The 141,268-nt window shown below is 42.9% G+C and overlaps 9 protein-coding genes across 18 annotated transcripts in view; 7 read left to right on the top strand and 2 right to left on the bottom strand.

Annotated features, from left to right (window-relative positions):
- acp7 (acid phosphatase 7, tartrate resistant (putative)) overlaps positions 1 to 253 on the top strand; it is a 10,989-nt gene extending 10,736 nt beyond the window's left edge. For all 4 annotated transcript variants that reach the window (XM_069718672.1, XM_069718671.1, XM_069718670.1 and 1 more), the window contains one exon: positions 63 to 253. In XM_069718672.1, the coding sequence (XP_069574773.1) occupies positions 63 to 128 (66 nt within the window). In that variant the 3' untranslated portion in view covers positions 129 to 253. The remainder of the gene's footprint in view (positions 1 to 62) is intronic.
- Positions 254 to 42,518: 42,265 nt separating this feature from the next.
- On the top strand, positions 42,519 to 51,374 carry LOC138632852 (thrombospondin-1-like). Of its 2 annotated transcripts, none has more exons than XM_069718704.1 (22): positions 42,519 to 42,677; positions 42,771 to 42,854; positions 43,128 to 43,687; positions 43,831 to 43,909; positions 44,036 to 44,122; positions 44,236 to 44,345; positions 44,687 to 44,812; positions 45,233 to 45,329; positions 45,456 to 45,629; positions 45,724 to 45,900; positions 45,986 to 46,159; positions 46,250 to 46,530; positions 46,616 to 46,834; positions 46,942 to 47,049; positions 47,439 to 47,598; positions 47,706 to 47,824; positions 48,190 to 48,424; positions 48,538 to 48,765; positions 48,851 to 49,122; positions 49,219 to 49,316; positions 49,419 to 49,558; positions 49,654 to 51,374. In XM_069718704.1, the coding sequence occupies exons 2-22, from the start codon at positions 42,791 to 42,793 to the stop codon at positions 49,659 to 49,661; spliced, it is 3,516 nt and encodes a 1,171-aa protein (XP_069574805.1). In that variant the 5' UTR covers positions 42,519 to 42,677; positions 42,771 to 42,790; the 3' UTR covers positions 49,662 to 51,374. The 2 variants fall into 2 exon arrangements, with proteins under 2 accessions (XP_069574805.1, XP_069574804.1); XM_069718703.1 differs by having other exon boundaries at positions 44,033 to 44,122.
- A 2,732-nt stretch (positions 51,375 to 54,106) lies between these two features.
- On the bottom strand, positions 54,107 to 77,597 carry fsip1 (fibrous sheath interacting protein 1). Of its 3 annotated transcripts, XM_069718710.1 has the most exons (11): positions 77,366 to 77,597; positions 77,248 to 77,332; positions 77,093 to 77,138; positions 76,836 to 77,005; positions 76,659 to 76,740; positions 76,495 to 76,566; positions 75,922 to 76,061; positions 75,601 to 75,720; positions 72,789 to 72,950; positions 61,717 to 61,869; positions 54,107 to 54,549 (listed from the first exon to the last, which is right to left on the bottom strand). In XM_069718710.1, exons 1-11 carry the CDS (start codon positions 77,407 to 77,409, stop codon positions 54,406 to 54,408), a joined length of 1,218 nt encoding a protein of 405 aa, XP_069574811.1. In that variant the 5' UTR covers positions 77,410 to 77,597; the 3' UTR covers positions 54,107 to 54,405. The 3 variants fall into 3 exon arrangements, with proteins under 3 accessions (XP_069574811.1, XP_069574808.1, XP_069574810.1); XM_069718707.1 differs by having other exon boundaries at positions 77,248 to 77,597; XM_069718709.1 differs by having other exon boundaries at positions 76,659 to 76,737; positions 77,248 to 77,597.
- A 141-nt stretch (positions 77,598 to 77,738) lies between these two features.
- Positions 77,739 to 83,618, top strand: LOC138632854 (sushi domain-containing protein 4-like). 2 transcript variants are annotated; one of them, XM_069718706.1, is made up of 11 exons: positions 77,739 to 77,827; positions 78,395 to 78,560; positions 79,337 to 79,528; positions 79,642 to 79,833; positions 80,081 to 80,272; positions 80,499 to 80,693; positions 80,897 to 81,088; positions 81,380 to 81,574; positions 81,658 to 81,790; positions 81,887 to 82,275; positions 82,363 to 83,618. In XM_069718706.1, the coding sequence occupies exons 2-11, from the start codon at positions 78,419 to 78,421 to the stop codon at positions 82,386 to 82,388; spliced, it is 1,848 nt and encodes a 615-aa protein (XP_069574807.1). In that variant the 5' UTR covers positions 77,739 to 77,827; positions 78,395 to 78,418; the 3' UTR covers positions 82,389 to 83,618. The 2 variants fall into 2 exon arrangements, with proteins under 2 accessions (XP_069574807.1, XP_069574806.1); XM_069718705.1 differs by having other exon boundaries at positions 79,322 to 79,528.
- Positions 83,619 to 83,700: 82 nt separating this feature from the next.
- Positions 83,701 to 89,036, bottom strand: LOC138632856 (hepatic sodium/bile acid cotransporter-like). The gene is made up of 6 exons (XM_069718711.1): positions 88,726 to 89,036; positions 86,491 to 86,909; positions 86,126 to 86,330; positions 85,551 to 85,729; positions 84,218 to 84,417; positions 83,701 to 84,096 (listed from the first exon to the last, which is right to left on the bottom strand). The coding sequence occupies exons 2-6, from the start codon at positions 86,877 to 86,879 to the stop codon at positions 84,044 to 84,046; spliced, it is 1,026 nt and encodes a 341-aa protein (XP_069574812.1). The 5' UTR covers positions 86,880 to 86,909; positions 88,726 to 89,036; the 3' UTR covers positions 83,701 to 84,043.
- A 2,905-nt stretch (positions 89,037 to 91,941) lies between these two features.
- Positions 91,942 to 96,983, top strand: LOC138632824 (protein max-like). Of its 2 annotated transcripts, none has more exons than XM_069718663.1 (4): positions 91,942 to 92,157; positions 93,555 to 93,662; positions 95,946 to 96,069; positions 96,175 to 96,983. In XM_069718663.1, the coding sequence occupies exons 1-4, from the start codon at positions 92,122 to 92,124 to the stop codon at positions 96,357 to 96,359; spliced, it is 453 nt and encodes a 150-aa protein (XP_069574764.1). In that variant the 5' UTR covers positions 91,942 to 92,121; the 3' UTR covers positions 96,360 to 96,983. The 2 variants fall into 2 exon arrangements, with proteins under 2 accessions (XP_069574764.1, XP_069574763.1); XM_069718662.1 differs by having other exon boundaries at positions 95,931 to 96,069.
- A 1,291-nt stretch (positions 96,984 to 98,274) lies between these two features.
- LOC138632823 (ras-related protein Rab-15-like) lies at positions 98,275 to 103,524 on the top strand. The gene is made up of 7 exons (XM_069718661.1): positions 98,275 to 98,402; positions 101,213 to 101,273; positions 101,352 to 101,412; positions 101,489 to 101,566; positions 101,862 to 101,951; positions 102,449 to 102,514; positions 102,624 to 103,524. The coding sequence occupies exons 1-7, from the start codon at positions 98,279 to 98,281 to the stop codon at positions 102,780 to 102,782; spliced, it is 639 nt and encodes a 212-aa protein (XP_069574762.1). The 5' UTR covers positions 98,275 to 98,278; the 3' UTR covers positions 102,783 to 103,524.
- A 555-nt stretch (positions 103,525 to 104,079) lies between these two features.
- gpx2 (glutathione peroxidase 2) lies at positions 104,080 to 105,536 on the top strand. The gene is made up of 2 exons (XM_069718657.1): positions 104,080 to 104,309; positions 104,745 to 105,536. The coding sequence occupies exons 1-2, from the start codon at positions 104,088 to 104,090 to the stop codon at positions 105,096 to 105,098; spliced, it is 576 nt and encodes a 191-aa protein (XP_069574758.1). The 5' UTR covers positions 104,080 to 104,087; the 3' UTR covers positions 105,099 to 105,536.
- Positions 105,537 to 107,061: 1,525 nt separating this feature from the next.
- Positions 107,062 to 139,129, top strand: LOC138632820 (signal-induced proliferation-associated 1-like protein 1). Of its 2 annotated transcripts, XM_069718658.1 has the most exons (21): positions 107,062 to 107,302; positions 122,243 to 123,922; positions 124,053 to 124,183; positions 125,366 to 125,554; positions 125,664 to 125,838; positions 126,506 to 126,609; positions 126,850 to 127,007; positions 130,231 to 130,810; positions 131,751 to 132,025; positions 132,177 to 132,428; positions 132,536 to 132,679; positions 132,802 to 132,935; positions 133,030 to 133,112; positions 133,365 to 133,783; positions 134,606 to 134,794; positions 135,397 to 135,559; positions 135,948 to 136,149; positions 136,313 to 136,462; positions 136,643 to 136,760; positions 137,044 to 137,122; positions 137,264 to 139,129. In XM_069718658.1, the coding sequence occupies exons 2-21, from the start codon at positions 122,467 to 122,469 to the stop codon at positions 137,405 to 137,407; spliced, it is 5,145 nt and encodes a 1,714-aa protein (XP_069574759.1). In that variant the 5' UTR covers positions 107,062 to 107,302; positions 122,243 to 122,466; the 3' UTR covers positions 137,408 to 139,129. The 2 variants fall into 2 exon arrangements, 1 of the variants encoding a protein (XP_069574759.1); XR_011311836.1 differs by lacking the exon at positions 137,264 to 139,129 and having other exon boundaries at positions 136,648 to 136,760.
- Positions 139,130 to 141,268: the final 2,139 nt, after the last annotated feature.

Raw genomic sequence — 141,268 nt, 5'->3', positions numbered from 1 at the left:
GTACGAGCAAAGCACAAAAACTATCACTCAAATAATAACGGAGACTTTTCTGTGTATTGCAGTATGGGAAGGTGATTGACAGCATTTGGGTGGTGAAAGAAAAGCACGGCTTCTCTGCCTGGCTGTGAAGACTGACATCCTTAAAAAAAACACCATCTGCTCACAAAAATGCACTTTGAGCTTCAAACAAACACTTTGTTCGTCAATTATGCCGTAATAATGAAATTATTATTATTCTTGATTTTTCAGTGAATATTTTTATAGCCACTGTTCTTTTTCCAAATGTAAGACCAACATGATAATTTTCTGCTGTAAATGTATATGGCACATCTGTAATTTGCTGAAACTTTACAATGTTTATGAATAGCGCATCAAAAATTATTTTGCTTTTGAAAAAACAAAAAAAATCATTTTTTGATTTTCTCACTATAATTCATCAGCGTGTTTTAGTTTTACTTTTAATCAGCAGGTGGGTGGAGGTATCTTACTTGCTGCCTGAATAATCAATTGACAACAGGCATAAACATTATGAGTCTGGCAGACAGCCGGCTCCTTTCCCCCCACAACATATTTTTCATTTCAAAAACCTGCAAATACACTTAGAGAGATCAGATCTCTGCTCTGTCACACGACAGGTTCTCCTTTGGCTAATCCGATCAGGATATTGGAACATTATTTCATTGTCCATCTGTGTGGCCGTTGGAATCGCAGACACAAAGACGCATGGAAGTCTTCTCCTGCACAAAAGCACCGTTACGTGACTCGGGATGCTTGTGGTTTAGGCACAAGCACGGTAAGACAAGGAGTGTTTCTCAGGCAATGAATCTTCCAACTCTGGTGGTATTAATTCCTAATAGCATCATGCTGCCTCATGATGAATAATGGCAGACAACCAGCACGGATCTACACGTGTTTGTGTTTTGAGCTGTCAAGCTGTCTGGTAGCACCCGAGTGCAATAATCCCGCTGCATAATTGCCACAACATTGTCTACGTACACAAAATAAATGATCCGTTAACACTGCACACTTGAGTTAACATACAGCAACTTACTTGGCAGACATTTTTATCCAAAACATATGTGATACTATGGAATAATATACTGTATGTGGAAACACTGCACAAAGGGCCATTTTTCAACCAAATGAACGCTCAAAGACGCGAAGACAAACACCGTATGGCGGCTCGCTTGGTCAAGAAGTGTCAAAACAAGTTAGCCACGTGAAGCGGAGAGCTTCTTGTAGTCGAGTGTCGGTAGCATGTCTGCAACCTTAGCCGCGGATTTGTTGAACTTCTCTCTGATGTCGACGCCCTGCGGTGCAGCCGTGTCTGGCAGAAGGAAAAAGACACAAGCGAACAGTGATCACACCTCACGCTCGCTGCCGCTCACACACGCTCTCGTGACTGTAGAAGTATCTTTGTCGAGATGGCCCAGCACCACTGAGTCCCTGACCTTTGACCCGCTCATGCCGTCCTCAGTATATTGTCGTTCCCCACTGAGCGAGAGACGCGAGGAAGAGGAGGCGCTGAGCTGCACAGACCGGTGGGAAGCTGCAGAGGCGATTACGTGATGCCAGATTGTAGTATATGTTTACAATTGTTGGTGACCATATTTATGGTCCAGGAAAGCTTGGCTTGTTTTCCAGTCGGTCATCTTTGTACAATGTACGGTGTGAAAATGGATGGACGGAAAGTTCTCGCCTTAAATAATGAGCGTGTCCTGCGGCGTACACGTTTTCCTCTTCATTCACTTCATGTGATTTCCTTAAATGAGAGGAAAAAAAAACATTGATTGCAATCCAGGAAAAAAAAAAAAAAAAAAGAGCAAGGAGGAAAATAACATGTCACTTCATATCGCATGCTCTCCGTTGAAGTATGATGTGTTTATTACCGCCTGTGATGGAGGCACAGCAGGTTGTGGTGTCGTGGTTAACGGCCTTTTGTTGACAAAAATGTATTCTTGCCTTGAAAAGATTTTCTTGCACTTCCTCGCTGATCAAAAGCTTTGTTAGTTATCAGATTCGTCAGTTTGCTTCAACAAAACTCACTTGGAGAAATTGTGTTTTTTATCCTGCCTCTCACTGACCAATAGATGTATTGTAAACAGCAGTGGGAGCTCAAGAAGCTATGTACTACATTTGACTGGAATTTGCCCTGAAACTTAGTTGGAGTTCATTGCAAGTTGATGACCAAGTAAAACAGGACATGCAGTCTGGTGAGACTGTTAACTTTCCCAAGATCCTGACGCGACCACAGAGCTTTTCCACTTAGCATAACTTCATCACTGCAGGCTAATTTGTGTTGACACATCAACAGCTATTTATCCTCCCCCAAGCTTATGGCTGAGTAAACCCGAAAAGTAAAGAGCTCTCTTTGGACCACATGTGAGATTGGGAAGCAGATGTCTCTTTTTCTACATCAAACAACCATGAAGCCTCTCAATAAGACCGCTATATTTTCTTCAGTTAACATCTCTAACGGCTCTCAAACTCAACAACAATCTCCATCAGGACACACCAGAGGGCTTCTGTGTGGTATTTCTCTCCCCGGGTGATGAAGGGGCGGCTGTTGATCGCAGGGTTAAGCCCAAGAGAATGGGGACATGTGTAATGAATTCAAGGCCCACAGACTCTGAATCTTGGGGATATTTCAATAATCCAGAAGCTCGGTTCTCGTCCAGAACCAAAGCGCCGCTATTAAGCAGCCTCAGACCACCACCATAACAAAACAGCCAAGTAACAGTCTGCCCCGGGCACATCACAGCACTTACCATGATTCTACTTTCAGCATCAACACCGCAGCGACTTACAGGCCTTCACAATACAGCATCAACAGAAACGCAGCACGTGAACACAGTAAATCTGACGTGACGGGGCCCACGCTGAAAGTTTTGTTTTTATACTCGCACAAAAATATTCTACATGTTCTCTCCAAAAGAAAAAAATGTAGATAAATAAAAGGGAATTAGATCAGACTGGGCATTTGATGTGAGATTGGAGATATGGGAGGCAGGCCTCCTGGGTGGAAATAATGTTGAAATATTCACTGATAAGTCAGCTTTGGGAGTCAAACAGCAGAGCCTCATCTCTTAAACGTAAACTACCGTTAATGATTATTTAACGTTTCTTTGGAGTTCTGACCATAAGCACTTAAAAAAAAAAAAAAAAAAAGGCAACTCATCACCGGCACTGCTTCCTCGTCCATCCTGGTTAGTAATGTCGCAGTTAATCAGGAAACCATTTGGATAACTGCTCGTGTTTAACCAAGCAAGAACTCTAGTTTGTATAGAGCCCATCATCAACATCCTCCAATTTACCAGTGAAAAGGCCGGGCCCCAAATTTCTTGTCTCCTCCTATCGTCTCATGTTCAGGTCATCAGTCTTTCCCACTGAGCAGAAAAAAAGTTCAGGATAAGCAGGTCATGTTGTTCTGCATACAGACAAGGTTGTTTCGTGAAAGGTATGGCAGGCCAACCTGAGACTCCTCTCAGTCTGCAGGAAGTGCGAGCTCTGTGCCAGAGGGCAGAGATTCAACTCATTAACTTTGAGCCTCAACACTTGAGGGGCCTTGAGAGCTGAGCGACAACGGGGGTATGCTACCAAATTGGGCTGCTGTTGGCATGCAGCACTGGGGCATGTCACTCGGTTCAAGAAGTCTGTGTTAGGGTCTGTTAAATCCCCAGAAAATTCTCATTCAGCAGCCTGCATAGTTTGAGGTAGCTAGATTCGCTAAGCCTGCTCTGTCGACAATATGACGTGAGACTTCTTGCCAGTGAGTGACTGCGAAGAAAGCCTCGCTGTGCTGAAATGAGCAAGATAATGCACTGTGGCATCCAGGCATCCAGTATTTCCTAAAGAGACCTGTTTATGTTTTGGGTTTCTTTATCACCTGTCACGTTGTCAACCTGATCTGAGATCACACCTACCCTTCGTTGCATTCCTTGTCGGTATAGCACCCACGGCTCAAGACGTTTACCCTCGTCCGCCAAGTCGAGAGACGAGGACTCATTTACCTACTGCATGCTTTCTGAAACCCCGTCATGCCTGGCTGGTTAAGACAAATTGCACGACATAGCTGTCTTCTCTGTCAGGCTGGCGGTGCTGACCAGCCGCTCTCACAGAAAGCAGCAGGCTGTTGAGAACAATGCTCGGCTCATTATGCCGATCCTGTGTCCTAAATGTTGCGCATGCCAGGCAGTCTGTCTGTCGCCTTTAACTTTTGGTTACTGTTGTGTTCTCACACTTTGCTCCAAATATCAGTGAGGCCTTTCGTTGTAGGAACTCTTGCTAACAATGTCATGTACTTGTTGATCCCTGTTCACTGTCCGATCGGCACTTACTGCAGCGTACAGGCCGTGTTGAGGTGAATGGCATACCTTTCTCTCTCTTCAGGTACAAAGCCATCACTTTGTCAGTACCGGAGATCTGAACTCCGGCAAAGAAAAGGTCAGTGGATGGTTTACATGTCCTGTGTTTCACGGGAATGGTAACTCGAGAACTCCTTCAAAGCTCTGGTTTTAAAACCATTCAGATAGGAATGAGGTGATTAAAGTCCATAATGGATTTTGCACTCAAAACTAAACTCTTACCTGAGGTCTCTTTAAGTATTCTCAACCTACCAGGCACGTGCAGAGGCCATACTTCACACTCCTCACATCGGGAAACAAATAGAGGGGTGGAAACCGCAAGAACACATGCCTGCTGCTACTACTTGACACGACAATCACCCAGTAGTAAGCAATCCCAGCAGTGCCCAAAGGAAATCATTTAGCTCTGTAAGAGTGTTATGACAAGGGCATAACAGGACTCTAGACTGGAGTCGATATTTTCAACACGTTATTTCCCTCGGGGAGCTCATGCAGGTTCTTTGGGAACTCGCGATGCTGTTGGCGGGGCAGCGAGCAGTGATGGATCTTTTAGCACTCGGCAAAAAGACAACGAGGTCTCAGAAACCAGTCAAAACTGCTCTTGTCTTTTACACCACAGGTGAGTCTGGACTATTTTCTCATCTCAAGTTCATGTGTCAACGGGGCACACCTCTGCTGGTTTGGAGGGCAGCATGTGAACACTCACATGTCCTCAGACTTGGGCGTGCCCTGTGTGGCTTTAGTTTTGGCTGATACATTGGCCAAAAATGGGTCAAGAATATAAATATAAGTGTGTGTTTGGGAAGAGCGGTGTGTGTAACTGAGCGAGGGATGAAATAGAAAAGGATGCAGCAGCTGTCTCTGTCCTCAAAGCCACGTTTCAGGCTGTAAAGGTAATCATCTTGGGGAGACGGTATCCAGTGTTATTTTTGAAAGAGTGATCGCACTAGACTGTCCTAGTGATGGGGAGGTGGTTTTCGATGTTTACGGAGAGCTCAGAGATCCAAATGAATGGGCAATGTAGGTTGGTCTTCCATGTACCTCAAATAAAAGCCTCCTTCTCACCACCCTGTTTGGATGTGGAGCGAGTGACTGGCTCACTGCTAAAACACAGATATCTCAAATCACACAACACAAAGTATTCAGAGAATCTGTCCAGCAGTAGCAGGTGGTTTTGCCATGAGAGAACATTGATGTCCTTAGGTCTGTTGAGATGCTACAGTTGGACTCAGACAGGCAGGTATGTTCCCTGTCTAGACGTATGAGGATATCTTACGTCTCTATATGTAGGCCATCTGGAGGAACCTGGCTTAATATTTTGGACTAAACTCTGGATTCAGCCTTGAATGGACTGCCATGAAATGTCATTCATGGTCCCCAGAGGATGAGGCCCATTGACTTCAGTAATCCCCTGAATTTTTATTTGTCACGACCAGAGGGTCACACTTTCTTCCTTTTTCGTAAGTTTATTGGACGGATTCTCACTAATTCATTCATGGTCTCCAGAGGATGAAGCCTAATGGCCCCTTGACTCCATCTCAAGTGCCATCATGACCTTTAGTGGAATGTCATGGCAACTACTGGATTGACTGCTATCAAGTTTTAAACATATATTTATTTTCTGTTTTAGATAGATTGTAAGCAGTTTGGCGATCCCTCAACCTTTCATAAAGCACCATGATCAGGTTGATTTAAAAAAAAAAATATATATATATAATTTTGAGTAAATATTAGCAAAACATTGTCATTATTCTCGGCTGTACTTTGTGTTTTATTTGAATTACCAATGCAATTGGATTGTGACAATAGTAAAAAATGTACTTGCTAAACATCCACCCGTTAGCACTGTAACTGTAATGCGTACTTGCATGTTAGCATGCAAACGTTATTAAGTTCAAAGCACTTCTGTTCCTAACTACAGCTTCACAAAGCTGCCAGTGTGACTTTAAAGCACACAATGACATCACATCACATACCTCGTAGGTGATAAGAGAAACAAGTGGATGCAGTTTTTTTGTCCCCTTTCATTGCAACCATTCAAGGAAGCTAACAAAAACAGGACTTGAAGTGTTTATTCTGCCTTACAATAAGTATGTTTGACCACCCATTAAATGGACCACGGCATGAATTTGGGCAGTGAGAAGCAAATCATCCCGTGGCTGGGAACTGGTTTTGTGTGGCCAGTGGCCGCCAGAGGAGCTTGTTTAAACAGACCCAGACTGAAAGACTTAATGACCATACTGACAGCAGTCATACGAGATGTCTAGTGAGGCTGTTGCGCTGCGGCTGAGAGTCCTGCAGCTGCAGAGAGAAAGGCAGGGATGTTGTGGTCGCCGTCTCTTTATGTAAGCTCCAGAGAAAAGAGGCACATGAGGTTCACTTTTAAATCTGACTTCAATATTTGTTTTCCCACCAAACCTAAACCAACAGAATATAGGATATGCAGTCCCGTGGCAGCCTGCTGTGTTTTTCCTGCCACCTCAAACGTGTTCTGCTGTTAGCTCTAAAGTCATCTCAATTAAACATCAGCATGTGGACAAAGAGCAGCTCTGACTTAAAAGTAGGTTTGTCTTTTTGTAAAGTAGTGGTGAGTTTGGATTGCATTATAAATACAATCACACGCATTTTGAAGGATATTTTGCTGATTTGATTGATTCCTCCAAAACCCATGTGCTCTTTACACGTGCTTAACATGTGCTCACCACTGCTGGATGTGCATATGGAGAGAAAACATTAGAGGGAAAGGTCGCGCACTTGCACAAAAGCAAGTTCTTGACCGTTTTTTATTGGGATCTCAATAACTCAAAGTGCTGTCCATTTTCTAAAATAAAAATGGACAACTGAATTCCTAACCGAATTGATATTTAGGGAAGTAGTCACATTGTACTGAAATGATAATTTCCAAAGGATGCATGAAATAGCTAACTAATCTGACAGTTCTTCATAGGTTTGGACTCGTCTTTTGGGTAATGCTTATCTTGAGCTCCAGCATTCCCTGGCTTTAACTGCAGAAGAGACCACATGTGTGTGAAATGTCCGCAGGTCTTTGGGTCTCTTTATCTGATGTGGACTTGGTCTGCTGCTCTGTTTTGATCCCTTTAACTTAGACCAGGCCAAAGCAGAGGAGAGGATCCAGATCTGAAAAGCTCTGAAGATCCTCATCGTCTGTACTCTGTGCTCTATAGAAATGCTTGCTTTGGTTTGTTATGAAACCAAACGCTTTCATTTTTGAGATAATTTCTTCTTTCTCAATATTAAGTATAAAAATAGCGTGCCGCATGCAGAAGGTTTCATACAGACCTTCTAGTCAAAACATTTAAGACAATATATTGAACATATGTTATTTTGAAACGAGAAAAAAAACCTCTAAAATATCTCCTCCAAAGCATCTAGTCAAAAAGTTGTATGAAAATGATAACTGCTGAATTCATGAAATCTTCCTGTTGACAAACTACATAGAGAGGCAATAAAAAAAAAAAAATCTACACTACAGTAATTGTTTTTCTTTGCCACTAAGCGGCAACACAACTAGATGTAAATGTAACACTGACATATCACCACATCTTAAGAATATTTACTCGAAGGAAATAAATATAGGGCTTTTATGCTAAATATAGCTCCACTATGTTCCCCATCTAACGTGAAAGTTCGTCACACTTCCTAGTATCAGTCAAATCATACAGTAAGTTAAATCATGAGTTTTGCTCTTTGTTCTTGTGCATACAGTATTATGTTGAATTAATATTGTATAAAAAGCATTTTAAAGCACTTAACTCAGCAAAGAAGATGTTGCCTATGTATTTTATATTGCAGTCACAGACATTCAGGAATTTAGTTGTAACTTTGAGCTCGTGGTTCTTTAAGTTAAGAAAATAAGAGAAGCCATTTCAGCAATTTGAACACCAAAAGAATAAATTGCATAAAACTAGAAAAGCCGCTGCAAAACCAAACATTTGATCACAGCAATCACAAAAACAGAATGGACTGATCAGAGCAGCTTGTGGCTGCAGTCTGCTCATGTCTGCATGACAGAGGCATGCAAGGCCGTGGCATGACAAGAGAAAAATAACTTAAACAAATGCAAGAAAGGGGAAAGCACGAGTCTTCAGAAAAGAAGCACGCTTCTCCTGGTGATTTAAAACTCCCCATTGAGGATAAGGTCGGCTACCATCCACATTCCAGCCCATAAGAAAACAAGATTGAATAGTTTTGAAGGGGAACGCTGGCCATCCTTCCTGCTGCGTGTAAGAAAGGCACAAAGGTTATTGTGATGGAACTTTTTCCCCTATGTTTTTGGAAATCTGTTTCATATTACCTCAAAGGTCAAAGAGCGCTTGTCCAAAACTCAGCAGTCTGCAGCGGTATGACTCCCGCACATTTAATAATATGATGCCTGTCTTCACTTCTGGGCATCTGGTTATTGTGGAGAGAAACAGGTTGACTCTTCAGCTGCCTTTAAGCAAAGATATACCATGTGGGATGCACATGATGGATCAGACATGAAGGGGAGCAGGACGTTGAAAGCAACAACAATCGACTGCGTCGCATAGCTAAACTGTAGCACACAGTATCTCTGGAGGAGCGGACTTTCCCCAGCCGACAGGAAGTGATGGGAAAAATAAACAGCGGCAGCTGCTCATGGTTTTCCTCTACCAGTCCTCTCGTATCCTCTCGTATCCTCTCGGTGTCTAATTTTAGCTTTTTTTTTGTCCCAGCCTGAAACTGGCATGAGGTCAGCTATGGGTTTAGCATGAAGGTGAGATATTCCTCTTGTGTTTGGTTTAGTACTTCCTGTCTTCGCTCTGTGTCCACGTATTCTGTCTCCTATGTTCCTTTGTTACGGAATAAACGTTTCTTCCATGCACTTGTACCTATTACAAATTGCCCTTTCAAACCAAAACCACACATGTCCATTTTTGATTATTCTGACACTGAGAAACCATAATTGGGATTCCTGCACTAGGAAAGATTATATTCACAAAATGCTCCTGCACGATTTTCACGTTTCAAAAAGACCATCAGCCATATGTGTGTCTATGTGAATAAGTCACTTTTGACCAAACAAGTGTGTGGGCTCATCAGCACGCACTGCTGTCAAGTATACACATGTGGAGCGGCTCTCCAGCCATGGCTTAGATTCCAGCCATTTCCACGTCTGTGAAGGATCCAAACACTCGTCAGTCAGTCCCCCGGCCCTGATTCACTCCTCTGCGTGACTCAAAGCCCTCCTCCCCTGCCCCCTCATGTCCTCCTCTCGCTCCCACTGTCCTCCCCGGACTTGGACTTGCCATTTGACCTGCTGCCAACTTGGACCCGCTCCTCCGTAAGGTCAGCTCTGGGACTGTATAGAGCATTTCGACATAGCAACAGCTTGTGGATGTACACAATGACAAACAGGTGGCTGTGGAAGTGGAGTGATGTGATTTTTTTTTTTACCCCCAAATCAAATGATTGGCTGCTCTTTTCTATATATTGATTCCACATATTCTAAATCAATAGTGAACCAAGAAAGGCTTTAAATCAGGCTCGACGCTGTCAGCTCCAGTGAGCGTCAACACTTGCAGATTGTTGCCTTTGGAAAGCAAAGAATTGACTCTTTCATAAGGTGGCAGTCAAAAAAAAAAAAGACTGCAATTCCTTCAAATTGGTCCAACAATGAAAAAAAAAAAAAAAAAAAAATCCCACAAGTTGCCAGGTCCAGCTGAAGTATCACACAACGACAGAGCCCAAGTGGGTGGGTCTTCTTCTGGGTGTTAAGGAGGACCAGATGACGGGCAGAGGTGTTTTCAGCCGTGGGGTTTCCGATAGCCTTATTTTCTGAGAAGATGGGAAGAGAGGAGCCGAGCTGCAGATGTTGAGGCTTCCTCTGCTGCCATAAAGTTGTATTTGTGTTTGTCTCAAGTCAGATTGAGCGCTAACTGATGGGGGATTATGCAAGATCTATCTCCACAGCCTTTGTCAGTTCCTTGATTGACTGATCTCTCTGGACTTGCCAATGCCTCATATTTATAATTGGGTGTGAAGTGATCCGCCGGACAGAACAGACCGAGCGTGAGACAGGGTTGACACTAAATGACCTCAGACTGCAGAAACTGAAGATTTTTTTTCTCCGAGAGTTTCCAGTGAGACACGTTCTGTCCCGAAGGGTCAGTAAAAAGAGCTTTCCTGTTCCTCTCCTCGTGAGCTTTGAACTCATTTCGCCACGTTCTCACTTTCTCTGCAAATTATAATGTATGAATGTAATAAAAGTTGCCACTGAAGTCAAACGAGAGGGAAAGTTAGCCTGGCCAGTGTACAGAGGCATGGTGTCATGTAGGCCTGGGAGCCAAACACTACAGAGCCGCTCACACACAGGGAGGAGCGTCCGGTCCCTGTATATCCCACTATACCCAGAAAATTCCCCTTAAACATAAAAGCTCACATCAGGCAAAGCTGTGTAATGCTGGTCAACACCTAACAGTAATATATTGGTTATCAGTAATTGTTGTCAACACAAACAACCATCCAAAGTCCTAAATTACACCTAAGTGATCATTTGGTGTTAATAGGATTCAGAGCTCAGTGAAGCATCGGAGTTTCATCTGAAATCCATCCAGACAACATTATCAAATCCATGCTGAGGTAAATGGTGAATTATTAAGTAACTCCCAGCGGCCGGTATCTGATCCAAACCGAACAACTGTTTATAGCAATGAAAGAGTTTCTGGCATCGACCTGTAAACTTCAGAATGAAGGAATGATGTGTTCCTTTGCTTTGATACGGGGTTTATTCTTTGTCTCTGGAAACCGATCAACATTTAATTTTCTTTTTTTTTTAAGCTAAAGTTCAACATTTTAGCAAAGTGGACTATTTGTCCGATGAAGAACTTCCTGGAGTCTGTGGCCAGGCAGATTAAACAAAGACAAGATATAATGTGTTAATTAGTGAATTTCAGAGGTGCCAGTAGGTGGAATTTGTGTCGCTGTGTCCCTCTATTTCCAGACTTTTTTGCTAAACTAAGCTAAACAGCTGCAGGCTGTAGCTTCATATTTAATTAACAAAAGATGGCAGTATTGGCCTGAAAGGGACGAAACGTTGTTTCCTTTAAATGTCAGTTGCGATCCTTAAGATCAGTTCTTTGTACATTTGGTAAAACTCAGTTATTTTTACAGCAGCTACTTTGTCTGAAATACAGCAAAACAGCAGCTATTACAACACAGCCAAACAAACACAGCAGTCAATTCACCGTACGTTGCTTTATGAAGAGGTCATTTCAGAATGTAAATACAATAGATAGTCATCGCTGAAACAATTCAGACCCCAAATCTGATGAAAAACAGGGTCTGAGAGAATAGTTTACTGAAATTAATGATTTTATTTAATCTCAATGGGTTATTAGTGCAAAGCTTTGGGCCATCGGAGACCACTGCAACTGAGTGCAGGAATGATTTGTTGAACTAAACTGGACAAGAGTGATTTGTTGAACTAAACTGTGCCCAGTCATCCTTATAGTTAATGTTTGGGATCAATGGGTTTCTTTGCCTAAGGCAATATGACTTAGTTGAAAAACAATGGTACCCTGTGCTCGGACGCTGAAACGTCTTGCCAAAATCAATAAATCCAGATTTTTTTTTAAAGCTATACACGAGGATCCAAGTAACAATTAATAGCAATGCAGAGATCATAATCACCCTTTCTCTAGACGGCAAAACACATTTGCTTCTTTCCACTGGCTTTGCTTTTTCTGAGAAGCCGAGGGCAGATGAAGTGGAGCGATAAAACGAAGAAGTAGGGCAAATGCTTCTGGTTGGTCCCACAGTACTCAACCTGGAAAACAAAACAGGTGAAAGGATGGAGAGAGAGCTGCCCGTCTCCAAGAATTCAGGCTATATTTTCCACAAATGCTCATGGATAAACATGAAGCAGAATGGGCTGTCTGAGAGTGAGCAGTGACAGATCCAACTTGTCTCCACTGCCATGTCTGCATGGTCAAAACAGAAAGGGACAGGAGATTCCATAGTGACTCCTCAAAATAAGCAGCACTCGGCACGGCATCTCCCTTCACAGGAAAACGGGAAGGAAGATGAGCTGGAGCGAAACACAGACCTGCCTGTTCTTTCAGCCAGTGGAATGGGAAAACTAAACACCTCAGTTTAAACATTCAATAATGGAATCCACTCATCTGTGATCAACAGCCCTACCGGAGGTGAAGCCCTCCCTTTTGTTTTTATAATTCAGTTTTGTTCTATGCAGTAAAATATTTTTTTTTTTAAAGTACAAGTATTGGTTTCCAAGATGGTGGGTTTAGCCGTGTTCAAAGCAAAGCAAAGCTGGAGGGAATGTCAGTCGATTGGTCCGTTTCCCACTTTTGTCCAAATCGCTATGTTCTCAATACTATTGTGTGCATGTCTTTATAGCCATGGTTTCCTATGTTTGCATATGCTTTGACATTTCATTTATGTGATATGACTTTAATGGTTAACATTGTGCATAGCGGCTCGGGATGAGGCAGGATTTTCGAACTTTTGAACGTAGCTTCTGGGTCTGAAAAGAGAAGCTCTGATGAACACAATCACCCCCCCTCCCCCCCACACACACAAGTCATTATGGTATCAAATGCTAAATTCACTCTTTCTGAGCAGTGTTCTGGCTGTCAATCAGAATTGACACGCAGGTTCTCAGTCAGATTTATGAGGTGCAGTGCAAACTCTGTCTGGTAAACTTCTCACGTCATAAGTCTACCACAACTGTGCTCAGTCACAAAGCATACGGTCCATCCACAGATCGACAGTCAATGGTTAGCTTTGACACCCAATCAAGTACATTTGGTGTTCGATGTGCAGAGCAAACAACAGCCTTAATGTCAAAGATAATAGCTAAAGACCTGCTTCTTATGAAGGTTTTCAAAGCTTGCAGGAACTGTCTCCTATGTTGGTGGCTTTAGAGAAAAATGGCACTGACATCTGTGATGTACATCGTCAATGGCTTCTATCGAGAAAGGGACAGCAAAATGAATCTGCAGCATTAAGCTGTCCAAACTCGAACACACAGGGTTTGTTAAAACAAAAAGCCACTAAAGCAAACAGGTAAATGACAGATTGACCTACTTCTAATCTAATCACCACAGATGTTATTATTACAAGCCTTTTTGCAGACAGCAAATATATACCCATAAAAGGCTATAGGGGAAGTGATGTCGTCAGAGTGTAGCGATTCGGCAGCTGGTCTCCTGTGGAATCCTGGGCGATACTGTGGATGACGGAGACCAGCTGCTGACTCAGTGACTCATTTTTACCTCAGCGGGGAGAAGGAGCGAAGGAACTGGAAGAGTAGCAGCTCCCGCCCAGACAAAGAACACACATGGCCTGGTCCAGCAGGGAGAGTGGCCAAATAACACTTCACTAAACAATTCAGAGTCTGCTGTATCAGTTTGTACCGTCTTTTTCCTTTGGCACCGCACTTGGATCATGTTGCAGTGCAATCATTTTGGTTCATAAACAAAACATGAAGAAAAAGTCATTGTAAAAGTATTCATCTTTAGGTTATTTCAGCAATTAGTGTGGGATAACTGGAAGCTGAAACTTCGGTGAAAGGATTTTGCATGTAGCCTTTATCGTTGTGGCTACATGACAGTGACCCAAATGCCTGTTTCTCTTTATTACCTCTTTGTCCCAGTTTCGCTCTACAAATTATGCGTGGAGGCCTGTGTTGTGTCTGGCAACTGGCATCGGCAATAATTTGATGTTCTGACATGAAAATAGATGAGTGGTTCACAGTCTTGGCAGTCTAGACAAGGTACAGACGAGGCCGACTTGAGTAGAAGTAAAATTTCTTCGGATTAAAGTAGAGAAAGTATTAGATTGCATTTATTTAAGTATTGCTCAAACAAGAGTTTGCAGAAGCTCCTTTGAAGACTACTATGTATAATGACTGCCAGTTAAGACATTTTATTTCATTTTTGTATTTGTGAATCATCTGGAGAATTTCATGCTCTTACAGAAACTCTCCTTTGGTTCCAAGACAGCTGGACCTACAGGATCAAATGAAATCGCAAAACTAAGAGATTACACAATACATTTCGTCAGTCTTCATGTTCTGGTGTCACTACCTGATTTGAACCCTGCATGCATGTTGCGGCATTATTGGTTAAGGTTCAGGAAAAGAAATCAGGGTAAGTCAATCAGAGGCAGAGTGTGGCAGGTCATGCCTTTGTCATCCGAGGAAAAAAAATTAAAAACACAGAACAAATCATGTTTCCGGTATGGCTCAGTCAGAGACAGGTGGTTCAGACCAGTCAACGTCCTATGAGGACCTGCTGACAGCTATGGCATTGCTCAGCTGTGACAGTGAGAAGCAAATGTTTGTGAGAAAATAACGATGATCTGATTGGTTGAAGTGTGTCAGGTGTGTCAGTCTAAAATCCTTTAGCTTTGGCTCCGATCATTTTCCATCCAAGGTAATGTCTAAAAATGAACTGCCAGCTGCTCTGATCAGTATTTTTATATTTGATCATGGATCAAATGAGCAAGTGTGCTGTAAAAGGTGTACCTTATAGGGATGATTAGATAGAAATCCCACACCCAGCTGATTGTAGTAAAACAAAGCTCTGGTAATCACATTGTATATTACTGGTCCAGTGCAAAATAATGAGCAAAGCAAGCAACTAACTTGTGAACCAAGCGGCAACCAACCATCTTTAGCTGGACCGTCAGAAAAGTAATAACAAAAGGTTTCTTTAGCAAATGGCATCATAATGACTTGTAAAAAAATATTAGTGACGCTGTATCGTATTAGAGAAGTTGAAAGGGAGTCAATGGGGCCAGATCTTTCATGGACCCAACCTCTAAAGGCTTTCGGTGGTATTGCACTGTAAAGGACTTCGGCACTGGCCTCACTTTTCAGACCCAGAGGCTACGTTCACTTTTATAACATGACTTCAACTGAGCGTTAGTATTGCTCCATATTTGCTGGGTGTGTGAATCAGCTGCCTGTGAAGACATGAGCAAATACCTAAAACATTAATGCCAATCAAATTTATGAGGTGATAATCCATGTTTTGTTTACAGCCTCAAGTGGAGAAAATTATATATATATAAAATATTCAGGTTTAGGAAGACAAGAATAATTATACACCCGATGAAGAAATGTTTCTCCATTCAGTCATAATAGTTGTTGGTTTTTTTGAAGGAAAGTTCTCACAGAAATGTGAGAAAATAGTTTCAATCAAACTGAACATATTCCAGACAAGTGGGGTTACAGTGGGGTTTCTGTACATGACTAAGTTTTACCCACAAAATCTGCTCCAGTAATGCAGCGTGGACAATACCAGGAACCAATGGCTCACTTTAAGGGAATGTCACTGTCAGTGTTATTAATTATACCTTCTGCATTTCCTGCTATGACTTGATAAACTTAAACATGTCATGGCACAGCTTCTTTGTTGAAGAAGAATAATTATTATTTTTATTTGGGGCATGTTATCCCCCAGTTAATATAGCCTATAATTCCTCTTTTTTTTCTGAAGTATAGAGTATAAGACCTCCAAAATATACTCAGAGGTATGTATATATATATAAAAAAAATGCAATTATAGCAACAAGAGTACTTTCAATTCACTGCTAATGTCACCCTGGCTTCCCTTAGTTTCTAGGTGGATACTATGAATGAAATCCACTGCTGACAGCATTGAACCCAATCAAACTGATGACCTTTGGCACATCTCATTGACATGCTACAAATGTGACACAGAGTTCTCCTGTTTTTAATTCTGGGAATGAAGCATTTTGTCCAGTAAGCATTGAGATGATTGAAGCCCTTAAACAGCTTTAAGACCTGATTGTGTTCCACTCTGATGGTGTTTGTCCCAGATGTTTTATTTCCTCCCCACGGAGAGTCTGGGAGGCGTGTCAGCGATGACTGGGTGCAAGGGTATCTTTGAAGATGAGTCTTAATTGATAAGAGTCTGGGTGTTGTGGGTACTCCACACTATTTTCTCACCATAAACAAAGTGAGACTGTGATTGCAGACACATTGGTTTTGGTTAAATGTTTCCGAGTACAAGGGGGAGATCAGTCTGAAACATAGTCTTAATCATCATTAGACAAAACAATGAAATGTCTGTGGAGGTCAGGAGCACATCTACAACTACTCGAGTAAATATGACTCCATTTGAACAACAAACAATCACTTTTTGAGCAAAAAAATTTCATGACATCAGCTATGACTGCACTGGAAAGAAGCTCTTTACATAAACAAAATGCAGGGTCACCGCCCTCAGTCTCACGGAGGAAAACTACTGATTGCAAACACAGCAGCGAAACAAAATAGATGTATAAGAATTTAAAAAAAAAAAAAAGTGCACGGACACAACCAGATAAAACACAGCTGAAAAGTCATGATTTTCTCAGGGTACATACCGATTGTGCGTGGGAGACTGAGCATAGTTTTGCGACAGTCTGGTAGCCTTGCCCTTATATGGTGGCCGCTGTCCTGATTCTGTGTCCTGCTGAAAGTGGCAACCAAGGTACAAGTATCACAAACAGCCGACTTGAATTACATCACAGACTTGGCAGTAATTGTGTGCGTGTGTTTGTGTGTGTGTGTGTGTGTGTGTGTGTGTGTGTGTGTGTGTGTGTGTGTGTGTGTGTGTGTGTGTGTGTGTGTGTGTGTGTGTGTGTGTGTGTGTGTGTGCTCAAGACTTAAACGTTGAGCCACTCAGGATTTGTCATTGGAGGTGGCTGGAATGTCTGGTATTGCTCGGTGGTACCAGCGGCACACAAACTGGAACAATCTGCTGTTTGTTAATCCAGCAAAGAACAAACACGCTGTTATTGTTGTATAAAGGGAGTTATTGAAATTGTGCGATTAAATCAAACAAAAAAGAGAAACATGGAAAGGAACATGCCAGAATCGAGTGTTACCAATAATCATTCTGTAAAAACGTGACGTCCGCAGTCGAGAATCGGTGGATCGACTTCTCGAAATCAGACAAAGCTTTTCCACTCCGCCTGGAAAGTCGGAAGAATCTTTTGGATCTTTATTATCTAATTGTGCTTTTACCGAAATTTACATGAGTCAGAGTTAAAAAAAAACAAAAAAACACCCAATTTAATGACACGGTTTGTATTTTGTGGTCATCAGTGCTTCGCACCTGATTGATTTAAACCGAGTGGAACATCATGGCCGGAGCGTCGGTGTGAGTCGTCATTTTATGATAAATGACATAGAAATCAGCAATGATGTTGATTCCAACGATCTATCATGAAACTACATTTTTGTTACATTTATTGCAAATTTAATTACATACCACCACAGAGAAGAATGTGGGATTTTCACACAATCACATTTTCGTATCACACATCTGCAACAACTTAGCCACAGAAATACACAGCCAAAGAGGGTAATACAGATTCTTCGTAGCAGTGCAGAGTGGCCTTTGGGAGTCTGTGTTGATAGGCATGAGTAAACATGGTTGCTATGCAGTGAAGAAAACCGAGAAAAGGCCTCCAAACAGAGCGGTTGCTGTTGCAGCTACTCGGGTATCTATGTACACTGTATTTACAGAGACTTACAGCAGATTCAGCGTGTTCCAATCACGCTGACCTGAACTCTCTTCATAGCAATTGATGTTTTGAAATTAGTTGTACACGTGTTTGCCCAGAGGATTACACAAACAAAATCACACTTTTCATTGGGAAAAAAACAGAAAAAAAAGCATCTGTGTTGAAAAGGCTATGAGAATAAGGTCGGTACAGGACAAGAGGAAGTGCTCTTCATGGACTATTTGATTTGAGATATCACACTAGGCCAAAGCCAAAAACCACCACACAACAGAAACCCTTAAGCCCTCTAAAACTGCTCATTTATTTGTCTCTGATAGCTTTGTGATTTCAATGCTGGGATCCTTTGTGGTGGACTCTGTCCAGCACTGGCCAAGCAAGATGAAATACATTCAACAACCAAGTGGCTATGGAAAGTAGAAATTAGATTTTGTTCCCGGTCAGGTTGCAGTGTTTCACAACAGCATGTTTCAGTAACAACATGTTTGATATTTGTACTGGAAAAGCCACTCCAGTAATTTGCTGGAATTTGCCAAAGGAAGTGCAAACGTTTCGTGACAGGGAGAGTTCAGACAACCTTCTGTCATTTATTTTATTGATTACTGGAACTGAGTCTCCTCAAATCCTGTCACTTATTTGAACCACAGGGCGAGGTATCATCAAAAGTTCATGATGTTCCACAGCTGCAGCTTTAACATTGCACGGCTGCTCAGTTTTAAAAGTAAGAAAAAAGTTGCTTTGAAAAAAAAAAAAAGCTTCTGATGAACCAACAAAGATATATCACATTTTGGTGTTTTTCAGCTCATACTCCATCTTTTCTGACCCAACGCTTTACGGTTTTGGTTCACTTCCACATCTCTGATCAGTATATTTTCCAATCGCACCAGGCAGCGGTTTGCAGACCTTTAGAAAGCAGCTCTACGCTACCCGCCCTGCACCAAACAACAAAAATACGGCAACTAGCTAATAAAGATCTTGTAGCATTTAGCAGACAGATCTTTTCTTTAAGTGGAAACTTCAGTATTTTTTTTTATATCTGGACCCTAAAAGTTTTTGGTTTTGCTACCGACAGGCTTAAATTCTTGATTTAACTGATACCATTATGGGTAGGAACCCCAACTTGTTTGACAAGCCATTTGGCAGGAAACAGGTTGTAAGATCATTTAGTGGTGAACTTGAGTCACATGCACATCGTTTTAATGACTACTATCTTCTTGCTATCAAAATTATTTTACAAGAAAAGTTCAGAGTTGTGTTTTTTTTTTGTATTATTTACATTGCATTTAGCATTTACATTTAAAAAAAATAATTTTTTAAATTAAAGTGTCATTATTGTGCATTCAGTCTAACGAGGGAACTGCTGAACCAGTTTTAGAAGTAAATGCAGAAAAATGTTACACCAAGTCAACACAGCAAATTTCATGTTGAAGAAAGAGGCTTTATTTTCCTCTCCAACTGTGGCTGTTCTTGTTGGCAGCCCAGTTCTTCTTAAGAAGAATCCTGGCTGCAATCTGAACAGTCTCTCCAGCTTAAGGTTGAACCCCCAGGCTGTGATAAACGAGCGGGAAGTGCTGTAATTCACTGCTACTCTCTGGTGGGTCCTTAAAGAGTGCTGGTACTATTTTCACCCAGACAATGTGCCCGGTACCTGATCTCGTCATAATTGTATTTAACTTAAAGGTCAGCAGGAGATGGTTGAGAAAAAAAGTAATTTTGAAAGTAAGTGTTAGTGATTTTCTCAGTTGAAATAATGCGGTGCTGTTTGTGAATCCGTTCAGCATCTGCCCGTAAACTTTGCACAGACAGTTGACTCATAGCCCCAAAAACTTGAAATGATATATACAGTGTTCAAGCTGTCTTGTTTAAATTATATAAAGCTGGATCAAAACTGTGTTTTTATGAAGTTTCTCTCCCTTCATAGTTGTGGTTAGCCACAGCGTTCCTGCCGCAGATACCATTTTAGTCATACCTGCTTATATGCACAAGCTGCAGCAGCAGACAGACACACAAATAATGATTCCATTTGTCCAGATGACTATAGCGTTCAGCCACCCAGCAACTTGTGCAAAGCTGAAGACTGTTTATGTTGGGAGTAAAGGAAAGTCAGAGTGTTTAATCACAATGACAAACATAAAAGCCGATTGAGTAATAAGCACAGCATCAATCCATCAAACTTAAAATCAGACAAACCACCTTTTGTTCCACATGATTTTTTTTTGTTTTTTTTGTTTTTCACAATGGAAATGAGAATTCTATAATTATAGCTCAGTAAAAGGGAGCGGTTTAGGGGAAGAAAATCCTGGTGTGATACGCCTTGACTTTAAAGATGGTGTGGTTTTTAATTCCCAGTGTGTGGCACACTAATAAATGTCAATGGATATGTGATCAGAAAACTAATTACGCTATTATTTGTGGTCAAATAAAACTGATTTCCAAATTATTTTACACAATGTATATGTCTCGAAACGTTCTTCCTTTTCTTCTTCCCCTTCCTAGCTTGTAAAAGTGGCTGTGAAACTCCCGAAAAATGCAAAAGGCTCTCTCTAGAGCCGGTGTTTAGTTTGTCCTTTCTGGGCCACTGTAGAAACACCCAACATGGCATGCTCCCTGGAGAAGGACCTGCTTCCAATGATTCTTAGTTACGGCTGATTATACACTAAAACGTGATAATCAATACCTCCAGTTGGCCCTACAAGGAAAGTGTATCACCAACTGATTGTGGATTCATCGTCCTGTGACCCGTGAATGTTTTGTATTGTATTTCATTGTGATGCATTCAGTGGTTGTTGAGATATTTCAGTCTGACCAGACCAGTGTTGACCTCTACAGCTGAAGACACTTCTCTTTTCTAAGAATGACCTGATCATTTCATTTCAAGGTTTTCAACAATCTGGAAAAGCTATTGAAGTGGTTGAAATGATGTCAGTGGCTAATATCACAATTCAGTTTGACATCCTTTGTGGATCACGTCTCCTGCTACTGAATAGACTGTTATTCCCAAAAGGTATTCCCGACTTTGTCTTGGCTTTGAAAGGTTAATATTTCAAGTGGAGTATTGAGTAACACGTGCCCGGAGATATGTAACGCAACACTTTTATTTTATGGACAAAAAGAAAAAGAAATCACTGTGGCAGGTTGCAAATTCTGAACTGAACAGAAGGTTTTCTTTTATTGCTTTCTTCGCATTCAGTGTCACATGAGGGCAAACTCCTGGGACAGGTATCATTATTGCAACATTAGCTTTAGAAAGGTGAGCAAATGTGTTTATTTTGTTCACTCCTTGTATGATTAATGTGAGTGTTTGGATAAAATATACTCTCTTCTCAGACTGACTGTTATACTTACGTCACTGGGCAATGGAGGAACATTAGAGCGGACCTTTTAGTGCAGCTCTGATTTTCATTATTTTGATCGCGGGTCTTTAAAGTTTCTCATTTTATTCTAACTACGACATTTTAAGGGACATAAAACTTGAGAGGGCTGTTTAACTTTAACGAACATTAAAAAGCGTGTTGTTGAGTAAGCCATGAGAAAAACATTCGAACCAAAGAACCAATCCACGTCAGAGAATTCTTCATTTAAACAACGTTTTAAAACCGTATTTTTTAATTTTGACTTTGTAATCAATCATTGAAGCGTATTTGTCCTTATAGGTAAACCCAAAAGTGACTTAAAAATAAATATTCATTGTTTCCTGACATGCCACCACATCAGGCAGCAATCTCCACCAGTGCCTTCCACCCCGAACACCCACGTATACAGAAACTCTGTGAAACACTGGATTTCTGATGGTGTGCGTGGTGCTCCAGACATTTAATTGGATCCATTTTAGAATCCGTTCATTATTTCCTCTCTCAAGAAGCACGGATGTGAGCCAACGGCATTTACATGATAAAACAAGGTACAATTTCATGGTGAACAACCATGGAAAATGTCCTTGTTAAGGAGGATAATTGAGCTTCTGCGGTTGTCTTGTATTTACTTCTCCTGTTGAGTCTGTTTGCAACGAGGCTTTAACAGACAGCGAATAATTTGGGTGTCGATGACTGGAACATTTGATCACATTTGAATGCGTTCATGGCTGTTCCCCATTGTCCTCTAATGAATTAGCTATTAATCAGTAAAACTATGTTTATACTATGAGAATAGAGAGCGATATTTTTCAGTAGCAAAATGAGCAATCATATTGCCAGGATAACGCAGGTATAGATAATGGATGGGTAAAAATAATAAACAACGAGAAAATATATTTTTTACCAGGAGCACAAACAAAATGAGCTATTTTCAAATAATTAGGTAGGGATTATCTATTTCAAAGCATGTTACAAAATGATTTATTCATCCACCAGCAGAATGTTTTCAATTACTTATGAAAGCAGCACTAATCCATCTTTTTGACCACTTGGCAGATAACTCATGAAGCATTGCATTATAAGGCTTCACTAACTTAAACCTCTGGTTTGGCCAACTTAACAGGGAAGTATCAGACTTTTTAGCCACTCAATGCTCAAGTTGTTTTTTTACAACCCAGTATCACACTAAAGCATGCGATACACCTATTGGTCAACTAGATGATACAGCGTCTACGTCAAATTTGAACACGCCCGAAGCTGTGATAAGTCAGGTGCCTCAGGTATTGGAAAAGATTGAAATAAGTAATTTTACAGAAGTTAAAATAAACCCACATTGTCTTTTGATTTGAGATTTAAACTTGAAAGTCCCAAGTAGAAGTCCTGAGTTTGTTCCATCCAACCACCTCCTATTGCCCACATGGACTTTATCCGTCTGTCTCATGACCTTCTTCTTCGACCCGGCATTCGTGTACTTTTCCCGCCATGGCGAGGCAAAACCTGACCCTGACATGGCATCCTGCATCCACACAATATGAACTGGGCTGACGGATATATAACATGCTTGATACCAGGCTGTTTTTAATAAGGAATGGAATAACTAATAAATAGCCATCATTTGTGATCTGGAAATGCGTTTTCCTTTTGACTCATGAATTATTCGGCCAACAGATGGAGAACAATGGTCTCCCTTGATTTGGTCCGTGTGGTGTTTTTTATCAAGGTCCTGTCATAGGACCCACAAAATGAAGCCTTGCCAGCCACCATCGGTTTGGATGAGGCTGAATGGTGACTTCAAGCAAACTCACAAACAGCCACCGTGAAGAAATTTGTGAACCTCAGACATGACGTGTTGGAGACAACTTATCCACTGAGAAGGCTTCAAATGTTTATTAATGAGCCCCTCAGACTCACCACAGTTATGTTGCTGGATGCAAGAAGACATGATCTAATTCTGTAACCTTCTCAAGCCTGTCAGATTACAGCTTTACTCTTCTCCACGTGGCCTGCAGATCACTTTGCAGTGTCATCTTAGATGGTATTGTCACAGATGTTAATCGTCATTATGGATCGGGAGTATTTGAGAGTGAGGCAGCGGTCACATTCGCTAAGTTCTTCTGGCCTGCTGAGGAAGTTGTGTTGGAAATATTAACGTGACGGTGGGGCCAAATGCAAGTCAGGAGCATTAAGAGCCCGAGACCCAGCATTTGTGGTATGGATATCTCTTTCTCTGCGTCTCAGGAGCAAGATCAACACAAAGGCAGCAAAGCTATCGGAGCACTAAGTGATTTAGCAGAAGGAAATTGGTTGTCTAATGTCTGCAGAGAGGCTTCTGCAGAGGTATGCTTGCAAGTTTTCCATGATTGCATGTTCAAATCACAATAAATATCCCTCTCTGTTGAGCTACTGAGCACGAGGTAAAATGTTCTGTTGCCCAGCCAGATGCAATTGCCATTTAGAGAGCCTGGCAAAGTGCTATCAACTGTAAAATACCTGCAGTGGTGCTCTCTGCTCGCACCACTAGGGGAGGGGCGGGGGGGGGGGGTAATCTGGGATCTGGCTGCAGAGCTGAGAGAGCTGAGCCACATTCAAGCTGAATTTATATGAGTCCCGTCTGTTTGGTGTTTATCACCAAAGTGTTAGCCGCCACATGGGTATTTATGTTAAATCCAGTCTGCAGGAAAGTTCACAAACAGTGCAGCCATGTTTCCTACAACCTTAAGGGAATAGGTGAATACCTCACATTTATGCTTATATTTATTAACCTTGCTGTCTCCATGTTCTCATAATGAACAACAGAAGAATTTTCCTCTCCATACAAGAACTCTGTCATAAACTTTAAGCATTACGGTAAATGATATCATCGGAATAAAGACGGAAAAGGAGGTACGAAAACGGTTCATAGTAGTGTCGAAAATTCTTTGAGCTGTAGATAATTTTCAGTGCAGACAGACACCATATGGAATTGTGTTTGTGAAGCTGTAATCCCAACAGAAAACGTGACAGTAAATTCTTGCTGTTTCATTTCAAGAGTTTTGTGGGTCAGAAAACCCCCCCCCCCAAAAAAACCCACTTTGTCTCAATTTGAAAATTGATCTTAGTGGACCCACTAGGTCAACAAAACGGCAGAAGAGAGCTGGACGCGGGGGGGCTGCTCTCACCGAGCTAATCCCACAACTTTCCACAAGTCTTCTTTTTTTTTTTCACCTCGGTTGGGTAGACTTTTGGCTGTGAGGTCCCCTATTACTGTAGACATATAGGCACAATCAGCTTTTCCATGTGGTGGACATTCCAGGCCACATCTGCTTTTGATATATACATATGTCCAGCTGTTTCAGACCTATAGGCTACCAGTCTTTTCCCAGTCAGTCGGCTGGAGCTGTAAATGTGAATGGCATCAATATTGTGCAAATGCATGCTCTGCTGTGGTTTCATTTTAAGAATGGAAAGTAAGCAACCAAATACTGCATATAATACTGTATTTGGAGCAAACACAGTAGGATATCTGGTCGAATGAGTACAAGCGGATGATGTCGATGACTTTTGACGTCGTGCATTTGAACCAGCAATGGCTGTAAAATCTGATCGGCACAGTATCGAGGACACATTCATTTGTTGTTTACATTTTACTTAAGACCACAAGGTTTTTATTATTGAAGTAGTATCCTGAGGGTTGTCATGTCTGAGAAATTACAGCTCTCTGGGGGAAGACGAAGATCATTCAGCCCAGAGGAACATCTGCCAATGATGTACATTTTAAATCAAAGGAAACAACCATGTCTTTGCTTTTCTGGTCATCGCCATGACGAGCATCAATGTGTTATTTCCCTCATCCACTCGTGCGCTACAAATGCACCGGGACTGAGCAGTTAGGAAGGGATCAAGTCTGAATCAGATATCAGGGGCTGCCGCCTGTTCACCGCTAATCTAGACGGAGGCGAGAAATGAGCAGCATAATCTCCATACAGCCATCAAACCCCCGATGTTTATTTCAATTTGCTGTCATCTGCTCTCTGTCATCACCGTAGCGCTGTTTGCCCAGAAGGGTTTCCAACTAAAAGCTCTTCCTCAGCGGTGGAGATGTTGTCCAGTCAAGCAGTAAATATTTCTCTTGTAAAACCAGAAACAGAAAACAAATCAGATTAAAACATAAATGTGCTTCTCTAAGTAGATTTTTGAGCGTGGAGTGAGCTCATTATTGGCCTTTCAACTTCAAACAGTGTTCACATATCCATAGTCATGATTTAGGACTCATCAATGAGGGAGGAAGAATAAATATAATGTGTTTTGAATTTTTACTATGAATGTTATTAATTTACCTTTTTGTGTGTGAAAAATCTCCAAAGCATTATTCAGGAACGAGTAAATTTATGACATGAAGCAACTCTGGAAAGGATCTTTAATCATTTAAATGGGGGGTGTTTACTTATCTGACAGTAAATTATGATCCTTTTATTGAAAAATTCATGATTCGAGGGTTTTTCAAGGATGAGCTTTGATAGCGATATCAATCTAAAGCAATAAAAGTTGTTTAATGCATTAGACCTGTGCGCCAGAGTCTCTCGCCAGTGTCCTGCTGGCAGGACCACAGACCATTACGCGCTGCTTTGCACATCTGTTGCTGAAGGTAAACACCATAAACAGAAATATCCTCAAAACACCCCGTGAGTTTTCTTGGAGCGCACGTCGCATACCAAAAACAAAGCTAAGTAGCACGTTTTCATCTTTCCTCCCAGGCTGCTTCATTCACGTTTTCCTCAGCCTCCGTCTGATCTCTGTTCTGGCTGTCAGGCAGCTGTTCTCTCTCCTCGTCAACCCTCAATAGCCTTTTGCCATCAACCCTTCCGTCACAGACCCGAGAGTTCATGTGGTGACAGACTCCGGACTCGTCTGACCCCGGTTTTCATCTGAACTTTGAAACTGTGTCAGGGTGCTTTGGAGGAGAGCTGGTTAGATTGGAGTAACCCATTCCTGGAGAGCTGCAGAGGGCCGGCAGCCAGTTCTTCTTTAGATGTTTATTTGTCTTTCCTCAAGCAGTCTTTCACACACTCCTCCACTTGTTCCATCTATTTTGCGTGTGATTGCCCAAGATAAGAGGAATTATTACATACTTGCCTATTTGTTGCACAAATAGCTGTTTTTAATCATCGGGTGGTCAAACTAAAACCCACAAGCCTCAGCCGAGGGATCGCAGGTCTGATTTACAGTAGTAGACAAGTGCTGCAAGTGCACATCCAACTGCTTAAGTCAGTCATGTCTTGATCTGCTTCCAGCACTGCCTCGCCAATGTTAAGCAGTTGCACAGATGAAGCTCACAATACTTGTTTCTCTGCAGAAGCAACGGGAGCATTTTTAAGTTGACAGCTGATGCACAGTTCAAGTTCTCCTGAGTGCTTAGACTGCACCCTTCAATCAAAGGGGACTGACTCCTCGCCGAGCCCTCAGGCCAGAAGTGCAGCTTCTGGTCTGTGCAGATGGTGAGGAGTCACGCCACGGAGGCTTCATCTGTCACAGACACAATGCTCTCATGTTCAGCTGTAAATCTAACGTATGTCGATAAACTAGACACACGGAACAGAAAACATTTTATTACACTCGAATGCATTTTAAACTTGAGCTTGCAGGATTGTACTAAAATTAGGCTGGACAATAGATGTAACAGGCTTTTTGAACTGTCGAGACAAATATAACAGAAGAACTGTAAAACAGCTGCTGTGTCAGCACTTTAAAATTTGAATTCCAGATATAGAGGGCTCCCATAAGGGAGGAAATTTCCAGCTTGGAAACGACTTGATTTTGGCTCGTTAAAGCACTTGTACTGTAGAAAGATCACTGTTTTCTTATTCCTCCGGAAGGTTCTGCAGTGTATAGATCAAAAAGACTCCCATTAGAGTGGAGTGTAAAATTATATAAAAGCTATATAGTGGTCCTAATTATGGAAAATCACTGTGTGGCTAACACTTCCATAAGCTATAACCAAAACATTTACTAAATTATAGGTTTTCAAACATTCTTTGAATTCATGCCCTGAATATGCCATCCATGCTCTTGTCATGTATCTTAAGCAAAGCTGCCGTGTTATATCCCTTTCCTCCGCTCCAAACACCGTCATAAATACCTTTCCACTCTTTCCATTTACGTGCAACTTTTTCAGAATGCGGGACAGCAAAGACCATCAGAGTCACGTGGATGGTCCTCAGTGAAAAGAAGAGCAGCCCACACAGAGCCCTGATCTCAGCATCGTGGAGTCCTTCTGGGATTACAGACAGAGTCAGAAAACTCAGACTCAGCATAAAGCCACAGAAGAGCGTTGGAAAATTCCCCAACATTGCTTGAAACAACATACACACCAAGTACATTGAAAGTCTGTGTGCATTTGTCCCAAAGACAACTGCTGGTGGTTTAAAGGCAAATTGTGGTGACACCCAAAAATGTATTTGATGTACACTTTTGCTCTTCATATGAAGTTAACTGATGAATGAATACGTTCATGGTATGATATTTGACAGCATCCTCACTTTTACTTTTTTGTGCCTGACACTTTTGCAGAATACCTCTTCAGTGGTGGTAGAGGACCAGAGATATTTACCAAAGTTACGTTATGTTCCTCTCATCTTTAAGTAACAAGACTTGGTGTCAGCTTATCAGGTTCTTAATTGAAGTAAATTCAAAAGACGCAACTAAAACCAATGATGTATTAGTCCATCTTTATCTCTTTATTTTTAAGGAAGGGTATACACTAAAATAATAACAAACAATGAGCTACAGTGAAAGAAACTTGCAGTGCGACTCATTTATGTTTTAAATAGTTCCTTATAGGCTTTTGCACATCAGGGACATGAAGAATAAACATCACTAAAATCCTCACCTGCAAAGTTTATATATTCAGTTCCAAAATGCTGTTTTCCAGGAGTGTTTGTAATTGATCATTTTGTTGTTGCTGTCCTGAGTGGCACTCACACAGGAACTCATCCAGGTATCCTTTGCTGTCATCCAACCTGGAACGTCCAGAACTCTAATCATTTCCACTTTGGAAAACTAAAGTCACTAAAGCCAAATAAAATCACATCCCTATATTTTTGCAGTTGCACAAAAATATCAGTCACTCTTGACCACAATCCTTACAACAATATTATGATGGAAACTGAGCAGTGCTGCTCTAAATTCGATACTTCAAAGCTGTGAATTTTAAGGTGATGTTTTCCAGTTACACTTAATCAAGAGTCGTTTCTTTTATACGACACTGTTTAAATTATTTGTACACAGCTAGCTGAGTTTTTTGTTTTTTTTGCCAGAGTAGACTCTGTCAGACTCATCTATTGTCCACAAGGCAAAATCAAACATCACACATCTGTTGCTCTGTGTTGAAAGAAGCCTGGTCAGAAAGTGGAGTGAAAGAGCAATTACTGTCTGAGAGGTCATCCCAACAGATGTTCAAGTGATCCGTGTGCTGATCAGAGAAGTGGAGTACATTTATTTGTCCTCTGTATGTCTGCGGTGTGACGCCTTCATCAGGCCTATGTTCTGTTGAATAGCTGACATTCCTTTCCGTCTCTCAGATTTAGGATCAGTCGAACAGCATCCGCATACACACGACATTCATCATCCTCAGGAGGACCGAAAAGGCTTTTTTTGTGTTAAGGCCCCTTTTATTTTATAAAGTGCTCATGGTCACGGAACATTTCCTGTCTTCTGAGCTTCTCATTGACACAAAAAAATCCTCTTGTGACATCTGGAAAACCTCTGCTTTTTTTTTGTGTGTGGAAAGTGAAAACAAAAGAGGCAAAAAAACAGACAGTACTTGAGAGATGCTTCAGTAAATGTTAAACATATTAACAGTTTACTTTAAGATTGACTGTTTTTAAGTGTAACCACTGACAGGGTCCACATTTGATTTTCTTCTTGTCTCTAATGATTGACTGTTATGCTGACAAAACTCTGTAACATCGCCCCGGAAACCTAATTACAGTAAAACATAATGCAAAAACTGCAAAACCTTTTCTTAATGACAGAAAACCAAAGATACCTAAATGTAAGTTTCCATAATGATGGTAAAGCAGTTGTTCAAGCTTGGTTGTACAGAGTAGAGAATATTCACAAGCTGTGTATCTAACCTTAAAGTATAAAGTGTCCACGTATGCAGATGATACAGTCTCCTATACACACGGTTCCTCCAAAACAAGTTCCCTTTAGTTTACAGTCTGCCTTTAATGTTTAATCTCAGTCATGCACAAGATAAAATTTACGCTGAATGGTAAGATTTAGCCTTCATTCCTGAGAAGCAATGTTATAATAATACATTAGTTTGTTTCAGATGTCTCTTTGAAAAAGGTCTACATTAAATGTGATAAGAATATGGAGCATTTTTAATTAGGACCGTTCTCATGTGTCAGCGGCTGGTAAATCTGTGCAGCTCTGACCTCTTCAGTGGGCCACGCTGTGGCACGTCGTATCTTATCCGTGTCCATCAGACCACCTTTCAGACCAGAAGGTCTGTCGAGCGTGCGTTTTAACACAGCCCGATGCAGACTGCACGCTGCCCGAGCAGTCAACAAAGAGGCGAGACAGATAAGTGCACCTCTGCACAAACTCCCTTTTACAATCAGTGCAACAACATTACACAGAGGTGACTCAGGGCGGTTTGCCGCAAAGGAGGTGTTGGCGCGGTTTGCAAAAATACTTAGTGTGTTACTCAGACCGCAGCTGCCAACATCAATCTGCACTGTCCGAGTTTTTAACATTTATCTTCAATGTTATATAAATGTATATATCATTAATATTCACAGTACCAGCTCCATGTGTCATTATGATGTCTTTCTTCTGACAGATACCGTATGTTTTGATGGGACTCTTCACCATAAAAGTCTAACTTTATTGACCAGTTAAAACAACAATTAAACATTTTCCAAAAAACTAGCGGTTGTGACTGCTCACCAACCTCCCAGCTCTGACTACTGCTACCAAAAAAAGAAAAGAAAGAAAGAAAAGCCACAGCATGCACACCACACACACACACACACACACACATCACACACACACTCCTTGAGGTTGAGGTTGTTTGTATTGCTGAGGTGTACAGTAGCAGCAGTCCTGTTCAGAGGCTGCGGCGCTGGCTGGGAAACATGAGAGCCCCTCAGGAGGAAAAATGGGATTGTAATAAATCCTTCGGCCGAGGGAGAGGGAGCTCTATAAAAACTGCCCTCCATTAAAAACACTCAGCTGTCATGGCTTGTCTTTGTACTGAGCACGGTGAGTGATTTCACCATCAACCTCCACACTGCTGGTGCTTTACTAAGAACAAAAGTGAATGGTCCACATTTTTGTCATATAAAGTAAAACATTCATGTCTTTGGGAATGTCGAGACACATGGCAATTACATAGATGTCAAGTTTTGTGATATAAAAATAGCTGAAATTAAAGTAGTAATCTCCATTTTGTTCTCTTTGGCGGCACCTATGGCAACAAGTGGTAATTGCAGCTTTGGACTTTACTTTTGTAATCTATGTATTTGTATTTTGGTTGTATAATTTTAATAGCTACATTTTTTTGTATTTTGGTGGCGCGAGATGTGTCCCCCACACATTTGTACAATGATTATGGCCATTTAATAATGGGCTGATAACATTGGGTGCAATATGTCAAGAATGTCTTGAGAGAATTTCTTCAAATTTGACACAAATATTCACTTGGACTCAAAGATGAGCTGAATAGATTTTGGTGGCCAAAGTTCAAAGGTCACTGCAACGTACCTCACAAGAATGTACACGCTAGCTATGACAAAACAGAAGAGATTGAATTCTATAGCAGCACCAGAAAGTGTCAATCACAAGACTTTGGCATCTGCAACTTGAGGAAAGCAAAACACCTGGCTTATGTTTCTCCGCTCTTTCTGACACAGCACATTCCCCGAAGCATATACCCAACTGTGCAGGACCTCCAATGGCGTGTCACACGCCATGCAGCGTGCAGGGAAGCGGTGGTGGGAACTGGATATGAATAAGTTGGTTGGTTTGAGACTGCTCTGTGTCATGTCATATTCAAAGTCTCATCTGTCAGCAGCCTCACTTGGCTTGTGTCACGTCTCTCTTCAGCAGATGACAAAATACCCTCACTGGGCCAATACTCACAGGCCCTGCTGTCTGTAAACACAACTGTGGAACCACTGCATGATAGGAGTGTCAGCCTAACTGTTTCCCTGAGCCACACAGTGCTTGGTACCGCATATCTCGGACTTATCCTGGAGCTGTGATATTGGTTGTGGTGTGCATTGTGGAAATCCATTGAGCTTTTTGATGTGAATATCAAAATTAAGCTGACATTTCAGAGGAAACATCCTCAATAAGCGACAGGAAGGGTTGAGATATTTCCTGGCACACTTGTTGTCCAATCAGTGCTGTCTGAGTAAAGTTGCCAGGGCAACAAAAAGGCTTCAGCGCAGGAGTGCAGCTCGGTGCAATCACTGATTGATTTGCCAATTCGTCTTCATCAGCATTTAGAGGAGTTTGATGAAGGAGACTTTGACCTTTCTGTAAAGTCAGAACTTTACTCTTCCCTCTTTGCTATTTCTTAATGCTCTAGATTGCATTTGTTGTTCTTCTCTGGTGTCTGGAATCATCTGCTAAAGAAATCTGGCTTTAGACTTTTGGAAATGTATTTGGTCTGTGAAATTTCACCAATGATCTGTGCCACAGAATAAACTTCAATGAGAAGACCTTTACTGAGACGGAAAACATAATATATTCCTAGAAGTTGAGCTGAAGTGGTACACTAGCTACTATAGCTTAACAAGGCCAAATAAACATAAAGAATCAGCTCATAAAACCAGCGGGAGGTAATGGGAAAATGAAGGAATGTGTCTCAGCATGTGTTTTTGTTTAGTAGCTCTATTATTTAACTCTCATTAAAATAAAAAAGGGATTACACTGATTCCTGTACTGCTCCACCTCCATATCTATCTATCTATCTATCTATCTATCTATCTATCTATCTATCTATCTATCTATCTATCTATCTATCTATCTATCTATCTATCTATCTATCTATCTATCTATCTATCTATCTATCTATCTATCTATCTATCTATCTATCTATCTATCTATCTATCTATCTATCTATCTATCTATCTATCTATCTATCTATCTATCTATCTATCTAGCAAGCATGATGTAATGGAATAAATGTACATGAAGGTCTCAAATCTGCTCATTGATTTTATAGTAGAATCATTTTTACATGTAAAAAACAGCCAAAGCTCCCATTTGGAAATTGTTGCACGCAGCTGTGCGTTGACAGGCTCACATTTCATTGTCCCCCACGCCCAGAACAAATCACAGAAAAATAATGCATCCTGACATTTGCTTTTGGTAGTACGTTATCTGATTGCCCGGAGGAAGCTACAGGAATTGCAGTACTGCGAGTGGAGATCTTTGCTGATAAAATGTCACAAGGAACATGTGCATATTTCCCTTTTTCCACTGGTGGTAACAAACTTTACAGAAGCAGTAACATTTTCTGAGCTGGACCTTTTGGTATTGTGGAGTATGCAGCTGCAGTAGCACAAGAAACTACATTATTCCTAATTCAGTGAACATAGCTGTTCTCCTTTTCCTTCGTCAGGGAAATCCTTTTTGTCTACACTAAAAACCCGCCCTCATCTCACTTCAAAACGGAGTCTCCATTTGGTCCCCAGGGACATAGCTCGAGCATGCTGCAGCTTTACCGTAAATACTCAGACATGACAGGCATGAAAAGTTATAACCAATGGAGGGAACCTCCGATTTGTGGGGGCATGGAAAGAACAAGTGGGGTTCCCGTCACTCGATGACCCTTTTCTGAGAACTCCCCATATTTTGTTGGTTAGAGAGGACATGAGCCTTGCAAACGGGTGGGAAATTCCTCAAATTCTTTGTTGTTCTAGTAACGCCGGCTGTCTGTTCAACGTGTTCTATTTTCTTCTCTTTTTACACCACACTTGAGCATTAAAAAAAGAAAAATACATCACACAAATTTGTGATGTAAAAGCTGGGGAAATCACTCAAAGGTATTTATTGACTGATTACAGGGTAAATTTCACCACACATGTGGCGAACATGTGCGGCGAGAATTAATCAGCTTTAAATCTGTACACAAAGGAAATTACTGTTGATGCAAATATTTATTTTCTCATCCCTCTAAAAATAAATGTATTGTAGCTATTATTAGGATGACGATTTTGGAAATATTTAAATATTTAAAACTGTGCTGACAGTATATTCCAGTCAGCCTGATATGATGTACATGACGTTCAGAAATTACAGCCTCGAGTGAAGCTTAATCTTCGAGGGAACATCTGCGTGTTCTGGCGTGTCCATTATTACTGATGACTGGAAGTGATGCACGTTCCCTCTGAGGCCTACAAAAACAGCATCGGACCGTAGAATTAACCTGTTTTCACAACATGCATGTTGCGGCCAGTAACAAGTCATCTACCACAACTTAAGATTCACACTATTAATATGCTTTTATGGACTTGGGGTTAAGATTACTCAGAGATTTGCAATTTGACAGGACGCCTCACTGGGAAAAGTAACAAAATGTCCTGTTTTCACGGCGAGCACCTGTTATTCCTGTTACTGATTCAGAATCACACAAAAAAACATTTATTTTGCTAACTGGATTTATTGTTTCGCTGAATTTCAAATAAAAGCCATTACAATTGTTTTGGTATTGCCAGCCGGTATAGCAGCGAAAGGAACTCCACCTTATTTTTCATTTTAACATGACTGATTACCCAATAGTCATGCTCAGCTTCTATATTTATGGCACTTCAGTATTTTAAACACCGTGTGGCGGTTCACTGATGTTGAACCGCACAAAAAAAAATAATCAGTCGTGGTGTGTTTTAGTGCCCTCCTGAGCAACTAGGACAACACGAGGCTTGGCTCGGATCCCGCCGCCTCCCGCCGAACAGGAGTCATGTTTGAGTTTGAGTTATTGTAGGTGAGCTGCTCAACAGTTGAACCTGGCATTACAATAAATCAGCCATTGTAACAGCACTACAATGTTGATTGTAATACTGAGAGACCTATCAAGCTGAGAATTTACAGCTTTTTTTTTTCTATGTTTGACTCAGCATTCAATGAGATGTGTAAGTCATGTTAAATAGCTCGCAAAACATTTCTTTTTCATCAGGGTTTTACAGTAAAATGAGCTAAATCACACTGGGCCTTCAGTACCAAAGTAGAATGAGTATGATGTCATGTTAAAAACTGCTGAAACTGCTAAAAACTCATCTTTATGCACACGTGATACCTATAGATGGAAACCTTCAGCTCTCAACGACCCCCCGTAGCTGCGGCAGCAGGAAGACCACTGCGGGGGAGATGCTGTGATTGAATTTCAAGATGTAAAGACTACCAACCGTAGTCAGCACTTCCTTTAAGTGCTCTCCAAGCTGTTCGAAGCCCACTCGAGCCCTGTGGTAACACATTCACTTGGAGTAAAATAAGTAAAAAAAAAAAAAACAGCAGAAGAAAGGCCAAGACAATGTGTGTGTTTGGGTACATTCTTCGGCAGCATTCCCGGACACCAACTGTGTCTTCAGTAAGAGTCGGAGACAGCGCTGCCTTTGCCGAGTTTTTCCAAAATACAGGAACAATTTAAAAATTGTCCAAGTGGGTGATTGATGGAAATAATAGCGGGTTAATAGATTGGCTGAAAGATGAATGTTGACTGAATCAAATCACCAGTTTAAACCTCCGGTGATGGTGCAAACTGAAAACAACCCATTTGTATATCGTTTATTGTGTGCACCCATAAGACAGAGAAATCTTTCTGACTTTATGTTGGTGTTTTTGGTAGTTTTGCCTGTTAGACTTGGCAGACGTGTTGCCACTGATAGGAAGAAGCAGCAACAAGCGGCAGTAAATTTAAAAGGGCTCCAGTCTTTATCAAGCACAAAGAAGATAGTAATAAAAAAAAAAAGCCTACTGTCATTAATTAGCTTCTCCACTGTGACCCCGACCGACACTGTTGATGCGTTTCCTGGAGAAGAGCAGTGGAATGGTTCTGCATGGCGCACTCCCCAGAACACGGTGGACACTTACTCCACACAGCCAACTGTTTTGAATAAGCAGTAAATACTGCGACGTTTACGGTCCTTAAAAGTCATGCCCAAATTGAAAAAAAAAAAAAAAAAAGTAAATGCCACAGAATTGCAAGAGTGCACGCAATGAATCTTCACATTTGGACACAGACAATGTGGAAACCAACGAGGAAGGTTAATATATTTTCAGTATATAAACAACTGCGCTCACATCTGTACTTTTTTTATAAGGTGTTTTGAGTACTACACCTCCACGTCAAGTGGTGTCATGAGAGATTGAATTGGTCATGTGCAGAAATGTATAACCTATACCTTCAGGCAAATCTGTGCAATAAGCTACTGGAAAGTATTAAAATCCCACCTGCTTCTACTCAGCAAAACCATCTGTAAGAATGTAAGGAATTCCAAAGATAGGACAGCTTTTTCCTGGAAACTACATCATAAAAAAAGATTTGAATCAGCAGCTAGCATACACAAACAATGTTTATCTGTAGTGATATTCATGCAGAGCACCCCAGAGATGGCAGATGATGACAGCATTGCTCTTTTGGAGATTTATTTTGTAGGTTAAAAATTAAAATAACGGGGCAGAAATAATAAAAGAAACCTTCTTCTCCGTTGTCTCCAAAGTAGGTCAGGCATGTGCCTCGGTTTGTAAAACGTTAGGTGAATTACACATTTACTTCCAAAAGTCCTCCAGAACAGTGAAGGATGAAACGGAGGAGATTCATGCCTCCAACGTTCCTCGGTGGGAGATTCCCTCTGATCTTTCGCACCTAAACAGCAAAGAATGTCCATCCCGTACATGAGCTATGATCTTTTCCAAGCATGTTCTCAACTTGATTTTCACACCCTGTTTTCTCAGAGCACACGAGTGAGCCTCGACACCTGGGATGAAAAGTGAGTCCCCCGCGACGGCTGCCCAGAACTGTAACAGTTTTCTGTGTGCAGCTTCTCCACAAACTGAATGCACGTGCGTATCATTTTCACTGTTTGTCTTCTGTAACATGATCTACAGCTCCACGATGCATCCGCCGAATGAAGTATTTCTTGTGCATCATGTTACACACATTAACCAATATTTGGTGTCTTTGGAAACACTGGGATCTCCCCTGCAATTTCAAAATACTTTAGATTTTTTTCTGTCCAAAATGTGTGTAATTATCCGACATCTTTTGAGGAGTAAATCGGCCAAAGGTCACTCAGTTCAGTTTGTATGAACTCAGTTCTACCCAATAAAAAGCCATGGAAGTGTTTCAAGTCGCAGCGTGGCAGCACTGAGCAGCAGGATTCTCTGTGGGACGGACATATATGTACAGACGCACATGCATGCAGACCTGTGATGTCATGGGAAAGATGCAAAGTGGCACACTGTGGAGCAATTGTGTTGTAAAAGGCTGCGCAAATGTCCAAGGAGAACGGGGCACGATGGAGTCTGTCCTCACCCGGCTGCTATCACTGACGGTTGTTAGAAGTTTAGTATCCTTCAGGGTCGACATGCCGAGAGCGCGCTTCCTAAAATGTGAGTGGAGAGGGCCAACAAAAGCACAGCACACTTAACTGGAAGTATGCGGGGGAGGGATGGGATGAAATAAAACACAGCAAATTTCTGGAGTGAAATATCCTGGAGTTAAACAAAGAGTTTGATTTTGGGAGTTTATGTTTTTAAGTTAGACTCCAGCTTGAGTTCAGTGTTAGTCTCTGGTGGGTAATATTCTGGTGAGAGTTGAGGAGCATGATTCAACACGACTCCCGGTGTTGACTGCACAGCTTTGTTGCCGTATTAGCATTTCCCAGGATGCCGTAGTTATTTCTTTGTAACTTTTGAGAATAAAGCAACCAAATTAAATCTAAGTGGCGGGCAGAAATTATATTTAGTTTTGTTAAAACATGCTGTTTATTAATATTTCAATGAAGACAATGATAAATAAAATGGGGCTATCATTCAAAACCATAAGTGTACAAGGTAGGAAGATAACATAAATGAAATGAATATTAGATTACTATTAGTCAGGTGATCAGAAACAAAACTTCAAATGAATACTGTTTGTCTGTGTACTGGTGTGTAAAGGGACAAATGCTTGCTAAACATTAACTTCATCACATATCACCCTTTCTTCCATAATTATGCACAAACTCCTCATAAATGATCTGTGAAGATGCAGCTGCTGCAGGTTTCTACAACTTTTGGCACTCCTCATTATTTTCAAAGTTCTGATATTAACAGTCTAAACTCATGAAACTGATACTTCCTCAGTGTTGTCTCAAGCTGGACTTTTCTTTGAAAATTAAGTGGTGCAACTTGTCAAACCGTTTCATACACTTTCCAAAAAAGTAATTATCCACTTGTGTGGCCATCAGGAACGCCTGTGTGATGAGCTTCAGTTCTCCCACAAACCAAACACTCTCTTGTTCTTCTTTCAAAAGACCTCCAACGTTCCTTCCTACAGCTGAGTGGCGTGTGGTCCGTCGGCTCATTAATCCAAGGTGCGCATTTAGCAGCTGAAGAGTCGGAGCACGGCAGCGAGCATTTACCGCCATCACTCACTCAACCTAAAGGCCTTTATTCCTCTACAACTGGAATGCAAAGAGCACCACGGCTGACTTGGGGTCTGTCTGTAAACAGTGAGAAAGCGCAAGTGTGCAGAGCGTTTATGTCCAACATAATCAGACACTGACATCACTTCGAGCAGACTCACCGCGACCGATTAATCATTTTCTTCCACGCATACATCCCGGGATGAGCTCGCTAAACGCCACACCGAGAAGATCGAAATCCCCGTTTACAAAGGCAGTGCTGAGCGGTGCAGATGCCCCCAGATCCAGTTCATTGTTGCATGTGCAGCTACACATTTGCTGTACATGCATCACAAATATTGATTAATGATGCATTAGAATGAGTGCAGAATATTGGAAAATGCTGATGTACAGAATATTTTCAGACTGCATTTCACCACAGACAGAGCAGGTTCTTATAGTGCTGTTTCACAGAACATCATTTTTGCCAAGCTCCGCCAGCTCCAAAGCCACCGGTAATATCCATATTTCCCTCTTTTATCCCTCCAAGGCCAAAGAAGGATTAGGATCAATGATTTACAATGGCCGACGGGTCCAAGTCATTTTAATGTTCTGGCTTGTGCTGAAGACAAAACAGCTGAAAGAATTAAAAAAAAAAAAAAAAAAAGTAGTTTAGTCTGGCAACACACTGGCTTCAGTTCTTTTCATAAATCATATCTTTGATTCCCCATACTTCCTTGGAAGAGCATTCAGGTCAAAGTATTTGTTACTGCTTTTTAGGTATGTTGAAGAATTATTTTCATTGCTTCAACAGGAATCAAGAACTTTTCCCAAAATAAAAGGATGAACAGCGATCACCTTGTTAGTAACCACATTTTCAGTCTTTGTCTTTATCAGTCACTGGTGTTGTTCTTGGCGTAATTAGGGGTCACAGAGACCTCTTACTCACTCGTTCCACTTTACTTCTCCAGCATTGAACTTGACTTGCACAACCTCGTGCCCCTAGGATTGTTCTGTGACAGATAAAGACAAGAATGATGGATTCAAGCGCGGCCCGCCTGCCAAAGAAACACACCTTTGTTTTTAGGAGTCTTCTTCAGAAGTATTAAAAACACAGCTGTAGGGGACAATGGAAACTGCCAGGGTTAAAGGTGGTGTGGTCTTGACATTTGACGACTTAGTCATATAAACTTCCAGTAAACGTCAACATATTGGCATGATAAGAACGATTTGCTGCGTCATACGTTGCCTAACATGAATCCTAGAAACTGCCCATCAACAGATGTCCTGCAGGCTGTTGGCAGAGTGTCTCAAGCGCATTACTGATGCCTCTTAAAGGGTGTAAAAATCCCGCTTTGGCATGTTCGGCTTGGTAAAGAAAAAGTCAAGTTTTTATCAGAAAATAACATTTAGCATTAAAATGAACATTAAAATAATGTAATAACGCGATTTGCCCTTGTTTCTATAGTACTGACATGCATGCTATTAGTCATCACTTCTTCAATGCATACAAAGTGCAGCTCTCACTGTTGTTGTTAACATGGTCTGTGTTGCCATGGAGTTCTTTCCTCCTTGATATCCGGAGTGTCTGCGTCATTCCTGGAGATTTGTTTGACTGCTCGACTGCCACCTTTAAGCCCAAAGTGTAATTTTGATTCCTGCCACCTGAGTGTGTTCTTGGATTCAACTTCTGCTCATGCACATTATAGAAACAGTGCTCGAAGCATTATCTCCGCACGTCAGTTTGAACACATCTGATCCATCAGTATCTTAATGAAAATGTTAAACGTGGTCTGATAGTTTAACATTTTGGGAAGTCTGCAAAATGATATGTGACACTTGTATAAAAGCAACAGTCATTTTAAAGCGCAGCACAGGGAGCTGCTGCTACACATGCAAACTATGTTTTATGTAGATCATGTTGGCTCATTTCAGGTGCTTTAGTCAATGCTTCAGTAACTTTAAATCTCACATATCTCACATATCTCACTTAAATCTCACATATCTCACTTAATATAATACATTAAATACTTTATAAAGTTATACAATGCTGCAAATATGAGTATGATACCAATTAAGAGACTCTTTTAATGTTACACATGGTCTGGAACATAACTTATCCAATATACAGCAAACAAACTGACTATTGTATATGAGGTATTTTTCCTAGACTCATGCAGACAAGAGAAAAGAGCAAACAAATTCTGTGATTAAACATAAATACACTCCCACGGTATCTGAGCTCTCCCTGTTGGACTTAACAAACTGGGGAGTACACGCAGAGGTAACGCTCGCTATCTATGGGCTGTTTCCGTTTTGGCTCAGTTTAATGGGTATTCATCCGTTTTTGGCAAGCCTCCTCCCTTTCAAAGTCTTGTCCCACTGTGAGCTCACGAACACGCCTACAGAGATGTGTCTGATCACACATACTCATGATATCTCCACAAAAAAAAAAAATGTTTCCATGAAACCAGAGACTCTCATCCCACCTTGATCCCATTTCACAGCCCTGAAGCCATTTTCCACTTGAAAAACAATTTGACCAGTGACGCGTCATTGCTGCCTTATCACTTCCTGTAGGCTTATGTTTCACCAAGGTGAGCAGTCCATGCTATAAATCTGTCATGTCACAAAAACGCCAGATGTCATAAAACTCTTGTATTTCTGTGGTATGTGTACACTGGCCCTGGAACAGGTATCTAGCTGTACCGTCTCATCACGATCAGAACTGGACGACCTATTTTTAGACAGTCCCTCTCCTTTAGGCTGTAAGTCATGCCAGCATGCAGGCGCCTCTGTCTTCCCTCATTTTTCCAGAAGACTTCCATCTCTGTCACACTCTCACTCTCTTTCCTCAGCTCTCCTGTGTGTCCACAAGTTTGCATGATGGCATGATTCAAAGAGTTTAGCAAACACTGCTTTTCAACGAAAGACGCTGAATGCATCCATGGCGAGGGATGAACTGAAACAAGTCTCTGTCTTCACTCGGTGGTGGTGGTGGTGGTGGTGGTGTGTGGGGGGGGGGGGTGGCAGTGAGGGGGGAGAGAAAAGAGGCCGTAGGTTAAATGCTCAGCCATAAGCTTTAACCTTTAACTAAGTGGTGATGTCAGGATTTTAAAGGAATTTGGGGAAAAAGTGATAAGAATTTCATGTATTCTCAGAAATAATGATAAATAATAATGAACTTTTACTCTACTATATTTATCTGACATTGATCTGAGTGGTAAACAAGCCAGTAAGAGTTCACATAAAAAAACAGATAAAATACTTTGTTAAACTTTATCTATAATATTGGATAAAACCTGTCCCACTCATGTACTGTGTCACATCTCTTCCATTCAATTCAATGCTAAAGGCATAAAGAGGTCAAATTATCCAATATTTTGCAAAAACAAAATTGGCCCAAAAAACATCAAATGTTTCGCAATAGAACTTTTTTATTCTTCTCTCCTGACATAATAATTATCTGACAACCCACAAACTATAAAAAGAAGATTAAACTGGCTCCACTTTTGCCAGCTACCACAATAAAATAGTTTGCAGGCACGTATGCATCAATATTAACAATACAATAATATATAAATATTTCAGTTATGTGGAACTTTTCTGTGAGTTTTGTTATTTTAATTATTGGACTATTTTGACCTGTGTGTATCGATACATTTAAGCATCTGAGTGCTCTTAACTATGGAGTAAAACAATGTCCAAACAAATTCCCTATGAATGAAAGATAGCACAACAATTGAATACACTACTTAAGCAAAAGCAAACAATTATTCAGAAGAGTTTCTCATTCATTTCATATATTTTCTTCATATAACATTTAAATATAGGAAAGAATAATGACTAAATATTTCCTCTAATTCTCTTTAAGTTATGCATTTTGATTTTTCCCCACTTATTATTTGGACACTGTCTTCTTCAAGTTTGGCATTTTAAAGTTTATGGAATTTAGATTATCAATGCATTGTACAGGTTATTTAGTATGTTTATGTAAGATTTTTTTTTTAAATATTTTTTTTTTTTACTTAAAAACATCCTTAAGTCAGACATCTCTTTACTTTTTTTTTGTACACATTATTGGAGCAGAGAAACCCAGGGACCAGCAGACCTCCCGCTCCAGCGTTACTCAGAGTCCCCTGGCGGCCAGTATTATAATAACACACAGCATAAACCTTCAAGTATCCTGCCGTATGTCATAAATATGAGCTCCAATTAATACATGAGGGTACGTTATGGAATATAGTTTAATATTTTATAGTCTGTGGCTTTTAAATCCACTTACAACTGGTTTTGTATTACTAGTCCACTTGATCAAGTAACCTATTTATTTTGGATCAAATAAAATAAAATAATACCATATATCTTTAGAAAATGACAGTGAAATGAAATTAAAACTATTTGAGGAATAATTCAACTTTTATTTGACCGGAAACGACGACGTTTTGGCTTCAGTGAGTATATGAAATATTTGTCCGGTGATGGCCCAGGAATGCATTTTTCCTCTGTGTGCGTCTCGGATATTACTCTGACTGGCTGTGAGGTAAGAAAACAAGTCCGTCCCTCTGTACTGCAGCCATCCTATTGGTCCAAACTGCGACTAAGGAATGTCCTTCAACTGTTTAAATAGCACTCATATCTGCAGGAGAAGTCAGTGTAATAAGTGGAAACATCGGAATAAACAGGGGCACAAAGAAAGTTTGCACCTATCTAACGAGCTTCTGTCAGAGCTAAAGAAAGAGAAAGGAGATAAATAGTCGGACAAGCAAGGACGTTTTTCTTTCTTTGTTTCATCCATTTTCAAGGGGTTTTTCATTTCCAAGGTTTGCAGACACTATCTTATCATTTATCACTCGTTATATGTAGATTTGGTCAGGATGTGTTCAGTAATGTTTGTCATTCTTTGGCTGTGACAGGGAGCACTTGAGATTTGGAGATGAAGCTGTGTGTCATCTTTTTGCTGTTGATGCTGTGGAGTTGTGAAGGCGCAAGACTGGCAGGTGAGAATGGAAAATGTCTTATTTGTTGTCTTTTTACCTGCAAAAACTGTCTAAGTTGATGTATATTGAAAATGATCATTTTTGTTTGGGCTTTAAGCCGGACTGTGGAATTTAAACTATGTGGGCTCATCACTAAAACGTCAGTGATATTTGATTCAGTTATTCTTATATTCGGTGTTCCAGCCTGCTTTTTTGTGGTTTTCTTTGTTTTTATGCACTTTTTGTTATGAGAGAAAAAAAAGTAACCGGTGTTTATCTTTTCTTTGACCGCAGAGAGTCGGGATGATAACAGTGTGTATGACTTGTTTGATCTGGCCCGAGTAAACAAGAGACATCACGGAGTGAGTTTGGTCAAAGGCGCAGATCCCAACAGCCCCGCATACAAGGTCCTGAACGCAGACCTGATCCCCTCCATCCCCGACAGCTCCTTCAGGGACCTCCTCGACTCCATTCAGGCCGAGCGGGGCTTCCTCCTCCTGGTCAACCTGAAGCAGTTCAAGAAAAACAGGGGCAGCCTTTTGACCATCGAGAAGATCGACGGATCCGGACCCGTCTTCGAGATCATTTCCAACGGCAAGGCGAACACCCTTGATGTGGTCTTCTCCACCGCGGACCAGCAGCATCTCGTGTCCATCGAAGATGCAGTTTTGGCCACTGGCCACTGGAAGAACATCACGCTGTTCGTGCAGGATGACCAGGCGCAACTTTTTGTCGGCTGTGAAGAAATCAATATCTCAGAGTTGGATGTGCCAATCCAGACAGTGCTGTCCCGGGAGGTGGCAAACATCGCCAGGCTCAGGATTGGAAAGGGAGCAGTGAAGGACAAGTTTATGGTAAGATCTGTTTCAGTGTTTTGCCTCAGAGGGGGGGTCCCAAAAATAACATTTAATACATTATATTTGTATCATCACAAGGTAATTGATGTAAGAAAATAAATATTTAAGAGTATCTCTGACTGGAATTTCTTCTTTTTCAGGGAGTGCTTCAGAATGTGCGCTTTGTCTTTGGTACCACTCTGAATGCCATCCTGAGAAATAAGGGATGTCAAAGTGGAGGTAAGTCTCGCAAATAAATCAAATACTCGTTATCAATTGCAAAGTGTGTATAAGGATGTAAGTATGTTTCCATGTGAACAGAATTTAATTTGTCTTCTCTCTTCTTTTTTTTTTACAATGCAGCAGCTCTAACTGATGTCATGACCCTGGACAACCCAGTCAACGGCTCCAGCCCTGCCATTAGGACCGACTACACCGGCCACAAAGCCAAAGGTGAGACCTCTCCTCCCCAAAGAGTCAAATCTGAGTCTCTGTTATTCTGGTTTGCTGCCAACTTCAAGAGTTAATTTAATTAACCGGACTCTTCTCTCCTACTGTTCATGCAGATCTGCAGACTGTCTGTGGCTTCTCCTGTGACGACATCGCCGGCATGTTTAAGGAGCTCCGGGGACTCAATGTGGTTATTAAACAGCTGTCGAATGAGCTCCAAAAAGTGGTAAGCTCAAAGGGCAATCGGGGTCTGCGCTCTGTCATCACTCACTCCCTCTTTTCCTGTCCCCTCCATCTTTGCCTCTGCTTCCAGTTAATGCATTCCCAGTGCGTAGCCACTTGTCACTGTAATGGCAGTCTCCGGCCAAATCCTTAATGAGACCCATGTGAATACACAAATATGTTTGGCTGACGGTCACATTTGCACTGCTTCGCTAGATTCAAGCAATGTCTTAATCACAGTGTCGGCCGCTGATTCATTTGTATTGGAACCTTGGCAAAATGAAAGTTTTCCATACTGAGCAACCCCCTTCTCTCTCTGTCTCTCTATCCCCCTCCACCCCCCAGACTGAGGAAACCATAACCCTGAAAAATTCTATGAACATCCACAATCAAGTCTGCATCCACAACGGCATCATGCACAACGACAAAGATGAATGGACCGTGGACGGTTGCACTGAGTGCACCTGCCAGGTAAGCCTCACGACAACCTGCTGGAATGCAAAACTTTAACCAAGTCAGAGATCAGCTGATGAAAGATGATAGCTGTACTTCAATAGTGTTTATCTTAGCACCTCCATTTATAATCACCTTGCTTCTGTCCTGTCAACACTCTGTCTGAAACGATCATCAAAGCAGCAGGGGAGGGGGGGGCTCCTTTTACTTCTTGCAACATCCAGTGAGGGGTGTTCATGTACTGTGTAATTAGTTGGGTATTAGTGGGAGAGTGTTAGTTTTCTGTGAGCACAGCAGGAGTTTCATGTCCCCTATTAGATCACTCCATTGTGAAATATAGCAATTAGACCTGGAACACTACCAGCGAATCCTTGTCTGTTTTGTGGCCAGTCAGCTACTTCATTATTCTTGTACTCATTAAACTGCTCCTCTGTCCAGAACTCTGCCACCGTGTGTCGTAAAATCTCCTGCCCGCTGATCCCATGTGCCAACGCCACTGTGCCCGACGGCGAGTGCTGCCCTCGCTGTGGACCACGTAAGTTGTCTTTTAAATCTGATAAACACATGTTGACTTCCATCTTATTATCTTTTTTGATCATTTTCCCCAAAAGTAACGAATCCCCATTTAAGTTTTTGTCGTCTCCTCCTCCTCCTCTTGCAGCAAACGACTATGCAGAGGATGGCTGGTCCGCCTGGTCTGACTGGACCCACTGTTCGGTGACTTGCGGCCGTGGCATCCAGCAGCGTGGCCGTTCCTGCGACCGCATCAACAGCAAGTGTGAGGGCACCTCTGTCCAAACCCGTGACTGCTATCCACAGGAATGTGACAAACGCTGTAAGTCACCAAACATTCGCAACACTCTCATTGTGTTGATAAATTCTCTGGGATTGAGGAAATGATGAATTAATTGTGTATGAATTGTTTACAGTCAAGCAGGATGGAGGTTGGAGCCACTGGTCACCCTGGTCTTCGTGCTCTGTGACCTGTGGTGAGGGGGTCATCACCCAGATCCGCCTCTGCAACTCCCCCACGCCCCAGATGGGTGGCAGGGACTGCCAGGGAGAGGGACGTCAAACCAAAATCTGCAAGAAGTCTCCATGTCCTGGTAAGTTAAATGTCAGCACCGAAGATGATATGCTAGAGTGTATGTATGCGGGGCAACATAATGAATATTGATCTGTATTTTTAAGTCAATGGAGGTTGGGGACCTTGGTCGCCATGGGACACCTGCTCTGCTACCTGCGGTGGAGGAAACCAGATCCGGAAGCGTCTTTGCTCCGACCCCGCCCCCAAATACGGAGGAAAGGATTGTGTTGGTGATGCTGCTGTGTCTCAAATTTGCAACAAAGAAGTCTGCCCTGTTGGTGAGCATCTAAGCTTTAACAACTAGTGAAACACAAGGTGCAATTCACAATAGATGACTTTCTTAATATAAAACTTCTTTCTCTCCACAGATGGCTGTCTCTCCAGCCCCTGCTTCCCCGGCACAAAGTGCATCAGCTTCCCCGATGGCTCTTTCAACTGTGGCAGATGTCCACTTGGCTTCACTGGGGACGGTGTAACCTGCAAAGACATTGACGAATGTAAAGAGGTTCCCAATGCCTGCCATACACATAACGGAGTCCATCGCTGTGAGAACACTGAGCCAGGGTACAACTGTCTTCCCTGCCCTGCACGTTTCTCCGGTCCTCAGCCCTTTGGAAGAGGAGTGGAACAGGCAACTGCCAAAAAACAGGTTTGGATTTTTTTTCTCAATTGCTGTGTTTGTGGTTAGCACACTTGCTGCTTGCTGGATTTTAATCCTCTGTAATTTTCTGTAGGTTTGCAGAGCCCGTAACCCTTGTCAGGACGGCAGCCACAACTGCAATAAAAATGCAAACTGCATCTACTTGGGTGTCTTCTCCGAGTCCATGTTCCGCTGCGAGTGCAAGCCAGGTTATGCCGGGAACGGCCGGATCTGCGGCGAGGACAGTGACCTGGACGGGTGGCCCAACACTGACCTGCTGTGTGTGGAGAACGCCACTTATCACTGCAAGAAGGTAGCCACACCCCACGCGGACAGAAATGCAAAAGGCCATTATTACTCATCTGCACTCTATTATTGTGATGATTGCCTCTTTAACCTTCTCCTTTTGTTCCTTTATAGGATAACTGCCCCAACCTTCCCAACTCTGGTCAGGAAGATCATGACAAAGACGGCCTGGGTGATGAATGTGACCATGATGATGACAATGATGGGATCCCCGATGATAGGGTGAGTAATCGTAGCAGTTTTTATAGCCCCAAACGGGGCTTTCCTCAGAGACCAGACATAGCAATCAGCTGCAGCCATCCTTCCTCTGGGTAGTATGGAATGTCAAGTCTTCATGTTTGTGTGCTTTCACCAGAGATTTAAAGTGGAGAGGCAGTAGCCCAGAAATAGTGTAATATAATTTCTGAGGTGGCTTGTTGCCCATAATTCTTAGTGTGGATTTGGAAAGTTGGGCAAGAAAAATGCAGTGGTAAAAATCTCCAGTGGGATATCACATTCCAGCTAAAGTTAAAAAAAAAAAACAGAAAACAGGCCTGGAAAAGTTTGAATATATTTTCTTTCAGTCATGACCCATTTTAGTAATTCAATTGATATTTTCTTTATGAATTTAGGACAACTGTCCAAAAGTGTACAACCCTGCTCAGTATGACACAGACAGAGATGATATCGGCGATCGCTGTGACAACTGTGTGTTTGAATCCAACACTGACCAAACTGACACTGACAACAACGGAGAGGGTGATGCCTGTGCTGTTGATATTGATGGCGATGGTAAGTCATTTTTTTTCAAAATTTAATCCTAAATTATGTCTTTCCCTCGTTTTGAAAATGATTTACAAAGTCGGGAAGGCTAAAATTCCTATTTTTCCACTAAACAGGTATTCTGAATGAGAACGACAACTGCCCGTATGTTTACAACGTGGACCAGAGAGACACTGACAGAGACGGGGTGGGAGACCATTGCGATAACTGTCCTCTGGAGCACAACCCTGATCAGGTAACGTCAGACGTCACCTGTTACCTTTACATTAGACCCACGATGATTGACACAGCTTAATCTGACATGTAACTCTGTAGGACTTTTTCTTGGGGAATGCTTTAATCAAAAAGAGGAATGTGCAACGAAAAATATGAATGTGTCATTTTGCTGATGTCCGAGGACACTGGACACTTGTCTGGTTGGACATTTCTTGCATACCTGACAACAAGGGGCTGCATTTAAATCCTAACCAGAGTAGCACCTCTCATATCGAGGCTGGTGAAAAACAGCAGAGGGAGTTATTTGAAGTGAGGACAAGCGTCTTTCAGTGTGAGTCGGTCTTCGGGGAGATTTTCTCATAAATGAATTCTGTCCTTCCGTAGATCGACTCTGACTCAGATCGCATTGGAGACAAGTGCGACAACAATCAGGACATTGATGAGGATGGTCACCAGAACAACTTGGACAACTGCCCCTACATCGCCAACGCCAACCAGGCAGACCACGACAAGGACGGCAAGGGCGACGCCTGCGACCATGATGACGACAATGACGGCATCCCCGACAACAAAGACAACTGTAGACTGGCCTTTAACCCTGATCAACTGGACTCTGATGGTGAGTCAGTCTCTCAATGGCGTCCTGCAGAACCCCTCGTGCCATTCCTCCTACGGGTATTTCAGAACTCCTTGTATGTCTTTGTAATTTCCATGTCCATATTTTTCTCTCAGGCGATGGCCGTGGTGATGTGTGCAAAGACGATTTTGACCAAGACAATGTCCTGGACATCCATGATGTGTGCCCGGAGAACTTTGCCATCAGTGAGACCGACTTCCGCCGATTCCAGATGGTTCCTCTGGATCCCAAAGGCACCTCTCAGATCGACCCCAACTGGGTGGTTCGGCATCAGGGCAAGGAGTTGGTGCAGACTGTCAACTGTGACCCTGGCATTGCTGTTGGTAGGTACCATACAGACATCTCGCTGCTGCATGGACACAAATTTGTAGCAAAACAGATTAAAAACAATCTGTTATTTCAATTCAGGTTATGATGAGTTCAGCGCAGTGGATTTCAGTGGAACGTTCTTCATCAACACGGACAGAGATGACGACTACGCCGGGTTTGTGTTCGGCTACCAGTCCAGCTCCCGCTTCTACACGGTGATGTGGAAACAGATCACACAGACCTACTGGTCCCCCACACCCACAAGAGCTCAAGGCTACTCTGGCTTGTCAATCAAAGTAGTCAACTCCACCACAGGGCCCGGTGAGCACCTGAGGAACGCCCTGTGGCACACTGGAGACACCCCAGGACAGGTGAGCCTGGAGAACTTGACTCAGGGTTTAAGATATCATTTAAGAAAATGTTTGACACTTTTCTCATTTTAACCATTGCGATTCATCCATTTTCAGGTCCGCACTCTGTGGCACGACCCCAAGAACATCGGCTGGAAGGACTTCACTGCCTATAGATGGCATCTGACCCACAGACCCAAGACTGGACTTATTAGGTAAGTTCAAAACCTCAAAGCATGTTCTTTTGTGCAACTGGAAATCTGCATAATACATATTACGATGGCAATGGACTCGAATGTTTGCATTTTCTTTTTCAGAGTGGTCATGTATGAAGGCAAGAGAATCATGGCCGATTCTGGAAACATCCACGACAAGACGTACGCTGGTGGACGACTGGGCTTGTACGTCTTCTCTCAGGAGATGGTTTACTTCTCGGACCTCAAATACGAATGCAGAGGTAAGCACACATGTCATGGTCAGACACTGTAAAAGACGCTTGCCATCGCCTTAGACTCAATTTGTGACATGTTTGCTGTCTGTTATTTCTTTCAGATTCCTAATTGGACCAGAGAGCCTTCCAGAAGAATGTATCCGTAAGAATCTATGACAAGAGACCTGGATCGATTTCTATTTAACTTTTCCCTTTGCGAAATGCACATTGGAGTTATGACGAGCAAGTGAGCTATTATGAGGTAAAGTGACCTCGGGAGATAAAGCCAAATGAACGTTGAGTGATAACTCTGCACCACTGCACCAAACTCAAATTGTGAGCGCAGCTTTGCTCAGAAGAAATTGGCTCTCCCACTCAGTTTGCTCTGATCTGCTTTGAAAGAGGGCCACATTTTATTGCTTTGCACACCAGAACTGTTGGCGGTATTCATCTGTGGATAAGGGACAAAAGGGAAGTGTGTTTTTAATTTTTGTAATTATTTTGTATTACTATACATCTGCTGTGGACTCGAAGATACTTGTTTCAGTATGAAGAAAGCAGGAGGATAATTTGTTTTAAGGCTGGGGTAAAACCCTTTGAAGGAACTGTTGAGGGACTGCGGACAGTATGGACCGACTGTTACTATCAAAGAGAGTGAATGTCGTTTGCGTGTTTGTGCATGTGTGCTACCTAACAAGTGTAGTTATGAAGACAACCCAGTCAAAATTGTATTAAAATTCTACGGATGACCCCTCACACGAGTCTCCCAGACGTGTATATATATATATATATATATATATAAAATATATGTATGAGGTCTTGCATTTCGCCGACGCTTAGGGCTGGTCCAAAACATTAGTCTTCTCAGGAAAGAGCACTAGATGAAACATGGAGAGCACAAACTTCAGGACAGCACAGGGCCCCAAAGCAGGCACACTACACACTGCTTTGGATCAGTAATTATTCGCAAAATATATTGTTAATATCTCTTATCTTTTTTTGAACAAGTCAAGGGACAGAAACAGCAAGGGCCAGTCTATTTCTTAAGATTATTCTAATTATGCAAGTTTGCATTTTCGTATTCATCACAGATGCTTTAATTCTTTAAATATTATCAGCGACCCAAATCCAATCAATGGAAATCAAGATCATAGAAAGACGTAGAAAACTTCTGACCATAACCAGAAAATGTGGCAATGATAGGCATCACTTACGCTATCTCTAAATATTCTGCTTCTGCACAGTGTGCATGACTGGTGTGCCTGAGCTTGTGTGTACATTTCTGACAAGGGACAAAAAAAAAAGGAAACCCTTTATGTACAAATATTACCTCATTAGTTCTTTTTGTATTGAGGCCAGCAATACACAAGAATCACTTGTCTTAGCAACAGAGTATAAATTGGTTGGCTTCTTTTTTTTAAGCAAGACTTTGCTATCATTTATATGCTGTATATAAGATATTTTTGTAGCAAAAGAAGCCCGAACAGGAAAGTAAAGGATTAAAGAAATGTTGTCTTGACTATGTTTTGCGATATGTTTTTCCTGTGCAGTTTTGATAAATTATTCTGTTTGTTTTATGTCGAAGTTATTTCATTTGTGTAGATATATGCTATTTAAATAATTTATCTAGAAGCGTAGCCTCATATGGAAGCGTTTCTGTTTGTATAAACTTATTTGCACACTGACACAAGGATGTCTTTGTTTTTGTTTTTATTTTTTTTATTTTTTTTTTATTATTAGTGAAGCTTTTATATAAACATTTGTACCATAGTTTCTACCCAAAGTGCTGTTTATACTCCTACCTGTTATTTTGTAATGTCAAATGAACAATAAACTCTTCAGGAAAAAAAAAAAAAAAAAAAAAAAGTTCTTTGTGTCTTTCTTCGGCTAACAAACAGTTAAAGAGTCGAAGAAGCTTCTTTCGCTGTTATTTTTGAACTTCATATCTATTTCCGCGGAAGTCTTCTCCCTGGAAAAGCAAAGGGAGACGAGCCATGCTGTGTAAAGCGACTGGAATTCATTAGTTGAGTCTAGTGAAGCCTTGGATAAAGGGAATATCCTTGGGAGTCAACAGCAGGAAAACTCAACATGAAGTATAACCTACTTAAGCCGCACATCCACACAGATCTGATTACGCATTACACAGGCGTCTCCTTACACCTTCAAACAACGGCACTCCACGTGAGAGGTAGACACGAGGAATTTTGCAGTAATAAATTCAGAAACTTCGGGGAAGTGACCTTAAGTTATGGCTGTGATCCTCTCTTGCTGGTAGGAATGTGCATTGAAATTCCACAGTTTTCATAAAAACGTCTAAATATAACTCGTCAAAATAGATGACTAGATATCTGCGGACCGGGTCGACAGCTGGCTGACTGTTCTGCACTAAGACCCTGCACCGGTATCTCATCTGCAAACACAATCCAGACAGTTCATCTAAATCTTTCACAGTGACGGTCGTGCCAGAAAAAGCCAGACAGTCTCAGCATGCCGGAGGTCTCTTTACATTAAGAGTGACCTCATTCTTACCATTATGAGCTCACTGTGTTTCCATTACCCTAAATGAACAGTATATCTGCTCTATTGTGTCAGTTTATTGTTATAAACAGACAAAATTGCTACACATGCTGCAGATGTACTTGTGAAATTATCACAAATGTATGGTAACCCTCCCCCCCAAAATAAACTTAATCTTGTGTGGTCAGTGTGAAAAGTGTTTGCAGTTCTCAGACCTGTGCTGAGATCTCCGTTTAGATTCCTGGAAGTTTCCCTGACAGCGGGGCTCTCCGTTGGGATTTGACCTTGGAGGTTCACCTGGCCGACTTGTGTTCAGTCTGGAGGAATGTGAGATAATTCCTGCCGTTTAGACGGGGTCAGAATGTGCGGGTGGGGTGAAGAGTGAGATGAACAGGCCCGTAGGTGTCCAGAGGGAGGCGAGGCAGGGCCTCCGGGCTGAGGTCAGCCAGGTGCAGGCTGCCGGCTCACGCTGTGCAAGCAGGAACAAACAGGAACCGTGTCAACAACTCAAACAACCCTAAGAGCCTAATTCTCAAAGCCAGCCATCTTTTTGTCAGTGGCGTCCACTTATTTAAAATGAAAACGAAGCTTTGAGGAGGTCACACAGGGTCCAATTTCAGATGATCCTACTTATCGGCCCTACTCTGAAGCAGATCACCATTAGAGGCAGGAATTGCCGGAGTGCTTGGAGCTGAACTGGAAGTGCACACATCGTCCCTCTGCTCTCCTTCGTAGTCATTTTGCATGTCTGACCACATCTTACTAAAACACACATACTATATTTCATAGGAAAAGGCGTAAGGTTAATGGTAGAGTTCAGACTTCACCCCCACAGACTCACTATCAGCGAATGTACATTTGTGCAGCAGAACATTCTGCGGCCGGCGCGCCCGGTTATTAGGTTTAATGACAGCAATGTTCTGTTCTCATTGGTGATACCTCGGTTAATAAGTATCATGCAGAGACATAAACACAAATAAAAGCAATGCCTTGCAATCCAGCTGTGTTGTGAAAACATGGAGCCCATTTAGGATAAAAAACAACAACAACAGTTGGCATGTTGGGGGGGAAAAAAAAATCTATTTATGTTACTAATGGAGCTTCTGTCACTCTCGACCTTGGTTTCATCCTTTAATCACGAGCCAATCACAAGGGGGCATCATATGAATACAGGTGGGGATTCCCTTGGCTCTCCCCTGACGTCACACTCATGTCCCGCTTCCGGTCTGCCGGACTTCCGCCTCGGCTGCAGGTGTGCACGAGTGCTGCCGAATTGTTTGCTTTGTTTATATTGGCTTTTCTGTGATTTTCTTTTTTTTTTTTTTTTTTTGTGGAAGATCTCCTGGAGCTCCCCTCATCCTGCACCGGGGACTCCCCCGCGGATCGCTGTCGGTAAGTCTCCGTTACCGAAGACTGATCGGTTTGTGATTTTATTATGAGTTTTATCCACTTTAGTGGTAATTATTATTATTCTGCTTAATGTTAATCCTGTATCACATGGGGACTGACCTGCTCAGTCTTAAGAACTCTGCTGCGTTGCGTTGCCTCACCCTGAGTTGCGTTGCCTCACCCTGAGTTGCGTTGCTGCTCATCTCCCAGGCTTTGCTTGCTCTCTGCTGCTTCGTGCTGTTTCATGTTGTTGATTTAATGGAGAAAACTCCTTTTAGCTCGAGCTGGTTTTAACTGTGTACTCTGAGGGAGCTTCAGGCCCATCGTGGTCATTTTGTTGAAATAAATTTGGTATCTGATCGTCCCACCTGGAGGATCAGAGAACCTCAATTATTTAGTTTGCTTTGTTTTCTGGTTTGTTCCTGATTTATCGCCACCGGTTTATTTCCTTTCAGTTTGATCTTTGTTCTGATCTGAAGTTTATTTGGCTGATTAATCTTCGCAATGAACACGTTCCTTTCAAATAATATATTGTTTAATTAAGTTAATATGGCTTTGTGTGGTTTATTTTGTGATTTATATTAAGTTGCAGACCTGCAGTTCACCCTTTAGCAGCCGAGTGTGTGCTGGACGTTCTGCTTAGTTTCTTTTCTAATTTTTCTTTCCTCTTTTGGGGATCCTCACCTTTAACGGTCCACCTCTCCACTGGAAAGCTGCAGCTCTGAACATCTATTGAAATAATTGTTTAGGTTAAGGCTCTTTTATTAGTAGTTAGTGCTTAAAATTATATTTCATCAAATCACTGTGTTGAATATTAATTTTGTTATAATAAAGAATAATTGTTTTGTAATATAACCACGTCTCCTGCTCATCAGTATGACAAACCTGAGTGCCTTCTGATGTTCTTGATATATATCTATATATATATATATAGATATGGATATAGATATGACAGGATCTTCACATCTTCATAAATAATGTAGAAGTCCATTGTTTTTTTCGGGTCTCGGTGTCGTATCGTCCGCCTCGAGGCCGTAACTCCAGCTCTCGCTCAGCTCACATTCAACGAGCCGGCCCAGCAGCTGCTCCTCGCTCAGTTCTGGAGACTCAATCTGTAGGAAAACACAAATACACTTAAAAGATTAAAATAATAATGTATGTCGCATTTTAGACTTCGAGGTTAAATCCATAGAAAGATAAAAGTCCAGAATATGTGGAGACGTGCAGACATGTCTGCCAATGTGACAATATTAAAGTGTCCAACACTGACGACAGAATATTTGCCTGCTGACATTTTTAGTACATCCTCCCTAAATAAGATCCCAACAAATGTTCTGGGCTTACAGCTTTTTTTTTTGTTTGTTTTTTTGTCAGATCCAGACAATGTGTTGCATTAATGACCTGATACAACAGTGGCTCTCCATAACGGCACAGAGCACCGCTGTAGTCGTCCCCTGCGCTTACTTGGAAGCTGTCGGGGAAAAAACACTTCCAGTTGGATGTCAGTATTGTTTTTCTACAGATAAGCCAGACTCCTCACAGGCAGACTGGGACTGCGTGCGAGTTCAAGAATGAAAGCCCAACCTTCTAAAAGTAGGTTATTTGGAAAAAGGTCTTTGAAATTAAATAAGAGTCAATATCTATTTCTGGGAATGATGTGTTACCTGGCAACTGGAACTGATTTCAAAGAAAGTGGCTGAGTAAATTTTTAATTCCTCTGCAGTGACGATGAGGTGAGACATGACTAATTTACCTATGCACAACGCTGCACGTTGTTTAGACAGCTGCGACTCAACAGCCGATTTCTTCCAACAATATCAACTCATTACCTTCCGTGACATGAACGGCACGCCAAAAACGTGTGCCGAAGAGTCAAATGTTTAAATCTCTGAGTTCAACGGTAATCGTTGCCATCAATCGCTCAGCGTGTGAGCTTGTGTTTCTAGCTGTCATCCCACACTGAACAGAATGTCCCTGGCCTTCAAGTAAAGATGTCCTAGTCTAGTTATTCTGTCCTTAATCATGACTGATTTTTAAAGGAGGATTATTAGGTTTTTTTTTTTTTTACCATTTGTAGTCAGTGGAACAAAAAAGACAACAATGACATGTATTCGCCCTACGAAGGTCATCGATTGGATATAAATATGCAGCTTTGACATCCACAGATTAAAAAATATATAATGTGGGCATCAGGACAAAATAGAGCTGACACTACGGTGTGACCTCATCACCGGACACTCTGTCCTGAGAAAATATCATGCTCGTGCAGCTGTTTTCACCTCTGCACATCCCACTGAGACAAAATCACATTCCTGTGTCTCGTCTGTCCCCTCTAGCGGGAGCGAATACTGTCCGTCGATCATCTGTCGAGCAGACCACCCTCTGAAACTCTCCGGCCCCCAGTTGCTGATGGATATCTCGGTTCAAAGTCCCTCCGAATGTAACGACATCCTTTTAGGTCGAGGCGGTGTTACTCATTTACGACCCCCAGCGAGGACCCTCGTAATCACACCGACGGATCGTCTCCTAGCGGTGGACAGGAGACCGCAGGCAGAACGCAGCCATGATGCGCCCTGTGTGTTTGACCTTTGACCTGTATGAAGCAAGACATTTGCTGGTGGACTTGACCTTCACCTGTAAACAGCATGGGGGGGGGGGGGGGGGGCAACATAAGATCCAATATGGTGGGTAACGATCTTTGTGCATGCACATAAACATACAGCATGTACCTTCCCTTTCCTCTGTTATAGCATGCATAGTTTACACGGACACTTTAAAATACATTTCTACAAAAATAAGTGAGTCATTAGTGAAACTTGAGACGTACGGCACCCAAAAAAAAAAATCCCCGGGTCAGTTACAGGCATGTCAGTATTTTTCAGTGTACATGAAATGAGGGGCAATAAAAAGTGCCTCACTGGCTGCAGTGTTAACGGTCAGAAATGCCTTGAACCAACACCAGCCGTCCTGGAGATGGAAACTACAAGTTAGACTTTCCAGCAGAGAGGAGAGAAAAAGTGTTTCATTTAACCACTGTGACAAAACGCCGCAACTCTTTAAAAGCGCTTGACCTCGGGTGCCCCGAACACTGGGGAGGCCGCGGGTGTCGGTGGGTGACCGATACGTGCTTTCCTGTCTGACTGTCTGCCTCCTTGCCACAGCCACTTAAACTCACTCCAGCTCTTCTCCGTCTGCGGGCACTTATTACATTTATTTTTGGTAAACTGTGAAGAAAACTGTCCAACGATTTCACACGGAAGTTGATAAAAGAGCAGCCGTGGATGTGACACTTTTTTCTTTTTTTTTTGCAAGAAAACATGCAGACACATTAATATGCTTTTTTTCTTCTTCTTTTTTTTGAAGACGGTCTCCAGTCAAAGGAAGAGCAGCTGTGCGAGCTGGCGTCGGAGTCTTTCCCAGCCATGCATCCTCTCGCATAAACATGTGAAATATGAGCTGTAGGTGGAGAATCTATACATTTGCTTAACACCGACAATTTCTGGTGGGGAAAGTTATGGGCCTTTGACACTTTTATGAAAAACACAGCACACTATCGCCTCTGTTTTACAGACACGGGCTTATTGAACACCACTCTTATTTTCCCGCCTCGCTGACCGGCTGCTCTCCTGCTGCTCCTGAGAGGTGTCGGGACAAATCAACAGGGTGTCCACCAGGAAATGGCTGCTCATCACATTTTTAAATGATTATCTATGAAAAACAGGAACAGGTTTTGACCCGGGCTCATTGCTTCCCTTTCATTCCTAAAGTGCTACTCCTAACTCATCACTGAAACACAAATCAGCCATGAAGTTAAATATGTCTGGTGGTTATTAACTTCAGGTCTCCTTCATACTGCTCCCACTTCGTGTAAAAGGAAACTTGTGTCTCTGTCCTCTTTAGCAATTCCACAAAGTTTTCACTTTGCCACCTCCTCCAGCAGCAACACGATGGCGTGTTCAGTGTGTTGTTTTCCCTCCGGATGCCGGAGTCCGGTTCCTCTACCGACAAACGATGGCGTCGTGGGTGAACTTCAGACCTTTTGGTGAAAGATCAGCGTTCTCGGTCACTCCGGTATAAGTTTCCCATCAGGAGAGGAGTCTGACAAAGACGGGGCTGTTTTCAGCCCTGCAGCTATCCTGCAGCAGATCACCACCTCCCTGCAGCTCGCCGTCGGCTTCCTGCACACAGAGGATGCGAAACGTGGGCCGGCTGCTCGGCTTTCAAGGTCCCGGACATCAGTCACATAGCTGAGCCTCATCGGGCCGCGGAGCCAGAGGCCAGTTCCTCACTGACACAAGGAGGAATTCTATCCATTGCACTCCCATTCAGCTGTTGAGACAAACTCACTTCTGCAATAGTATACCAGTGACATCATTGTGAAAACATCATGTCAAATGTCAGATAATGTGGATAATCTAATAACTCACCTCAGGGATTTCATGAAGAACCTGATTAAAGTCAAACTATTGTCGTGATTACAGGCTGAATATCCTCACGTCACACCCTGCACATTTAGTCACATGTCATCTTTCTATTTGTTTTCCACATGCTTGTGTATCATTGGTTCAAGTTTTTTTTATTTTTTATGCCTCCATGCTGGCAACAGCCGTAGCCGGAGGCATCATATTTTTGGGTCCGCCGTCCATCAATTTGTCCCATTTTTGCAAACATCATATCTCGAGAACGTGTCGTGGAAGTTTCTTCAAACGTTCACACTGAATTAATGACACTGATCTCGTGTGTCCACCTAAAAAACACAGAAGGACACAAAGAAGTCGACTCGGGGGTTTTTCCTTCCCGAGGACTTGAAACGTCGGCGGTCCCAGTGTGTGACTTCAGCGCCGGGCGGAGTGTTGAGGTCACGGGACGATCTGTTGCTGTGAGTTTTAACAGTTTCGTCATCACTAAAACTAGACCAAGACAGTTAACGTCATCGGTGTAATGTGGAACAAACGCAGGACTGAGAGTGTAAGAGAGTCAGTGGATGTTGAAAATGACCTAAAGGTGCAATCTGATGGGAATCAGACTGGGGTCCTCCCAAAGACTAAATGTTGTAAAGGAACAAAAGGCCCAGATTGCTAACTGTACAACCATTTCAACATTCGTAAGCTGTAGAGGTTGACCGTGTCCCACAACAACATCCCTCCGAGGTCAGTCAGCAGCTGCGAAGCTGAATGCCCAAAATAAATCCAAAAACAGTGTCACCTTACTTACTAAAAATAAAAAGAATGGATGACTGTCAATAACAGCTGTATCATCACAGTGAAAATCATGAGAATTCAGATTTCGCTTTAAATATTTGAAGTTGAGTTAAACTGTGGGAACGGGAGAGGAGAGATTTCACAACAGCAGGTCCGACAGCGAAGGCTGCTAGTTAACTTACTCTCTGCCACTCGGTAGAGGGAACCACACAGAAGAAGGCTATTGTTGGGAAATCTTTTTCTCTAACTGTCTCTATTTAAGGAGACTATATATTGTTAAAACCAGAGCAGACAGCGTGACGAGCCAGTATCCATGCGTGAAATGAAGTGGAGGAGGTGAGAAAAGATCCTGAGAGAGGGAGAGAGAGAGAGAGAGAGAGCATCCCTTTTCTCCATAGCTTCTATTTTCTGGCAAACCTGATCTCAGAAAAAAAAAACTTGCAGTGAAACTGCAGAGCGGGCAAAATGAAATGGTTCCACAGCGCCTGAACAATGAAGCTCAGACTGAGGCCACAGCGGCTTGGTATCCATCTTTTCCTTGACAGGGCTGTGGATGTATGTTCATGTGGTGGCCAACATCTTCTGGCTGTATTCTGTTTACAAGTTTCTGTTTTTTACCTTGGAGCACTGCTGGGTAAAATTGCACCAAAGACTACTCTTGTCAAATGTCACAGAGAAAGCATGATGGATAGTTTTGGCCTGATTAGTCCTTCTGGAAGTATCTGGGATTGTCCTTCGTTTTGCAGGTTGATTTAAGAACGCTGCCAAATGAGGTCGCAGGAAAATGACCAACATCAGCTTTTTGAGTTTCACACAATTTGCTTTAATAGTTGAAAATAGCCCTGTTGTATTAGTCTTATCTCCTTTTTCTGGAAAGGCTTCTTTTTATTTTATTTCTAAAGAAATGTACCATTAACACAATACAATGACACTTATACTCATAAAGCCTTTCTGGAGAAAAGGCAAAAGCAGCCACAGCAAAATATTATTTACAATGAAAACAAGAGGATCAAAGGTGAGAGGCGGGAATTTTTGCCTGGCATAGAGGTGGATTTCCCTGGAAAGGATATTGTTTGGATTGAAAGATGGGAGAAGCAGATATGACGCACTAAATTCTCAACAAGTCTCAGATCCAAATCCAAGTCACGCCGGCGTTTGTTTGTTAAATCAATCACTGCAAATAAAAGCTAAATCAGGTACATCGCCTAACTAACACTTGAACTCTTAACATCACACAATGTATTCAGGAAAAGTCAAAGAGAGCAAACAGTCTGAAGTCACAGCTACAATGAAAACCAACCTTTGGAACATTTTTGCCCTGCAGCAACAGAGCAGCGTACTTCCCATTTAGAGAGGGAATATTTATGTGATATTTAACCCATTTCAGTCGTCTATAGATGTACTGCACTTCATTAAGATGTTACTATTCACACAAAATATAGTAACACTACTTCCAAGCAGTTAAATAGCTTCATTTGAGCCACAGTATCACAGCTTTTATACACACGTTTACTTCAAGAATAATTCTCATTTCCAAAGAGCCTTTACGCTTACAGTAGAATTTAATTAGATAAGATTAATAAGATTATACACAAATAAAATTTAGGAAATTTAACAAAACCTGTTTTAGTCTTGTTGGTGCTTTCTTATAAGTTTGATTTTCAGAGGTTTTTATAAAAACCAGCCCTGATCTCTTAGTTATCACGCTCTTATATTCCAGCTGACAACTATGCACAAAGCCTGCATAGCTGGTAAACACTTCAGGTGCAAAAACACTGTGAGAGAGCGTTTGAGTTATGGACGTTATACAAATCAACTTTACGAGTGTCGTGCAGCTGTGAGAAGCTGGTTAAGAATCCCCTCCCAGACAAATTCTCTACAAAGAAATCGTTTCTGACCACAAAACAAGCCCGGCGGCACCCAGAATACACACCGTGCATGTGCTGCTTACATTGCAGTCACTCGCTGGCTTCAGTCATTCGGTGACACTTTATAAAATGCTGTGACACACGGCTAAATGCAAAGATTGTGCAGCAGCAGCGGTTAAGAGACTGGTGGGTTTGATGTTTTGTGATCATCATGAAAAAAAAAAGTTTCCTCAAACGGAGCTCGGCTTAATTTACAGAACTATTCCACTTGTCTTTCCTTAATGAAGCCAGGAATAGGTCTCGCTTTGCATGGCATGATGCCGTGTGATGTAAGGGTGTGGCTGCCACGGAGGGTTTTATTACCTCACTGTCTGTGGGTGAAAAGGCCATCTTTTATGTTTAAATTTGGCATATATATTTTCTATATATATATATACATCATGTTGTGGTTCATCAGCGTGAGAACTGATGTGAAATGCAACATATTTGAATTTTGTATCGCAGCGACCGAAGCACGGAGAAGAAGTTTGTTATGCAATGAAAGAGTCAAACCAAATATATTTCTAATGTTTTCCTCTCCTTGTTCACAAAATTTAAAGTCAGAAATGCCGGAGAAAGCAGAAACCGGGGCTGTCCACCTTTGTTCTAGTGTTGTGTCTTCAGCTATAGAGAACAAGTGACAGTTCTGTGGTTGTAACTCTGCAGAGGCTCCTGTAACCAGACAGAGCTCAATGGTTTCTAGGGAACCCTGTGGAGCGAGGACATTAAATCTGAATTCCCTAAAGCAATGAAACACGGTGGAGAAAACGACCATCCTCGCCCTCCGAGCTAACGTATGTACAAAGAAAGGCGGAGAAAGAAACGAAACTCCTCCGATAAAAAAAATGTCCATCAAAAAAATAAATTTTTACGAGAGACTGTAAACTGCGAAGTGAGCGTGTTAGTGATACAATGCGAGAGAAGTAAAGCGGGGAGGAAAAAAGAGAAGAAAATATATGGGCCTGCAGAGACATGATTATTGCCTGTGATTTCATCGTCCCCCAGTGAGAATGACTGAGAATCAGCTGTGTGCTTGGAATAATTTGTCAAACACGTGTCTACAGATGAACACTGAGGAGTGTCACAGTGCGATCCAACAGACATTGTGCGGATGTAAGCACTAGTGAGCATGTGTTGTGTGTGTAAATGAACATGGCTGCTTTGAACTCACAGTCATCTCGTGGCCCTGGACCAGGGTCTCCAGCTGCTGTTGTATCTCTTGGAGCCGCCTCTCCTGCCCTCTCCTCTCCTTTATATCCTGCAGGACCTTCTCTCCTGGCTGCACGTCCCCATCGCACTTCCAACCATCCTCCGAGCCAGGACCCTGATACACAACAGACGTGACCGGTTCTCACGAGGCAGAAACAATTCATGTCACTTGGTACTCTTTCTACGGCTGCACTCACAGTTTATAGCTGTCACTTGGAAACATTTCAATACAGAATACAGATGAAACCATAGAGCAGTTCACCACAATTAATTCATGTGTACTTTTCCATTACTCTAAGACTCCTAAACATGTGGAGTTGAAAATAAACCAATGGTCCTTACTTACTTTTGACAGAGAGGTCAATCAGGTGCTCATTATAATGCCTGAGATCTCAGTACCTCAGCTACAGCCCACACGGGGTCCAACATAAATCAAGCATTTACGGCATCCACGAGCTCTGGATCGACACAATGAACCACCGGCTGCGTCCGAGGCAAACTTGGTAATATGGGTCAGGAGGAAACGGGGGAGTCGTGCCTGGAGGACCATCAATGGACACCTGATAAGCGAGAAGTTTGTCTTTCTGGCCGCAGCGTGGATCCTTTTATTTGGGCCTCAGTCACGGAGAGGGAACCGTTTCAATCAAAGCCATCAGACCCAATTCATGCATGTTAAGATGTCAGGTCATTTACAAATTCATAAAAGCCTGCGTGCTGATGCTGAGGTCACAATGAGGGACAAGTGTGTGTCAGGATGGAAAGGAAATTGTCGAATGAACAACACTGTAGAGACTGACCAGTCAATGACCTGCACTTGGGTCATATTTTGACCTCTAAAAATACACAGCTACTCCATTAAAAACAGCAGCTAGGTCTAAAAAAAAAAAAATGGTTGGGTCTGAGAGGACGCTGCCAACCGCAGGACCGTTTTGGAGTGTCAGTCTAGCGCCATGTGGTTGAAAGCTCCATCTCTCTCGGTTAGTCTGGATGGCAGGCGGGCGTGTGCATGATCTAATAATGTTGAAATTGATGGATATTTCATAAAATGTCGACATCTCAATAGGGACTTGGATGGTGAAATAGTAGGTTACTGAAGACAGCGCGACCCAGTAGGAATTATGAAGTTAAACGCTGAGTTACTAAATCTGTTGTGACACATTTATGATAGGATGTAATCTCAGTAATCCCAGGGTAGGAGGGGAGTTCAGTAAAGCCGAGCCAGTATGTTGAGAAGAATGACGGCTTTTTTTTTAATAAGCATTCAGACATTCTGATGTCACGTATCGCATCTAGACAAATTTTAGGCCACTGAATAGTACCGATGTGATTTGACTTTAATATTCAAATACTGGCAAAAACAAAAATCTTCTTGCATTTTTTCCTAAGTGTGTGTGGCCTCACCTAAAAGTGCCCTGTGTCTCCCTTTCAAGGAAATAATGACAGCTTCTAACTGAAGCCTCTTTTAAGTGGTCGTTACTAGAGCCCTTCAGTTAAGACTCACTCATCCTCGACTACAAAAGGGACGACGGGATCAGAATCCTGTCATGCACCAGAGTGAGAAACAGCGTTTCAACCAGGAAAAATAAAAATTAAAGTCTAGCTTTACCACCCTCCTCACACCACTAAATGCATGTTGCTAAAAAAGCCCAAATCTTCGGGAGAAACAGTTTATTTAATTTGGAAACGACAGCGGCCCTATTTTTCAAAAACTATTCTGCAAACTTCCAAACTGTCTGCAAGGTTTAACAATGACAACTATTACTGGCCAGTTTGAATGACGCATGTTTGTTACACATTTTCACAATAAACCAATTCTCTCTGGCTAAATTAACATCCAATAAATTCTGCTGATCAAAAGTGGAAAGTCCGCAGTCTCGTTTTATAAACCTTGTGACCCCAATTATAGCGAAGACACACCATTCTTCTTGCTTCTTCTTGCCCCTATTATCTCTGCATTGGCCCCGGATCATCTTTCACAGTAACAACCTCATAGGGACTTTGATGCAACAACAAAAAATTTATCTGATCCGAGAGATTTACATAGTTTTTATTTAAACGCTCCGAACATTAATCATGCTATTAAAAACAACAAACAAAATTCAGCAACGTTCGATTTTTATTCCAGAGAGAGTCATACTAGCAGCTGTACAGCAGCGTCACCACCTTAATGCTAAATAATGAGCAATCATTTTTGATATAATATATACTATATAATATACGGAAAGTTTATCTCAACACATCCGTTTGAATTCTTGAACTGAAATTCCAAATTTAAACATTTGATGTTGTTTTTGTGAATATATATACTTGATTGAACGAGAGACATTAAACCTGTGTGGAATCATGTGTTTAGCTGACATACGGTTCATTTCTGTTCCATGAAAGACTCAGTGGCCTAAAGCTTATTATTTACAATACTTTGCCAACAGTGTTTCTAAAGATATAGTTGATGAAGCACTCCTAATAAATGAGTTTAGATCCCGTTCCAAAGCATCGACAAGGATACACTTGTACACTTTGCTTTTGTGCTCAAGTTGTTCTAATGATTCACCTCTTGGAGAAGACTGGGGGAATAATGTTTCTTGACCTTAACAGACTGCAGCTATTGTTCTAATACATTACGGTAATTGTGCTTCTTCTCCTGGAACGTGTGATAACTTCAACTCGATATGAAGTTAGACTGAATGTCTTCCGATCAGAAACTCAGTAAAAAGATGGTAATTGTCTCTCCCGGGAGTTGCCTAATGACACGCCTTTCAAGATCTCCAATAATCGCATCAACTATCGGGGTCACTGGATCGCTGGGAGGCCATAAAGACCTGGTTTTTGTTTTTCTTGGAGTATAAAAAAAGACGTCAAACATAATCAGCTTTAGAGATAAAGTATGTCATGAAATATCAAAAGAATCTCTTAGAGTTTGAGTTTGCATTAATATCATGAGTTGATATAAAGTGCACTTCTTTACAATCAGAGCACGACTCTGATTGCCAAGTGCAACTCAAATTCAAAATGAATGTTATTAAACTGAGGGGGGAAAAAGTCATTCATGCATGACATGATGGCTCCTAAAAAGTTATCTTTGATTTACCTAACTGCTCAGATTTTGTTTGCCAAAGAAGCAAAACCATCGTTAGTATATTATTTGTATGACTTTCAGATAACTTGGATCGGTCATGCCTTTGACATTCATTAACCGATTATTATTATCATGCGATCAATTTTATGATTCCCATTAAAGGCCATGCATTCCATCCGGAGGTTGTCACGGTGTTTGAGTGTGAAACAGCTGCAGCGGCTGATGGACGATCGGCTGTTGTTCAAAGTGACGAAATAGGATAAATAGTCGGGATTATTTCATGCCAAACGTTTCACTTTAAATCAACTCGAAGTAAACCTTGGATGTCTACAAATCCGCAATACTGAGTGTGCAACATCTTGCTGTTCCCATAAGAGGAATATATAATTACATTACGTCAATCATATTAATTTTGTTAGTGGAGTTGGAGCCTTGGAGTTCAGTAGTCTGGTGCAACTTCTCTGCTTCAATGTGGGCCGCATCTGTGGCACACCTCGCCAAATATAACAGCTGGATCCTCTCATGCAGATGCATTCTCAGATATATCTCATAAGCACAAACATTTAGGTCGCTGTCATGTGTCGGTGCTTTCTTGCATCCTGCGGCAATATGGCAATATGTTTTTTTTTATGTGCCGACAGCTTGATGACCTTGTTCACGCACTCTCAAGACTCGCTTACCAGGGACAACACGCTCGAAGGGAGCTAATCCAAGGAAGTGTCGACAGTAAAATCATAAAAGCTACTGCACAGTCAAAACAAACTAATTTGTACAATGTGTTCTTTTGAAGTAAGTTCTTCATACCTTTTTTTAATAGGTGGGGGATCTGCATGTCATACGAAGGAAAATAAAGACTTCTGAGCATTTTGTAAATATAGTGCAAAGAGTTACAAAAATCAAACCGGAAAAAATAGAGCACTAAATGGCCTTCGCGTTGAAAAACACTTAACATGGTTTGGACGCTGGCCAACATTTCAAACTGCAGTTTGTTTTCGGATGCAGTAGCCACAAAATGGCTCTGAGGCCTCAACTCTAGGGGCCTTTTGTATATTAAATATGTCTGTTGGTCACATTAAGTCACTCAGTCATTAAAAAAAACAGGCAGCACAAATAATGAAAGCAGCATGTTTCTGTTGTACTTTGAGGTACCAGTTTATTAGGCAATCAAATTCAGTTATAATACAAACCCTTTGCACTAATAGCTAACATTTCAAAAATTATAACTCAAGTACTACTTCAAATCTACAATGTCGCACTACTTTTACTCTGAGAACTAAATGCAAGAAACACTTTTCAGTATAATAGAAGGTTCAACTGCAGCCTAAAAAACATGAAATATACAATGTCTTAGACACTTTGTCAAGAAAAACTGACTAAGGTTTTCTTGGGGATTTTTAAATATGCATCTGAGTATTGGTAACTTGGTGTGCCGCCTCATAAAACACTCAGCCTACTTCTAGAAAGGGATTCCTGTTGATTGGAAAATATACTCGACCCCGTTTGCCGACGATACGTCTTGGTAATGACCCGCGGCTGCACATTGTGAAGGGACAGCGCTGCGATGATGAAAGAAAGCCAAGCGGTGCTGACTCACGCAGAGACGCCTGGTGTTGTTCAGGACAGCACAGTCCTCTCCTGCTCTCTCTTGAGGACTCTCTGTTTTCTCTCCCTCTATATCTCCTCAAATCTGAAGTATAGTCGGAGCTCTGACTGTGCCACGTGGACCCAGGCTACCTGCCAAGGCCTGTCCACATGCCTTGCCACGAGCACTCCCTGTGAGAGCACGGGAGCAAGCTGTTCAAAAGCTATGGCTGAGAGTCTCTTGACTTCTCTCTGTGTTGCTGTTATTTCCTTGTCTGTCTCTCAGACTGACATTTTGCCCAGCTGTGACCTGCACTCATCTGTCAGCTTCTGAGGCAGAGGTGCTCAAACACAGCTATAGTGTGTATGGTACATATCTGCAGCTCGGATTTGAGAAGGAGAGAAATGCAAACAAATGTTTACAATATTGCACCACTTTACTTGGACACAAGGATAGTTCAACTTTTAACAAATGCATTCCCCTACTTCCTCTTTAAAGTTGCACCATAAACCGATCAGCTTGATATTGCTCCATAAGAGACCATGTGAGAGTTTGTATTTCAAGATCTAAAAAAATGACCCAGATATGAAATGTGTTTGTATCCCAGCTGTCTCTTCCCCTTCCACAGGTCATGTTTTTAGATCAGTATTTTGGATACTGAGTGATTGGTGAACATTCCTGAAGTATTAGAAGATTCACTTGTGGGTCATCGGGACTTTATACTTGCTTTCTTTTTTTTTTTTTTTTTTTTCAGAACTGAGGGTGGTCTGGAGCAATCACTGTTGCGCAGATCAAAACCTCCTGCCGTGTCCTACAATCAAAAGAGCATGCTGAATGTGACAGTGGGTAAAGGTACCTCCACCGCCTGTGTGTTTGCATCAACTCAGAATAATCCAAAGAGCAATCAAAAAGTTTTCACTTTCAGGTCGCGGAGGGAAATCTTGGATTTGTAATCCCTCCGAACTGTTGTAAATACTTCACAGTCTATTGCTTTTACTGTGAAGAGATACTCACAGGATCATCTCCACCCATGCTGCACTTTGCTAACAGAAGGTCATTTTCGTGTCTGCCAAGTAATGACACGGTTGAAATAGATTTGAACAAAAACCTTAAGAAGTAGGCCGTGTTCAATATTTATCAGAAGCATCTGGAGGGGAAAAAGCTCCAAGCGTCTTTTTGCACTTCTTGTCCCCCAGCGACAAACGCTGTGAAATATCAAGCCAATATCTGAGCTGCAGTTCAGCTGCTAACAATGTTGAGGTGGGATTTCTTTCAGTGGTAACTTTTGAAATGTAGGACTGTGGGAACAGTCAGTGAAATGGTTACAAGAAAAGCCTGCCAGCTAATAGCTTGCTTGGTCGTGTCCGAAACAACATTGGGTCAGTGTTAGGACTTGGGGTTTTATTTTATTTAATATTTTTGGATTGAATAACTGTAATTTTTCTGGCCCTTGTAATAGCTGGTTGTGATTTGGATCATAGACACAGGAGATTAGGCAATATTTAAAGTGTTTTTTTTTTTTTTTTTTTTTTTAAATTATTGTGAACAGAAGACTATGCGACTAAATTATCCACCATGGAGTGTCATAATGAGGAGAACAGTCAAAAGTCAGATCTAAACCACTTAACACAGCACCAGTAGGAGAAACGTTTATAAGACAATAAACTGGGTCTCACGGGAATTACAGGGTGGGGACGGGTGTGGAGTCTTTTCTTTTTAGCCAAGTTAACCTTGGGAAAAACACCAAGCATGCCACATGACAACCCCGACACCTCAGCTCTCCCCATGCAGCTGTCCAGCCAGCAGAAGAATATCTGAGCAAAGATGATATGAGATGTTTCATATGCTTATATGTATTAAAAAGGGTAAATTAACCATTTAAAAAAACAAAAAGAAAACACACACACACACACACACACGTTCACTGCCAAGTTGTGTGAAAGATGCTACATGTTGAATTATGACAAACTTCACAAGCTGGTCAGGAAAAATACAAAAACATAATCACATCCTTTTCTATTGTAAATTAGCATATTTCCATTATCTCAGCAGGGACATGAACATCATATTCCAGAGAGGACAGTTTCTTCCTTAGCTCAGAGGTTACGATGTCGTTTTTGTGTTGCAGCTGTCACCACTAATAAAGTGAAACACATTGTTCCATTCAAAATGACCTTCGCTTTCTAGCTCTGGTTTTATTCTGAAGCCAAGGCACATGCACTGCATATTACACATGTAGACTATTTGTATCATATTTCTGAGTATTGTGACTGTTGAGGTCAGCTGGCGTCTTTACTTCCTATCATGAATTCTAATACGGCACACACTTAATCTAAAATGAGAACTAACCTTCATTTTGATTTAATGTAAGACAACTGAAGCTTTTCCACAACTTTAATTATACGACCGGACCGAATAAGATAAATTTACAAACTATATACTGACCACACTGTGGTGGTCAAAAGGGCGTTTTCTGACCAAAACTCTGCTCCCTCACTTTAACATTCGCTGTGTAGTTAAAATCATGAGTGCTCATCAGCAACCACACAATGGGCCTGAGTGACCTCATAGTCTTACATCAAAATATAGCACAACAAAAACACAGCTGGGGTTACTATGCAAATACAGGAGGAGCTGAAGACCTGCTGATTACGAGCGGGATCAGTGCAGTCACACTGTGACAGTGACTGAAAACCAGGAGACCATTTGTTAATTTTCATTGCAACCACACTTGCAAAAAAAAAAAAAAAAAAAACACATTTGAAAGGATGACATATGTAATTCTGATCTGTGAAGCGCACACACACACACACACACACACACACACACACACACACACACACACACACACACACACACACACACACACACACGTCGCCAAACACCCAACAGCGGCTAATTCTCATGACAGAATCCTCTCCGCTGGCCTCAAGCTGTGGGTGGTGCAGGCATTACCACACAGTCGTACAGTAGGAGTGTACTGTACATCAGTCAAAATCAGTGTACATGTGCCAACACGTGTTTTTAATGACAGAACAGCTATTTCAGCTGAAGCCTGAGAAAAAGGAGAGAGCGATGAAGAATGCAAAAAGGAGCGATGCGGTCATAAACACAACGTCAACAGTGTCCAAAGTAAACATTGTTTAATGCAGTGTTTCGATTCCACTCAATCCAGATCATTAATGGAGGGGTTGTAGCTGCCTGACCTTTTCCCTATCATCAAAAATCATCAACAAAGAGCCAGATGCGAAGAAAACAAGGCTTTTTCTCAATCAAGACTTTCTCCCCGTGACTCAACGTGTGGCCATGCGGTGAGTAATGCCGTGCTTCCACAAATACTGCTTCTGTGGTTTATGGCTTCATGACGTGGATTTATGATTGGCTTTTTGGATGTGATATCATTTAGTCTGTGCAGTGCAATATGCACCTGTCACAGATGGCAGGGAAAAAAAAAAAAAAGGGACAGGTGAGCTCAGTGCACCGATATGGCTACCTCTGTCCTGTGCAAACTGGCGCATTGGTCTCATAGTTGCTCTCACATGTTGTAAACCTTCCTGCATATTTTAATATCTCCAAATGAAAGGGAGAGCAATGTTCCTGTTTTGGAACTGGTGCTCCTCTACCTCCACCAGGTCTGTAATTACATTCTGACGGGGTGCTGACTCTCCTCTGTGGCCGTGTCCCGGCTGGTGCCAGGCCTTGTGGACTGTATTCACTCAAGCAACAGACTTGTGTAGCCAGAGAGAAGCTACTACTCATAGCAGCGCATGAATGGAAGAGTATCAATCATATTTGGGATAAGACGCCACCAAGTTCTGAAATCCTGGCAGATTCTTTGAGGGAGTGCTCACTGGGGAGAGTTGAATAACTCCCTGCCATGTAAACGCGTGACAGAAAATCGGTCTGACATATTCAGAAAACAGTGAAGATCACAAGGCCGTGATTTAATATCAGTAGGTAAAAAAAAATTCCAGCGGTGTTGAAATACAGACATGATGATCGATTTTAAAGCACACTCTGGTTTAAGCAGGCACACAAGCAGTTTCCTGAAGTGCCGTCCAAATGGTTTCATTTAAGAACTCAAGCCACTGCTGAGAAGTAAGGTAACTGGAAAACAAAAGCATATTTCCTTTCATGACCACTGACCTGAAATGAATGCTCTGAAAGAGATTTATCTCGTGGGCTGCTTATTTTTAATCCACGCCACGACAGCGAGATAGGAGTGAAGTAGGCTCAGGAGACAGACAGTTCCTTTTCAAGCTCGACAGGTGTTGTGTTCACAAACCTTTCACTGTTTGATACGCTGCATGAAAATATTTAAATACTGGGAGGTGGTGGTTTTTTTCTTTTCGAGGTTTCAGAGTGAATCATCTGCAGTCACTTGACAGAAAAAAATGTTTTGCTTGTCATTGTTTAATTTACATGTTACATCATTTGAAAAGGACTGCCTGCATTAGACATTTCAGCCCTAATGGGGAGCAGATGATGGATGGATGATGGGGAATTCTACTTTTCCAAAAAGCCTTGTGACCAGGCAAGATGATTAAAGGGGGGAGAGAGTAGGTTTCATAAAGTAACACATCCAGCTGTCGAGTATTATCAAAGCTCTGATGTCCACTCTTATGTGGGGAGCATTTTGCACAAAAGAGGACTGTCTTATTTTGGAGGGTTAAAGGCAACGGTCACAATTACAGAGGAATGACGGCCATTCACCCGAAGCACCAGTTTAGTCCTTACAAAGTTACTAACCCATGAGATTTGGCAGTTTTAAGAAACAGTTCGCCTATTGATTATGTACGCATCTGATTGAGCTTAATCGATTTTCAATGTCACTTCCTGGAACTAAATTACTTGGTGAGAACTGAGCTGAAAGATTTAGTCTTTCTCCGTCAGGCTGCGGATTATATTTCCTCATCAGCTCCACTTTCGGACCTTTACACTACAGCTGCACTGTTTCATGACACCAGGGCTTCATTAAACAGTTATTTACTTAATTTATTAATCTACCAATATTTTTATTGATCAATCAATATATTAATTACAATTTCTCAGAGCCCGGTGTGGTCTAATCAGCAGTCCAAAACACAAAGATATTCAGTTTAATGTCATAGAAAACTAAAAGCAGCAAAGATTCACATTTGAAAGATGGAATCAATAAATTGTTTTGATTTTTGTTTAAAAATAAATTCATTTAATGAACTAGTAGATTAATAACTAACTAATTATTTTAGATCTACATGTCACACAATTTTACAAATCAGTTAAAGCCACATCGGACTCATATTGCGAATCCTTATCATCTAAACAGATGTGGATGAAACATTGCAAGTGGAGGACTTCAGTAACTCAATTTCAAACTTTAAACTTGGTTTAACAGCCATTTCCATACAAATCCCTCGAGTGACTGAGTAAATTTACAGTATGAATGTGAAATAATTAGGCCAGTGAAATAAATATTCCGGACATTACAACATACGTAGATCATGTCTCGTTGCAGCACTGCAGTTTTTCCTTGTCTACATCTAGTAGTGATGGAAGGAAACAGGCACCCTGGGTTCACAAAACTAACTTCAAAAACATAATTTTCCACTGACAGGTTACGCAAATGATGAGCATGCCATCTGGCTGTCAAAACGCGGTTAGATAAGGTCCTGTGATAACTCACTGAGCTCACGTCTAGGATCAGACCCAAACCCAAGACCAAGGCCTGGAAAAATGTTATCGTTATAAATATCTGTGAAGTCGGTCCTGCACTGTTTGATGTGGTGGTGATATACAGATCATACTTGAAACGTTGGGTACTGCATATAAAGGGAGCGCACTTGGTCGAAATTTAATTCTAAATGTACATACATGCAACTCAGGGAATGGACAATATATTTGCAATTACAAAAACAGTCTAAACGGACACCTGGTAAATTGCATTTATGATGCAATGATCATATTTTGATTGTATCAAATTGTACGTTGCTAATGTGGAAATAACATAATCCTTTAAATAATGAGACAGCTGCTTCAGCAAAAATTTTACAATTCAATTTACTAGCAGCAAACAATGCATGAGAGGCTTTATAAAATACACCCTTCTTATGGAAACGTGGAAAACTGGCTGGAAACATGAGGTAAACCTCAGCTCCAAAGTTCAGCAGCTTGCATAATACTATTTCACCCCGATGACGAATAGGGGGTGGACTTCCTGAGGTTCCGTAACAAAAGATTTTACAAGATTTTGCCATCGATGCCCCACTGAGCTGACCTTGCGTTCAGATTTAATGACCTTGCCTCATGGCAGTTCTGGATAGTGCATGGGGGGGACTACTGGCACACTATAAAAAAAAACATATAATATAGCCAGTAATGTCGCTTGTTTACATACCTGAGACATGCTTAAGTTTGTGTAAGAGCTTTGCACAGAGTGAAATTCTTCGATAGGAAGGAGAAGGCGAATTTTGGAGTCAATGTCTATCAGCTGCTCCAGGTCAGAGGGCTCCGGGGTGTAACCCTGGCCTGTCAGGACTGACACAGCCCACGCAGTCTCCTGGAAGAAAAACATCACAGGGATAAGTCATGGTCCACTGGGAGTAAGCCTGCTTTGTTTTGTGACCACCTACATCATCTATCCATTGCTTATTAGCAGCTTTGTAACAGTGATGTCTGACACAGGGACGAGGTACAAGTGTGACTTTGGCACTTGGTATTGTCTTCTGGATGGATCAAGTGCCAAACTGACATTTGTGTCTTCCTCACAGTGCCTGTCGGTCCCACTGAGACTCCCATTATATGACAAACAATGGGTGGGTGGGTGGGTGGTGAACTCATCGCAGCGCAATGGTGAGGTAAGATCTCACAAAAATGCAATCATGCCAAAGAAGATCATAACTCCAGAAAGACCACAGATGTAACCTCTGAACAGTGAGAAGGCGGCGCTGCACAAAACTGGAAGAAGAAAACAGCAAAGGGGTCTGACTGTGGTGCAAAACACAAAGTCACAATTTAAAATATCAGACCCACAAATCTTTATGACGTTGATCGGGGCTTCAAATGTCGATCAATCCTGGTGTTTCAACAACTGCAGTGATTTACTTGGATGTGGCAGAATATCTCAGACATCAGACAGGGCGGGCAGGTCCTTTTTGTTCACGTGTCTGTTTTCCAAACATTGTATGACAGAGTGAGAGTTTTTTGACAAACACGGCATAAAAATATCAAGCATAGACAGATTTATTCATGCCATCACTTACTATGGGACACAGGGAGTCGAGATATAAATCATCACCTTGGAACAGCTTAATCCTTTACCGAGCTGATGTCTGAATCTGCCTCTGACTGGTGATGAACACTCCCTCACAGTGACTGAAGATCAAATCAATTCTTTATTCTTTAACTGAATAATTAATACTTCTTTAAGTTTCTTTAGAGATAGGCTACATATGAAGGTTAAACCACTCTCATATCTGTACATTCATGAGACTACTGCCAGCCAGCTTATCTTAGCATAAACACTGGAAACAGGGGGAAGATGGTCCTGTCTATAAAATATTGATTAGTTGTTTTCACACTTGAACATATTAAATAAACAAGATATCATGCTGGAATAAATAAGCTGTAGAACCGCTGTTCGAAGAACTTTAAACAAGGCCAAGCTCGCTTTTATCCTTTTATTTCCAGTCTTTATGCTGAGCTAAGATAATCGCCTATATCAGCCTATATTTAGAGTGAAACTGATGTTCACCTTTTCATCTGAGTTTCTGCAAGAAAACAAATAACTTTAACAAATCAAGATGTCTCTAATACGACTAGCATGGCCGTTCTGTAGGCCTACTTCCTGCAGTAGCCACCTGAGGCCACAGGTAAGGGGTGGACGTCCGCGCTCCTCTACTGCAGCCCCAAAATGTTCTGCGATTACTGACTGCTACTGATTTATTGCCGCAGGTTACCACAACTACACAAAGACTGTGTGGCTTGTTAGGACGAGAGACAGAAACATCGTAAAAAGTGTGTGAGGCAAACAGTGAGCGGCAGCTTGCGGTCGATGTGTCCCAAAGGATTCTGCCAAGAACTGAGTGAAGTCCTCAGAACTGAAGACGAATCACAACCAATGTCGTGGTGACATAAATAATGGGCTTGATCCGTTATGGCCATTCATAATAGCATGCTTCGCAATAACAGGAAGTCTTCTTCCAGCCAATAAAAAAAACAGCATCTGCACTCCCCTCGGTTTGGTATCGGCCACCACAATTACTGCAGTATTGTTCTAAAAGTCAAGTCAAACATCATAAATAGAGCAGCAAGACATAAAAAAAAAAAATACAAAAAAAACAACCTGGCAGGCTGAGGGCCTACAGATGCAGGGCTTTCAGGGTCAAGTTAAATGGAACCGCATGTTAAAGGTAAGTATGTGTTTTTTTCTCACTTCCCAACAGGCTTCATCCCATCTGACTTCAAATTGGCCTCACAGCTGCCAAAGGGGTCATTATGGCAAATTAAAAGTGTAAATAGAAACATTTAAATTGAGGATGGTGTGGGTGGGTCCACAGTGAAACACTCGCCCGCTACAGGTGGCGGAGTCTCAGATTAATGCTCAAAGGAAAACAAAAGGTCTCATTTTCTGAGCTCCATCAGCACAACCTCACGACCAGAGCAGCTGTAGTTTATAGCCTGGAAGGACTATTTGAAAAATCCTGGCTTCTGAATTTTGCTGAAACACAGCAGACGGAATTATTGAGGAAATGTGATAATAAAATTAGTCCATAACATGCGGCAGGCTGTGTGAACCGCATGTGGCACTTAAGATCTGGTTCATAATCTAAACTGCTTTCAGGAGTCAGAATCTTCTGGAAAACATGGAGATATTTAACAATGGGTTTAGTAAAAACTTAAATTCAAAAGGCCAGATGTTAAATTATGGCACATTAAACAATTAATATCACAAATGAACTCATTTCTAAATGCAGAGATTGTATTAAATATCTGTGTCAATGTTTATGAAAAAAAACCAAAAAACTGTTTTTGATATGTTGAAAATATAAGATTGAAATCTGAAAAGCTAAAGCAGTGAATGAGATCATCTGCTGCAATAGTGCGCCCCTATAAGACCTCTAGACGTGAGAGGAAAGTATTAAGGAACTTGAAGAAGAAAGACTCATCCAGCTGCATATGTTGTCTGTTAGGGCTTCATGTCAGCCTACCTCGCCTTCTGCGCCTCTGGCACTGTCCTCTTCCTCTTCGTCTAGTTCTCGGAGGAGCTCAGCCAGACGCCCCTTCTCCTCCTGGGTCAAAAGCATTTGGGCCCCCTCACCGCTTACTAACTAATGCAATACAAAAAAGAAAAATTTAAAATCATTATTTACATTTCTATTCTTTTTAGTGATGGCCTACGAGGCTTAATACATGTCTTTTTTTTTTTTTTTTTATTAAAACTAGAGACGAATATTTTCCTCACTGGAAAAACAAACACGGGAAAAACTCGCTCCAAGTCCTGCGATACAGCCGACCACACTTTGACATACCTCAATGTTTCTCTTCACAAAGTCCTTATGTTTATTCATGCCTTTGGAAGTTCCACAGTGGCTGCCTGTAAACTGGTCTTCCCCAGTGTCTTCATAGCTTCCTTCAAGAGACTCCGTCAAGCCGTACGGCTTCTTTTCACCTGTCAGGGAAGATACATGTTAATATTCCTGAAGATAATATCGAAGGAGTAAGTCAAAGTTTTAATAATCAGCCAAACAAAGCCAAACTGCCGGATTTATTCTCAGTTATCTGATTCACATGACGAGTTTGCAGCAAGTAATCTTCAGGCGGGATGAAATATAAACAATGAGACTGATGCTAAACCTTCAAGGTTGCGTATAGCAGATGTGACAATTCAACTAAATCTTTTTGTAACTGCTGTTTTGAGGAAAATACGTTCTGGAAAACTGCTGTAATAAGTCATATCGTGCACTGCAGCAGTACGGTGAGGTGGAAAACCAACAGCTGTGTACAGTACGATCCCCGAGCTTATGGTGCCATCAAGTGCACATTGGAGGCAGCACATCAGAGAACAACGTATTGTCTGTTATGTTGTATTTCCACGAGCTCACTTTGCTCCGTGCACTGGTCGGGAACCTGAGTGCCAAACACAGGCACGAAGCCGTCTTCCTCTTCTTCTGCACCTTTAATGTTAAAAATAAAAAACATATTTTAGATGTCACCCAGTGACCCCATGAACTACGCTGCTGCGGATCTGTATGCTGATTATTCTTACCAGCGGGTGCTTCCAAAGCCAGAAACAGTCTTGTATTTAAAGCTTCATGAGCAGATTCAGAGTGACCTTCAGGTTTATGCTGCTGCACACAAACAAACGGTATAACATCACACCCCGAGGTAACGCTTTTCTTTTTTTGGGGGGGGTCAAAACTAGTCTTCGAAAGATTGTGTGTACCAGGAGCTCTCGCCAGAGTTTTGCTACGAGTTCTTTCCTCTGACGTCGGATGTCTTTTTCTTTGCAGATTTTCTCCATCAGTATTTCATCAAGTCGTCTCATTTCCTCGACGGCTCCGTGTAGTTTGGTCTTTTCATTTTCTTCCTCGGTGACATCGACGTGCCTCTGACCTAAAATCAGCACAATCACGTGAAGTGACCGAGTGAAGTGACTGTACCATCCTACCAGTCCAGATCATCATGATGCACAACAGTTACCTTTTCCTGAGGAGTTGATTGGAGTTTCTTCAGAGCTGCTTTCAACCTACAGGCAGTTGTTTTCAAAAGTTAGTGAAAATTGTCTTAATTTTGTAACTCAAGAACCACTTTTTTCTTTTTTTTTTAATGCTATTGCGTCATGTTTAGTTCATTACCTGAACGTCAGCGGCCTCGTTGGTCAAAACAAGAAGGGAAAACTTCGTTGTTGCACACATCCTGTCACTGTGAGGCGAAGTGAGGCTGGTCGCGCGGCTGCCCGTCTGCTCACTGGACGCAGGTCTCGATATGTCGTCTAAACTGCCTCGAAAAATTTCCATAATGTAGATTTTTCTCAATCCGTATTTAAAAAAAAAACAACAACAGCAACGTATTTGCAATTAGTAAATGGACAACAGCTTTTTTCTTTTTTTTTTCCTCCCGACAAATGTTTTGGTAGCTATGGACGCAAAACACTTCCCGGATGTTGTAACTATGGACATCTGTTGCCATGGCTACCGAGCGAAGTCGAGGCACCTCAGCTGACGCTTCGACTCAATGTGGCTAAGCTAGCTTAGCGGAGCGGGTCGAGCTAGGAGCTAGCTAGCGGTTAGCTGCGGTCGAACCGCCCCGGCTCGTTTAAACCGCAGTTTTACCCGCAGTCGCGTTTAAATGTGTCGGGCGGAGCTTCGTGACCGTTCATACATGTCTACGGAGTGAGGCGGCCATCGTGGAGGTTTTTAAGGTCGTGTTTTTGTGGTAGGTGACGTTAACGTCCGTGTTTATTAGCATTAGCGAGCTAAAAAAAAAAAAAAAAAAAAAAAGGCTAATATTGATTACCTTGAGCTTAACAAGAAGTCAGATAAGTTGTGTTTTGGCGGTTAGTCTTTTTTTTTTTTTTTGACTGAAGGTGTTTGCACAGACAGTAAGTCCCTTCTTATCGTCAACGTCGTTTTTTCGGGCCTTGTTCTCCGTCAGACACCGGAGCTGGAAACGGAACCGATCACAACCCGTGTTGTTGTTGTTGTTGTTGTTGTTGTTTGTGTTGATGTAACTTTTTTCCTCCAGGACATTGCTTATATGATCGTCATGAAAACAGAGGGGTTGTTTCCCGTCCAGAAAGCTTCGTCCTCCCGTCACGTGCTGCCATTGTCTCCCCCCCCCCCCCTTTCAGCTGGCGGCCGTCCGGCCTCTGCAGTGTACCTGCGCCAAGCAGGTGTCAGCACATGGGGGGAGGAGGAGGTGGAGGAGGAGGAGGAGGTGGAGGATTTCATCATCATGTATTCATACTAGTCTGGTTTATTTATTTTTTTCCAATTACTCCAGGTTGAGTTGCCTCTGAAGGGGAAGATGTGCAATGGGATGATACAGTCAACATCAGAAACCGCCTGCCGGGCTCACGCCTCCTCCTCCTCCTCCTCCTCCTCCGCCGCCGCACCGTCCTTCTTGCTGCTTCTGTTACTGACCGAGGTGTCAACCGGGCGAGGGTCGGGTAAGAAGCAGCGACATGCGTTTGCTTTCTTTTCTGTGAGGAAACGTGACCGAGCGAGCGGGTGCCGAGGCCGAGGCGATCTATTGAACATTGATTTCAACGTCCGTCCGTCATCTATAGCCGCTTGTATACGGAGCCTATCCCGGGTCACTGATTGCCAAAGAAGGACAGGTCGCCAGTCTGTCACAGGGCCGACACATAGAGACAGATGGAAACAAAGACCGTTCACGTAAAACATAATCATATATATTATTAAGTCAACTGTCGCAACAAAGTAAGTGTTAAAGTTTTATATGCCGGCGTAAACGTAACAGTTTGTCTTCCAATATTCAGTCAAAATTAACATATTTCTGTGGTTTGTGGTAAATCTGATCTCCTGTCACCAAAACCACTTCCATACTACTGAAGTCAAACTTTCCCTTCTGAAACTAACTCCTCAACCGTGAATCCACTTTCAGCAATGCTTGTATTTATTGTGCATAAGTCACACACATAACACATGTCATTTTACTTAGTGCAAAACAGTATGCAGCCATTATCACGATATACATGTTTTTTGGCACATCAAAAATAATACATTTATTATGAATAGTACAATATGGGGCACCCCTGCCAATGATATATTATTAGTCAGTGTAGTTTACACACCAAGCGGGTGTTTACCTATATAAATCAACTTTATAATGAACCTCACTTAAATTAGTTAGTAAATAAATAAAGGTGTTCTACAAAAATGTTATATTGAAACTGTTATAAAACAGGTCTTTTCTTCCCAGGATGTGTGAGGCCATACATGGTCCAGAACAGCTGGGTAAACCTCACAGAAACCAACAGGGGCTCGTTCCCTGCGGGCACAGTACTGCAGTACAGCTGTGACCCAGGTTACCTACCAGATGGACCCCACGTCCTCACCTGCTCGGCACTGGGACTGTGGTCCTCCGATCCTCCTCACTGCATACGCAGCGGTGGTAAGATATTCCGTCCAAAACCATAATTACTTTAAGTCTTTTTCAAGTTTTAAAACATATGAACAATTTTTTAAGTTGGGCTGATAAGTTCTGTTTCTTCCCCCCTCCATCAGCATGTCTACCCCTCTCCAAACCTGAGAACGGGGGCTACACCTGCCACCCGTCCCCCTGTCGACTGTTCTCTCACGGTACTGTGATTGAGTTCTTCTGTAATGAGGGATTCGATCTCAGTGGAGACTACAACTACCTGAACTGTCAAGACGGACAGTGGGACGGCCCCATGCAGATCAGCTGTGTCAGCCAAGGTGGGTCAGTCCTCAAATTCACATCTGTCAAGAGGTTAATATGTTGGTCTTAAAATCTCACACGTCACCATAATAATGCCAGAAAAAAAAAATTGATAAATCAGTCACCTTAAAAAGGTGGTCTGAACACTGTTAACACTCTGAGTTCTGGACCTGTGAAACACTTTCTATCAATGCGTTTCATGAACAAAATGTTAGGAACTGTTTTTTTTTTTTTTTAATTTTACTGTTGTCTCCTTTTTTTAAGGTTGTATAAGACCCTCTATGGTGCAGCATGGCTCAACTAATCTGACAGACACCAACAGGAGCTTGTTCCCAGTGGGCACAGTGCTTCAGTACAACTGTGACCCGGGTTACCTGCCAGCCGGACCCAGCATCCTCACCTGCACCACGGTGGGACACTGGTCCTCTGAGCCTCCTCGCTGTGTACGCAGTGACGGTAAGGACACGCCTCCTCACATCATATCTGGATTCTGCCTTTTTAAGTCGCATCAGCGTTTTATTGTTTGGAGTTTTAATTCAACAACATTTATAGTAGGAATACCAATGGATGCGGACAAAGTCCATTTTTATTACAAGATGAGGCATAATGGCACTTTAGTTGAACATTGGTAGCTCTGATGTTTTTTTATTAATTTATTGTATTTCTTTGTTTGTTTGAACAGTATGTCAGCCTCCATATCAGCCAGAAAACGGAGGTTACACCTGCCATCCCTCCCCGTGCAAAAGACTTTCTCACGGCACCGTGATTCAGTATTTCTGTGATGAAGGTTATATTCTGAAGGGAGACTATAAGTTCCGTACTTGTCAGTTCGGGAAATGGGACAACGTAATGCCGATCAGCTGCGTCATGGAGCAAGGTATGAGCTGACATTTAAACTGTCAGGTGAACAACTGCAAAAGTCTCTACAGATAATTTAATGTTGAGGTTTTTTTTTTTACTCTGAACTGTTGTATCTTTTTTCTTTATAGCGTTTTGCTAAAAATGAACAAAGCATATATTTGTTATTAAAATTAATTTTAGCACTGAACTGTGTTTTTTTGCTGTTGTTTCTTTTTTAAGGTTGTATAAGACCCTCTATGGTGCAGCATGGCTCAGCTAATCTGACAGACACCAACAGGAGCTTGTTCCCGCTGGGCACGGTGCTTCAGTACAACTGTGACCCGGGTTACCTGCTGGACGGATCCAGCCTCCTCACCTGCACCACGGTGGGAGACTGGTCCTCCTCGCCTCCTCGCTGTATACGCAGTGACGGTAAAAACACCTCCTCATCGGCCTGTCACACATTATGTGTGAGAGAAGAAAGTGAGACATAAAATATTATTTGTTTACTGTCTTTGAACAACAAGACAATAACAGTGAAGATGATCGCTCAGTGAAGGTTTTCTCAATCCTGCTGAGGCATAAATCCTTTGAAATCTAGTAAAACATTTCTTCTTCTTTTTCCCCTCAGAAACAATCATTTCAGTTTTATCCTTGTTTTGATGTTTTATTGTTGTCGTGTGTTCTGTGAGATATATTTATCGTGTTTCTTTCCTTGAACAGTATGCCAGCCTCCATATCAGCAGGAGAACGGAGGCTACACCTGCCATCCGTCCCCGTGCCGGAGATTTTCTCACGGCATTGTGATTGAATATTTCTGCGAGGAAGGTTATATTCTGAAGGGAGATTATAAATACCTGACCTGTCAGTACGGGGAATGGGACAGTCAAATGAAGCTGAGCTGCGTCATGGAGCAAGGTAAAGGTTAGATGCCACATTAGAACTGTTAGATAAACGATATCTGTCCAGATCAGCCTGCTAACTGCTTATCTGTCTCACAGACCGCAATCCAAGTTTACCGTTGGGGATGCCGGCGTTGTCTATCGTGGCCTCCACAGCCAGCTCGGTGGCTTTCATCCTGCTCCTCGTGGTGCTGTTTGTACTTCTGCAGCCGAGACTCAAGTCCCTCCATCGGTGAGTCTCCCCTTCAAATAATTTGTCACCGCCAACATGTTGGAAGGGAAACCGTGGAAATAGATTTTAACGTTCCTGTCCGTCTTCCTCACCCAGACGTGATCCGGGCGTGTCGGGGCAGCCCGTGTCCATCATGGTGGAGGGGGTCCAGGTGACTCTGCCCTCGTACGAGGAGGCTGTGAGCGGCGGCGGAACCTCGGCTCTCAGCTCGGAGTCTCGAGTCCAGATCGTGCTGTCTGAGGGTCAGCATGCCACGACGCCGGAGGCTGGCCCCTCTCGGCCTTCTTCCCTCAAACAGCAGCAGTCAGAAATGGCCGTAGTCCACCCCGTTCCACCATCCTCATCTTCCTCATCACCTTCATCGTCTACCTGGGTTCTGGAGCAGGCAGGTGCTGCAGCAGGCACCTCATCCTCACATAGAAGGCCGTCTGCAGGCAGCGACCAACACAGCCTGTCTCTGGACTCGGAGATGGACTACTCTGATGGTAAAGCTGTTTTTACACTCACCTCTCCCCGCTTATTTAACTCCCTTACTTTGTAATGATGCAGACTTCTCTATGTGTCCTCCACAGACATGCCATTGCTGAAGGAGGCCTGAAAAATGCTTCAGCCTTTGGACTTACCCGAGACAGCCAGCTTTGCTACTGACCTGCACTGGTGAGCAGGAGTTTGTCAACACAGCTGTCAACACAGATCGGCCGAACCGCAGAGGCTCTGAGTGACGTCTGAGTGACGCTGTGGGTTTCTGTAGTTCATCTGACCACTCTACAGGAGAGCAGAGGGATTCACATGTACATACACGCTTACATTTTTATAGGAATTCCTAACACCATGTATGTATGTCTGATGTCTGAAACTCGGCTTGAAAAATATGGAACAAAACAGAAAGGAACACTTCTGAACGTCTTAAAGGCTGTTGGGAGAAAGAAAAAAAAAAAAAAAGGACTGATGTTTCTCAGTTAAATGGACAAAACCGCAAACTCATTCTGGGAGTTATTAATGTCATTCGTGTCTTGTTCACTGTTACTTTCCTTTGACAACACATCCCATCATTTAAGAAACACATCGGCAAAGATGCATGAACCTAAATCGCTCAAGTCACGTGCACTCACGACGTTGTTTTCCAAAATTTTTGTGATTCTGCTGCTTGTCCACTTAAGAGTTCACTCTGCTGAGTTGAGGGCCCGCATTCATCACGTCATCTCTCCAAAAAGTTGCATCTCCAAATATGTTTTCTTCTTCACACTTGTACCCTTTCCCCCGATGGCCTTAGCTTTCCACTTCTATGCACAGGTGTCTATAATATGTGAAATAAGGAATTTAAAAAAATGAATGTCAGTCAAATGCCTCCTCCGCTTAGTGATATTATGCGTGGCTTCGTCAGACACGTCACTTGTACACCAGAAAATATTCTCTTCTTAATTTATTCTGTCTCCTTGGGAACTTCCCGTTTTTCAGTCTAGCTGGGGAAATTAAAACATGTGTTTAATTTATTTGTGCCCAGAACGCTGTTGATCAGCCACGGCTTCTTTTAATGCTTCCACAGCTCATGGACAAAGTAGGTCTTTTCACTTTGCAGCTTCAGTTTTTGATTCTACTTCAAGCACATTATATGTGACACTAAAAAAAAAAAACAGTAAGTGTACAGATTAGTGTAATGTCAGTGTTCACTTTGTTTGACTGTCCATCGAGTTTTCTTTTGGACTGATGAATGGATTTTTTTTTGTGAAGATGGTATTTTAATATATGTAAAAAGTTTTAAGTTAAGTTTATTCTGTATATATCATGATCATTTTTGATTAAATATTATTTGAGGTGTTCAAATTGACTTTATGCTTTTTCTATTTAACAGGCTTTCACATCTTCAAGACATCCCAGACTCTTTCTCTTACGTTAAATGAAGTTTCATCAAGGAATGTAATAACATGACACGTCTCCAATCTCAAAACGACAAATGACACATCAATAATTTGTGATTGTGATTATATGAAATCTTTAAAAAAAGAAAGTTAAGTTCCAGCCTTACCTCATTATCTTAATTATTTACCTTCTAGCTCAATATATTCTACACAGAGTTGATATGTTATAAGCTTGATTAAATAAACAATAGTTGCAGTATTAGTGGTTGAAATGCTTCATCAGTTTTTCACAGGCTTGAGTGATGAATATGCCGATGAGGACGCTGAATGGCTGCATACTCAGTATGTTGGACTCAGCTCTCCTCTCGGCTGCCGGTTGCCATTTGCGATGCCGTCAGGGTTTATCGGACTCCTCTGTTTGATCACAACACTGATATATTTCCGTATCTGTTGGATAGAAGGGTGACGTTACAGTCCTGCTTTTGTTTGATCTCAATTCATGTGCGTGGAGTGAACTCGTGCGCTCCTCCGAGGCCTCGCGCTACAAAAACACAGATGTGACATTTACCCTCAGCTGGTGGCTTGGCTGTTTGGCAGCATCTGAAGCACAGGGCCAAGAGAAGGGCCTCGGCGCACTGGAACGTGATGTACAACAGGGGGAAGAGAAACATGGGTCCGATGATCTGTGGAGGAAAGGCCACCTTGAGGATGGCAGCGCACAGCTGGATGTTTTGACACCCTGTCTCCATGGAGATGGTTCTGCTGCATCTAAAAAGAGGCAAAAGAGGCATTTGTATTGCATTACTTTATGTGTTACATTATTTTAACTGGACACACAAATGTACCAATTTTATTAGAATATATCTTGAAGGTTTGAATCGTTTTTCTGAATCCCTCTCTGCTGTATGATGTATTACTGAACATATTGTTTTTATGCATAATGCTTCCTATTTAGATAATGTATTAAATAATCTGGGCAGGACTATTACAATGGACCTGTATTCAGATACTTTACATAAGTAAAAGTAGCTTCATTAAAAGATATAAGTATATTGCATTGAAAACGATACTCAAGCCAAAGTCTTATGAACAAAATTAAATTGTTGGGTTATTACTGTTGGTCAAGATGGAGGGAATTTCAATTATTCTATATACTGTTGGGTATGTAAATACTTTCAGTAAATCATATTTAATCAGCTCATAATATTGAAACATGCTTTCAGATATTTCATGGAGTAGCCAAGAAATTTCAAGCAATATGAAATGGAAAAAAATCAATTACACTGCCTCCAATTTGCAGTTGCACTGCTTAAATAAATGCGTTTACCTGTATTTCGCCGCTGCTATGTGAAACCTGAACTGTGTCCCAAATCCATACCTCATAGCAATTCTAGGCAGGTTTTTACTTAGTAGGGTCCTGCACTCACAGTAGTGAGGTGACTAAATCATTTTACTTTGAAAAGAGTGTGCTGATGTGACATCAATGGTTTTCAGCCCTCAAGGGATCCACAGATCAATGTTGCTTTGAAATATAAGATGCTTTTACCCCTCAAATCCAAGTAAACAAAATCGCTCTTTGGTGGCATCGCCTGGCGTGCTTATGGTATCAAAAAGAAAAACCCACTGACCGCTGCAAAGTTTAAATAACTCCTGTGGAACATTTTAAATCTTACAAGAAGTTGTGCATTGTGAAATTTCACTGCAGTTTAACTTTCATTGAGTTTTACCATGTTTAAGTATCCATGACATCTTTTCCTGTTGCACAATTCATAAAAGTATCATGATTACAGTGGAAAAAAACAGGCGCTAATGCGGGTGGCCCTCGGGATACATTTGGAATATAATTGAGAGAGACCCGCTTGTATAAAGAGAGGTATGCGTAATAATAAACCATCGCTTACTGTGGACTGAATTTGCAAATGACAGACATGACATATCCCAGTGTGTAGCCAATCAGCGGCATCAGCGCAGCCGCGCAAAGAATATCCGGCACGAGGACCATCCATATTGTGTCTTTGACGGCAATGGCGGACAGGACAAAAACTATGATGCTGGAGATTAGCAGGACGGTGAGACCAACCTGTTGAGAAAGCAAAACCACATTACATTGATCAATTTATCTCCCCTCAGTCATAGTTTAGATTCATCATCAGAAGTCTCTTCTTTCTGTCCAAATGCAGCGAACATCATCTGAGAGCATTGAAGTCTGGTCTTAGTTAGCGGTGGAAGACTGATGGCTTCCTGTTGTACAAACCTTCCTGTTTATTACGAGTACACCCACGCTGCCAATAGTTCTGGGAAACACATGCCTTTCGTGACGCGTAGATGCGTCACAATGTGAAAGTCAAGGTAATAAAATGAACGAAGGTTCACTTTCAGAATCCTGCGGTTCACGCTGCCTCTCCATCGCACTTGAAATGAATGAAACCATTTTTAGTAACATAATGAGGTTATGTTTGATTTTAGGTGCGCTCACTTTTTTGACCATTGATGAGTAGTTTGGTTTGTAGTGATTGATCATGATGCCGATCGCACAGGGCGCCAGGGTCAACACGAGGGCAATGATGATGCCGACGAATGGAACGGCATTTTCCAGACCAGGGAAGCCTTGACAGAGGATGTAGAGCAGCAACGGCATCAGAGCCAGGGCCGCGATGCTGGAGCAAGTGGTCATTACAATGCTGGGAGGGAAGAAGAAACATCATTAGACTGACATGTCTGAAATGGGAACATCTCATGTTTCTGTTCATCGGTCGTCTTCGGTACGACGTCCAATCGTGCCGACACAGTTCGAGCCGTCAATCATTGAAAACGGGAATCGATACATCGATGAGGGTTTACCTGAGGTTCATGTCACCTTTCATCATCAGGGAAAAGATGTTTGACAAGCTTCCCCCCGGACAGCAGCCGCAGATGAGCACGGTCACGGCCTTTACGGGATCCAGCTGCAGGACTTTGGCCAGACAGAAAGCAGTGAGGGGCATGATGCAGAACTGGGCCAGCAGCGCGATGGCTACTCCTTTTGGCTTCAGTAGATGGGCCTTGATTTTGGAAAGCTCCATTGTGACGCCAAGAGATATCATAGTGATGGAGAGGATGGTGATGGTCAAAATGTTGATGACTTTGTTTAAGGGCCCCGAGATGTTCAGCATGCCCATGCTTCCGTTGCCTGAGACGTTCCCTCCATTGTAGGCGTGAGTTATTCCCTCGTACACTTCTGTCACGTTCATCGTGCCGCTGTGATTTTACTGGGCTTCCACCTGCCACGCAAAGCAAATCAACTGTATGAACATTATGATTTGAAATCATTGGTACAGATGTTCATATTGATTGAATTTGTAGTTTTTATTTTTTAGATGGAAATGAGCTCATTAAACTGGTTTATACAGCAGCGGCTTGAACCTCCTGCAGGCTATAATTCTTACTGCGGAATATGTTAATAGCTGCTTTCTTCATGTGTTTTTAATGGTTTATATAAGTATTTCTGACCAAAACCATTAGTGCAACTTCCCCTTGTTTGTGAGAGCAACTTCCAGCCTTACCCGCTTCAAGAATGTTTTGTTGTTGTTTAAAAGAAGAAAAGGTCATAAATATGAAGCTTTATTGTGGAAAAGAGCTATTTTGTACGTTCAATAAGACGTGAATTGGGCATTTCTAGGGACAACTTTCAGCTGCTGATCTGGTGTGCTGGTGATCATTTACAGTAAATGGATGATGTATGTTGGAAAAGCTGGAGGGCTTCATATCATAATATAATACATGTGTTTTTAATTAAAAAAAAAAAATTACAAAGGCACAGAAGAACATCAGGCTTTAGCTACACAGGCAATACTTGATGGCATTGATTCCTTTCTGGCTTTTGGTCTTTGGAAATCATAGAATATTAGAAAAATGTGTCAGAAAGAGAGACTCTTCATCTCGTGGACGTACGACTGTAAATGTTGTAGATTAAAGAAAATGCCAACAGGTGCCCTGTTTGGCCGACCAGTGGGTCATCATAAGGGGGCTTCTTTGACCTTTCCCAGTAAAGTATGTGTGCACGCTGCTGGTTTTTCACTGTTTTTGTGCCAAGAGTGAAGCTGTACCATCAGAATCCAAGGAAACGAAATAAACTAGGGAGACATCTAATAAGTATTTAATATGCATGGCATGTATTCCTTTAGGGAAAACAAAACAAGCCAAGAACCCATTATGTTGACAGTGTGAGGACATCTGAAACACTTGAGTCAATCTTTGAACAAAGGTGTAACAGGCATAAATTTAAAGTTAGATATAAAGTGTTGGATTCATGTTTTGAATTTTAGGAACAGTGTTTGTCTGTATTGTTTTACTTTCTCTACTTTTGTACTACTGTCTGATATATCCCATCAAACTGATGTTTTGTACTCTAGTTACTGATTTTGATCTGCTATTTTATGTAGAAATATTTAATGATTGCTGAGATTTAGATCTGTAAATAATTACAAATGCTATGGTGCCATGTTTAAGAAAACACAAGGACAGATACAGGAGATCATTCCTGCCCACTGCAATAAGACTGTACAATAACTCACCTCTGGCAAAATCCATCACAGTACAATAACACTGTTGACTGTGTTTCTTGGTTTGTTTGTATATAATATATATATAGATATATAATGTACTGTACATACTGTGCATTTTATATTTTTTTTACTGCTATTTTATTGCTTTTCTTCTATTTTCTTCTATTATTTCTATTATTATCTTATTGCTTCTGTATGCTGCTGTAGTGAAAAAAATTTCCCCTCGGGGATTAATAAAGTAAATACCTACCTGCCCTACCTAAAACCAGCTGCTCTTTTTTTTGTTTGTTATTATTTTGTCCTTTGATACAATCAACAAAGGTCTTCAAGAGGCAAAAGTAAACTATTTAGTTCTCTGGTTATCAACTGTAGTCTGACAAAGTGCATGTGTGCATGTCGAAATTAATAAACACACATAAAAGAGATCTGCATGACATTTTCCTAACACAAGTCCACAACATTCATTTGATATAAACTTGTACCACTCATACTCTCTAAAAACAAAGATGTTGTAATAAATGCACGTCCTTACCTTCATTTCAGACGACCGGCTGCAGCTTCAAAACTTCTCATCGGCACACTTGTTTCCATCTCGCCTCACATTCTTCTGTCTAACTCCTTTTCTCTGTGTTTGAACCCCCGTGTCCTCCCCTCTCTGTTACATGGGCTCATGACAACACGGTAGGCGTAAACTCTGCTATCCACTCCACAGGAGACCAATAAAATCGCATTACATGGAAGTCCTTCAACATCTATTTTAAATTAAATGTGTTGCAAAGACTTTGCCTGAATCCAGATTTCAAGCCAGTTACTGGAAGTTATCCATCACCAAGAGTGAGGGGTCTCCCCACCTCGTTCCTCTTTTTCAGGACACCGTGGGAAAGCTTGGCATCGGTGGGTTTGATCATTTGAAAAGAATGTAGTTGCTCCATTTGCCCACACTCGCATGTCTAAACAGGCCTTAAATTAATATTATGCAACCAGGCAGAGGAGTGGCTTATCAGTCCTTTCAAAAGGGGGCCTTTTTACTGGGGTGGTTTTGTATACATGGGTTTCCAGCGTATATTGGACAATAATTAAATGTTACTGCCCTAATCTCTAAAGTATGGTAGAGATTAAAGGATCTGCCTCTTAAAAGTCAAATGCACCTCATGTGCAGCAAGTTGTTGGAATCCCTTTACGGGGCCAACAGCTTGCGTTACATGAACTTGCCTCATGCACGGATATCTGGGTTACACTTACCACTTTCATAAAGATCACTGACATTCAAATAGTAAACATAAAGTACTAAACTCACTTGTAATAAATTAACAGCTGGCAGTAAAAGAAGTGGAAAACACAGAGATGAAAATAATTTGCTGATCTGTTAATGGATGAATCAAAAAAACCAAAAGAGGTGTGGTTTCAGGTTTTGGGAGGCACTGAGGACATAAAAGCACTTTTTATGTGTGTATTCAAAGCAATATGTACATCTTATAAATATCACCATTTAAAACTGAATTTAAAAGGAACTACTGACAAGTCTTCTTCCATCTCGACCACATCACACCTGAGCCTTAAAGATTAATACTCTTCATTGATTCTGAAAGTTTTCCTCTCAGGTTCGTCTTGAAAAAGAGATTTTGAATCTCAATGAGATTTCCTGATAATAAAAATGAAGCTCTGCAGTCGGTTAGACAGGACAGATGTACTTACAAACTGTACCCAAATATTGACACTTGTGGACACTGTTTTACCGTCAGACAAGTCTGTGTGTGAGCAAATATGGAATTTCTGGTGCTGACAATTTCTTAAAATGACTGACATAATGAATTATTAAATGTAATACAGATTGATGTGTGTGTGCTCTTATTGAGCATAATATTTTTTAAGTTACTGGTGGCTTGATTAATGTTTTTCACTGGAGAGATAAAGCAGTGAAGACAGAGACAAAGGTTGAGTGGAAAAAAACGTATTTCATGTATATCTTTGCAGTGGGGTGCAGTTGGTTTATAAGCAGTGAAATCCTGCTGTTAGAAACTATTTAAAGGTCTGATGGTGGGGGGGGGGGCAGCTGATTGTGAGCTAGGCCACCATCTGGCCTCATAATCATATGCTGGGAGAAGAGCAGGAGACTAGCTGTTGGACCACACAATGCCCACCTGAGCAGGAGCCTTAGCACAATGCATCCCTGATCTAGGACCTTTTTTTTTTTTTTTTTTTTTTTTTTTTTTTTTTTTTGCAGGTAGGCTACATTTAGACCTCTATTGAATAATGTGGCATCAGATATGATTGTAAAAAAAAAGAAGTTTAAAGCATGACAAAGTGACTATGTCATCTAAAGGATGGAGAGAATCCAGCAGTGCAAGGCTGCAGGACCTGACAGCATCAGCCCTGTGGTCCTGAAGACCTGCGCCGTCCAGCTGGCTGAGGTCCTACAACACCTCTTCAACCTGAGCCTGAAGCAGGCAACTCAGAGTCAAGACATCTGCAGAAGTTCTCTGATGACTCTGCAGTGGTAGGATGTATAAGGGACGGACGGGAGGAGGAGTACAGGGCAGTAGTGGAGGACTTTGTGGAGTGGGCGGGAAGGAATCACCTGCTCCTGAACGTGGCCAAGACCAGAGAGATGGTGGTCGACTTCAGGAGGAAGACGACGGCTCCACAACCGCTGAGAGTTCTGGGAGAGGAGGTGGACATGGTGGAGGAGTACAAGTACCTGGTGTCTCCATGACAACAGACTGAACTGGAAGACCAACATCAACGCTGTCTACAAGAAGGTGATGAGTCGACTCTTTTTCTTGAGGAAACTTCGATCCTTCAATGTGTGCAGCGAGATGTTGGAGATGTTCTACCATCTGTTGTGGCCAGTGAACTGTACTTCACTGTGGTCTGCTGGGGGAGCAGCGTTGGAGCCGGAGACACCAACAGACTTAACAAACTGGTTAAGAAGGCCGGCTCCATCATCGGCTACAAACTGGACAGCCTGGAAAAGGTGGTGGAGAGGAGGACGCTGAACAAACTATTGTCCATATTGGATAATCCTGTCCACCCTCTCCACCTGCTGCAGGGACAGTTTCTCTAACAGATTCCTCCAGCTCCGCTGTCACAAGGACAGATACAGGAGATCATTCCTGATACAGGAGATCATTCCTGATACAGGAGATCATTCCTGATACAGGAGATCGTTCCTGCCCACTGCAATAAGACTGTACAATAACTCACCTCTGGCAAAATCCATCACAGTACAATAACACTGTTGTCTGTGTTTCTTGGTTTGTTTGTATGTAATATATATAGATATATAATGTACTGTATAAACTGTGCATTTTATATTTATATTTTTTTACTGCTATTTACTGCTATTTTATTGCTTTTCTATTATTCTATTCTATTATTTTATTCTATTGTTTCTATTATTGCTTCTGTATGCTGCTGTAGCGAAAAAAAATTCCCCTCGGGGATTAATAAAGTAAAAACCTACCTGCCCTACCTACCTCAAGGAAATGAAACAACCCTGCTGGTCCTGAGGCTGCTCCAACTGGTAGGAGTGTAACGGTGTCCTGTTTTAGGTGAGCACGTCAAAAAATAAAAAATAAATAAATAAATAAATAAATAAAAAAAAAAACCCGCGTGCTGGCCGGGAATTGTAGTTCAAATTCCAGGAAAATCATTTTCTGCAAAAAAAAAAAAAAAAAAAAATGACCACATTTCCCGTAAGGGCTTTGTTTCCTGCCCGCGCATGCGCAGTGTTTGTTTTGCCGTCCATGTGTAGGCGAGTCACGTGTGCCGAAGCCGTCGGTCGTCATGTCTCCGCCGCTGTTAGCACAGCTTCGCCTCCGAGATCCGCTTTTATAATTTGCCTCCAGTTGTCGCCGCACTTTTGGTTTGACAGCTGCTTTTTTTTTTTTTTTTTTTTTTTTTTTTCTTTGTATTTAAAAACTGAAGAATGAGTGAAAACGATGACATCGACGTCGACAGCGATGTACGTGCTTCAGTTTCCTCCTGAAAGTAGCTAGCCAGTGTTTGTTAGCCGAACAACTTTAAACAGTCCCGTTATCTGCTAGCTCCGTGGCTAGGTTAGCATTCTTGGCTAACACGAGATATTTATATTTATATTTATTTATTTTAGATAAAATATGGAAGAAAAAAAAACTCGGGTTTTTTTTTCTGTTGTGATGGAAGTTGTTTGTACGACATTGATTGTTTTCCTGCTCAACAACAACAACAACAACTTGTTTATCGGTAACTCGTGCTGGTCGCCAGAATAAAGCTTTAATCAATTAAATCAAATAAAAAACACTCTTAAATAGATTTAAATGTTGAAAAGACGATGCTGCTACCAGCAAGGTCAGCTCATCTGAGAGGGACGACAACAACAACAACAACAACAACAACAAGGCTTTCTTTTATGTGCTTAGCACACATTTCCTGCTCACGCGGCTCTTGTTTATATATTTATATATATTTATTTGTATATATGATGCATTAAAGAGGTAATAATCCCTTCACGTCAGCTGAGCTATATTTAGCAGGCTTGCTGGACAGCTTGCGAGGCTAAAATGTCCTACTGTCCTAAAAAATGTCCCTCCATGTTTAATTTTAAATCAATACTCTGCTGGTTGTTGTTGTTGTTGTTGTTGTTTATTGATGCACCAAACCAGACTGAATGTGCATCAAGTCCTCGGATCGTCTTGTAACGTAAACACGAGCCTACTAGTAAACCTGTTTGTTAACTGCATCTAATAAATGTGGTTTTCTTCCTTAAACGATCAACTGAAGACTGCACGTGCATTTTTTTTTTTAATTATTATTATTTATTTTTGTACCCTTCAGGATAACATAAACATGAATCACCCTCGTTGCAATCTTTACGCTGAATTTAATATCACCTGGAAAATATCTTCAATTTAAAGTCTCTCCTGGCTGCAATTTGTGTAACCATAGCGATGACCGACCAACACACCAACACCCACCGATCTGTTTTAAGATTTATCAATGAACAGTTACCGGGGCAGGTGTTGTCGGGACGCTGTCCTCTTAACGTGGACTTTGGCATCGTGTCCCGACTCTTTTCAGGACTTTCAGGTCGAAGCTGTTTCCAAAGAACTGAAAGCAAACAGCAGATCGCGTTCTTGTAAACATCATAATTACACCGCAGGTTCCTGTTTGATGTCGAGATGAACACGCAATGACCCTTTGAAGCTTTTTACATATCGCAACTTTCAAAAGAAAAAAAGAAAAAGATATATATATATATATATCAAATGAGAATCATGTGACAACTGTTTTGACTTTGTTGGTTTTATATTGTGCATGTTTGTGTAAACGAGCCTGGTGTTTTTAAGAGATGCCAGTTTAATCGCTGCCCTCTCGTTGCAGGCAGACAAGCGAGCACATCACAACGCGCTGGAGCGCAAACGCAGGGACCACATTAAAGACAGCTTTCACGGTTTACGAGATTCTGTGCCTGCACTACAAGGGGAGAAGGTGAGACATCAGTAAATATATTTGTAGTTTTACGATGCAAGAAGTACCTGCAAAGAAAGAAATACAGGGTTTAAGATTTAAGAGCGAGGGGGTATGATGTCAGTTTTAGGTTTCTGTCATACCAACATATTCCCCCTTAAAAATACACCGAACTTTATGGTGCTATTACTCAAGATCAACTTTAAATGCATTACTGGTTTTGCTATATTTACCTGGGCCAGGTAAAGGCAGACAACAGATGCTAAACACTCGGTATCAATATCCCTACTTCCCCTTCTCTACTTGAACACGCCATCTAGTCTACAGGTTGTTTTTACTCGTGCACACGCAAAAGCACGTTTGTAATTCAATACGGTTGTACGTTGACCTGAAGACAGTCAGCAAGAGCTGTTTAAAGTTCAGGAGACAGCTGCGTGTCTCAGGTACACATGGACTGTCAAGGAAACGTTTTCATCTCCCGCCAACTGTCGTCACAGCCTGCGAACCTGATCACGCCCATATTTAACTGTTTCATGTCATCAGATGCATTTTCAGGTGTCGTATAGATCCTTATTTTATTTTTATTTATTTTTCACCAATCCACGGTGTCTGAACATGTCTCAACTAGAGCAAAGACAAAACTGTCATTTGAAAAGGTGATTCACACAAGTCTTAAAATTAGATAACGAGAAGCAAATTACATAATTGAGACAAAAATATGATACTTAGACATTGACTTAGTGGGGAAAATAATCCAATATTACAGGTCTGTGAGTGTCAATAATCTGAGAATCTTCAGGATGAGCTGTCAGTTTGAAGGTGATTTTTAAAGTCAGGTGTTCTTGGTTCTTGGTGTGATTATTAGGTGAGTTACCTTGTCTGAGCTTCGCAGCACATGTTTGTAAAAGTGTATCGTGGCATGAACAAAGGAGACTCATGGTGATGATGATGTTGTTGTTGTTGATGCTTTACTGTACATTTTTTTTTTTTTTTGATATTTCTTATTTTTACTACCTCTATTTTTATTCTGTCCTTTTTTATTGCTTTTAAAGAATCTTTCCAATGCAGCTGCAGCAAAAATGTCCCCATGCGGGATCAATAAAGTATAAGTATAAAGTATATCCATCCATCATCCATCCATCATCCATCCATCCATCATCCATCCATCCATTATCCATCCATCCATCATCCATCCATCATCCATCCATCCATCATCCTCATTAAATCTTTAGTCTCCACTAATCTACAGTCAAACATATTGTTACACAAACACAGCACCATGTGACTTCTCTTCCAACAAAGATTTCTCCAAAGCACAAGGATTGTAAACGTCCCTGAGGTCTAAGAGGAACTCTGGGTAGCTTCTAAGCAGCTGAAGGCTTCTTACAATGTAAAAGTTTATTAGAAAACTGAACAACAACGGTGTGCACAGCAGTGTTGGCAGGAGAGGGCTCTCCAAAAGGACGAGCCAGAAGGTAGAAATAAGCAATGAGCATCTGTCAGTAAACTAAATCTAAGGAACCCGAAGTCCTTATACCAAAAACTGCTTAATAACTTTCATGTTTTGGAAGTCAAAGCCCTGACATTAATCCAGTACAAATATTGTGGAAGGACCTGAAGGGAGCAGTTCCTGTGAGGACATCCGCCGACATCTCAGAGCTGAATGGGTTAAAATTCCTCCAATCCGACGTGCAGGATTGATCAACAGCTACAAGTAACGTTTAGTTGCATCATTGCTGCAAAAGGAGGTCGTACCAGATACTGAAAGCAAAGCTCCACACACAAATTATTAAACTTCTTTTAGGACGTCGCACCAATGTAGGAATGAAAAGTCATGCATGTGTCGAACACCCTCATGATGAAGTCTTGAGGTTCGAGATGGTGGGTTTTTCCTGTTATGTGTGAGAATCGCTGTCACAAGACAGCTCGTGTCCTCGCTGGATTTTTAACAGACTTGCAGGCGTTGCTCTCAAAGCGGTTTGAAAACAGCTGCAGCCGACTAAATGCTGGAAGAAGAGGGATTTCTCTGCGTGTGCAGACCATCTAATAATAAGTACTAAAAGTGCAAAAGGAAAAGTAGTCTGGTTGAGTGTGGAGGTGTGATGGAGGGAAATATATTTCTCCCACGTACCAGGAACGATTCTGCCATTTGTGCAAAGTTGCTGAAATTGTTTTTTTTTTTTTTCATGATCGACTAAATATTTGCGTGACACTGTTATCTTTGTATTGTTCTGCCTGAACAAATGAAACCGCAGCATTTCCCCATGGATCTGAAATTTTTGCTGACAGAATTCTGTTAAACAGGCTTCCCGAGCACAGATTCTAGACAAAGCCACCGAGTACATCCAGTACATGAGACGAAAAAACCACACCCACCAGCAAGACATCGACGATTTGAAGAAGCAGAATGCACTGCTGGAGCAGCAGGGTGAGTGGTGGGACCAGACAACCGGGCCGAGGGAAGTGGGATGTGGTGTTTTAGCGCCAATATTTTGTGTTTGTACCGCTTGTTGTCTTTGTGTGCTGCATGCAGTTCGTGCACTGGAGAAGGCCAAGGGGAACACTCAGCTCCAGACAAACTACTCTTCTGACAGCAGCTTGTACACAAACCGTAAAGGGAGCGCGGTGTCCGCCTTCGACGGCGGGTCCGACTCCAGCTCTGAGTCGGAGCCGGACGAGCCGCCGAACAGAAAGAAGCTGCGCGTGGAGCCCAGCTAGACCCGGGCGGCCGCCAGCTCCCCACGCCAGACTCTTTTTACCCACCAGCCCCGGCTCCTCTTAACCTGTCCTCACTCAGTCCCGCCTTCTTACGCCAGTCCAGGAGACGAGGTGGAGGCTGAGTGAGAGAGGTGCTGTTACGTGTAAAACGCTTGTACCTTCCTGTATCCTCCTGGCAAGTATCCCGTCACTCCTTTTGTGGCCCAGCAACAACTTTTAAGATCCCCAAAGTGAGGCAGCTCTGCAGTTTTGAAGGACTTGATGCTTTTCAAACCTCATGATAACCATTCATAATCAAATGTGGAAATGACAAGGTATGAGGCTTTAGCAAAGCTAAAAAAAACAAAAAACACTTTCTTTTGGTTGTTTTGAACGACCTCTGCAATCTGTTGGAGTCATGAGACTTTACCACCTTTCACAAATGTTAATTAGGGATAGTTTACCTTTTTAATATTCATATTTTTCCAGAAATGAATGTGAAGTTGCTTTTGAAAATAAAACTGTCTGTTATGCAAGATGCAACCCTCCTTATTCAGTGTAGGTGGCTGACGTTTTTGTCTTTGAAATGTTTGATTCAATTGAATCCCTCTATTTATAGTGACGCACCAAAATTTAATTTCTTATATATATTCTTCTGTCTGGTCTCCATTATGTTTGGCCTGAGATTTTCCAGAGACCCCAGGAGGAGGATTAACGAGTTGACCTGCTGATGTCGTGGATTTTCACAGGTTCAACCATTTATTTTCATCTATTTTTTATTCTTGTTAGATAAATTGTGGGTATAAAAAAAACAAAAACAACCCCTCATGGATACTGAATGTTACACAATGCAGTTGAAGGGCAGTGACCTTTATTTTTGTTAATGGAAGTCCATTTCAGTGTGTAGTATTTAACACTGTATACTCTTAAATGGTGTCAGTTCTGCAAAGAAAAGCCTTCCCTTGAAATATTTGCCTGTGCTGGGAATGTTTATCTTTCTTTTCTTTCTTTTTTATTTTCCTTTATCGCAGAGGTAAACTAGTGTGTACGTAATCAATATTTGTTTGTTCCATTCCATGGAAGTTACAGGTATGTTGTACATACTGCCAACGGTTGTCTTGCAAGTTAAGACATACCTTTATTATGAGACTATAAATAAAACTATTTTATCCTTTTTGGATGTATTTGTTGTGACTAAACGTGTTCTCAATAACATTTTTCGTTCATGAGGTCTCCTCAGATGTTTATAGTGACAGTATTCCCAGGTGTTGAGCGAGTGAATTAACTGATTTCAGGTCCCATTAATGAAGTAATCTGGCATGTTCAATAATGTTTAATTAAATTAAGGCAATCAAAATGGATGATTTATTGAAACCTTGGAGGAAATTGCCCTCTCAAATGTTTCTAGAACATAATATGAGTAGGAGATTCAGATTTCTTTGCCTTTTTACTCAGTTTTAGGTTTGAAGTCGAGAATAGAAGCATCAGGAGACAGATGAATTCATTAAGGCAGCCATTCAGGATATTACATGACATCAGTGTTTAAATATTGAATTTCTACTCAGCTCTGTGGGATGTGTCCTGACACTCCCTCTGCAGGAGCAGCCCCTTCAAGGATGCAAGGTTGCATGCTGCCTTTCAGGGCCATAGGAAATTATATAAACACTTGACGGATAGGAAAATAATTACAAGTGAAATATTCTATTACGATTAAAGTGATCATTTTAAAGCAGAAATTATGCAAGGAATCTTAAAATAATTGGGGGGGGGGGGGAAACAAACCACATTTGTTAAAATCCTCCACGCTGCTGTGAAAACACTTATTTCCGAACAGAGAGCGGCTGTTTCCGAGGGCACCTGAAGGCTGCACCAGATCAGAGGACATCAGCCAGAAGCCGCATGAAACAGTCATGTTCTCTCCTCTATGGTAGTTTATGGTCATGGCTAAACAGTACGACGTGTTGCTCCGGCTGCTCATGCTCGGAGACTCGGGGGTCGGAAAGACGTGCATGTTGCGCCGGTTCACGGAAAGTGAATTTGATCCTTCACATATTTCCACCATCGGTAAGCCATCCAACAAGTTTTCAAGTGACGCTCGTTTCAAAACGCATCATATGGGTCTTTTTTTGTTGTCAGCCAGCGCAGGTTGAACCGGATAAACACTGCTGAGTGTCTTTCAGGAAAAATGTAGATGCTGGGATGTTTTTTTTTTTTTTTTTTTTTTTTTTTTTTTAGCAAGTTATTGCAGGTTTCCTACTTTTCCAAAGTAGAAAAGTAGGCCTACTTAGCTGGCAGGATTAGTCCAAACTACCTGAGGTCATAACAGCCCTGCAACCGACTTCTTAGACTAATTACATGTATGACTATGAACGTGTATCTGTACCACCAGTGCACCGGGAAGGAAGGTCCACAGGAAACACGTTATACTTTATTTTCCCTTTCACTGTTTGATTTTTATCCCCAGAATGTAACTTGTGGATTGATGAGCGCATTAGTGCTTCATATCACTGCTGCCTCTTTTTCCTGACTTTGTCACAGACTAGTGACTTGGAGGAAAGTGATCAGGCTGGTTTACACAAAACCAGAGAAGGGGAAGAAATGTTCAGATCTCTTCCTTATAGAAAAGTACCAATACAAGACTGACTGTAAAAATTCTCCATTACGAGTAAAAGTCCTGCATTAGAAATCCCACTCAGATAAAAGTAGGCTGCAAATGTTGATTCATTTTATTACTGATCTTTAAAACTGGTGAACCATGTCCAGCAGTGTATCTCAAAGCCAAAAGTGCAGATGTCTTTTTCTGTTCCGATTATTATTATTATGGAGGACTAAAATATTTACATTTAAGGGGCCGGAATCAGACAATTTTTGAATTATTTTTTTTTCTTTCGGTTTAACCGACAATTAAAAATAGTTGGATCTTATTTTTCTGCTGATCACCCAATCAGCTTTGTAAGTATTACACACACTATTAAAGTAGGAATGTCAGATTTTAATATTAAAATCAGACATTCCTGATGTGGCTCACCAGAAACCATCAGAAAGTTAGCAGTTGTAACTTTGTCTTAAAAGAAAACCAAGCCATGAAACAGTCTCTGTGAAATGTGAAAAAAAAGAAATTAGAATTTGTTCCTCTGTAAGCCGAACATCAGAGACAGTGATGATGTCATCTGTGGTTAACTCCAGGAGCAGCTCATTCACAGGCGGTGAGCACAGCGACAGAATGAATGAAGTCCTTCATACAAATCAAACTCATTTGGATGTAACGCCTCAAACTGGAAATTCTGCGAGCCAGCGAAATAATTCAATATTTCAGTGTCGCATGATTGACAAAGTGCCGGCACCTCGTGGAAGTTGTGAGAACACTTTGTTTGTTTGTTTGTTTGTTTGTTTGTTTGTTTGTTAGATCCCCATCTGCCTTTGCATTGCAGCTGCTATTTTTCCTGGGGTCCTCATTGTTTATATTTCAGCAATACAAAGATACACTTTCAAACAACTGATCACAAAACAAAAACATAACGCGTACAAGTCCAAAGAAAACCGTAAACAACTACGACTATTTAAATGACACAAAGGAAAAACACGGACCTGATCTGACTGAATCTACCGCGATCTACTCGACATATGTTGTCATTTAACAGAATATCCATGAGATGCAGTTTCTTCTTAAGTAGTGCTCTTTTAACATCTTTTTAAAACAATATAGTATTTTATTGTATGATATGAATGGGAAGTGAGTTCCATGTATCGCTCTATATGTTACTGTACTGTAGTTTTAGATCTTGGTCGAGTGAAACAAGCTCCAGCAGTGTGTCTCGTTAGATAACTGGGTGCATCTGCACTAAAAAAAAAACATTTATTTTTTATTTTTGTATAAAATAACTGAAATCTCTTGTGTTCCTGATGAAAACCCTCAATGAATACTGCAATTTATTTTTCATTTCAAACTAAGAGAGACATAAATCGATTTTTAGTAATGTTATTTCTCAACCTACAAGGTGGAAAACAATTTATTGAAGTCAGGAGAGTTTGATTTCTACATCTTTGGTGGTTAAACTCCAACAATTAAAGGCCGCTTCATTGAGAGATCAGCGATGACGGATGGAAACTTCTGTTGAGGCTCCTGGGAAAACCAGACGGTGGTGAGGAGGAGGTGGGATGCACATCGTGGGGTCTGAACGACAGAATGAAGATTTTTAAAGAACAGGGACAAGAAACTCAAAAAAAGTGCGGGCAGAAAGATTAATGGGCAAAAATGGAGACGACGAGATTATGATTGAGTGATTTGACAGCGGAAATGACGAAGGAACGCACCTTCCTTACTAAACTTACACCGGTGCTTAATTTTTAGACCAAATGCTGAATTAAATAATTTAGAAATTTAGTGGCAGATAAATCATCAAGTGTTATGACGAATGTTAAAACCAGGATACTGGACACATTCCTTACATCTCCATTACACAGTTAGCGTGAAAAGTAGAAACACATGTCGACTTCAGAGTGGACTTTGAACTGTATTTGGCAGCATGAAAACTAAAGAAGTAGATTTGGACTCCTGTGTTGTGCCTTTGCTTGCAAGCCAGTGTTGTAAGCCCCCCCCCCCCTCCCCCACCACCACCACCACACACCCACACTCTAGTTTAGTTCAGACCAGTTGTGTGGGGACACTGGTGCTGCTTGCTATTCATTAGACATGAAAATGTGAGCAACGCTCGTAAAATGCTCACAAACTAGTAAATGACCACAAAGTGAGATTTTTCACCAGTTTGTCACAGTTGCTTCACTGACTCCACTTTTGACCTCGTCTTTGTGAAGGTGTTTGTCGTTGCGTCACACTTTGTGTCTGTGTTGTTGTTGTTGTTGTTTTTTTTTAGGAGTTGATTTTAAGATGAAAACACTGGAGATAGATGGAATCAAGGTGCGAGTACAGATATGGTATGTGGATGAAGGGTAAACATTTACAGTATGTTGTTTGACGCTCGTCCGCTGATGTGGGTTTTGTCTTCTGTGCAGGGACACGGCCGGTCAGGAACGCTATCAGACCATCACCAAACAGTACTACCGGCGGGCGCAGGTATGAACAGTCACTGGACGGACGAGTAACGCAGCTTTCATTCTTAAATCCTTTTTTTTTTTTTTTTTTCGTGCAGGGTATCATCTTTGTATACGACATCGCAAACCAACCGTCCTTTCAGCACATAGCAAAGTGGGTCAGCGATGTGGATGAAGTAAGGCAATAAGCAGTCTCCTTTCACTCTCTGGTCCTTCCCGACCATCACAGTGACTCAGTGTTTGTGTTCCCCGCTTACTGAACTTTTGATACCTGCTGCACACTCAGTGGCTCAGCATGAGCGACAAGGTGATGAAGTCCTTTATCCCTGTGCTGTCTGTCTTGTCTTTTGTGTGTGTGTGTGTGTGTGTGTGTGTGTGTGTGTGTGTGTGTGTGTGTGTGTGTGTGTGTGTGTGTGTGTGTGTGTGTGTGTGTGTGTGTGTGTGTGTGTGTGTGTGTGTGTGTGTTTTTAGTGTACCACAGACAATGTGCAGATGATTTTGGTAGGGAACAAGTCTGATGAGGAGCTCAGCAGACGAGTGTCCAAGGACCAAGGAAGCAAGGTTTGCTTGAACATTGTTTTTATTCTTTTTTAATTTGATGGCAGCAAAAACGCCTCAAAAAACACTTGGGACGGGCAACAAAAGACTGGAAGAGTTTTGTAAAGATGGAAAAAAAAAACCCACCTGGTCCAACATCTCAGAAATAATTTGGTTACCTAGCAACAGGTCAGTAACATTATTGAGTATAAAACGAGCATTTCAGAGAGACAGAGTCTCTCAGCAGCGAAGATGTTTGAGAGGTTCATCACTCTGGGAAAATCGGGCAAAAATGTAAGAATAATGGGCCTCGTTCACCAACCGCTCTTAAGAAGAAACTTCCTCCTAAAATCCATTTATGCAGATTTTACAATCCACCAATGTTTTCTTATTTGGGATTTGTTCTGAACAAAATCTACACAAACTCAAGAGCACACATCCGAGTGTAGAGAAATAACAGCTGAAGATAAAGAATTCCTTTGCTGTACTTGTTTCTCACCGTATCCACCTGAATCTCGTAGCTTGCGGAGACCTTTGGGATGGAGTTCTTTGAGACCAGCGCTTCATCCAACAGGAACATCAGAGAGGTAGTGCAACTCCAAAAGAAACTCCTTGCCACGTTAAAAAATATGTCAAACTTTCGTGGGGAACTACCTGCAACATTTATTTATGTTTTCCTTCCTCATTTTTTTCCAGTCATTCACTCGTCTGACAGAACTGGTGCTGCAGGCTCAAAGCAGAGACATAGACACCTTGCTGGGATCTCTGGATGATTATCTGGAGAGGGCGGATCTGGATGAAGAGAAGGGGAGTCGGGAAAAAGGCAAAACCCCTCAGAGGACCTGCGCCTGTTAGAAACAGAGGGGCCATCACAGCGCCGTGGCCGGTGGCTAAAGACATGTGACATTGTGCCCTGCTCTGCTCTCTACACGGATAATGTGGATTGGTTTCACTTTCTCCAAGATAATGAAATTACATGGTGGTGAATGCAGTTAGCAGCAGCTACCAGCAGAGGACCGAGTTTGTGACATGATCACTGAGAATATCCAGCTCCCATTTGTTCTATCAGTACATATTCTTCTTTTCCCCTTAAAATGCAGTTTTGAACGGTACACTCACTCCATCCGTTCACTGTGTCGCGTCACATTCACGCTCTTGCTCTTTTTATTATTTGGTTGGTGTTGAGAGTAAAGCGCAGTTTCATATCAACAAGTCTTTTCTTTACAGCGATACGAGGATTGAGGTCACAACAAGAAGCCAGAGGGCAGAGATTAATTATTTACACTTAGAAACTCAAACCAAGCCGGGATGGATTCATTTACACAATGGACTTCCTCCGGGGGAGACGGTGCCGTGCCAATTTGAGTGATCTTTCTGAATGCTTATTTACCATCCTGTTTGTTTTATGAATGTGATTCCTGCTGTGTGTTGTGCGTTGAAGCAGTGCTACTGCTCCTTAAGATAATGTATTTAGCTTCCGCTGAGGTGCCACAGAAATGCAATTTTAATATAATGTTTGCGAATGCTCGCAGGTTGCTGCAAAATAATTTTAGCTGTGTATATGTTAATAAATTACAATTTTCATATTTAAAACAAATGGATTTGGGTTTCTGAGCCTTTGCTGAGTTATTAAATTAGGATTGAAGGAGGGACGTTGGGTCCACAGAGAGTTCACGCAGAGTCATTAATCTTTCATCACACTGTGAAGGACCGCGTCACATGTTGAATTTTTGATGACTGAGAAAACTGATACATGTCATAGAGATGCCATACAGCCCAGTACATACAATAATACATGCAGTAATACCATCTTTTAAATGACTACTTATTATCAGACACACACTCAGTATTGACATCAACATTTTAGAGCTTTCTAGGGATTAATAGCACATGGCATTTATCCAATTATTACAAAATGTAAACACTTTTGCTGTATGTCATGCACAATTGCTTCATGCACTTGAGTGGTTTTATAGTCGGTTTCATCTCTCTACCTGAAACTTAAAGTGTTGTATGTCAGGTGGAGATCAGTTTCCTGCAGGTTCATTTGACACCCGTGAAAGGCAACTTTCTGCCCCGAGTGAGTCAGGTGACCGAGCGGTTGGATACAATCACGCGCCGTGATCCATCCACCTCCAGTGTGGCAGCACAGGAGACGAGATGGCGTTCATCGCCAAGACTTTCTACGACCTCAGAGCCACCACGCTGGAGGGAGACTCGGTGGACTTCAACGTGTTCAGGGGACGGGTGGTCCTCATCGAGAATGTGGCCTCGCTCTGAGGCACCACCACCCGGGACTTCAGCGAGCTCAACCAGCTGCAGAGCAAGTACCCCCATCGCTTGGTGGTCCTGGGTTTCCCCTGTAACCAGTTTGGATACCAGGTGAGTTGAGGCAGTTTTTAATTATTTTTTTTGCTGTGGGTCAGAAATCTTTTAGTTTCATCATATGCTGATGATGTTTTGCTCTTCATCTCACACCTGATGTGTCAGTTTAACAGTTAATGCCAAACTACATGTGGACATAGACACATTTTTCTATATCAGAAGCCACACTAGAGTCCCACCTGCTGTTCAAAGATAATTTCAATACGTTTCAGCTGACCAAAAATAATTTTAAGTGCTGGAACTCTTTCCATTATAAGTTTCACCTCTGAAAACAGACATTTGCTTTACCCAGTGAGAACGATTACCAAAAAGAACAACATGATCTGATCGTGTGCAAACTGGTTCTTTAGCTGTGATCCTGCTGTCAGATTTGAAATGTCTCCCTCACGCTCACTAAACGCCATGATGAAAATGAATACTTGTGTTTTGCAGGAGAACTGCACTAATGGAGAGATCCTGAACATACTGCACCATGTGCGTCCGGGCGGAGGCTTCAAGCCCAACTTCACCATCTTTGAGAAGTGCGATGTCAACGGAACGACCACACATCCAGTCTTTGCCTATCTGAAAGACAAACTCCCCTATCCCGATGATGACCCCATTTCCCTCATGCAGGACTCCAAATTCCTGGTTTGGAGTCCCATCAGCAGGACGGACGTCTCCTGGAACTTTGAGAAATTCCTAATCGGGCCGGAGGGAGAGCCTTTTAAAAGATACAGCAAAATGTTCCCCACAATTGACATAGAGCCTGATATTCACAGACTGTTAAGATTAACCAAGACCTAAAAATAGCCTCCACCTCTTAATGACTTCTCATCTTTAACTGTCACAGACGACATGCCGTCCTCCGCACTTTTAAGCCTTATTAAATGAGGATGATCTTCTGAAAATCGTATGGAATATCATTTGAGGCCTTATAAGTGCTTATCAGCTGTGGATGTATAAATTCAGTGTACTTTTCAAAGAGTGGAAACTTATTGTAAAGGGATATAGAACAATCATTTTTATAGTAGGCCTATAGTTCCATATTTAAATGTAGGTAGACAAATGGTCCCTTGGACACCAGGATGTCCACATTTGCGTTTGTTTCTTGTCTTGTACTAATCTGGCCAGCAGGTGGTGCTACTGGCGTAGTCATGCAAACAGATAACTTCTGTCGTGCTTTTATGAATTAACATTCACCACACACACACGAATTGTTTGCACTGGAATAAAACCTTAAAAAGCAAATTTGTCTCTCACTGAAGTGCGTTTTTGATTGGAACAGACATTTACACATACTGCAAGCCACCATGAGATTGTGTTCCTCTGATGTTATGTTGACAAAAATAGATATTGTCACGTCTGAAACAGCTCAGCGTAGACAATATAAGGAGGCTTGAAATACAGCAGGAAGGATGTGAAATGATTTTAATCACCCTTAAAAATAACCCACAGGCAGCTCTTCAGCATTCAGGCCCTTCTTGCCTGCCGATTCCTTCTTTATTTGTTGAGATCTTCCTCCACTGGATCACCAGCTCTACATTTCTAAGCAAAAAAAAAAACCCATGCAGCTGCAGGAATGCTTCACTACCACCACGACACCTGAACATGAGTCCTACAATGTGCATTTAGGAAAGCATCGACATTGCAGTTGTGCGATGATCTCTCGTGGTTGTTTGCAAGATCTGCAGATTAGCGCTGGACTTTCTGCACATCCGCTCACATCTACATCAGCCGATGATGTCAGAGCCACAGGCTACAAGGCCTGGCAGTGCTCTAATGTCTTTGACAGGTTGCTGTGGCGACATTAGCAACAGAGAAAAACTCCAATCACTGACACCAGACAGCTTTTAATTCCACTTTGATGTGTTATATTTTTGTAGTCTGACCTGCTCTCTTTTGCATGATCAAATTCAAAAGTGTTGTCATGGTACACGAGGACATTTTAGATGAATGTATTTCCCGTAGACGTGCTGCTCTGTGTTTTACTGTGAGGAAAGCAATGCTGCCTATTAGGAGAAGCAAACATTGGAGGAGCAGTCTCTCCTGCCACCTCTGCACCCAGCATGCAGAACAATATCACCAAAGATCTTTTATGTTTGAGTTGAGAATGACTTAAATCAGGACATGCTGTAAGAACCCTTGAAATAATAGACAGCTATCTCATCACATAGGATTTTCTGTAAGATGGTACAGAAGGTATGACTTTATCTTCGGACAATCATTTTCATTTGTGTGCATTTTGGTCTGAATAACCAGGAGATGTACAAGCATAACAATGCACAGTGTGTTCAGAGTAGGCAGTAGAAACTGTGAAAGCTTTTAAATGATTCTGATGTTTCCTGTTTCACTCTATTTACTCAAATGTTTTCAGCAGGACGATGTATCTGCAACAAGAGGTGAAGTTAGGTGACCAGATTCTGTATTAGACCTCCAGGGGTTATTGTGTGGAATTTAAAATTAAATTTAAGCAAAATAAAGCAGAAAGCACAATCAGACTTAAACTTAAACACAGTAAAATAAAAAATAAATAAAAAAAAAAAAGGTAGTCTGGCATTAGAGTTGCACGATTTCAAGCCTTTGTTTTCCACTCAGAGTGAGAGCTCTTCGTTTTACCCTTTCGTCGTCTCCTCACTACAGGTGAGCACTGTTGCCACGGTAACATTTTGCTTTCCCCGTGAAGCCTTCTCGCGAGACTGCGGGGCAGAGAGAGAGAGAGAGAGAGAGAGAGAGAGAGGGGGGGGGGGGGGGAGGCTGCCTGGCTGAATGATCTCATCCCTCCAGCAGCTGCATACCGCAGCGAGGCCAACCCGCAACTTTCTATCAAACTTCCAAGTTGCCTTTCGGAGGAAGACAACGGGACATTTTATGGTCCCAACCGGAGACAACGCGTTTCACGGCGAAGGCGAGGAAGAAGGCTGCGTAGTTTGTGTCCCGGAGCTCGTTGCGAGTTTAAACAAAAGGAGGAACCGCCGCTCCGTGTTGCGTGACATCCAGAAGCAGAGAAGGTGAGTTGGGGAACATGGTGCTCGTCATGTGCAGGGGTGTTTGCTCGTGGCACAAAGTGCCTGCACACAACATGTGTCGGCGGTGTGAGGAGGACAAAGCACATCTTGGTGCCGCGTGAAGCCACTGTTGGTTTCACTGATCGGGCTGCCGGGAGACGAAGTGAGACTCGTCGGTTCCCGACTATCACCGAGGCTGTCAAAATATCCGCTGCGTCGTTTTGTGTGTGTGTGTGTGTGTCAAGGACATTGTTCCCTGCACTGCTTCAGGTGGGGAGGGGGGGAGGAGGGGGGGGATTCACAGGTGGCATCGTGCACATTTGTGCATCATACGGGATGTGTGGATGTCACCACCCGACGTGTTTCAGCGTGTTGGTGTCGCGCCAGATTGAACGGTGGCTGCTGGCACCAGGTGATTTCCTGAGTGGCACATCTGCCTCCACCCTGACAGCCCTGATTTGTTTACAGCTTGCCTGATTCATCATGTGCTCGGACAGATTAGGCCACAGTGAGGTGATCCCCGAGTCACGGTCATCACAGAGTGCTCAATAATCTGCTTCGATGGTTAATTTCTGCTTGGTGTGTAGATTACGGCCACGTACTGTTCTGGAGCAGCAGGTGAGTGAATAGGAAAGCAGGTCAACTATTGGATGGGTCGTAACGACCTGAACGTGGTGCTAACCTTTTAATGCTTCTTTCGAAACGCAGAGGTGGTGCTCATTTGCATAATATCACCTGTAACAAACCTGTTACACCGATGCTGGTGGGGAATAAAGAAGTATTCCCAGAGCTGCCCTCTGACTGACTGACTCGGTTTGTGTTACAGCAGCACTGCTTGTTGGAGTTTGGATAACTTGGCATGAGGTGAAGAAAAAAGGGGAAGCCTTGGTTGGAGTTCAGCTTTGGGCAAGGATCCAGCATTTTTAGCATTCTTGATAGGCTTAGCTGACCTGCTGTGGCGGGCATGACTGATCACACAGCTCCGCTGCTGCCATTTGTACCGGTGAGTCTGATCTCAGCTTTGTCCTGTTTGCCCTCTCTGACTGACTCCACGCTGGACTGCTCCTGGCTCTCCTCCCCAGTGGGATTTCTGATGGAGGATAAATAAAATGGAGCAGCTTTTATATCACCCCCGGAGGGGGAGAATGTTGGCTCCGTTTTAATCTGCCGACATTACTGCGTGGGTCTAAAACGGCTCATTTGGGGGATGAGAGACGAGTTTGCAGCCAAAGCAGCGTGAGATATGAGTAACAGGAGGCTGTTGAGATCATCCCCGAGATTCTGGCCGTACTGTAGATCCAGAAGGAAACTCTGCTCCTTAAAGGAAAGGAAACAAAAGCTTCAGAAATAGTCTGCCTTGTTACTGAAGGACAGTGTTTCTAGTTCCACTTTTCTTTTTTGCATCATATGTTGCACACAACAATTGTCATTGTTCTTCATTGGTAGTAGAGCCTGTAAACGTGCCCACACCTTCGCAGAAGGACCTTCCTGTTGCTAAATTGAGCTCATGTTTCAACTGTCTCTTGTGCATTGGCTCGGAGGGAATTAGCTCCAGCAAAGATAAAAGGCAACAACAAAAGCAACATTGTGCTGCTTTATAATTTGCCACTGTGGAATGTGTGGGCTGCAGTTATGCTAAGTGGTCGTCATGAAATGAAATGAAATGTTTACATGATATCATGAATAAGAGGGATTGGTGTTATTTATGAATGCTGAAGTTCAAAGTGCGTTATTCTGTCTTGATTCAGTAGGTCTGGATTGGGCTCTTTTTTTCATTGGGATCTGCTGCTTCTTCTTTTTACGGTTACATCATTTCTTGTTTCTTTTTTTTTTTGAAACCTCACCTTTCTGGGAATGTGCTGCAGCTCCTTCCCTCCGCCAGCTCGCGGCCCGGTACCGATGACGGACCGGACCGCAAGCTAAACACTCCCTGAGCCGTGGGCCCTTTGATCATCAAGGCCAATGTCGGCTTTCTTCCATGACAGGCACCAATACGAGTCACGTAGTCCCGAGTTCTGACACGGCCTTCAGAACCAGCTTGAAATTTGGAATAATTTAAAACAAAACAAGGAACAAAAAGAACCTCGGGAAGTTCCGTCAGTTTGAACATGAGTGCTGTGTGTGACCGGTGTTACTCAGCGCACAGTCAGAAGTCAAATGACTTGATGATAATTTGGCCTCCGGTGTTTTTGTCAGTGTGAGTGTCTGATGGGGCTGATGAGTTTGATTGTAATGAGGTGTGACTGTGGCTCAGCGTTTCCTGCTTGTTAAACTGTTGGAATGCTCTTTCTTTGTCTGGATCCGGCCGGGCCGCTGGATCCCGGCCGGGCCGCTGATCCCGGCCGGGCCGCTGGATCCCGGCCGGGCCGCTGGATACCGGCCGGTGGAGGAAAGCGGAGGGCTCGGGAGCTACAATAGTGATGATGTAATCCTCTTTTCAGGCTCTGTCACAGAGCAAATGAGTGCAGACAAAAAGGAAAATTCCCCTCCTCTTCACCCCACCTGCCACAAAGGTTTTTTTTTGTTTTGTTTTTTTGGGTGGGTGTGGGGGTCGGGGGGGGGGAGGGGATTTCAACCTCGGATAAATTATGCACAGCAATGCAGACTCTGTAATTATCTGTCCGGGAGATTCGGCGGAGCTGCTGGTGATGGGAGTTGAGCTGCGGGACAGGTGCAGAGGGCTGCTGCTATTGGCTGTGGTTGTGTCCCTAACTGATGGTTGTTGTTTTTTTGGTATGGTGGCCTGTTGTATCTCCACGAACTAAAGCGACCTCTGCTGCGACTGCTTTGTGTCATCCTGCTTCCAGCCCTCAACCCTAAACCCAAAACCAGCAGTCATGCCGAGATCAGACGCTGTGTAATTCCCCCTTTTCTGCTCCCATCAACCCTCCACATGCTGAAAATAGTCCACCGCAGGACGCAGATTGGAAAACAACAGATGAAAAAGCAAAAAAGAATTGGCAAACAATGACTTTGTTAAAAAAAAAAGTGAAAGTTAGAGAAGGGAAAGAAGTTTCCATATTGAAATCTAGAATGATGATGATGATGATGATGATGTGTTGCTGCAGGCTATCTCTGCTGCCACACAGGGATGACGTGCTCGGCATTGTCTGGACATGTTGCTACACTGTCTGCTCTGTTCGGCCTGCACAGTCTCTGGAACAGATCACACAACTCTACTTAGACAAGAATCCAAACACGCAGCAGAGTTTCAGGCCGTCGCGCCTCACGCAGCTTTGGAAAAATACTTCCACCTACAAAAAGCCTCAGAGGGCTTTCTTTCTTTTTTGTATTTTTTGGGGTTTTTTTTGGGGGGGGGGGGCTGTTTTGTCCCCTCCGGTGGATAGAAATCTGAGAAGCAGGCAGGAATGCGCCAGGGCTCGGCTTTAAACCGATCTGGATGTGGAAGACAGGTCTGTTCGGCTCGTCCTCATTCTTTGCTCGTGCTTACAACTGTTTTCCTGACTTTCCAGAACTGCTGGCACCACGTGATGTGTAGAAAAACAGGAACGCTGGCACAACAATACACTGCGTGAGGTTTTCCCCCTGAACACTACTTAAAAACTACTCCAGGGAAAATGAAGAGCTTCAAGTTCTCCAAAGTGCTGTAGTTTGTTTCCTCTTCATACGTTGCTTCACATCCTTTGCTTTGGAACCAGGGAATCCATTTCCACCAGGCGGGTTCCTGCTTTACCGTGAAGCTCGGAGAAGAAGAATGAGACCACTGTGGACTGAACGCTCTCTTTTGCATGATTCAAGTGACTTTTTAAACAAACAGAAGTTTCAGGTGGATCGAGTGAAGAGAAAATGTACCGTTCTCTTTCCATGTGGTTGTGTGTTGTTACCTCACTCATTATTATAACAAAGAAATGACTCTTACATTTACAGTAATTGGTCTATGCAGTGTAACAGTAGACCGTTTGATAAATGAGTCTTTTTCCATGTTGCTCCAGGTGCAAAGGGCAGATAGAGCCGGCCAATAACAAATATGGCTGCTTTCCCAGCCTTTCCTCTCCAGCTGCCTGTTTCCTGTGTATTCCATTGAAGTATTCCTGGATACCCGGGATAGAAACACAGCTAAATGTGTGCGCTCCCTGTAAATACGAAGTTGGGCATGTGCTTCTATATGAGTGTAAATGCTCTGGAAGTTGACTATTTAACCTCAAACCAACCACTGCTGTCCCTCTCACAGTGGTTCTGTGTGATCTCTGTGCAGGATTAGTGCTGAGCTCAGCGGTTATCATTGCTGTCAGTGCTGCTGGGAGGAGGTACGGTGGCGTTGTTGCCATGCCGGTGTTCACACTGGACTCGAATGCTGATTAGGAGGAAGTTACCAGTTGCTGTTTGCTACTAGAGAGAGAGAAAACCTGCATCTGTACACGTTGAATGTTGTTCAACTTTTGCTACATTTTTTGCAACAGACCTCAGAAACCTAAATCAGGTATTAAAGCTGTTCGACAGTAGCCAGGGTAACACGGTGGGAGGTGCAAATGTGAGGCTCACGCAAAGCAAGAGTTAAGGCATGATTTACTCTTGTGGGGATGCAAAGTCTTGATCATTACCAGCTGAGGGAAGGGAAATTACAGGCGGGGGGGATTATTTAGCTTCAACAAGAATAATGGCAGAAGGGCCTGATATTGTCTAAAAAAAAAAAGAAAAGCAGATGTTAATTTGCATTTTACTGTCGTATTACCAGCATTAGTGGGATTTTTTTTTAAGTGTTAAAGGGCAACAAAAGTATGTGTGCGCCCTCAGCTGCTGCTTAAAACAGCATGTGGTTTACATGGATCAAGCTCAAGAGCACGATTAACCACAGTTGCAGGGCCAGCTGGAGTTTGCCAGTGTGCAGAAACAGCAGCAGCATGCAGCAGCATGCCTTGCAGGTTTGCACTATGATTGTCTGGCAGTGCTGTGATTTAGCAGGGCACGACTATTATGCAACACTAGCTGACTTATCACAGTCCAAATGACTCTGTATGAATTGATTAACTCTGCAGCCTGACTGTTTATAATTGGACTGGATGCTCGCTCGACTGCGCTGGACACGTGCCAAAATCAATGACTGCGAACGGTTTTACTTTGCTGCGTTGTTGTTGGAGTTTCAACCAGGCCTTTCCAGGTGCACTATTGTGCACTATTGTGCACCTGGAAAGCACCTGCTGGTCACCGAGGCACACCTGAGCTTCCTCCCGAGTCCTCGAGGAGACAACACAGTCAGTCGGGCTTCTCCAGAGAAACGGCAGAGAATCCCCCGAGCTTTTCTGAGAGGATAATAATAATCTTCTTCTTCTTCTTCTTCACCTTCGTCTTCTTCTTCTTCACCTTCGTCTTCTTCTTCTTCTTCTTCTTCTTCTTCTTCTTCTTCTTCTTCTTCTTCTTCTTCTTCTTCTTCTTCTTCTTCTTCTTCTTCACCTTCGTCATCTTCTTCTTCTTCTTCTTCATCTTCTTCACCGCCGTGCTGGTCCTCATGACAACTCATAGCAGTGCAGCCCGTTGTGCCACCTTATTAAAATGCTTACCTGCCAAGAACCGATTTTTCTCCACGCAAACTGAAAAGGGAAGCTGTGGTCACTTGGTGCACAATTAATGCCGAGTAGCAGCAGAAGAGGCGTGCGGCCATCGTGAGGGGATATTAATCAAGCCTTCACCTTGACTCGGGCGCTCCAGGATGGCTGGCTGCGTTTTCCTTTTGACTGCTGCTCTCTCAGCTCAGGATCCTGTTGTTACCTAGCAGCGCTCTCGTGCCCCTCGGTCACACGGGAGACTCTGTGGGGAATCCATGCGGTTGAAACGCGGCCCATCATCCCTCGGTGTAATTTAATAACTTTCCCTGCTTCACCTTGATTGCCAGACTTGCGGCCCGAGCAGCTGCGTGTTGATCGATTGGCAGATCAGTTTGACTGATGAAAATGAACTCCGAAGGATGTGCAGAGCAACTTGTGAGGGATTTGATTACGTTCTCCGTGGCCCTTTCTGAGCGGCCGGTGGTCGATGCTGCTGCAGTGGAGCTCGTGTTTCTCGTGTTTGCTCAGCAGGGTCTCGGCCTTCATCACAACTGCTCCTCTTTGGGTTCATCACTCTGCCACAACATGTCCACACAAACCCATCAAGATGAAGAACAAAAATCGACATCTCATTCCCAAAGTATTTCCTTCTTAAAATGCAGTTTCAGCAACGACAAGCTGCTGTGAGAACTATTTATTTCTGTGTTGCTGATTTATGTTTTCATTCTTCTTTCCTGTCCGGCTGTTATCTGATCTGAGCGTTCAATTAATCTGTCTTTGTTTTTGGCAACACACACTATTATTGCCACATGTACATATACTTCAGCTCTCCCGAGTGTTTCTCAGTTTGTGATGACTAAAAATGTGCTTAGCTTTATTGTGGCGAGGGGCGGTCGGATCAGGATTGTGTCTTCGTGGCCCTCTGGGATTGGGCTTGTTTGCTACCTGTGTAATCAGGCTGAGGATGTGAGAGGACGGGGCAGCGGATGACTTCCAAACATCGCAGGCATCTGTCACATTGACACCTCCGCTACGAGAATCTGTCAGACTGCTGTCGACTGACCTTGCTGCTTCATATACAGTTATACACCGAGACGTAAATGCTTGTACCCCCCCACCCCCTTCTCCGACCCCTGTCGTCATCCCAAAGCTGTGCTTAAGCACCACGCGGATGTACGGATGCTCATAAATACAGTCTTTATTTACCTTCTGCAGTTTGCTAATACATTTTGACATTTAAGCCGAGAAGAACACCGACGTTTTCATCCTCGGAGCCCCGAGCTGTCACTAGCAGGGCTAGAAGGTTAACATTGATTAGTTCGTTTCCAATTGGAAAAATTGGATCACGTGATCGGTTTTCCAATAAAGATTTGTGAATGCTTTTTTTTTTTTTTTTTTTTCTCGAAGCGCGCTGATATTCAGGAATATTACCGACTCCAGAGACGTTTCATTTTCACTGCCAGTAGCCGTGGGCAACAGGAGTAAATGGCTGCGTTGGCTTGTGCCCATGCTACGACGACTACTCACTGATGAGCACACACTACACACTAAAACATGCTTTGCCTCACACTGGCCTTTGCGCAATCGAAATGCCACGATCTAATTAGCATTTTGATTGACATCTGGTGACCCACTCTTGTTTATCCCTGTTCAAACTTTCACAGCTCCACAGCTCTGCTGCAACCGATGCGGATGTGACATTGATCCGGTGGAGCAGTCAGAATGAATCTGAGCGAGCTGCGTGTACGACGTGTGAATAGCACTGTGGGCTTACTCTGTTTTGTTTTGCTCACGAGAGCCTGCGATCCGGGAATGAAATAATAGGAAGTGTTGGTCGGGCCCGTGGCTGAGCCCCATCCCCCCGTCTTCTGGCACGTGGAGAGGCAGAATTATAGACACAAACTATTCACTCAGCCCTCCTCCTTGCATCAACACTGTTAATTATACTGCAGCTTCTCTCCCATCCTTCTATTTTAATCCTCAACCGATGGAAACCGCCTTGTCTCAGCATGCAGAGTGGCGTGTGCCAGCCCCACTTCCTGCCGAGGAGGATTTGTGTGGTAACAAATATGTTCACTGCTTTTCAGATATTAAGAAAGGGGGGGGGGGGGGCTACCTTTTTTTGTAGTGAGAAGAGAGGAATCAGAGTACCCCTATAAACACTACTCCCCCGCCCCCCGCCCCAGCCAGCACAGTTTCACAAGGCACACTGCTGGGAAATGCTCTCATTGCATCGGTGGCCTGGTGGCTCAGTTCAGTAAGACCAAATGATATCAAACACAAATAATGGCTGCACGTTTACTACAGTGCAAAAAAAGTGGAGCTATTTAAATATAGTATTGGTAAAACTACAGTTGTTAAATTCAAAAGAAGGGAATCAGCCTGCAGCCTGTTACAGTAACTGTCTGCATAGACGGTAAGTGGGAGAGAACTTAAAGAGCTCGGGGTTAGTTTTTAAATCCAAAGATTTCTCTTTCAGCACATCATAGAAAAAAAGTTTCCCACATAAATCACAGATCTTGTTCCCTTGGAGGAAATGGTGCAGTAGGTGGTTGGAGAAGGTGTTGCCTGTGTGGAAATGGCTCTCCGAGTGTGGAAGTGAGTTTGTCAAATTAAATTTCTCAAGGTGTTTCTTTTTTCTTTTTCTTTTTTTCAAGCCATCTGATATCAAAGTAGGTTTTGCCTTTCAGCCTTTCAGTCTTTCAGCCGGTGGATTTTTTGTGGGAACCAGCCAGGGACACGGATTATTCTGTATTCATTAACAGAGCAGCAGAATCTTCAATGAACCATTCAGATTAATATATAACCAGCTATAGATATAAACAGCTGAAATTTGCTTGTGCAATGTTAAGCTATATTGAATGTGCCACAGCTCTTGCTTATGCCTTGTACAGTCTGTGAATTGGCATGAATGTGTTTTTGTTTGTGGACGGCTGTACTGAGCAGCAAGAAGCCAAATAATGACGTAATTGTGCTTTTCAAGTACCTGCAGGGTGCAAAGTCTTGTTAGAGAGATGTGACAGGGTGAACTTTGGGCTTTATCATCAGCTATTGGCAGCATGCCACCAGTCGCACCAAAGATTTCATTCATCAGTAGAGTGCCACTCTCACACACACACACACACACACACACACACACACACACACACACACACACACACACACACACACACACACACACACACACACACACACACACACACACACACACACACACACACACACACACACACACAAAAACCTGTTTGTGCCGCTGACCATTGAACCTGCTAATAATCAACCCGCAGTATGTCTTGCGCATTAAAACCAGAGTGTCGGGACGGGATCACACCCGTGTTTGTAACAGTTTTCACAACATCCTGTTACTACGAATATTCTGTTACCAATACGCTATAATACTATACTGCTTTACAACTGAAGTACACCAGAGATGCTGAAACATGGTATTTGTTTGACAGAGTTGTCAGTTTTCAGTTCATTAAATGTGGGCACTTCCGAGTTTCCTTTGGAGATAAGATCCGGCTGACGGTGCAGATGTAGGGCTAATAGTGTAACTTTATGGGATGTATTTTCTTTCTTCACCTTATAAAGTGATGGAGGAGACGAGAGTTTATGACAGCGAGAGCTTCAAGTCTCAGCCAATATCTCCTTTTACAGGCTGTTTGCATATATAGACTCAGAGGCAGGGAAAGCAATAGGCTGTTATTCACGGTGAATGAGTTGCACCGACTCCAGAAAGAAGGAGGGAAGCTCATCTTTTAGCAAATATTCCTCTCGCAACGTGAAAAAAAGGAGGGTAGGTGTTTTAATGCCTGCCGAAATCTACGCATGAAACTGACACGAGTGTCGTGGGCCGTTACACCGGACTTGATTACATGACTGTAAGCAAAGCAAATCTGTACTCTGGGAAACAAACATGCTCATATTTAAATATTGCATCTCGCAGAGGTTTCTGGGCAGCATGACCGGCATTACAAACACAGGATTTTAAAAGAAATGAGACAGGTTGTCCAGAAATAACATCTTAACGAGCTGGTGTGCGACAGAGGAGTTCTGTTTTTGATTAAACAAAAAGCAGTCTGGTTTTAAAAATAGTTATCGTGTCATGAGTTGTCAGGAAAATGCTCCTCATCCACTTCAACTGTCGATGATGTTTCTGTGGGATTTAGTGCTTTATTTTCTGGGTTTTGCTTGTGTGTGTGTGTGTGTGTGTGTGTGTGTGTGTGTGTGTGTGTGTGTGTGTGTGTGTGTGTGTGTGTGTGTGTGTGTGTGTGTGTGTGTGTACCTGTCTATGTGCATCAAGAGCTCGCTGTCTCTAATGGAGTCCTCGGGTTGGAGGCGGGAGAGGGAAAGTGCAGCCGAGAGCAGACTTCCACTTTTAAACCTCAGCTCCCAACTGCTGCAGTTCAGCAGCTCGGCAGCCAGCTCATTAGAATTTTTTACATTCCTCTTCAGGCTGCAGCACACTGCTTCTTCTCCGTTGCTCTTTACAACCCCGACTTTTAAAAGCTGACGAGATTACAGCCGAACCCTCTCGGTAAAGACATCTTTAGCAACGAGTCTAACACGAGACACTTAACCAACTCCGACTCGGTTTTTTGCAGATGGACCACAAACGTTGTGAAATACATATTATATACTTTGAATCAACTGTTTGCCTTTTTGGTTTGGCAGGTTATCCTCAGCTATAAGAATGAAAGAAGCAGTAATTCTTCTTTAGTCTGGATAAGTAGACCACCTAAGCTGTTAGAGGGGCAATTACATTTTTTTTTTTTAGGTAAATGGCCTTGTTGGAGTTGGACAAAGGCTTTCATTGTCGACCCTGTGGCCCACCCAGATAATTGAAAATAGGAAAGAGTTTACCATCGCTAAATACAAACTATGTCAAGTGTCTCAAGTGTCTATTTATTCTGCTGCCTCTCCCACGTGAAACCCTGCTGGAGTGCTTTCTGGATAAGGAGAGAGGAAGGATCGAGGACACCCTGCTGGAGATAATAGCAATGAATATATTCTGGCGCTCCTCCAGGGCTGTCTTCTTGTGTAAGGCCGTGAGTGAAATTCATGTTGCCAGTGGTTAGCTATGCCCATTACTCACTGAACTGTGCTGCAGTGATAGCGAGAGGCCCGCAGTCAGAGCAGAGCCGGAGCGGCACATCACAGGACAATGGCTGTGATGAATGTCGATACGCTGCCACCGGTTTTTGAAGTGCTCCAACCACACGTGGTGTTTGCTTTGCATGTGTGGGCAGTTGAACAATTCATCGGTCCAGTTCTCAATTCGCTGCCGTTCTCCCCTTCATCCAGAGCTGGCGTCTCAAAGCTCTTGGTAGGAGCTGACTTTCAGGGATTGAAGACAAAGTCTGTGGTTGGGAAGATTTAAAAAAAAAAAAAAAAAAAAAACCAACTATTTTCTAACAAACTATCTCTTGGACAATCAGAATCAGTGTTGCACTTCTCTTCTTCAGTGTTTGTTCAAACATGCCCTACTTCTCTTCCCCCCACTCGCACAGATGTTCATCACTTCCTCCGTTGAAATTGGTGGAATTCCAGGATCTGGGCTCGCGGTTGGATGATACGAGTGTCGTTTGTCTGCCAGCATGCCTGTCTGTTTTTCCCCGAAGGTGTCGGGTTCTCAGGTTTGCTCGATCAGACGGGCAGGTCTGTGCCTGGTTCTCAGCCAGATGTTCATGGACGGGAGCCAAAAAGGAGCGAGGCGAAGGGAGAGGAGATGCTTTGTTACTTCCTGTGTGTCTGCTGTGGTTACGTGTTCGGGCTGCACCTCCGTGAATGTCCAGAGACCTCAGTTTACCCATCACTCCCAAACACTCCCTACATGACAGGAAACAAGTGTCGTGTAGGAGTCAGGGGATTTACTAATATTGCAGATTGTTCTCTTCTAAAGCTGTAACTCACTTATTGTGGAAGAGCTTTAAGTGCAGTCTGACTCTAGTTTTTGTTATTTTGTGAAATCCTCTCCAAAAAAAAGAGGTTGTTCCTGTTTTAACTTCCCCAAATCTCTTATCATCTGCCAGTTAATATGTTGCATCAGTGAGACAGTGGATTGCAGAACACCTAAATACTGATGTAATTCTCCTACAGACAGACTCAACAGAGGTAGTTTTCTGCTGTTGGTTGTAGGCCTTGTTATTTTTCTGTCCAGGTGAGCCATTCTTCTTCATCGCAAACAAATCCTCCCATTTCTTTGATGATTTGGTTTCTCTTGTGGCCAAATTCTGCTTCAGTCTTTGCTCCATCTCCATCTCTTGAGCTTCCCTTGCATTTAATTCATCTGGTTTCCTGGCAGGCCTCGTCCAGGCAGCCATTACGGGGTCCCCGTGCCAGGCGATTTTCAAAGACTTCGCTGTGTTGGAATGGGGCCCCAGTTTTGCCCAAGCCAGGACAGTGGGACCTTTGTGCCTGCTGCCCAACAGTGCAGTCAGCCCTCAAAGTGGCGAAAGATTAGGAGACAGGGAGAGCCAATGGACTAAATGGTAGGGTGCCTGTTTGAAAGCCAATGGTGTCAGGCAAACAGCCCCTTAGCCCTATTCAAGCACGCAGTAATTACAAGCTTGTAGGGCAATCCTTCGACTCCTTTGTCTGGGTTTTGGAAACACTCGCCCAGCGTACTGGAAACTTCATGCCCTCTCTGTTTGGGAGACCCAAGATGAAGACTCTTTCAACTCCAGCGAGTTGTTAGTCGAGCCAGCTCAGCAAATGGGACTCCCCACCAGGTAACCCCGGTTTTGAGAATGTCTGGCAAAGCCAAGCTGTCTCTTGACGATGACTCGGCAAAGACTCATACCGGAGGTTCATGCCTCTGATTCATTACGTGATTCAACTGTCCCTGCTGACTGACTGCTGTCTGTCTTCCACTTTTTACATCCATGTAGTTTGTGTGTATGCTTTGTCACAAAACCCTGGAGGGCCCAAGTGTAGCTCTTGAAGGGTGCGCCGTGATGTCACCGGCCCTTCGTCTGCATCTCTACTTTGCTCATCTGTCCACGTGCCTCACTGGTAAGGTCAGAGTCCCCGATGCAGAAAGTTCACCTCATTCATTTAACAAGCTAAAGCTGTCCAGACACGTCCCACCGACTTGTGAGAAAAAAAAAGAAAAGAAAAAAAAAAGTGCTTCAATTGATAGCGAGGCGGGTGGGATGGGTTGGAACAAGATTGTGTTTCATTGTGGAGCTTTCTTTTTTTTAATTTTTTTTTTTATCTCTCTGTCACACAAACATACACAAGAACACATTCTCTCTCTTTCAGTGCCATCGTCTTCCTTTTAATCTGACAACACCATGAAGCCATCCTTCTGTCTGCGCGTCCATCAACAGAGGGATTAAAGGCCGGTTTTCTGGGACGCGTGTGTGCATGTGTGTGATGTGGGTTGGTTCTATTCATCTGTCTGTCCCTGTGGACACTCGGCAGCATGAGGGAAGGAGGCCCGGCGTTCTGGGACTGAACTGGACTCGTATTCACGCCATAGAACGAAGGTGTTAGTGGGCCATGAACGAGTTTTTAGTTTTGTATTTGTTTTTATTAATTAAAGAATAGATGCCCGTTCATTTGAGTGTGTAGCGGGAAATCCTTCTTGTAAGAGAATTTCATAGTGGTGATTTTGTCTTTCATCCTACTCGAGTTTTCTTCTGAAAAGATGTGCGAAGGTTACATGATGTGCTTCAAGGGCATCTGGGTGGCCTTGAGTGTTCATGCTCGTATCTTCTAACCTTGAAGCTTCTACGAGTGTGAAACTGATGCATGTATCATTTGATAGTCTTATGCTGAAAACGTTGCTGTGATCGGTTTACTATCAGAGTGAATGCAGCCTTTTGCAAAACCTTTATTGTAGAAGTGTGTGTTCACAATTGTTGTTTATGGTTTTAACATTTTGAATAAATAATGTTTTGTTTTGCACATGAAAATCAAAATAAGAGTAAATAATGTGGGCAAAATTATGGGTAAGAAAAGGATTTATGTCTGTATTTGTTCCTGTTAAATTTAATGCTGTTTGTTGTTGCACAATATTGGACCAGCAGAAAGACTCGCTTCTGCACAGGTTTAGAGATTTGTTGTCAGAAAACATTCTTCTGTGTTTTCAAGTCAGACCAACTGGGGAGGGTTCGCTTCAGGTGTTCTGAAAACTGAATCATCTGCAGAGCCTTGAGATTTTGCACTTACACTCTCCAGCCTGACTTGAAAATTGCTGTTTTGTACATCAAACAAACTGCGTTGTCTAGGGAACATTTGAGCCATCTCTCAGCTGACTGTGGCGATGTTGCTGGTCACATGGTACTATCCACCACTTCCAGACACATTTGGAGTTTATGTCTTTGAATGAAAAGATTAATGTCTTCTTTCTATGCAGGAATCTGTGCGTCTTTACAGAAGGTGTGCCTAATGTTTTGATGTAATGTGTCTCTACTGTAGGCCCGTCACAGTGCCCTCATTGCCGGTGGCTAATGTGATCACAGCCACAGCCAGGCAGGGCAAAGTGAGAGTGGAGCCTTAATCTCCCTCAGTCTCTCACTGCCAAATTGGCCTGATTTGTCAGGCAGAGGATCATCACCCACTTTTCAGATGACTTTCAAGAGGCCCCTTTGCTTTTTCATGTGCAGCTTGGCATATTTGATCTCGACAACTGCAACTCAGCAATACAAATCACTACTGTTTGGCACTAAAGGGGCACAAGAGAGGTAGACAGAGAAGTCACTTCATTAATCTGTGACAGCGGGGGTTCAGCGTTCAAGTTCATGGGTAGATTCAGAAGTTTGTTTTATCCTCATATGTAATCTTGGTTTATTAAATTGTCAACTAAATCATCTCTATTCAGATAAATGCAATTGTTCAGGAAAAATGAATCACTTTGCTGTGACTCTCAAGGAAAAACACTGACATGCATTATTAACCTTTTTCTGTTTATTTCTTCTATTTTTAAATCTGGCTTAGTTTCCATGTTTCAGTGCTTATGCTGAAAATGGTTTGAAAAGTAGGTTCCCTTATCTGAAACTGAACATGTCAGTGACTTTTCACAGGCATGTAAAAAGCTGGCAGAGAAAAAAACAAAGTGTTCTGCAGGCAGGTCTGTGCATACCACATCTATCTCCTTTACTTCCCAAAGAGAACATCTGTTTGCTTATTTGTGCAGATGTCCTCGGTTACATCAAAAGGTTCCGTCGTGTGTAATACTGTGGGTCTTTTAATAGACCTCCTTAAACAACACTATTATTAAACTATTGAATCTTTAATTCACATGTGGTGTCAATAAGGACTGAATAAAAAAAAAAAAATTCAGATTGGTTTAAAGTGTTAAGTTATTTGGTTGTCGTATATCCAGTCCTATTTATTACAGGGAAACCTTTGAGTCACCATACAGATTCATTTGTGCTTTCTTTCCTCTTACAGTCTCACTGTATGTACTAACTGAATTCTCTTTTCTCTCCAGGGTTGTGTGTGTGTGGAGAGACAAACATGCCAAGTGCAGTTGAGGAAGCAGTATGCAGGCTTGAGTGCTGAAGAGGTGGGCTTGCCTCTCCACTTTCTGATCCAGACAACCAAGTTGCTCATGAAGTCAGGGAGCAGCGTCCCATCCCAGAGGCAGCCATGTGCACCTGCTAAGTGCCTTTAGCCTTTGGCACTGGTCTCAGGACCAGCCTGAAGCGCCCACCAATGGAGCGCACCGCTGGGAGTTCCATCCCCACCACTGATGAGTTTTACACCCGCCACCTCCGTATGGTCAATGGAGGGGCCGTGCCGACCCGCACAGACAACGTCCACGCCACTGTGAGCACAGGAGTGCCTAAAATGGGTGTACGGGCTCGGGTGGCCGACTGGCCCCCGAGGAAAGACTTTGCAGGAGCGCTGTGGCAGTCATCTGCAGAGACCGAGAACTCCGGCGTGCCCTCTGCTGGAAAAAGTCACGTTAAGTTAGGCTCTATCATGAGCCCTCAGGACTCATCAATGCTACGTAACATCCACAATACTTTAAAGAATCGAGCCCAGGCCCAGGCTAACAATTACAGCCCTGACACCCGTTATCTGGCCCCGGGGGACTACAGAGGTCCTGCACACAGAAACCCACGACAGAGACGCATCCGCCAGCGTAGCAACAGTGACATGACTATTAGTGAGATGGAAGGCAGCGGAGACAGCGGAGAGGACTGGGGTCCATCATCAGGAGCCAAATGGTCCCCCCTACACCGGGAATATGGCAGCACCTCCTCAATAGACCAGCATGGAGTATCTGGAGAGAGCTTCTTTGAAATGCTTAAAGGATATCAAGGGGACAAAGCTGATCAGCGTAGCCCCGCTCCAGAGAAACTGGAGGAGATGCTGAACGTTGGGCCCAAGCAGGCCATTGTTGACCTTCAGGAGGATGTCACAGACGGCCCGCTTCCTAAAGCCAACAGAGATAAGCCTCCAAAGAGACGCACGAAGTCTGAGACGGGGGGCGAGTCTATATTCCGTAAACTTCGGAACGTGCGAGGTGAGTCGGACTCTCCCAGAGTGGGGTCGGACGTAGAGGACAGCCGGTTGGAGGACATGGGCCCCCCTCTCAAGCCCTGGGTGTGTCAGAATGGCTTCTCACACTATGATGTTCAGAGCATGCTTTTTGACCTCAACGAAATTATTCAGTTGCGGCAGACCGCCGGCAGGAGGAAAAACACCACCACGGGCGCATCGGCTGCTGCCGTAGCCTCGGCTACCTCCACCCTATCATCCACCCACAGCCTGCCTTACAGCTCCCCTAGTGGCAGCCAGGAGGAGCTCAGTTCTAGGGACAGTCCTAGCCTGGACGCAGGAGATGAACAGAGTAACGAAATGCTGCTAAGCTGCCCTTGTTTCCGCAATGAGATCGGTGCTGATGGCATCGCGAGGCGCAGATTGGGAGCAGGCTATCACGGCCTCGTGGGCGGAGGAGCCGGCAACGGTGGCTCAGGGACACTGACCGGGGAAATGAACTTGTATGAAACATCTGTGAGCACACACTGCACCAATGCTGGAGTTGCAGTTCTCGAGGGACCGAAGGAGGGTCCCAGCACCCTCAGCGAAAAGGGAAAACAGTATATTGTGGAGCACGTGGACCTGGGAGCCTACTACTATCGGAAGTTCTTCTACCTTCGGGGTGAGATGCATTCAACTGCTTTCATTACATGCACTTATCGGCATATGACTGTTGTTTGTTGTTTAAAGCAGAAACGCTAAGTATCCCCCGAGCTGATGTTTTCTTAATTGTGCTCGTTCCTCCGCCGCAGAGCACTGGAACTACTTTGGGATCGACGAGTCTCTGGGTCCGGTGGCAGTGAGCTTGCGCAGAGAAAAGCTGGAGGAGGACAAGGAGCATGGCCAGCAGTACAACTACCGCCTCATCTTCAGAACCAGCGAGGTCAGACTTAGTTTACGAGCTCAGCCCCTGCTCCACCAGCCACCACTCCTTCAGCCTGTGGAGTAATTTGCCCACAGCATTTTAACAGTGCAGCCCATTGTTATTGTCTCCTCACATTTGGCAAAGTTAAGAAAATGATTTTGCCTGGCTGCGAGAAAAACTGTTTTGAATAAAGTTGTTTGACTGCTAAACACATGGCAAACAAGGAGATACTATTCTCCTTTTCTGTAACAGATCTATATTGAATTTATGTATAGCTCATTCACGACTGCTCTAGTAGGAACACCCCAAGGTAAAACCAGTCCTTGTTTCTTATTACGCAACCAGCCCCCGGGCCGTTCAGCTGTCTCCCACTATCAGCAACGTGTGAATAAACTTCAGGAAGTGCAGTTATCCTCCAGCCTCCAAGGCCTGTCGCCGACCCAAAACCGCTGTGTGGAGGGCTTTATTTCTCTCTGTCTGTCATATGTAGTTGCAGGAACGGCTCCCAGTCTCCTGTGTTTGATTTGGGACGTTGGGATTATTATTTTTTTTTTGCGTTATGTGATTTATTATGTGGACATGCATTCCCAGACAGAGGGTAAAGACATGAGCTCGAGGCTCTTTGTTGTGGCTTGAAGCTTGGCAGGTGCATGTGATTAAACCCATGCGCAGAGTGAAGTACCTAACCACTACTCCCCCCCGCCTCCACCACCACCACCGCCCCCGCTGCCTGTCCTATCTTCCAAACACTGGGAAACACAGATCCATTGTAAACACTAGCACAGGCTCAAGCTCGCAGGAGAGAGAAAGTCTCCGTCCGTTCCAGCTGCTTATGATAGCCGAGTGATTGAGTTCAGTCCCAGAAAAAACAGCACAATGTGCACTTTGTGTAAACAGAATGACAACAAGCCCTCCCACCTCTTCTTCCTCAGCTCCACTTTCTAGTTACCTAAAGCGTTGAGCCATAATTACCTTGTTTTATGTCAACTTCTCTAAGAGTGAAATAAGAGGCCGCTATTACTTTAAGAACTGCGGCAGCTTCTGTTTTTTGTTTTTCTTCCTTGCATCAGGGCAAACGTGTTTTGCTATCAGTGTGTTTCATCTCCAGGAGAAAGTTCAAAGCGCATGGAGGTTTCCTGAGGTGCATTCTCTCTCTGCTCGCTGTGATCTCCTCTTCTTACCCCGTCTGCATCCTTCCAGCTCACAACTCTTCGAGGCGCCATACTGGAGGATGCCGTGCCCTCCACCTCGAAGCACGGCACCACCCGGGGGCTGCCCATCAAAGAGGTGCTGGAGCACCTGCTGCCCGAGCTGGACCTGCCCTGCCTCCGACTGGCCCTCAACACGCCCAAAGTCACCGAGCAGCTGATGAAACTGGATGAACAGGGGGTAGGAGGACAACGCAACTGTGTGCATTTGTTTATCTGCACAGAAATACTTTTTAGTCTTTTAAAGAATCACTGCCTCTCTAATGTCCCGTGTGTTCGCTCGTCCTCAGCTGAGTTTCCAGGTGAAGGTGGGGGTGATGTACTGCCGAGCAGGGCAGAGCACAGAGGAGGAAATGTACAACAACGAGATGGCCGGGCCCGCCCTGGAAGAGTTCCTCCAGCTGCTGGGGGAGAAGGTTCGCCTCAAGGGCTTCACCAAGTACAGAGCCCAGCTGGACACCAAAAGTAACTCCCAGAGCCTAACACGCACTCATGGACGACACAGTTTGGGCTTTTATTCGTACATGAACTAGGCTGTGATGCATCTTTAAAGCCACTAATCGCTGCAGATAAACGCCCACCATGTTTTACTCCTTGTAGTCCGGCTGTTTCACCAAAGATAATGAAAACTTCACCTTTGTCATATTTCACTTTATAGTTCTTGTAATTTGCCCCTTTATCTTGCCTTTTATTTCCTGCCCGTGGATCTAAGACTTCTCCTCCATGTCCTCTATAATAGTCTCTCAGTGCTGCTGAAATAAAAGCTCAGCCTAGTCATGGAAATACTTTTAAGCTGCTTTGCTCGCACACATAAACACAGATTTTTAATAAGTGACTGAATTAAATTAGCTTTTTTTAGACCACTAATCTACTTTTCTGAATCATGTAGACATTATGTCCATGCACCGTCAAACAAAAGTGTAATAGGCTCCACTTACAGGATACACGAGTAAAACAATACATTTTTCTCTATACGCTTTAGTATCAACAGACTCACTATTGTGTAGTTGTTTGGGCTATGGTGAAATTGCATCCTGTCTTGCACGGAAAAACACTGAATACACTTGTGAGTGAGATGAATGGCAGTAATTGTACAATGGCACTCAACGCTGCGCTGCTATCTTTCCTGCAGCGGATTCCACGGGCACTCACTCCCTGTACACTTCATACAAGGACTACGAGCTCATGTTCCATGTGTCCACCCTGCTGCCTTACACACCCAACAACAAACAACAGGTAAAGACAGAGAGCACGCCTTTTGTGGTTTACCTTTAGTTGGGTATCAGGAAATAGAAAACTCCTTTGTCTGTGAACAGATGCAACAAAGGAAACCTTAAAGAAAAGCTGTATTATTTCTAGGAATCCATGGTCTGTTTCTAAGTGGCATGTTTTTCACTAAATGTACATATAACTTTGCTTTTAGATTCAAAGATTCAAATAAACGTGTTTTTATTTTTTATTTTTTTTATTGAATAGTTGCTGAGGAAGCGCCACATTGGGAACGACATAGTGACCATTGTGTTCCAGGAGCCCGGAGCTCACCCTTTCACCCCCAAGGCCATTCGCTCTCACTTTCAACATGTCTTCATCATCGTGCGGGTGCACAACCCCTGCTCTGACAACACATGCTACAGGTGGGTCTTTGTGCTCGACCAGCAGAGATAATAATGAGTAAGCTTGCAGGTGTACAGTTAAAGACCGCAATGGAAACGGAGTCCCTTTTTTTTCCTTCTTCTTCTTCTCTTGTAAACATGTTCTGTGATTTGTCTTTTTTTTTTTACGGTAAGACGGAAGAAAGAAAAAAGTTGTGTGTTTAAAAGTCAGCCTGGGAAACATTTCTAACTTACAGCCTTGCTGAATTTTGAGTTTGGCACCGAGAGACTGACACCGAGGTGAAGGTTAGCTCACCAGCTATCAGCTGAATATATATGACGGTATCTAGAGACAAGGAAGACTCATTACAATTGTAAGGAGGCCCGACTGACCAAACTCACAGGCAACGTGGAATAACAACCTGGTTTGAACTTCCCATCTCTGAGCAGGACTTTTTTATAGGACACCACTCTCAGACTGCCGGTAGCCGTGTTTTCTGACAGGTAGCCACAGCTGCATTAAGACAAAAGCATTGACTGGAAGGCACGGGTCGAACATAAAAGCCTGTCGCCTGACTTTTGTCCTCTCTTCGTGGGCCGTGTATGTTGCCGTTAACTGTACGCTTGTAGAGGTACAGACGTGCTTGATGTCTTCAAATAGAAGACGCCAGCTCGGCAGTCGCCGTCAGATTGACGTGACTTCTCCTCAGCTTCTGGGCGTCTTCTTGTCTTGTGATCAGAATGCAGCTCTGTGGCCTTCACGCTCATTTGTCGCTACTCCAGACGCACATGTACTTTCAGATATTATGCACACATAGTTGCTCCCAAACACACACACACGTGCACTTTTCCCCCTCGTACACTAATTCACTCAAAGGCTCACTCTTCACACACTCATATAATACAAGCCTCCCCCTCCCTCCCCTCCTCTTCTCCTCCTCTCCCTGCCTGCCACTTTGCCTTTGGGCAGTGAGTCGGAGTGGTCTGAAGGAGTTAGCGCCATGCACATGAAGTGCTCTGTTCACCCGGAGATGCATGTGAGTGGGGAGGACTGTGCAGAGCAGCGTTCCTCAGAGCTCACCGAGTCCAGTACCGGAGCGGACGGGTCGGGCCAGCCTTGTGACTCTCGGCTCACGCCGGCATCACCTTGGGCTAATTTAGCCCGTTTTCTTTTCTTCTTCCAGGTTCTTTTTTTTTTTTTTTTTTTTCAGACCAGCTCTTCCTTTCCATCAACCAGAGGACACCTTCGTTCAGTTTGCTTTTTCGCCTAAAGGGGGTCATCTCTTGGTTTATACTCTAGGACAACAGAAAGGGTAGGAGGTTTGTTCTCCTGGTTTACCTTGTGGATGAAATGGAGAGGCGCAAGACACAGAATCCTTGAGGACAATCCAGCTACCCCACCCAAAGTCAGTCGCACAGTCTCAGCCTTCAGCTTCTACTCGTACTCTGTGGATCGAGGCCCCACGTGTTAAAACTTCACTCCTGACTGGTCATCACTGGCTTTTGCCCGGATGTCTTTCCTCGATGGTTTGGAAAATAAATCCGAGTCTGGTCAAGAGAACGCAGCCACAAGGAGCGTACTGAGCGGTGTATCCTGATAGCTGCACAACAGAACTCAGTTAGCATCGGCCCGGCTAACCGTTTTATCGCCTTGCATTGATTGTAGCAAAGATTCAGGATATTTTGCAGCGATTATTTGAAGAACATGGTTGCTTTTTGGTGAATACAAGGAGGTAAGTTACAGATATTTGTGCTGATGCTAGCATGCTGTGTTGTATTGGTTGAAACAATGCAGAGTAGCTGATGCAGTGATTTGACTTTGCACTGTTACTCAGTCAATACAAAGCTCTGCCTATTTGGGCTGATCACCAGTTCCACCTCAGCAAACACAAGCACACACACTTGATACTCCCAGAAAGTCTTTGACATGACATATAGTCGCTTGAAACTTTATTTCCCATTCCAAAGAGCTTGCTTTTTTATTTTTTATTGTTCTTTCATGTGACTTTGTGTCTTTTATAATTTGTGTAAGAGCACGTCAATAATGCAATGTCTTCTCTAATCTCTCGTAACAACAAATATGTTTCGATTTGTGGAGTCATCTAGTTATTAATAGCCTGTTGTTGCCTGCTGCTGAGATTTGGATAATGCTCAGGTCATATTGAGCCAGACCAAAGCATTAGAGGAGTAAGTGGCCTGAGGCCAGCGGGGTGCTAATCTGCTGCTTTCAACCGCTGCCTCGAAGTCACACGGGGCCAGCAAGGCGGATTGCATAACTGGATCTTTGTTTAGGAAATGTGGGCTGTTTGTGTTTGCTCACTCTAGCTGCAGCGCTGCTTCTCCATGCTATGATGTAGCAGAGAGTGGCAGGGTGTCAGCACTGGGAGCTGGCTTGTCATCTGGGATTGGACGTATAGCATTTATACGCCAAGCGTAGTCGGGCATTTCTGCAAGCGTTTCTGCTACGGGGCAATGGCTGTGTTATCTCTTTAATGGGCTGGATGGAGACTTGTCAGGGTTGTCACACCAGCTTATCCAAAGCCACGTCTTGGTTTGCACGTTCACGTGGGTTGACTGTATGCATGTATGTATGTGTGCAGTTACCACGTCCACATAGCCTCCATACATGAGCAGCGACACGAGTGTGAACATGGCACCGAAATCGTAGACGCATCTCTTCCTTCGTAGTGAAATAATTCCAGTATGTTTTTAAAACCTCATTTCGAGCCAAGTTTCTGATGAACAACAGGTACGAGGCAACCTTACCTACACCTGTTCACTAATTTATAGTAATTTAACTCCATTATGTGCAGACGGAATAGGAGCAGCGGAGGGTAACAGGAGGAGAGCCTGGCCTGTAGGAATTTTAACGCCCTCCTTTGTACTGACAAGTGAAACACGTCAAAGGCAACAAAACCTCAGGGGAAATAAAGATGTCCCCACCATGCTTTTTTTTAATGAGATCATCTGCTGTTTGTCCTTGCAATGTAACTTTTTCCCCCAGTTGCAAGACTGTCATGCAAAAATGGGAACTTTCTGTTATCAGTATCCTATATAACATCGTATTGTGTTCTTGTTAATTATATTTTATGTTGTTTTTATGTATTTATCTTTGCATATCTTTATTTTTTTGGTTCCTAACCAAGCTCTACTTTTTTTAGGTCATTGCTGGAGACGCCTGTGAGAACCGCTTTGGTTTATGCTGTTTGTTAATTTACATGTTCTGGCTCCGACCTCACACCTTTCCTACCTTCTTCTCCTGCAGTGTGGCTGTCACCCGTTCCCAGGACGTTCCCTCCTTCGGCCCACCAATCCCCAAGGGCGTGACCTTCCCCAAGTCCACTGTTTTCAGGGACTTCCTGCTGGCCAAAGTCATCAACGCTGAGAACGCAGCCCACAAGTCGGATAAATTTGGCGCCATGGCAACTCGCACGCGGCAGGAGTATCTGCGGGACTTGGCGGAGCGTCACGTGACCAGCACACCGGTAGAACCCACCGGGAAGTTCCCCTTCATATCTCTGGCGCACAAACGGCGGGAGAAGGTGCGTCCGTACAGCGGGGCCGAGCTGCGGAGCCTCGGGGCCGTGACCTGGCAGGTCCACGCTGAAGACCAGGTGGCCGGTGCTGAACGCGAGTGCCTGTTGGCCATTTCAAATGACTTCATCATCCTGCTGGATCAAGACGCCAAAGCGGTGGTGTTTAACTGCGCCACGCGTGACGTGATTGGTTGGTCAACGGGGAGCCCCGCCTCCATGAAGATCTACTACGAGCGTGGTGAGAGCGTGTCGCTGCGCTCCATCAATAACAACACAGAAGACTTTGGAGAGGTCGTCAAAAGACTGGAGGTCAGTGGGGCACCGCTGCTGTCTGTCGCTGCTCATGACATCAGCATACACCATCTGCTGTAGTCACACTGAGCCAAACACACACAACTCTGACTATCATGAGCACATTACTATTTTCATCATCATATTTACAAGTTATCTGGAAAGCTTATCCATTACAGACAACAATGACTAAAACATACACTTCTAAATCAAGTCACTAGTCTCAATCAATGTGTCCCTGCAGGTATGTAAGTAAAACGTGCTCGGTGGAGTCTTACAGTGACTTCCTGTCCCATGATGGAGAGTGTGAGGGCACGTTTCTCACCCTGTCCACTTCCCTGACAACAGTAGGACCAAAAATTAAGAACTAATCATCGTTGATGTTGTTATGGCAACATGAAGGCGCAGCCTCAAATTATACGGTCACTAAAAAGCCGCAGCTGTTGTGTTGACTCTGTGATTGTAAGCCATACAGAGCATAATGCATTGTAATTTGATTATGTGATATCATTGCTGAGGTTTGTAATGTGGTGTAGGTAAAGCAGTATTTTTGGCGGGGGATTTAAATCGTTCCAAAGACGCTGCAGTTCTGGGTGATGGTAAACAAAGTGAAAAAAATGGCTGCTGTGTGCGGCCAGTGTGGTCACATGTTTCTCTTAGTGTTTTTTGCATAACTATGTTGTGGGCTTCAAGACGGGCATCTGAACTTCCTGCTGTAATTACAACTATTGGCGACTTAGGTCACTTCTTACAAGTAGATGAAAGGATATAAGGTGTCTAAAAGTCATCGGTCCCAGTGGAGCATATGTAACTTAAAAATGAAATTATGAGCTGTTTCGTGTTGATAGTATGTGACTCTGAAAGGTTTATCAGAATGTTTTAAAGTTCTATACGTTGTACATTTCCTTCCCTCTCTGTCCCCCTCTTCCTCTGCACTCCTTCCCTGCCTGTTCTGTAGCTGCTGACCAAAGGCAGCCAGACCACAGAGATGACGCTGCGCCGTAACGCCCTGGGCCAGCTGGGCTTTCACGTCAACTTCGAGGGCATCGTAGCAGAGGTGGAGCCCTACGGCTACGCCTGGCAGGCCGGGCTCAGGCAGGGCAGCCGGTTGGTGGAGATTTGCAAAGTGTCTGTAGCCTCACTGTCCCACGAGCAGATGATCGACCTGCTCAGAACCTCAGTCACCGTCAAGGTGGTCATCATTCCTCCGCACGACGACTCCACACCACGCAGGTAGACTCAAAGTATATCGATAGATTCAAGATAGACGAGTTCATGTTGTGCTTTGTGGCTTTTTTCTTTTCTTTCTTTTCTTTTTTTTTTCTTTTTTTTTTTAAACCTGTCTTTAGTTTATTCTGACTGTGCATGTTTCATGTGCTGACAGAGGTTGCTCAGAAATCTACCACATGCCACTTGTGGACTACAAGAACCACAAGGAGGGCATGCCCTATGAGTTAAAGTTCCCCTTCCGCCCCACTAACAACAACACCAAGTGGCCACGCACCTCATCCAGCCCTCAAACACGCGCTGCTGGCACGGGGGGAACCCTGATCAAGGCCCCGCCCTCGGACTTCAGCAACTCCGCCGCCATGCCCCGCAGCGTGTCCAGCGACGGCCGACCTCTCAACCCCAAAAGGTCTCGGAATAAACGCAGTGCTGAAATGAAACTTGGCCGACACGCTGAGCTTGTATCTGTGTGGTTGCAGCACATGTCTTTAATGACATCCACATGTGTCCTCGCAGATATTCCCCAGGGAACGACAACTACGCTCTCGCCTGCTCCATTGCGATGGGTCGCACACTGCACAGCACCAACTCCCCCTCCAGCCTCCCCTACACAGACACCGGGAGCTCCAGCCACTGGAGGCAGCAGTCTATGCCTGATGGGTAAGTTCATCTGCCCCTCTCTGCCGGTCACACCGACTTAATGAAACGTATGGAAACGTCATTTTGGCCTGTTTATGTGCGCTCCATGGTAACATAGACGACCCTCTTCATGTCCCTTTCAGATTTAATAACAACTGCCAGTCCCCCGTGTCATCTGTGCGCCACGTGGCAGGCGAGGGGGTCAATGGGATCAAAGTGAGCTCCAGCACGGGTGTCGGATGGTCCCGACCCGGTGAGGGTGACAAAACAAGCTCAGGTAAGCAGAACTCTTATCAAGTTTTCATAAAACACTTGATTTATAACGATGCTGTAACTCGTGTGTCGTTGTGTGTATGTCTTTGCATCTGCAGACTCTCTGGTTTCCAAGGCAGTGATTCCTCGACTCCAGTCGTCAGAGCAGAGCAGCCACGTTTCTCCCAACAAGAGCGCTAAGGTGAGCAAACATCAAACAACCATCACATGGCATTTTCTTGCTGCTATATGATGGCATGCTATGAGTTGATAAAGGAAACCCTGTGGTAGCAAAAGGACTGCTGTTTAATTTCTGGTAATGATAATGTGCTTTTGAATAAGAGCTCCAATTTGTGTATGCCAACTCACACTGAAGACAGTAAAAAACATTAAAAAATAAAAATCCAGTTTTTTATGTTTGAAATTGATCATTTGCTTTCACATCTGTTAACAGGCAGATGCTCCCTATTCATCCAGCCAGTCGAGCAGCAACACGCTGTCCAGCAACGCCTCCAGCTCCGCCCACAGCGATGAGAAGTGGTACGAGGTTGGCTCCCGCTCTGGAGTGCGGAGCGAGCTGGACCTCAACGGCTACCTTCAGGGCACCTCCACTGACAGCGGCATCGACGCCACCTCCTTCACCGCCACCCAGAGCAGCACAGCTTCCTCCACCGGTGCCTTCAGGGCCAAAGACAAAATAGCTTGGCAGGAGGACCCAGCCGGCGGCCAGGGGGCCACCGACTCGTCTCCCCCGACACCAGACTCGCTTGTCGCCGCCGGAGGCGGTGAGATCCCGGCGAAGAACCCGACATCCTTTCCGCTGGGCCCCGACAGCGGCTCCTACGGCCTCACCGATGCCGCCTCCCTCTCCAGGTGTGCTGCTCTTCTGTTTCAGTCAGCTGCGGAGGAATTTGTGCCTTTACATCCATGTTTCATTAAACAGACAGTGATTCATTGTAGTCCAGATATATCCGCACTGGCGCAGATGGAAAAGTCCAAAGCTCTGCGGTTTGGCATGAACAAAGGCAGAGAGGGAGATTGAAAATCTCTGTGTGTGTGTGTGTGTGTGGTTTTGCATTTGTATGTATCTCCGTCTCCTGGTATACACGATAGAAAGGAAGTGCTTGAAGTTGCTAGAAATGCAGACTGTGAGCTCAGCACTGTTCCCCCTCTTCTAAATCCCACTTCCTCTGAATCAACTAAAGCTTTCCCCCGTCTCCTCTTCACTCAGCCAGAAATAACTCGGCTCCTCCAGACCTGTACATTCACTGGCTGCTTTGTTTTACAGCATGTGCATGTGCATACGCGCTTGTTGCAAAACTTTATGTTTGAAACCCAAACTTTAATGTCAGCTAGGTAGAAATGTTTGACTGGGCTGGAAATGAAGCACAAGGACACTGTGTCCTATTTTCTATTTATGAATTCATCAGTCGATCCCGTCTACGGAGCGAGTTGACATGCAGTGATGGAACAAGTTAACTCGTTTTTTTTTAAGAGGAATGTAGTCTAAAATAAAAACAGCTTGATGGAAGCTTCATCAATAACACTCAATAAACTAGGGCCAAAATTTAATTTAATTAAATGAACTTCATCACTCCATCTGATGTCATAGCTAGTTCATTTTCTAATTTCGTGAACATCTAAGTCTGTGCTGCCGTTCTTTGACTCACCCCTCTGCCCTTCTTTCTCGTGCAGCCCCATGTCGACAGAAAGCGACGCGGCTGCAGCTCCGCCCACCTCGCCCACCTCGCCCACATCCCCGAACCCTCTGTCCCCGGGATCCAAGAGCTTCTACCCTCGTCAAGGGGCAACCTCGAAATACCTGATTGGCTGGAGGAAGCCTGGGGGAACCGTCAACTCTGTGGACTTTGGCAGCACGCGCAAGTAAGATGGGAATAGTTATTCTAAAACCTCCAGTGAACGCTTAAAAGTGTGTTGTGAAAGTTGTGAGAAGATTATAATTCTGTAATTCTTGTCAGAAGGGAATATTTTGTTGTATTTGTCCCAGTGTCTGCTCAGCTACTTTTAAAGTTGTTTTTATATTTGATCAACAGTGCCACCATGTGGTGAAGCTGAGTTTTAAACTTTTTTCAGATCATTGTTTGGTTTCAAAAAAGATTATGAGGAAACATCCTTTTTTTTTCCTTTCATTCATTCGAAGCAACATATGTCTCTGAGTTTGTTATTGCGTGGTTTGTGGTTAATGACTAATGATGTTTTCACACCATGCAGCTGTTCATGAAACCACAGTTTCTCCTGGTGAAACAATTAGTGGTTCAATATCTTGTCGAGGTTTAGACCAACACCCTGTTGTTAACAGAACTGTTGCAGTTACTTATTAGTCAAACGTTTCCCGCTCTTGGCATTTGAACAGGTGATCTCGAATCACAGGCGAGCTTTGTTTACTTCTGTGTCCTAATTCTCTATTTAATTTGTGTTATTTGGATATAAGAGTTTTTCTATCAGCTTTTTGCTTCGATCTCCAGACGGCATCAGAGTGACGGTTTGCTGGGAGGTCAGCCCCAGCTCAGGGCCAATCTCCGGGGCTCTCAGTCGCCCCAGCGGCACACTGCCAAGTCCAGCCTGGAAGAGGACTTGAAGAAGCTCATCACACTTGACAGCCCGCCTCCCACGACAAGTGAAGAGAAGGTACTGAGAAATTATCTGACCTAACTACTTATACTGATGAGGTAGAGATAGTTGGAGACAGTGAATAATGTAGCAAAAAAATAATGGATAAATACTCATAATAAACTCGGCAATAATGCAAAATGATCCACTTTTATAGCGTTAGTAGTGATAAATAACATTGAGTTTATATTTCAGCTGGATTGTTATTAATTGTTAAAAGGAATATATTTGTAACATGAAGGAGGGTCTAGAGCTCATCTTGGACTGTGGAGGAACATTTGACAAAACGTGTGGGAGCCGCTGACAATTCTGGTTTATTTGAAAGTGATTCTTCCAGTTTAACACCAGTTTAACAGTCATTTCTCTCTTCCTGCCGCCACTCGTCTGTTTCCATCCCCATCTGAAGCCGCTGTTTCCGGGTCCGCCACCCTGCCGTCGATCCCTTCAGAGAACGCTGTCGGACGAGAGTATTTACAGCGGGCAGAGGGAGCCGTCGTTCAGCGGGCAGCGTGACACGCCCACCGACCTCCTGTTCACCTGCTCCACCATCCCACGATCACCCACCACCCGCAACGCAGCCGGCCGGCGAGCATCACACAAATCTCTGGGTAAATATTTGGCTTCCTGTGAGACAAAAGGAAGCAATATGCAATTACATACAGTCTCAATTTTAATGGCATGACTTTTGACTAAAATTTTCACCCAGCTGCTGTCGGGGGAAAGCAGATACAAATGTCATCCGGTTTGTTTTACTCTGCTGTTTCTTCTCAGGAGACTTGTCAGCCCCAGCGACCTCCGAGCTGGAGCTGGAGAGGAAGAGGCAGCAGCTGGAGGAGCCCGTCCTCATGCCCCTGCCTGACGCCGGGGTCGATGGCCCGCTGGACTGGGCCCACCTGGTAGATGCTGCCAAGGCCTTTGAGGGTAGGCCCTCGTCCTGTTTTCATTTACACTTCAAATTTTATGACAAGTGAAGGTTAATTAGTGACATTATTTTTCTGTGGAAACCTGTCATCTTTATTATCACCAGAAGAGGGCGCTGCTGCTCAGTATTTCTTCTCTGTGGATCTAATAAATCGTCCTGAATGTTTTTTTTTTATTCAGAGCAGAGGCTGGTTTTCCTAGCAGCCCAAGAGGAGAGCTCCATGGCTGAGAGCACAGCAGCCAGCAGCCCCCAGCAGGCCGAGCCTCAGGCGGCTCCACTGAGACAGCCCTCGCCTGGGTAAGGAGCCTCAGGTCATGGCCTGCGACCAATGTTTGCTTTGATCTGCTTGTTTTCTGCACTTTGCCTTGGAAAATCCTGCAGATTTAACTCCCATCAACTCCACTGCAGCTGATGTCATTAATTAGTCTTTCTCTCTGGCTGACTGCATGCTGATCAGTAAACATGTTTGGTTGGACCAAAAAAAATCAGTATACATCTGTATTGAACAAAATAATATTTAACCTCTGCTGCACTCTGAAACTTTAGTGTTTGTCCCGGTTAATATCGTGTCTGTTCACAGAGAGACTCCAGCCTGCTTGATGGGGAAGGTGAGCCAGCTGGAGTCCATGGTGAAGGTGCTGCAGGAGGACCTGAAAAAGGTGAGTTCCTGTTCAGTTGGACTCCTTCTCCTCTCTGACTGAGGGACACAAGCACTTGTAAAGGCACTATCACCCTTACATAAGCCAAGTATCACCCACCTAAGATCAGATTGCTCACACGTGTGTCTTTGTCGCAATCAGGAGAAAGATGCCAAGGTGTCGCTGCAGGTTCAGATCCAGAGCCTGAGAGAGGACAACCAGCGTCTCTTGGAGGAGTCCTACAGCGCCTCCGCCAAGCTCAAGAAGTTCACAGAGTGGGTTTTCAACACCATCGACATGAACTGAAGCACCCAGCCGCGCTCCACTGGAACTATAACCACTACTCAAGCTGATCTCAAACTTTCAGTACTGTTAACACAACAGAGTCACTTACGAGAACAGTGCGTTGGGCTTTTCCAAACCTGGTGCCAACATGGATTTACACTCCATCCTTCCTCAGCCTTGTGCAACGATCACCACAACAGACAAAGACTCGTTACACAAAAAAAACACAGCGTAGAGGAAAAAAGCAGTGGGTCAACTGTGTGTCGGTTTTCATCAGCATGCACTCCCTTCCTTAGGAGTTGATAAATTAAATGATGATTTGTTTCCAGTTTGATGGACTGCTGGTATCCCTGCATGTCACAGAGAGCAAGATGTCGCAAACAAACCCAAAGGGATTTAATGTTTCTGTCCCCATTTAACTTCCTGGCTAACCTAATTACAAGTGAACAGATTTCCAATTAAATAAGCTCTCTAACACAAATTTAAATTTCCTTCATGCCATGCAAGAGCTGGTATCGCCCCCATGTTGCTTTGATAAAAGTTGAATTAATTGAGAGTCTGTTGTAAAGTTATTGCTGTTTAGACATACTGCAGTTTTCCCATATTTTTGTATTACTAACCAAAAAAATAGAAGCTATATGAGATGCCGGGAGATGTCACTTTTGAGGGAGGTAGTAGGCAGACAGACAGACTCCAAGGTCACCGTAAGGTCAAGTGCCTGTCTGCATTGCCTGTGTAAAAGATGTTAAAGGGTTATTGCAAGTAGAAGTTGTACAGGACTACTGGATACATGAAAAGAATATATATTGTACAAAGACAACATGGGTGCCATAAAGATAGCTATTGACAATTTGGTGTCACTCATTCTGATTGTACATTGTATGATGTTAACATTTATTTTCTCATACCTCCCCCTATGATAATGTAAAGAGTATTTAAGATAAAGATGATGGCCAAGAAAAGACAGACAGTCACAGATATGTACGTCTCTAATATAAAGGTCAGTGTATATCCTTTAATGGCTAACTTCTCATCCGAAAAATGAATTATTATGTTTTCTGGTTTTTCTTGCCTTGCCTTGCTGCAGTGGAGTGATTGACAGCGCCACCTAGTGTTGACTACATGTGAAATATTCCCCGAAGGCCCCCCCCCCCCCCACACACACACACACACACGCACGCACACACATCCATAGCATGTTAAAAAGCCTCAATCTGATCCTACATTCTCTGAATAGATTAAATCGGTACTGTTCGGTATATGAATACAAAGTCAAATATTGTGTAAATCCTGAAATTTGAGCTGCAGATTTTTCTGTAGAATGTAAATCTGCTTGAAAGCCCAACCTGAATTATTTTGTCTGTAGACCAAACAAAGTCCTTATTTAAGCCTCGTACTGTAACCGTTTCCTTTTATACTCAGATACTGTGCAACTGTATATAAGGAGAATTTAATATTCATCAAAATTTGCACCTTCATTCTTATTTTTTAAGATTTTCTTTTATTTTTTTTTATGTGTTTCTGCTTTACTGGCTAGTGGAGAGTGAAAGGAGTGAGACGAAAGATTTAAAAAAATACAAATAAAATAAGGGGGATAAGACAGGACAAAGACCCCGAGTCCCTGCAGCCGATCGCCCCATGCCTTCATTCTTAACATGTGTGAAAGCATGTGATTCTGTTTCCATTGAGCTGTGATGTGTAAAAAAATGTTTATATCTATTAAAGATATTTTGTTGAATTACACTCCGCGTTTCTCAGTGCTGGTCTGCTGTGACATTTGTGACACAGAAAGATCTCTTTTATGTTACAAGGGATAAACCTAAAACTGCCGTAACTGCTGGGGTTATTTGAGGTGTCTTCAGGAGTAAATGGTAAACGTGGCAGTGACCCGGCAGGAGGTGGCTGCCTGCTGTTGTATTGTGATTAACAGAAAGCTGCTGTTTTTCCACTCAGGCATGATTACACAAGGCAGTTGCCCTGACAGAGACGAGCCTGGGGGGGGCAGATTGATGGATGACGATACCCTGGGAGACATCAGGGTGAAGACGTGGACGATTATGGATCCGATATATTTGGTCAGTTTAGATTAAAGGTCGGATTCACTGTTTTTTTTTCCAGCCTATCCTAAAAAAAAAATGGCCACATGGCCAGTAATAAAGGTACTGTCCAGTAAATTTGTCCCTCCTATCCATAATGGCCGTGAAGACATCTCTTTGTTATGTGATTCCACGAGAATAAAAGGAGACATACGTGTGAAACTGAGCTCTCAGCAGTGTGGGTTTGATATTCAAATGACTTCTAAAGTTATCTTGGCACAGAATTCCTTCAGTTTCCAGTGTTTCTTTGATGAGATGCAGTGAAGGGATATTCTCTAGTAAGATGTTGCTGTTGCACCGTTTTTAATTTAATTTCATCTTATTCTATTTTATGTGTATATACTGTGCATTTTTTAAAATTATATTTATACCTTTAATACCTCTATTTTTATTCTGTAATTTGCATTGCTTTTGCCATATCTTCCATGCTGCTGTAACAAAACAATTTCCCCTTGTGGGATCCATCTATCCATCTATCCATCTATCCATGTCTACAGCCATGACAGCAGCTCCTGCCATGTGGGACAGACTAAATGTCCTTCTGATCCTGGATTCCCTTGTAATTGGTTGTTACGTTGTGGGAGGGTTGAGGCCAAGGTTGCGAGTTAAATACCAGTTACCTGGTGGGGAAACAATCAATCACAGTTACCATCAGGTACCTGATTGATTGTTCCACCATCAACACAGCAGTGTTGACGTTACGATGTGCGTCCCTCTGGCACGAAGGGTGTTCAGGCTCCGCGGGAGCTTTTTATTCTCTCCACTTCTCTGAGCCGACTGCTGACGACGACACGCAAACATGCTCACGGTGACGAGGCAATGTACAGTTATTTAACAGTTAATATTTATTATGTTGAGGTGATGGTGCATTTAAATCAGTGTTGGACAAGAGCAAGATAAAACATCAGGGATCACCACAATTGTCAGAATTTATCCTCCAGGGGTAGAAGTTGTGGTATTTTATCAAATCTGTCCAAAAGATTGTAACTTTGCAAGATACCAACTTGGATTTGTTGAACAGACTGCTGAAGCCTCGTATTGTTCCCTCATCTCCTCCGTTGGAAATGCATCTAGGAAGGAATAACCTATGACGTGCCAACAGTAAATGTAAGAGTGAACGAATCCTTTAAATAATTTATGTCAATAATCGATGCCTCCGCTGCATCTTCACATGTTTATGCGCCGTATCTGCCAAACACACTCGTCTTTCTTCTCTCTCCACGCGGGCAGCATCTCTGCGGTGTTGTGTGGCGGGTAGTGTTGTTCTCTGGCAGTGGTGTGGCCAAGAACAGGCTGTTCAATAATTTAGCTCAGATTATAGCAGGGCTGGCCCCCTCAAAGCAGATTAGAGAAGTCCCTGCCTGTCTGCCTGTCTGTCTGTCTGTCTGTCTGTCACCTTGTTAATGATGGCACTCCTTAATTCTGGCACAACTCGTGGAACAAGAAGACATGGTTGCAGGTCACTGCAATGTGGCTGGTGTGTGTGGTTTGTAGAAATCAGTGCGGGATGGGTGGTTGTGTCATTTTGCTATACAGAACTGTAGATCTACAGTTCTGTATAGTTGTGAGCAGATCTCTATTAATGCTGGGGGATGTGCTGATAAGTATTAGAGAAATGTGTGGGGTAAGCACCGTGGGCCGCCGAATGGTTTCACACTAATAGACACGCCACTCACGCGGGTGTGTGACCTCGGTTTCCCTTGGTTACCACATTTACAGAGAAAAACAGTTTTGAGTTGTTAAAATTTGAATCTGCTTTTCGCCTGAAGAAAACATACCAAACAAA

The sequence above is a fragment of the Brachyistius frenatus genome, unplaced genomic scaffold (assembly GCF_029030835.1).
Source record: "Brachyistius frenatus isolate BFR_SWC_R1_liver_20210118 unplaced genomic scaffold, ASM2903083v1 Contig_196, whole genome shotgun sequence".
Taxonomy (NCBI): Eukaryota; Metazoa; Chordata; class Actinopteri; family Embiotocidae; genus Brachyistius; species Brachyistius frenatus.
Note: the sequence above shows the minus strand (reverse complement) of the source record. Positions and strands in the feature narration are given on the sequence as shown.

Bases quoted from the DNA above. Each gene is read 5' to 3' on its own strand.
- LOC138632824 (XM_069718662.1), top strand. From the start codon at position 92,122: ATGAGTGAAAACGATGACATCGACGTCGACAGCGAT. The intron at 93,663-95,930 runs GTGAGACATCAG...TTTTGCTGACAG, and splicing joins CTGCACTACAAGGGGAGAAG to AATTCTGTTAAACAGGCTTC. The intron at 96,070-96,174 runs GTGAGTGGTGGG...TGCTGCATGCAG, and splicing joins TGCACTGCTGGAGCAGCAGG to TTCGTGCACTGGAGAAGGCC.
- LOC138632854 (XM_069718705.1), top strand. From the start codon at position 78,419: ATGTGCAATGGGATGATACAGTCAACATCAGAAACCGCCTGCCGGGCT. The intron at 80,694-80,896 runs GTATGAGCTGAC...TTCTTTTTTAAG, and splicing joins CAGCTGCGTCATGGAGCAAG to GTTGTATAAGACCCTCTATG. The intron at 81,575-81,657 runs GTAAAGGTTAGA...TCTGTCTCACAG, and splicing joins GAGCTGCGTCATGGAGCAAG to ACCGCAATCCAAGTTTACCG.
- LOC138632856 (XM_069718711.1), bottom strand. From the start codon at position 86,879: ATGAACGTGACAGAAGTGTACGAGGGAATAACTCACGCCTACAATGGA. The intron at 86,331-86,490 runs GTAAACCCTCAT...CTTCCCTCCCAG, and splicing joins AAAGGTGACATGAACCTCAG to CATTGTAATGACCACTTGCT. The intron at 85,730-86,125 runs GTGAGCGCACCT...CTTTCTCAACAG, and splicing joins ACTCATCAATGGTCAAAAAA to GTTGGTCTCACCGTCCTGCT.
- LOC138632823 (XM_069718661.1), top strand. From the start codon at position 98,279: ATGGCTAAACAGTACGACGTGTTGCTCCGGCTGCTCATGCTCGGAGAC. The intron at 101,274-101,351 runs GTATGTGGATGA...TCTTCTGTGCAG, and splicing joins AAGGTGCGAGTACAGATATG to GGACACGGCCGGTCAGGAAC. The intron at 101,567-101,861 runs GTAAGGCAATAA...GTGTGTTTTTAG, and splicing joins GGGTCAGCGATGTGGATGAA to TGTACCACAGACAATGTGCA.
- LOC138632852 (XM_069718703.1), top strand. From the start codon at position 42,791: ATGAAGCTGTGTGTCATCTTTTTGCTGTTGATGCTGTGGAGTTGTGAA. The intron at 48,425-48,537 runs GTGAGTCAGTCT...TTTTTCTCTCAG, and splicing joins TGATCAACTGGACTCTGATG to GCGATGGCCGTGGTGATGTG. The intron at 49,317-49,418 runs GTAAGTTCAAAA...TTTCTTTTTCAG, and splicing joins CCCAAGACTGGACTTATTAG to AGTGGTCATGTATGAAGGCA.
- fsip1 (XM_069718707.1), bottom strand. From the start codon at position 77,409: ATGGAAATTTTTCGAGGCAGTTTAGACGACATATCGAGACCTGCGTCC. The intron at 77,006-77,092 runs GTAACTGTTGTG...TGCTGATTTTAG, and splicing joins AATCAACTCCTCAGGAAAAG to GTCAGAGGCACGTCGATGTC. The intron at 76,567-76,658 runs GTAAGAATAATC...TTAACATTAAAG, and splicing joins GGCTTTGGAAGCACCCGCTG to GTGCAGAAGAAGAGGAAGAC.
- LOC138632820 (XM_069718658.1), top strand. From the start codon at position 122,467: ATGGAGCGCACCGCTGGGAGTTCCATCCCCACCACTGATGAGTTTTAC. The intron at 130,811-131,750 runs GTCAGTGGGGCA...CCTGTTCTGTAG, and splicing joins AGGTCGTCAAAAGACTGGAG to CTGCTGACCAAAGGCAGCCA. The intron at 132,936-133,029 runs GTAAGCAGAACT...TTGCATCTGCAG, and splicing joins GGGTGACAAAACAAGCTCAG to ACTCTCTGGTTTCCAAGGCA.